The sequence below is a fragment of the Musca domestica genome, unplaced genomic scaffold (assembly GCF_030504385.1).
Source record: "Musca domestica strain aabys unplaced genomic scaffold, Musca_domestica.polishedcontigs.V.1.1 8, whole genome shotgun sequence".
NCBI lineage: Eukaryota > Metazoa > Arthropoda > Insecta > Diptera > Muscidae > Musca > Musca domestica.
Window position 1 is genome coordinate 10,812,203 of NW_026712409.1, and position 127,788 is coordinate 10,939,990.

At 36.7% G+C, this 127,788-nt stretch overlaps 3 protein-coding genes across 4 annotated transcripts; 1 reads left to right on the plus strand and 2 right to left on the minus strand.

Annotated features, from left to right (window-relative positions):
- Positions 1-26,374: 26,374 nt before the first annotated feature.
- Positions 26,375-27,699, plus strand: LOC131806626 (uncharacterized). 2 transcript variants are annotated; one of them, XR_009344117.1, is made up of 3 exons: positions 26,375-26,916; positions 26,998-27,067; positions 27,138-27,278. XR_009344117.1 is itself a non-coding variant. In XM_059131073.1 (3 exons), the coding sequence occupies exons 1-3, from the start codon at positions 26,486-26,488 to the stop codon at positions 27,697-27,699; spliced, it is 924 nt and encodes a 307-aa protein (XP_058987056.1). In that variant the 5' UTR covers positions 26,375-26,485. The 2 variants fall into 2 exon arrangements, 1 of the variants encoding a protein (XP_058987056.1); XM_059131073.1 differs by lacking the exon at positions 26,998-27,067 and having other exon boundaries at positions 26,375-26,721; positions 26,791-26,916; positions 27,138-27,699.
- Positions 27,362-29,479, minus strand: LOC131806625 (putative nuclease HARBI1). The gene is made up of 3 exons (XM_059131072.1): positions 29,306-29,479; positions 28,577-29,252; positions 27,362-28,512 (listed from the first exon to the last, which is right to left on the minus strand). The coding sequence occupies exons 1-3, from the start codon at positions 29,359-29,361 to the stop codon at positions 28,147-28,149; spliced, it is 1,098 nt and encodes a 365-aa protein (XP_058987055.1). The 5' UTR covers positions 29,362-29,479; the 3' UTR covers positions 27,362-28,146.
- Positions 29,480-54,278: 24,799 nt separating this feature from the next.
- LOC101894193 (uncharacterized) lies at positions 54,279-120,990 on the minus strand. The gene is made up of 16 exons (XM_005177416.4): positions 120,871-120,990; positions 99,868-101,038; positions 90,580-90,863; positions 89,310-89,891; positions 84,981-85,118; positions 80,655-80,792; positions 80,305-80,433; positions 80,004-80,178; positions 79,733-79,848; positions 75,213-75,321; positions 71,773-71,864; positions 69,251-69,471; positions 69,023-69,122; positions 68,763-68,905; positions 58,315-58,551; positions 54,279-54,852 (listed from the first exon to the last, which is right to left on the minus strand). Exons 2-16 carry the CDS (start codon positions 100,908-100,910, stop codon positions 54,769-54,771), a joined length of 3,591 nt encoding a protein of 1,196 aa, XP_005177473.1. The 5' UTR covers positions 100,911-101,038; positions 120,871-120,990; the 3' UTR covers positions 54,279-54,768.
- Positions 120,991-127,788: the final 6,798 nt, after the last annotated feature.

Genomic DNA, 127,788 nt, shown 5'->3' on the forward strand with positions numbered 1-127,788 from the left:
GTTTTTTGGCCGTAATTAAGACATTAGGGGCCAATCGTAAAATTACTAGCATTTTCTGATAGGAGGATTATTTTTGCGCCACCTTGTATAAGAATTCTGTTAGTATGAGGTTCTGAATTGAATAGGGAGGGCAGGGAGAACAGTGGTTTTACTGGTATCTTAAAGACTTAACGACTCATAAACGCCCAGGCGAAACGGCTGAAGCTAGAATTTTGAAATTTTGGATGATAGTCACCCTTGGTTCGAAGAAGTCAGGTAACTCTGGGTTTTTGGAAATTCGTACTAGAACGGTACGAAATGTATTAAAAGGTACTACATTTGACATCCTTTGTATGTGAGGAAACAGTAGAGCTAGAACTCCTGAATTGGGAATGAAGGTATGAATTTTGAATTAGGTTAAGATATATGTACCAAAGGGTTTTTTAGAATTTCGCACTATAAATGTAGGAAAAGTACTAAAATGTACTACATTTGGTAGCATTTCGTGTCATGTGTACGGTAAGAGCTAAAATTTGGAAATTTGGAATAAAGATCGAGGTTGAGGAGTAGAGTCGATGTAAAGAGGTCACTTTGGAAATGTGTATTCATGTACACGAAAAGTACTAAATGGTACTAAATTGTTGTACAATTTAAATTTTGGGGAACGTATGGAGGTGGAATCCTGAAATTTGAAAATAGGATTTGAGTGTAGGATTGGGATATAGAGAAAATTTACGAAATGTGTACTTATGTGCTCGAAAAGTACTAAATGGTACAATTCTGAAGAAAACCAACTTCTGTTCTTCTTTGAAGAACCCCACTAGGTCTCCTATTGAGAGGACCTGTAGGTCTTCTAAGAAGAAGACCGACCTGTAGGTCTACTATGAAGAAGACCTGTAGGTCTTCTATGAAGATGACCTTCTGGTCTTCTATGAAGAAGACATCCTGGTCTTCTACGAGGTAGACCTCTAGATATTCTTTGTGGAGAAGACTTTTAAGGTCTTCTAAGGAGAAGACCTTTAAGGTTTTCTAAGGAGAAGACCTCTAAGGCCTTCTATGAAGAAAACCTTCTGATCTTCTATGAAGAAAACCTTCTGGTCTTCTATGAAGGAAACCTCTAGGTCTTTTATGAAGAAAACCTTCTGGTCTTCTATGAAGGAAACCTCTAGGTCATTTATGAAGAAGACCTGTAGGTCTACTATGAAGAAGACCTGTAGGTCTTCTATGTAGAAGACCTTCTGGTCTTTTATGAAGAAGACCTTTAAGGTTTTCTAAGGAGAAGTCCTTGAAGGTCTTCAAAGGCGAAGACCTCTGAGGCTTTTTTAAGGTCTAAGGTCTCTAAGGTCTTTTAAAGAGAAGACCTTTAAGGTCTTCTAGGGAGAAGATCTCTATGGTCGTCTAAGGAGAAGACCTTTAGGGTTTCCTAAAGAGAAGACCTTTAAAGTCTTTTAAGGAGAAGATCTTTAAGGTCTTCTATTGAGGAGATCCTTAAGGTCACGAAAAGTACTAAATGTTACTAAATTGTTATACAATTTGAATTTGGAGGAACGTATGGAGGTGGAATCCTGAAATTTGAAAATAGGATTTGAGTGTAGGATTGGGATATAGAGAAAAGTTTCGAAATGTGTACTTATGGTCTCGAATAGTACTAAATGGTACAATTTCGATTTGGGTGAACTGATGGAGCTGTAGCTGAGAAATGTAGAAATAAAACTGCTATTGCATTGTAGGACTGAGAAATGTTATTAGTTTTGGAAATTCGTACTTATGTTTACTGAATGGTACTAAATTTAGTACAATTTCAATTTGTAGGAACGGATGGAGATAGAATTCTGAAATTTGAAATTAACATTACTGGCGGGCTGTAGGATTAGGATATAGAGGAAATTTTCAAAATTTTTACTTATTTGCACGAAAAGTACTAAATAGTACTAAATTTGGTACAATTTTGATTTTGTTGAACTGATAGAGCTGGAGATGAGAAATGTAAAAATAAGATTACTATAGCATTGTAGGACTGAGGAATGTGGATAGTTTTGGAAATTCGTACTTTGGTGTACTGAATGGTACTAAATTTAGAAAAATTTCAATTTGGAGGAATGAATGGAAATGGAAAACTGGAATTTTAGATAAACATTACTGCCGGACTGTAGGATTAGGATATAGAGGAAATTTTCGGAATTTGTACTTATGTAAACGAAACGTACTAAATGGTACTAAAATTGGTACAATTTAAATTTTTTGAGAATCGGCAGAGTTTGAATCCTGAAATTTGGAAATAAGACTATTATTGCTTCTAGGACTGAGGAATGTATGTAGTTTTAGAAATTCTTACTTATGTGTACTAAATGGCACTAAATTTTGTACAATTTAAATTTTTGAGTGAACCGATAGAACTGGAATTCTGAAATGCAAGAATAAGATTATTATTGAATTCTAGGACTGAGAAATGTAGGTAGTTTTAGAAATTTGTACTTATGTGTACTAAAATGGTACTTAATTTGGCACAATTGAAATTTTTGGGAGAACCAATAGAGTTGGAATTCTGAAATTTGAAAAAAAGATTTCTATTGGACTGTATGATGCAGGTAGTTATCAAAATTTGAACTTAAGTGTACAAAATGGTACTAAATTTGGTACAATTTGGATTTTTGTAAACCAATAGATTTGGTATCCTGATAATCTGAAATAAGATTATTGTCGCAGTGTAGGATTCGGATATGTATGTAGTTTTGGAAATTTGTACTTTTTAGGTACTAAAATGTACCAAATAAAGTACAATATGTATTTTGAGCGAACTAACAGAGGTGTTATCCTAAAATTTGGAGTTGGGATTATTGTGGAAGTAAAGAAATGGAGCTGTGTAGGAAGCTTTGAAATTCGTACACATGTTGTCTAAATGGTACTAAATTTGGTACAAATTGGACTTATGATGAATCGATGGAGCTGGAATTCTGAAATTTTGAATGAGAGTCACTGACGTAGCACGGGATAGATGCACCAAGGGGTTATTGGAAATTCGAACTTTAAATTTTAGGAAATGTTCAAAAAGACGCAACTGTACTAAATTTGGAACAGTTTGGTTTAGGATGCACGTATGAAGCTGGAATTTTGAAATTTTGTTTTTGGGTCCATTTCGTGTCGTGTCGGAACCAATATATAATAATATATATTTTATAAGTATTGCGACGTGGCAGGTTTTGACTATAGTAAAAAAACAAGTAAAAGTATTACAAATTCTGACCCTTTGTAGGTGAGCTACCCGAAGGAGTCCGCAGATGTATATCATCTTTACAAAAGATCTTGTGTTAGCAAAAATGTTTGTACGTGTAAAATTTGAAGAGAGTTGGATGCTTATTTCGTTTTCTGTTGGCATTTTGTATTTCAAAATCTTGAAACCTATTGGGGGAGGTATCAGAAGAAATTGTCCGATCTCTCCCATCTTTATAACAGATCTTGTATTGATGGAAATATTAAGATCTGTCAAGTCTGAATAGAATCGGATATAAATTTCACATTTTATGAGTTTCATGGATATTTAAAATTTTGACCTTTTGTGGGGGAGGTACCGGAAGAAGTAGAACGATATATCCCATCTTCATTGCAGATCTTGTGCCAGTAGAAATAATGGGATGTGTAAAATATGAAGGGAAGGGAATGCTTACTTTGGATCTTATAATCGTTTTGGTTATTCAAAACCTTGATCCTTTGTGGGGGAGATGCCAGAAGGAATGGTCCGATTTCTAACATCTTTACAACAGATTTTGTGCTGATAGAAATATTGAGATGTGCAAATAGTGAATGAAACTGGATTTTAATTTCGCATTTTATGAGCTTCATGGATATTGAAAATTGTGACCCTTTCTGGGGGCAGGAATCAGAAGGAGTGGATCAATAGTGCCCATCTCCGAACTCGATCTAAGTTTGATTTACTAAATTTGGAACAAATCGGATACTTCCTTTGAAAGGTGTCGTGCACACCATCCAGACAGACGGAGGGATATCGCCAGATCTTCTCCAAGTGTTCTGAAACGGATTTGGTTGAAAGAGACCTAGGGTCTAAAACCGTTATTTCGATAACCCTCTCTTCTGGGGCAATTTACATAAACATCTAAATTTCCTCTAGAAAAAAAACTTCCATAACTTCAGTGGTTACACATTCCAAACTCTATTCGAGCAATACTTCTGGCGACACCCACTGTCCCATATTATCCAATAAATTAGCACAAAAGGTAACAAACACAGAACTATTCCCATGTTTTTTCCCTTTCCCCTCTAAAACAGATTCCACACTTCATTATTTTTCTTCTTCGGTGTTTGCAGAATATTACCAGGTTTTGCCATTCTAAATATTATCCATTTCTACGTTCTCCTGTGTTCTGTTTCTGAAGATGCCGCCTGCGGCATTTGTTAGAAAAATCAGACTACGGGAGGGTGGGGTTACACAGAAAAGATGTTCCTGCAAGTGGAAATGACATCTTCACAAAAAGGGAAGCTATTCAACAAGCAAAAGGGGGATTGTGAATAAAATACAAACATATCCTTTTATGTAGATTCCATGAACAAACAAAAAAAACATACACAAATCCGGAACAAAGCAAAGCACAGGATCAGACGGCAGAGAGGCATAAACTATTCTCGGCAAACCAGATGTTGAAATCATATTTATGCTGAAATGGTCCTCTTTATTACTATGAACCACTATCATGAGGCCATAAAAATATTAAAACAAATTTCTCCCCCTACCTCCTAACCCCACCCAAATGAGGAATGGGAACACAGCCAGGAAAGTGGAGCACTCATTAGGAACAGACAAACGTTTGTTGTTAATAGAATTTTTTAAAACATAATTTGAAAGTTATTCAGGCAGAAATAAAATATGAGGCCCTTCCTTGCGTTCTCCACACACTAAGCAAAAAAAAAAAAACTAAAAACATACTCAAAGGATATATCTCCTGAACAAAGAAAAAAGCAAGATCAAAGTATTCAGGAATTTCTTGAATTTTTTAAATATTCTTTTATGCCTCGCCGCCACACATCAAACTATGGCATCTATTTATAGACCAACCAGACTTCTTCGTCTTCGTCTTCTTCTTTTTCTACATCATCATATAAATAATTGAGCATATTAATCTTAAGGAAAAGGCAAACGTCTTATGTGGGTTACGAAGGGTTGTTGCAAAGAAAACTGTTTACTTTAGCAAAAAAAAAATGGATAAATACAAACCCAAACTATGCCTTGGAGGGAATGGAAAGTCAGATTTTATGAACTATAAAAAATATTGCCATTTTTATGTTATTCATTATCTACTGACCAATATGCCAATATGGAAAATGTGTTGGAAAAACTTTTTTTCCTTTCGGAAGATAAATGGGAAAATAACAAGCAAATCTTATCAATCCTTATTGACAAATTTGTAGTAGAAAGGGGAGGGGGAAAGTTTATTGTTTTTCGGTAATTTTGCTGATCTCTTCAGTTTTGTTTTAGGAGTTTTATGATAATGCGTATACGTAATGAACATTTTTATACCCTTAACAATAGTATGGTGGATATATTAAGCTTGTCATTCCGTTTGTAACACCTCGTAGAAGTAGATTGAACTAATTTTACTCAAATATATAACCGTACCTCCCTATATTCGGTATTTTGATGATTTTAGCGACATTATTCACCGGAATTGTTTCAAATTTGGCATTTGAAGTTCGTAATGGATACTACAGCTTATGACAGAAAATTGTCTATGCAGGTCCACGTCTTCGTATAGCCCCCCTAAAACGGTACCTCCCAATATTCGGTATTTTGATGATTTTAGCGTCATTATTCACCAGAGTAGTTTCAAATTACACAGTTAGATTTCGTAATGGGAACTATAGTCAGTGACAAAAAAAAATTTATGCAGGTCCAGGTCTTCGTATAGGCCCCATATATCAGTACCTCACTATATTCGGTATTTTGACGATTTTAGGTACAATACCTACCGGAATTGTTTGAGATGTCGTATTTGAAGTTCGTAATGGATTCTGTAAATGGATCCTGTGACAAAAAATTGTCTACGCAGGTCCAGGTCTTCGTATAGCTCCGATATAACAGCACCTCCCGGTATTCGGTATTGTGATGATTTTAGCGACTTTATTCACCGAAATTGTTTCAAATTTGGTATTTGAAGTTCGTAGTGAATACTGCAGCCTAAGACAGAAAATTGTCTATGCAGGTCCAGGTCTCCGATATAACGGTACCTCCCTATATACGGTATTTTGAAGATGTTACATTATACTCGTTTATAATATGGTAATGGTATAGACCCCAATATAACGGTTATATTCGGTATTTTTAAGGTTTTAACAGAATTTTTAACGAAATGTATTTTCTGTAAATTTCCAAATGTCTATATATGTCTTTAAAATTTTACAGAACAATATAACGATACCCACCGATATTCGGTATTTTAATTTTTTGATTTTGATTTTTGCCACATTTTTCCACGGATTTGTCTAAAAATTGGCATTTGTAGATTATAATTGGTTATAGCTCCGGTGGCGAAACATTGTATGTACAGGTCTACGTTTTTGTGTAGCTGCCATATAACGGTATCTCCCGATATTCGGTATTTTGATTTTTTTCCACGGATTTGTCTAAAAATGGGTATTTGTAGGTCATAATGGGCTCAAGCTCCGGTGTATATATAGGTCAACGTCTTTGTACAGCCCCAATTAAACGGTACCTCACGACATTCGGTATTTTAAGTACTTTTTCACGGATTTGTCTAAGAATTGTTATTTGTAGGTCATTATAGGCTCTAGCTCAGGTGGCGAAACGTTGTATGCATAAATGAACTTCCCGGTACCTCCCGATACTTGGTATTTTAATTATTTTCGGCACATTTTTTTACGGATTTGTCTAGAAATAGGTATTTGTAGTTCATAATGGCTTCTAGCTCCTGTGGCTGAACATTTTGGTCCACGTTTTTCTACTACTCACATATGTAACCACCGATACTCGGTATTTCGATAATCCTCACATAGGTATTTTGGTATAGTCACCCGCCCCTCTACAACGGCCTCACTCCCTTTATGGTTTTTGAAAAGTTTAACAGCAGTATTCAAACGGCCTTACCAAAAGGTAGAGGGTTTTAAAGTTGTTTTTCTAAAGTATGCATCCATAAACGAATGGAATTCATATTTCCATAGGAAAGTGCCAAAAATTCTTCAGACCACCAAAAATCTCCGGAATAATATCTAGCTGCAGATGATTATAAAAAACCTTGGACATATGAAAAATCTCTACCAGATTTTCGGGCAATTTGAGTGCTATAAAAATCACTTGTTCATAACTAACACTGTGCGACAGTCAAAATCCACACAGCCCACTGACAACGTATATGCCTTTGGTTTTTCTCGGTCACTTCGAAAATTGATTTTATTTAAAGAAAATTCGAGTTGATTGGATTTTCAACTTTAAAAGTGCATAACATCTAACTACGGATTTCTATTATTTTTTATACCCTAGGCCATATGGCTAGAGAGGAGGGTATATATCATTTGATACGGCCAAAACGTGCCTCATCGACATAACGATTTTAGACAATGGGACCGAATCCGTTTCATGACATTTGGAGTCGATCTAGCAATGTCCATCCGTAGGTCCATTCGCCTGTCTTGCTGGCTGGTGTGACCGATAACTCTCGAAGGGAGTGTCCGCTTTGGTCCAAACTTGGTACATCGTAATATTATCATCAACCGAGTTCGGAGATGGGCAATATCGATCCACTCCTTCTGGTACCTCCCCTACAAAATGTCGAAATTTTCAAAATAAACTATTTTACTGCACAGAAAGAGAAAGGATGATCCGATTTTGCCCTAACCTTGAAAATCCTAAAATTTCTATTAGTGCTAGGTTAGGTGTGACAATGGATAATATCGGTCCACCCCATCAAGTACCTCCCTCACAAAGGGTCAACATTTTAAATAATTATAATGTGATGTAAAAGTCAGATTGTCTTCATATTTCACACATCTCATGATTTCTACTAACACAATATCTGCTGTGAAGATGGAATATATCGGTCCACTCCTTCTGGTACCTCCCGCACAGAGGGTCAAATTTGTAAATATTAATGAATATTAAGCGAAATTAACATCCGATTCCATTCCCACTTGGCATATATTAATAATTCCATCAACACAAGATATGTTATAAAGAAGGAAGAGATCGAACTATTCCTTCTGGTGGTACCTCCACCACAAAGGGTTAACGTTTTGAATAATTATAACCCTCATAAAATCCCAAAAAAGCATCCAATTCTCTTCATATTTCACACATCCTATTATTTCTATATATTATATTATATTTTCTAAACATTATCACATATCTCATATAAAGTAAAGGAAGCAGGCGATATAGTCCAAACCTGGCATGTTTCAATATTTACATCATATTTATTTAGCTCCCACACGAAGTGGACAATATTGACCAATTCCTTCGGCATCTACTCCGTAGAGGACCAATTGCTTGTGTAATCATAACAGAAGCCAAAATTGACTGAGAGTATACATCTGTCGGCAAAACAGACTTATATTTTTTAACTTGCTCAACTCGTATAATGGAAACTCTGGAGGCAATATGAATACGTATCTACAGTCGTTCGACAAAAATTGACACAGAATTCAATTCATAGTTTCATATTTAAATGTTCATTCTAATGGACACATATTCGTATGAGACAAAGAGACAGGGAGCGTATACTTACTGTTGTTATGTATTCGCCACAGGGCATGGAACGAAATATCAATCAGCTAAAAAAGAAAGGGGCTTATTATAACATTGTACACATAAATCAAATTTAGTCTCTCTTTCTCTCTCCCTCCATCTCTCCCTTTCCTTAAAATCATTTTTTATTTAAGTATTACTTACCCATTTATTTTTTCAAAAAATATCTTCATTGAAATACTCCTTATAACTTTTTCCCTAAACTATTTGAAATACCACTTCATCAATGTAATAATTTAAATGAGTCCCCTTGTCATTTACAAATATTTTCCTTAGAACATAAATTAGCCATCATTTTTTCATTCGCTACGACTAAACAGTGTCTGACTTCTGTCTGGATGTTAATAAAGTTATCTAAATATGACATTACCAACGAAAGAATGGGACAAATAAAGACATTGCATAGCGAAACCGACAGACAGACAGACAGACAGACAGACAGAGAAATACCACCGAACACTGTCTGATAGCAACTACAAATCAGACATCAAATTCTAGCGATGAAATGTTGAAAATGTTAAACAGTTTCTATTAAATTTACAACAAGAACCACAACCATAACGACGGCAACAATGACAATAACAACAACAACTGTCAAGCGTCAACAAATGAGACATAAACTGTCATCGCCCTTATCATCTATTATCTTTGAGCATTAGAGATTTTGACATTGTGATTTCTACGGGTCGAAATGATGCTGTCATTTTATTTGTTCGGATGATTGAAGAGCCGCGCACTGGCTGGCTGATGCTTGCCGCCTTTGTTTGAAGAGGATTTGTAATTAGTAGGGGCAATTTGTGTAACAAATAAAATGTGAAATGTTTACATTTTATATATTTTGTGTTTACATTGTAAGAGTAATTTATTTTTATGAGGACATAGGGTAAGTGTACCAGTAGTCGGCACTTTTAGAATTTTCAATGTTTCAATCTTTCAACATTCTGAGTGAAATCTTTCAATTGCAGAAAAATAAAGTTGTTTAGATTCCAAATTTTGTTTAGTTTTAGAAATAATAAACAACAATTGAATTTGTTTTTATTAAATTGGCAAAATTTGAAATTTTACTAAAATAGTAGTTTTTTGCCAGTAGTCGGCACGATTTTCCAATCCTCGGCATGTCTATTTGCCAGTTGTCGGCATATAGTATTTCAGTAAAAAAAAATATTATTTTGAATTTTTTTTATATCTAATAGTATAAAACAATGCTATATACAGTTCAATTAATTAATTTCGTATTTAAATAGTGTTTTATTCAATTATCATTCTAAACCAAATATAGGTAGAAAATCAAGAATAGTATGGTTACCTTCAGTAACGTATTGATTTTCAATTAAAATAAAATTAAATTAAATAAAAAGAAACAAGTACCTTTCTTATATTTGGAATTTGTGAATTGATCTCTTTCCTTTCTTCAAAAATGCCACCGCTATCTAAAACGTCAAATAGCTGATTTAAAAACCTACTTAATTTAGAAAAGTTGGTCAAAAATCACAAATAAAAACAACTGCCGACACAAAAATATTTTTTTATTTGTGTAGTTTTTGTATAATATTTTAGTAGTTTTCTCAAGTTTTGGTGAAATGGGTCAAAAATTATATTTTTCTAGTAATCGGCACCCCCTGCCGACTACTGGCAAATCTCTTTTTTTCTGTTCCTATTGTCGGCATTAAATAATATAACAGAAAAATGCTTGATTTGTAAATTTTTTAAGTTATAAAATGATCTTTAGACTGTTATTTACTTTAATAAAATATTTCTGATTCCAAAAGTATTAAATTTAATTTACTTAAATCGATTATTAAGTTGACGCCACCACTAATTTTTTCTTTACAAACAAGCACTATCGCACGCGTTGGGAGACACTCACTGACGAAAACCGTTATTCTCTCGTAAAAAATGATCGGAGCTCATTGTTTTTTTTTTACAGAAAGAGAGCAGAGAACACTGTTGACGTTTTTTGCAATTATTTCATTATTTGGTCAATTATATTCTTAGTTATTTAAGTTTAAATTTCAAAACTGCCGACTACTGGGGCATGCCGACCTTAGGCGCACTTACCCTACGGACTAAATATTACATTTAAGGGAAATTCTGGTGCCTGTTATCAATTGAAAGAAATTTTCTAAAATAATGTAAAATTTATGTTCAGAAGAGAAAGGACTTTTTAAATGTGGTTTAAAAAATTAAATATCATTAAGTGATATACTGATATAGACCTAAGGCTTTTCGTAGGGCATACATTTAAGGTAGAAGATTTTCATGAAAAAAAGCGGAATATTTCTAAAAATACCATATTCTAAAGGGCTTTATATAATCTGCTTTGATGACGGGTGCCTCGTCGATTCTCCTAAGTTCATCAACTTTTGCTGCTATAGGTCCTCAAAATTTAAAATTTCCTGTAGGTCGTCTGAAAAGGAACAACTATAAAAAGAACACCTTCCGGAAGTCGTAAAAGAAAGTATATATATTCTGGGAGACCGTGAAATAAATTTCTGTGCCTGCTATTAATCGAAGATTTTCTAACAGAGAAAATTATTTTAAGGATCATTTGTAAAATTATAATATTCTGGTCATGTAAATAAGAATGATATTTAAAACCAGTTAAAAGGTATTAAAGTTCAAAGTTTTATTAATTAATTATATTTCGACTTCTGTTACGATTTTTCAAACGATTGACCCTCTATGGAATAGGTTCCGGAGAAATACGCCAGTATTGTCCATTTCATATCGAACCTAAATAAATATGATATAAATATTCCGATGTGCCAGGTTTGGACTATATTTTTAGATAATGTTGAAATCTTTTCGAGGAACCAGATTTGGTGGATCGAAGTATTCCATTCTCACACTTCATCTAATACAGAGAAAAATATTGGCATGGGCAAAATTAGAAGAAAATCGATCATTTATATCCAATTTAACGCGAAATCTTAAATTCGTTATTCATCTCAGGTTTCTGGCTGAGAGAAATATTTAGATATAGCAAGTTTTATAGAATCGCTGACTTGTTTCGCAAATTATGACAAATAAAAGTATTAAAAATTGTAACCCTTTGTGGTTGAGGTACTAGAAGGGGTTCGCAGATATACATCTTCACAAGAGATCTTGTGTTAATAAAAATGTTTGAATGTGTGAAATATGAAGATAGTTGGATTTTTCGTGTAGAGGAGGTACCAGAAAAAATGGTCCGATCTCTACCATATTTATTACAGATCTAGTTTTAATAGAAATGGAATCGGATGTTAATCTCGTGTTTTATGAGCGCCATTGATATTCAAAATTTAGATCCTTTTATGGGAGTTGCTATAAGAAATGGTCCGATCTCTGCCATATTTATAACAGGTCTAGTTTTAATAGAAATATTGAGATGTACCAAGTCTGAATTAAATCGAATGTTACTTTCGCGTTATATGAGCCTCATGGATATTCAAAATCTTGATCCTTTGTGGGGAAGCACCAGAAGGAGTGAAAGGAATAAAGATATTGGGATTTGTGAAATATGAAGATAACTGGATGCTTTTTTCGGATTTTATAATTTTTTGATTATTCAAAACTTTGACCCTTTGGGGGGAAGTACCAGAATGTTTTGTCCGATCTCCACCATCTTTATAACAGATCATGTGTTGATAGAAATATTGAGATTATCAAGTCTGATTGGAATCGGATGTTAACTTCGCGTTATATGAACTCCCTGGATATTCAACATTTTGACCCTTTGTGGGGGAGGTACCAGAAGGAGTGAACCGATATATTCCATCTTCACACTATACCTTGGGTTATTAAAAAGATTGTGATGTGTGTAAGTTGAAGACAATTATTCAAAGTTTTGAACCCTAGTGGGGCAGGTACTTGAGGAGTGGACCGATATTCTCAATTTTCTTACCTGACCTAGCACTGATGCAAATATTAGGATTAGCAAAGTTGGAGCAAAACCGGATTATCGTTACTCCTTCTGATTTGAAACTGATTTGGTCTATAGAGACCTAGGGTCTATAACCGTTATTTCGATGAGACACGTTTTGACCGTATCTAATGATATATACCCTCTCTATAAAAATAAGACATAAATTTGAACATCAATTGAGTGTTACTTAAATATTCCGTTTACTTTAAGCTTTCCAATATTTCCAAACTATTTACCCATCCAAAGAAGTTCCCAACTTGAATTTCCATTCAATAATTCATCAATGCTACCATTTTCGATAAATTCTCTTTTCATTACAAATTCAACATCTATTGCATTTTTTTGGCATACATTTCAATGTTTTGGGAACTACCGAGAGCAGCTGCATGCTCATGACCTTGACCATATGTCTATGTACATATCAGAATACAGTCAGATAACTATGTTATCGACTAATTGATGAAACGAGAACTCACACAAAATGGAACACATATTTTCAATTCTGAAAAAAATATACTTGTTTGAAAATGCAAATTGAAATGAAACGGAAAGTGGAGGGTGCATCTGTATGAAGGATGTGCAATTGAGTCTACTTGGTAGCTACACTTGTGTCCATTAGCAAATTTCATTGACAAATATACAAGAAAATATTCGTTCAAATAAATATAAATTACGATATGCAATCAAAAGGTATGGCACGCACACCTCCACATGCCTCACTCATACAGAAAGAGAACTGTGCCATGTAAGTGGATATGACGTCGAGTGGGTCATATCATTGATTTTTATTTTATTGATGTCAAGTGTTTTTCAGAAAATGAAGGTGAAAGAGTAGCTAATGTGAAAGGGAAAGTAGCGCCCTTCCACGAAGAGTCTTTGAAGGGTTATTTTTTCAACTGACACAAATAATTTGCAAAAGTTTGTGGAATTAATTGGAAGTGTATTCTATGGAAAACCCTTCCGGACTTCTAAGAACTGTCATTATACTATTCTTCTATGAGAAGATCTTCGGTACTTCTATGCGACGACATACACGTCATTTATGTGAAGACCTACACGTCTTTCACGAGAAGACCTTCGGTTCTTCTGAACCACCTTGTGGTCCCCTTTAAGAAGAACTTAGGGTATTATAAGACCATCCTCTTAAGGTCTTCTATAAAAAGACCTTCTTCTGAAGGTATTCTATAAGAATACCTCCTTCTTAAGGTCTTCTATAAGAAGTCTTCTTTCTTAAGGTCTTCTATAAGAAGATCTTCTTCTTAAGGTCTTCTAAAAGAAGATCTTCTTCTTAAGGTCTTCTAAAAGAAGATCTGCTTCTTAAGGTCTTCTAAAAGAAGATCTCCTTCTTAAGGTCTTCTAAAAGAAGATCTTCTTCTTAAGGCCTTCTAAAAGAAGATCTTCTTCTTAAGGTCTTCTAAAAGAAGATCTTCTTTTTAAGGATCTTCTTCTTCTCTAGGAAGAAGAAGACCCCCCTCTGCTCTTCTATGGAAGAAGAAGACCCCCTTCTGCTCTTCTATGGAAGAAGAAGACCCCCTTCTGCTCTTCTATGGAAGAAGAAGACCCCCTTCTGCTCATCTATGGAAGAAGAAGACCACCTTCTGCTCTTCTATGGAAGAAGAAGACCCCCTTCTGCTCTTCTATGGAAGAAGAAGACCCCCTTCTGCTTTTCTATGGAAGAAGACCCCCTTCTGCTCTTCTATGGAAGAAGACCCCCCTTCTGCTCTTCTATGGAAGAAGACCCCCCTTCTGCTCTTCTATGGAAGAAGACCCCCCTTCTGCTCTTCTATGGAAGAAGACCCCCCTTCTGCTCTTCTATGGAAGAAGACCTTCTTTAGGTCTTCTATAGAAGAAGACCTCCTTTAGGTCTTCTATAGAAGAAGACCTCCTTTAGGTCTTCTATAGAAGAAGACCTCCTTTAGGTCTTCTATAGAAGAAGACCTCCTTTAGGTCTTCTATAGAAGAAGACCTCCTTTAGGTCTTCTATAGAAGAAGACCTCCTTTAGGTCTTCTATAGAAGAAGACCTCTTCTATAGAAGAGCCTCCTTAGGTCTTCTATAGAAGAAGACCTCCCTTTAGGTCTTCTATAGAAGAAGACCTCCCTTAGGTCTTCTATAGAAGAAGACCTCCTTAGGTCTTCTATAGAAGAAGACCTCCTTTAGGTCTTCTATAGAAGAAGACCTCCTTTAGGTCTTCTATAGAAGAAGACCTCCTTTAGGTCTTCTATAGAAGAAGACCTCCTTTAGGTCTTCTATAGAAGAAGACCTCCTTTAGGTCTTCTACAGAAGAAGACCTCCTTTAGGTCTTCTACAGAAGAAGACCTCCTTTAGGTCTTCTACAGAAGAAGACCTCCTTTAGGTCTTCTACAGAAGAAGACCTCCTTTAGGTCTTCTACAGAAGAAGACCTCCTTTAGGTCTTCTACAGAAGAAGACCTCCTTTAGGTCTTCTACAGAAGAAGACCTCCTTTAGGTCTTCTACAGAAGAAGACCTCCTTTAGGTCTTCTACAGAAGAAGACCTCCTTTAGGTCTTCTACAGAAGAAGACCTCCTTTAGGTCTTCTACAGAAGAAGACCTCCTTTAGGTCTTCTACAGAAGAAGACCTCCTTTAGGTCTTCTACAGAAGAAGACCTCCTTTAGGTCTTCTACAGAAGAAGACCTCCTTTAGGTCTTCTACAGAAGAAGACCTCCTTAGGTCTTCTATAGAAGAAGACCTACTTCTGGGCTTCTATGAAGAGACTTTCTCCTGGTATTCTATGAAGAAGACATTCTTCTGGTCTTCTATGAAAAATACCTTCTTCGGGTCTTCTATGAAGAAGACCTTCTTTTGGTCTTCTATGGAAGAATACCATATTTTGGTCCTCTATTAAGGAATAACTTCTTCTGGTCTTCTATGGAAGAATACCTTCTTCTGGTCTTCTATGGATGAATACCTTCTTCTGGTCTTCTATGAAGAAGACTTTCTTCTGGTCATCTATGAGAAGACCTACTGGTCATCTATGAGAAGACCTACTGGCCTTCTCTGAGAAGACCTACTGGCCTTCTCTGAGAAGACCTACTGGCCTTCACTGAAAAACCTATTGGCCTTCTCTAAGGAGACCTATTGGCCTACTCTGAGAATACCTACTGGTTTTCTTTTAGAAGACCTACTGGACTTCTCTGAAAAGACCTACTGGCCTTCTCTAAGAAGATCTTATGGCCTTCTCTGAGAAGAACTTCTGGCTTTCTCCTATAAGACTTTGTGGTCTTCTCTATGAAGACCTTGTGGCATCTTATGAGAAGAACTTCTGGACTTCTATGAAAAGATCTTCAGGCTTTGTATGAGAAAATCTTTTGCCCTTCTTTGGAGACCTTCTGCTTTTCTATGATGAAGAGCTTAACGTCTTCTATGTGAAACACCTTTTCGTCTTATATGGGGAAGACCATTTGGCTTCCTATACAAAAAGACATGGTCGTCTTCTGCCCCTTCTGGCATTCTATATGAAGACCATCTTATCCTTTATGGAAAGTCCTTTTGCTCTTCTATGGGAAGGCATTCTGGTCTTGTACGAAGGGAACTACATACGTTATGAAAAGACTTCTCATCTGCTATGGTCGCGAATCCTCCCGACCATCTTTATGACAACCTTCTGGCCTACTAGGGAAAGACCTTTTGCACTTCTGGGAGGAGAGTAAAAATTAAAATCTTGCCACCAGATACTACTGAATAAGTCTCTCTTTACGTGCCATTGTTTCCAATATAGCATTATTTATGCCCAATGCCAACAATGTACGTTCCGTAATAACTCCTTTATATGAATGCCATACCCCTTAAGTAGCTTCTAGTAATTAATCCTCTTCAGTTTCAATTCTCCTCATTTATTTTACACTCATAACATCATTCATTATCTTCTCCCATTAGCTCCTTTTCCCCACCTCCTCATTGTCAACCACACCATAATAATCTGTCATAAAAATAACAACTCTTTAAAAGCCAATAATTTTCCGCATCGTTGGATAACAAAAACACAAAGAACTGTTTAATTGTTGTGAAGTCAGTCCAGTGGATGGATGGACTGTACTTCAGTCCGTCTTTATTATGGATGGAATATAATCTGGAAATTGGACGAAACATAAAAAATAACTCTATATTAAAATGTCATTGTTGCAGGTGATTGATGTATGGCACGTTTCTTTTTCAGCGTTTTATTAACACCATAGTGAGGGGGTGAGGAGATTTTTTTTAAATACCCGCTATTTTGGCATTTCATTAAAAATATTTTGTCTTTTTTCTCATTCCAAAAATGATTTTTTTTATTTTTGCTACAACAATGTTGGTTGCTTGCCAGCCAGAATTACCACCCGTCCAGCCAACTAACTGTCAGTTATCAGGTAACGAGACAAACAGCTCACTGGCTTGCATTTAAAATGTATGGGTGGGAAAAGGTGATGGGGGAGAGGGGCAATTGACATCATTTTGGGTTTGTTGTAAAAAAATCCGCTTATTTAAATCCTACAGGATACACATAACACCCTGGATGGCAGTGTGACATTGCATTGTTCGGTGACATTTCCTGCATTTCCGTTTGCCAAGGAGTTGAATGTGTTTTTTGCGAGTCTCCCGTCTAAAAACATGAAAACGTGCATTACATATTTTCCGGGAACTTTTTTGTCACAGAGGATGCATTTTGGGGGAAAAGGGTTACCCTTTCTGTAGTCAAAACCCCTTTAAGAGGAGATCCTTTGATCTCCTTATGTTTTATGATAAGGGGACCTACTGAGACCTTATGATAACAACCTCTGGCTTCTTTTAATATAAATTCGGGCATACTATGAGAAGAAATTCGAGTCTTCTATCAGAAAAACTAAGGGTCACCAATGGAAGAATTTCGGCCAATTATTAGAAGACCTACAGATCATCCATTAGAAGACCTTCTGGCCTTCTCTGAGCGTACAGCATCAAGGCCTCCTGTGGAAAGACCTACTGCATCGAGGCCTTCTCTGAAAAGACCTACAGGCCTTCTCTATGAAGACCTTCAGGCCTTCCCCGAGAAGACCTACAGACCTTCTCTGAAAAGATCTACGGCTTTCTACAAAAATACCTTCTGACCATCTATCAGAAAACATACTCGTACTGGCCTTCTCTGAGAAGACGTACTTGCTTTCTTTGAGAAGACCTACTGGCCTTCTCTGAGAAGTCCCACTGGGCTTCTCTGAGAAGTCCCACTGGCCATCTCTGAGAAGACCTACTGGCCATCTCTGAGAAGACCTACTGTCCTTTTCTGAGAAGACCTACTACCCTTATATGAGAAGACCTTCCGCTCTTCTCGTAAGAAACCTACTGGCCTTCTATGAGAAGACCTTTTAGCCTTCTATGAGAAGACCTTTTAGCCTTCTATGAGAAGACCTATTGGCCTTCTATGTGTTTCTCTGTGTTTCTCTGAGTAGAACTCCTGGAAGTCTTTGCGAAGTCCTTCTCAGATGACTTTCTGGTCTCCTTTGAAAGACCTCCTGGACTTCTATAAGAAGACCTAATCTTCTATTAAAATGAGGCCTTTTCTCTATGGGATATTTAGATTTCTTTGAGAGTAACATCTGGCCTTCTATTAGGAGACGTTCTGATCTCTGCTGAGCTTTTATGTGAAGAGAATTCTGGTTTCCTCTGAGAAGGACTTCTGGGCGGAGGTTTTGCTCTTCATTCACTTAATTGATTATTTTGAGTTAAGTACCATTTTTGGTCCAAGGCCTCCAGAACTGGTAACCCCTTTTATAATAAACTTAACCCCACAGCGCCACCGTTTACACCTTGGAATACATACAGAGCCGGTGGATTTTTCGCCGATAAATATGTTTTTTGGCTATCCATGGGCAGTGATGATGATGATCATCATCATTTTGGATTTCATTTTGACTGTAATTCTCTTCTTTGGGCATTTGTTCTATTTTTCGGTGACCATCATCATCGGCATGTCCAACATAAAATGAAACTCAGTTTCATTTCCTATTTCTGCATAAAATGTGCCCTGGTGTTGTTCGCTCCACTAACTTTATTTTAACGCTTCAATGATTTCCCTCATAGCCTGAAATTGGTTCTATTTGTTCTTCGTTTCTTGTCCTAGCTACGTGATGCCGTCGGCGTCGTCGTCGTAGTCGACATAGCTGTCCTGCAGAGAGATGTGGCCAAATATTTTGTGAATAGTTTTGTCTGGTGCCAAATTTTAACTTTTGTTGCTGCTGTTGTTGCTGCAGCTAGCATTTGATGTTCCAAGGATAGCATATTTTTAATGTTTGGCTAGCAGGATGCGTCTAAATGACAGTCCAATATTAAATGAGGAATTGTCTTTTGTTGAGATTTTCTTTTCCTCGGAGGAGAAGAGAGAGGCAGTTAGATAGGGTGTGAATTTAATAATGTCCAATAAATGGAATTTGGACAGCAGAAAAAAGAAGAGGTGCCAGAATGTTAAATTATTCGAATTTTTTTATCCTGAAAAGAAAATATCTTCTTATTTTGTTGGATAAAGACTTTTTTGTAGATGAAGGATTTGTATAAAAAAATGTGGCATAAAATTAAAGAACAATGCTGAATGTCCTTGCAGGGCTTTGTTTGTGAAAAAGATATTTTTACAAGACAAGGCGCTTTTAATCAACCTCTTATTAGATTTCAGATTTGCCATTATATTATATTTTAGGAAAAACATCTAAAAAAGTTGTAGGTTCCTCCGGGCCGAACTTTGAATACCCTCCAACATTTGGTACAAATTTGGCAATTTTCAAAAAAATTAAATCCGTTAAAAATTCTGTTAAAATCTTAAAAATACCAAATGCAGCCGACGTGGACCTCCATAGACAACATTTGTCATAAGCTATTGCAATATTCAAATGCAAAACTTGAAAAAAATTGTTTATAATATAGCTATAATCATCATAATACCAAATATAGGGAGGAACCATGGGGGTCATAAAACGTGGACCTGCATCGAAAATTTTCTACTTTAAGCTGTAGTATCTATTACCAACTTCAAATACAAAATTTGAAATAATTCCGGTAAATAATGTCAAAATACCGAATATCTGTAGCTGCCGTAATATCGGGGCTATACGAAAACGTAGACCTGCACAGACAATTTTCTGTCATAGACTGCAGAATTCATAACGAACTTCAAATACCACATTTGAAACAATTCCGGTAAATAATGTCGTGAAAATCATCAAAATACCGAATATCGGGTGGTACCGTTATATGGAGGCTATACGAAGACATGGACCTGGACCGACAATTTTCTGTCGTAGGCTGTAGTATCCATTGCGAACTTCAAATACCAAATTAGAAAGAAATCAGGAGAATAATGTCGCTAAAATCATCAAAATACCGAAAATCGGGAGGTACCGTTATATGAGGGCTATGCGAAGACGTGGACCTACATAACTAGGCTATAGTATCTATTACGAACTTCAAATACCAAATTTGAAGTTCCACGAAGACGTGGATCGATATGGTCCATTTTCAACACCAAAAGTCCTGCAGACATAAAATACATTTGAGTAAATTTTTATCAACTTAATTCATTTCGTTCGGGAGCTAGAGTGATTTCCACAGACGGAGGGACATCGATAAATCGACATAGAATTTAAAGCTGATCAAGAATATATATACTTTGTGGGGTCTAAAATGTATAATACGAGGTGTTACAAACGGAATGACAAACTTAATATATATTGTGGAGGATATAAAAGTATGGTTAGGAATAAATATTTAAAAATTATTAATTTTTTCCTTCTAGTTTTTTCTTAGTTTATGTTATGTCTTGAAAAAGTTATTTCCTACCAAATTTACATTCGTTTGAATTTCCTGCTCCTTCGAGTTTTATCAATTCATCATAAATCACCTTTCATGGAAATTCTATTGTTTTCACAAACTTTTTACTTTTCATTTATGCATCTGGTCACAAGGATTCGCCTTAACTAACCTAAGCAGTTTCCTTATCTCTGGGTTTTTTTTTTTTTTTTTTCATTTATCTGTTCATTGATTTAGATTTTGTGAATATTTTCTTTGGCTATTTGTCTTCCGGTTTTTGTTGTTCTTCTTCATTTTCTTCAAAGACCATAACAACCGGACCAACTTTTGTTTTTTGTTTGCTTGTCAAAAGTTTTTCTTCCCTGCTTTCCAAACAATTGCCATAGAACTTGGTATCTTCATGATCGGCTCATTCATTAATTTGGCTTCTGTGGCAAGAAAAGGACACTTCATTTTAATATTCAAACGAAGAGGCAGAAGGCAGGCACACACAGCCATGGACATGGAGGCCAATAGCAATAATTATCATTCATTGGAATGTTAGTAAACTTATTGTCAAATACTTTCCATTTGGCAATTGTTTCCTGCTCAAGTCTGGTAGGGGAATGTCCTTTGTTGCACATCCAATGAAGTTTGCAATTTAACATTGGCTCCTGATGGTTTCTTTTTGCCATTTATGAAATCATTTGTTTTTTTTTTTTTTTTTTGTCAAATTTCTTCTTTTTCCTCTCATTCTCCGGTGTGTATTATTGTTCTTCGATTGCAATATTTGCTACAGAAATATTGCAACAATCTGTCAATCAATTGAACAAATATATTTCATTGTCAGATCTCCAAACTCAAAACACAGAGGCAAGAGAGCCATGGGTCGCACACGAAATCTGCATTAGATAGGGGGACAACGAATATAGAAGAATCTACCTAGCTGGATCCGTTGTCAAAGAAAAATTTGGTTGTAAAACATAAATTGAGGTTCTATGGAGGTGCCAAAGGGTGGTTAAACACTTTTCTATGGATAGACGAACTTCAAGGACTTAACCTATTGACAAAACTCGTCTCATAAAGTCTTGAGGAAGTCTTTCCGATGTATTCCACAAAGGGAAGACCTTATATACCATAAGATATTTTATAGATAGAGGTTCTCCGACGAGTTCTATTGTAGGCAGTAGACTTTTGATGGCTTCTTCGATAAATAAAATAACTTTCCATGTGTTTTATTTTATGTCTCATATTTTTTGGGAGATATGCTGACGGTAGAGACCCATTAAAATACTTCCCTTGGATTACTCCCGACAAAATTATTTCAGTGACAGCTCATTATTTTGTTCACAGTGTACAAAAGCATTTTGGTGAGAATTTTCCAGAAAAAAAGTTATTCGTGATGGAATTCAAGCGTGATAGTGTGATTTCTTTAAATTTGGCTGGAAAACCACAAGTGGCTATCTTTAGAGCACTCCAGCATTTAAATATGAATAAGTACTTTGTGACTCGTACCATCGCTTGTTACCGTGATACTGGTAACGGCGTCAAGGAAATGAACGGAAGAAAACAGTAACATCAGCAGAAATGGTTCGGAAAGTAAGGAAGCGACTTGATCGAAATTCGCGTCGCAGTTGCCGAAAAATGGCTCGTGAGCTGAACATATCGCAATATTCCATTCGGCAGATATTGAAAAATGAGCTCGGGGTAAAGCCATTGAAATTCCAAAAAGTGCAAGAACTAACACCGCAACAGAAAGAAAATAGGCTCAAAAGAGTTAAAGAGTTGCTTCGTTTGACCGAAAGTGGTGAACTCATCATCATTTTGACTTCTGCCTGGCTTCTCAGTCTATCTACATGTTTATATGGACTTTATTTCAGCCTTTCTACAAAATTTTGGTTTTTCAGTCTGTCCATATACTCTTCATGGCCTTTCGATTGGCCTACATAGAATCCATATCTTCTTAAAGCTCTCCCATATAGCTCTCCCATCAATTCTCCGTCTCCATATCTTATTCTTAGCTTGATTTCTTGTATATTCTAACCATCCATATACGCTTTCTACCTCTTAAACCCATTCAAAATGGCTTCTCCCTTACTTTTTAGCTCTTCCTTACTACCTCTGGCTCCCTCTCAGCTGCATTGCCTGGCCGCCCAAACCCCTGGATAATTACTTCAACAAAATAGCTTTTCTATACTCGCTGTTTCGGACTCCAAGGATCCGCAATCTATCTGGCTTCTCGGCCGCCATATAAAGTCCGCCTGCCTTCCCTTGCTTCTATAGACATCCCAAGTTATCAACTGTATCTGTAAACTCTCTGAATTTTACGGCATATCAGTGCCCTAGCTCAACTGTATACCATGCATTACTTCTCAGGTCCCTCACAAGACTATCGCCACAATATCTTGCGCTGATATCTTGACAATATAGACTTCCTGAATTCTCTATTAATCTCACCTAGATTTTGACCAGTATAGACTCTCTAATTTCTTAATTTACCTACATGGACCTTAATTTTACAGATTCTGTCATTTGATTTTTAAGTCCTACTTTACCTCTATATCATTTTTAGTTCCTGTTCTGTGGACGCTTTTATCTGCAATTTCCCTAAAATTGAGAGATAATTCTTCAGAAAATGCAAAAAAATTCCTAAGTCTGAAATTCTTTTTGACTATAAGGTCCACGGATTCGGAAAGTACTCCTCGAGACCTTTCATTTGTGCTCAGCCACGACAACGCTTCATTTTCAGTTTCTGTTCTGTGGAATCTTTTATCTGCAATTTCCCTAAAATTGAGCGATAATTCTTCAGAAAATGCAAAAAATTCCTAAGTCTGATATTCTTTTTGACTACAAAGTCCACAGATTCGGAAAGTACTCTTTGAGACCTTTCATTTGTGCCCAGCCTCGACACCGCTTCATTTTTAGTTTCTGTTCTGTGGACGCTTTTATCTGCAATTTCCCTAAAATTGAGCGATAATTCTTCAGGAAATGCAAAAAATTCCTAAGTCTGAAATTCTTTTTGACTATAAGGTCCACAAATTCTCCTCGAGACCTTTCATTTGTGCCCAGCCTCGACACCGCTTCATTTTTAAATATTTTATTCTCTGTTTAAATGTAGAGTTAAGGGTTTCATAGTTTTTCAACGTCAATTTTAATTATATTTTTATTTAGCGATTTCATTTTAAATTTGAAATTTGTACGGAAAATTATGAAATTTGATGAAAATTAATATAATTTAATTTACCTTTAATTTTCCTCTGGTTTACTACTCCCTCTCTCTCTCTCTCTCTCTCTCTCTCTCTCTCTCTCTTTATTAACCCTTTGCGAACCGGAGAAAAATCGCCTTGGTTTGTGTCTTCGCTAATTAAATTTAAATTTATCTTGAACCAAATATCATTCTTATGGGGTGCATATACGCCTGTGAGTGACTTAAAACCCAAAAGCGGATGAAACATATATATGGGAACTATAGCTATATCTGAACCGATTTTCTTGATGTTTGATTTTGAACCAAATTTGTTGTACTTGGTTATATATTGAATTCGGTTGGATGTGCAGGTCAGGTCATTTGGATTGATTTTGGTCATTTGGTGCACAATTAACCCGAAACCGGTGGAAGATATGTATGGGAATTATATCTAAATTTGCACCGATTCTCATCAATTTCAGTGGGGTTCGTCCCTTGGCCAAACAAATATTGTTTTGCAAAATTTCATCTTAATCGGATAATAAATCCGACCTGCATTTTGTTCACAGAAATACATGGACAGAGGGACTGACATTCTCGACTCAGAAAGTTATTCTATGAAGATCCTTAAAAGTATCTATAGGTCTATCTCGCTTCCTTTTCTATAATACAAACAAATTCCCAAAGACATAATACCCTTACCCCTAAGTGGTGTAGGGTATAAACACACAGCGTATGTAGAATGTACTCCAGGGTGTTGAGGAACATCGACGGCTGAGTATCACCTCTTGTTAGTCATTGTTGTTGTTATTGCTGTTATTGATTTTCAATTGTGTGTCCATTTTGAGTTTTGTTTTCTCTAACAATGTTTGTTGCACACACACACACATGCTCACATACCAGGACAAAAGCAATTGCCGTTTCTACTTCATGGCATCCTTTCTTGAGTCAAGTACTTGAGTAAACTGGCTCTCCGCCTGCTGTCTGCCTTCCCTCTCTCCCTTTCTCTTGCTCAGTCTCTCTGACGAAACACGTGTCCTCTGTCCTCTTTATACCCTACAACACTATGTGTTGGGGGTATTATAAGTTTGATTGGGCCAAAAATTATGTAACACCTCGAAATATTGATTTCCCACATAGGAAAGTATATATGGATCTTCCTATCTCGCCGAGTTGAGTCGATCTAGCTATGTATGTCCGTCCGTCCGTCTGTCCGTCTGTCCGTCTGTCCATGTTAATTTGTAATCACTCTACAGGTCGCAATTATGGCCCGATCTTCGCGAAATTTAGAATGGAGGTGGGGCTAGGGACAGAATAGAACCCTATTTCTTTTGGAGATGATCGCATAATATTTAGGGGTCGAAATGGACCAAAAACTGAAAAAATGTCGGATTTTGCAGTAGCTATACAGGTCGCAATTATAGATCAATCGACGCGGAACTTCGCAATTTGGGTGGTCATCGGATAATATTTAGCGGTTAAAATAGACCATATCTTTTGTGTTGAAAAAATTCAAAATTTGTCATTAAACCGCGAATATTTTAAATCCCGGCAAAATCACAAAGCCATGACAAGGTTACTTCTGATCTTTATATTGATATTAACATCCAACAAAACAGATATATAGCAAAATATGTGCGATATATATGTCTATCAAAAAAGATATGCTTGAAAGACCTCTTATATGTCGAGAACGGCTGAACTGATTTCGACAGTTCTCATTAATTCAGAATGGCCTCTTGGCAGGAAAGGAAAAACGTCTAAAAACGCATACAAATATCTCTCTAAAGATGAAAATATTGATTTTGTAACATTTTCTCATATTTTTTCAATTTTGTCATATTTTTGGCATATTTTCATTTTGAATTAAACATTTGGTAATATTTCTACAGCTAACAAAACTAAGTAGTTAGGAAATTAAGATATCATATACAAATCGCACTTATGGCCCGATCCTAACGAAATTTTGCATGGGGACCAGACGAGGGTCAGAATAGAAGCCTACTCTTTTTGGAGATGATCGCCATATATTTAGGGGTTGAAATGGACCAAAAAACTGCAAAATTGTCAGCAGGTCGTAATTATTGCCCGATCCTTACGCACATTTGAATGGGGGTTACCGGGCATTGCAAAAGCCAAGCAGTTTTGGATGCCCATCCAAAAATATTCAATGTGTGAAGGAGTTTGCCAACTTTTGTAGACAAAATACGAAAATGTCCATTCCAGTGAATTTTTGGAGAATTCACAAATACAGGAAAAACGCACTTCTGACTATTTCGTTAACGCTGATTTCGTTGAAGAATATAGTCAAATGTCTGTATCTCATATAGATGCGCTTCAGTCAAAAACCAATAATAAATGTTAATCTTTTGTCACTTCTGAGAGATTATAGGTCTTTGGGAAATATTGGTTTCAGATCTAGGAAGACCATTTACGTGCAAAATCTACCAATAAATTGGAAATGAGCAAATTAGTTTAAGTTGCTATTATTTGAAACCTGATGGCTTTCTTTTATTATTTGTCACAATATCTTGTGGAATTCTTTCGAGTTTCTCGCCTATATAAACTGTATCGTTTATTATAGTGTTGTTGGGTATTCAACGGTCGGCCCCGCTCGACTGTAGCCTTTGCTTACTTGTTTTTTGTTGTTGCTGAAATTCAATACAAAATTCGTTCTCATTGTTTGTCATATTTGTTCCATAATTTCTTGTCAAATGCAACCATATTTGATTGCCGCAGCAGAGACAGAGAGAGAGACACACAGATCCTTGCTGGGAATGGGAACTGGGGGTCAATTCTGGTTCTATGAAAACGTAAAATGAAAAGTTTTTTCACCGTTTCATACAAATACTGATTCGAGTTCTATGAAAACATAAAAACATATGTTTTAATGTTTTCATATGAAAGGAACGATAGAAAGTGAAACTAGTGTTTTCACATTTTCACAAAGTAAGCTATTCCGATTCTATGCAATCATGAAAATTGAATCAAAAAAGTTTTCAGTTGAAAAATATTTTTTCATACAAATTTTCTTTATGAAAATGGAAAAATCGGTCCGTGGTAAAAGAGCCTCAGAAGAACAAAAGGAATTTTTAATAAATTTCCTTGAGGAAAACGTCGATTTGGCGAATGACAAGTAAGACAATTTAAAATTTTACAAAAAAATCATGTTTCTTTACAAAATAAAAATATACGTATATTGAAGATTTTGTACTGTTGATGGTGCAAAATATAGAGAAGAAAAATGGAAGGAATTGGCGGAATGCTTGAATGCTATTGGAGGGACTATGAAGGATGGTGCCAAGTGGAGAAAATATTGGAGTGATTTGAGGTATGACTTATTTTAATTGTAGAATATTAAAAATAGTAGTAAGATTTTTTGGAAGAATGTTATAAGTATTATTATTTGTAGAGGAGCAAAATTGGGAGAATGGATCTAACGATCCGGAGAATGGAAATGGAATCGCTCGATATGCTTTTACGTATTTAAATACCAACCAATGTTTGTCATTGTACATGCGTTTATCTATGCAATTTTTTCCATTCGTATAGGCAACATACACGCTCCAAATACCTTTTGATGAAAAGAGACGAACAAAAAAGTGGAATTAATGGACCAAAAAAAATCAAGCAACTATCTGAAGTAGAACAGAGGATTATAAATATTACCAAAATAGAAGCGGTTGATGGGGATAAAACTCAGGAGATGGGGTTCCTATGTAGTCCCGGAGTACATGTGGAAAATAACTCATCAGATATTTGCTATCAGGAAGATATGGTGGAGATACTTGATGACCAAATTGTAGAGTTGGATGAAGATCTTGAAACTGGAGAAAATTCCACATTTACAATTAAATTGGGAGGAAAAAGACCAAGGAAAGAAAAACGGAAGGTTGCTTTATATCCTGATGAATCACAATTTGAAATATTGTTTAAAATAGAAGAAGAGAAAGTGGAAGCTATGAGAAAGTCTAATACTCTAAAGGAAAGGGAGATTGAAGCTATAAAGGAGCAAACAGAAGCGATTAAGGCTGATACACAAGCAAAAGTGGATTTTTTAAAAAAAATACAGGAAGTCATTCAAGTTCTACCTTGTAATAATAATGGCTACTGACATAATAATAAATAAATTCTAGCCATTACTAAAAATGATGTCGATTATTCTTAAACTGTTTTGGAAACGAGCTTGACACAAATCAGCAAGGTGTGGATAAAAGTTGGCTGTCCGTGGAAATCACCCTAGCGTCCAAACGAATTGAAGTAGATTGATACAATTTTATTCAAATGTGTGTTTGGTCTGCAGGACTTTTGATATTGAATATTTGTTATGTAGGCCCACGTATAGGTAAAGCCCACACTTCGTTATAGGTACAGACAGAATTTTAGATCCAAGTCTTCGTATAGTATTTTTAAGATTTTAAAAAATTTTGTAACGGATTTTGCCTTTTTATTTAGTTTTTTGTTTTTTTTTTTTTGAGAATTTTCCAAATGGTGGACGGTATTCAACTGCTTTTTCACTTGTTTTTTTAATGATTGTATTGATTTTTCAATCTATTCTTATCTATTGAGCAAATACGTTTTCAACTATCTCGGAACGTTGCCTTTTTGCAATACTTGATATATTTCGGCATGAAATATCCGCAGTTGCATTTGTTTGTTCCCCATTGTCATTCATTTCCTCTGATATTATTTCCGGATGCGGTATCTTTTTCCGAACTAAAAAATTATGCAGGACCAAACAGGCGTTTATTATCAGACCTGCTTTTGGTGGACTATAGTAAAGTGTCCTTTCTTTTGATAAGCATCGAAATCTTGATTTTAGTATACCAATACATCTTTCTACTAAAGCTCGTGTCGATTTGTGCGCGATGTTATAGCGCTCTTCGGATGTATTGCACGTTGAAAGTATAGGAGTCATCAACCACGGCTATTTGGTAAATTAAACGAAAACACTTTATTATCTCTACACATAATACGTTCGTATATTTTACCTGCAATGGGTAACCACTATCTCCTAAAAGCCAATAATTACGTTCTCCTCCAGTATATAAATCTTCCAGTCTTCTGCAAGCTTGGGAACTTCTCCAAACATAAGAATCATGTGCTGTACCACCAAATCGTGCGTTAGCTGCCAAAATAATATAATTTGAATCGCATATAATCATCACATTCTTTGAATGTCCTCCTTTTCGACAGTAATATATATGCTCAATTTCACGCCTTGGAGCAGATATTTTAATATGAGTGCCGTCAATTACTCCTATAATCCCTGGAAATTGATATTTCTCCATAAACTTTATTTTAAGTCCTGGGAAATCTTCTTGTTTGGGAAATATTATATAATTGTGTGAAATATTGTTCAAAGCTTTAGCAACCATAGTTACACATCTGCTTACGGATGTTTGAGATAAAGCGGATAAATTATCTTGTCCTACACTTCGTTGAAAGCTACCAGTAGCAAAAAAACGTAATGAACTTAGTACTATTAGATGGCATGGAATTGCATGGACTCTTCTTGATTTCGGCAAAAATGGCTTCAATTCTTCGATGAGTTCCAAACACAAATGCTTCGGCATCCTATATAACTCAAAAAAGCTCTCCTCTGTGGCTATTTCAAATGGATTGTGGTGATCCCGAAGACTGCGTCTAAGAATTCGAAGCGAGTTCCTAAACAATTTTATATTTATTTCATGTTAACTTTTTTAGATAATTGTACTAACCTTTGTTCTATTCTATGTCTTTGCGATATATAATATAATATAATGGAACTTGACATTTTTTATCGTATATTGTTTGATTTTACGACAATATTATTTTTTTTTTTTGTGAACATATGAACGTCAACTTTACAATTATTTCAATAACATAGTTACAAAAGTTTCATTGCGACACGGAATTGAAACATTGTTTTCACAAAATGAATCAGAATCGGAAAATATGTTTTTATGAAAACGAATTATGAAAAGTTGTTATGAAAACGAAATTCAAAATAATTTTTTCATTTCATATTTTCATAGAACCAGAATTGACCCCCTGGTATTCGTTTAGTGGTTATCCAACAGAAATTATTGTTGTTGTATCCTTCGGTGGCCGGTGGTGTTGCGAAGTTTGAAATTGATTCAATGTCTGGTGGGCCTGCCTTTTGCTGATGTAACCGAAAAAAGGTCTTCTGGGGGAGAGAAACATTTTCATTGACACATCTATTGTCGGAGTCAGTGTTGTTGTTCTGCACTCAGTTCCAGATTTGCTCTACAACAAGGCGGTGGACGGGGGAGGAGGAAAAGCAGAGAGAAAGAAGAAGAAAAATGAATGTACCAAATTTCATTAAAACTCTGGAAAATACGTTTGGTCGGTCGGTTGCCTGCTTGGTTGCCTGATGATGATGATGATTCAGTTGGTTGTTTGTTAGGTGGTTTGTCAGTGGTTCTTAGCTGGTGTGGTGTGGTGCTCTTGCTGCCTGTCGGTCTGATATTGATGGCACAGCATTGGCTATGCTTTATGTCCTTTTAAGCTGTATGGAACCTCCCCCTCCCTCCATCCCTCTTTCCTACAATTCCACAAAAGAACCCAGCCAAGTAGAATAAATAAGCAACAACTATAACGAAATAGCTGCTGTTGATAACGATGGCAAGGTATGTCCTGCCATGGGACTCAGGAGGAAGGGAGTTCAACTGCATTTTGGTAAATGTTTTTAAATCAATTGTTGTGTCAGAATTTTATTCGATTTCATAAAACATCTACAGTCACCCGTTTTGGATGGTCACATGCAGAGCAACTCCTGCAAAGGCACTTCTGGTTTCTTCATGGTCTTTGCAACTCTTTCAATAGATAGATTTTTTAAATTATTCATATATGTGTGTGTGTGGTTTACGTACACGCACACATACACATACATAGAGGGAAATTGTTATTGTATTGAAGTGCATTCGAATTCATAAAAAATAAAGAAGTCAGTAAACGAGTTTAAATAAACCTCAATGCCAACGTAATTCAGCTCCTTCGGGGAAGAGTGGAAAAGAGGAAATGGGTTGAGGCCCCAAGCTGCAGGAAATCAGATCAGGAGAGTTATGAGTTTAAAAATAAAGATCAGGGAGTGAACAAGAGATTTTTTCTGGTTTTTTGAAGCCTAAAAAAAAACCTAAAATACATCGGAGATTTGTCTATATAAATACCAGAATTGTATATGAACTCAATTCCGATCCTTATAGACGACTCGAAAGGAACATAAAAACCATTGGATATATTATTATATTGGAGAGGTTCCACAGAATAAAAACTACATCAAGCCTTCTTTAGAGAGATCGCCGACAAATCTTCTGCGTATAGAACACCTTTAATGACCTGAAAAAAACATCCTAATGACTACTATGAATGAAATATCTACACCGATCTCCAATCGATAGAAGACCCTTACAACTGTGAAAGAATTCCTTTGATCATAACTGACTCATTCATAGATTGAAGAGGTTACACTGTTTTATTAAAAATACGAGACACTTCCACTGGCTTTCCAACGACATCGGACCATACAAAGTTCTTTTCTTAAATAGGGGACCTTCTAATGGCCGAAATATTCACTTCCTTTCACATGTTGTCTATATATTCAAGATCCCTGCAGATCAGTTACATATAGTGGAACTTCTTTTTTCCGCAGGTCTAAATTTGTAGGAGAATTAGATTCAAGGTATTCTACAGCCTCTCAACATACAGAAGACCTTCCACAGACCTTCCGCAGGTCTTCTATTAACAGTAGACCTTCCACAGGTCTTTTCTATATAGAAAACTGTCCACAGGTCTTCTATAGAACGGAAAAATTTTACAGGTCTCTTAGATAAACTTTCACAAGTCTTCTATATACAGAAGACTTTTCGCAGGTCCTCTGTAGATAAAAAGACCACTTCAATAAACCTGTGGACAGTAGACCTTCCATAGGTCTCTTGCAGACAGAGGGCATTCTACAGGTCGTCCATAGGTCTTCTAGAGACAGAAGGCCTTCCACAGGTCTTCTATAAAGAGAAGACCTTCTACAACTTTTTTTATAGACAGAAGACTTTCCGCAGGTATTCTATTGACAGAAGATCTTCCAAAGGTCTTTTATAGACAGAAAACCTTTCACAGGTCTTTTATAGAACGAAGAAATTTTCAGGTCTTACATGAACAGAAAACCTTTCACAAGTCTTCTATGAACAAAAGATCTTCCCCGAATCTTCTATAGCCAGAAGATATTCCACAGGCTTTCTATAGACGGATAATCTTTCACAAGTCTTCTATATACAGAAGACTTTTCGCAGGTCCTCTGTAAATAAAAAGACCACTTCAATAAACCTGTGGCCAGTAGACATTGTGTCCTGTAGACAAAAGACCTTCTACAGGTATTCCATAGGTTTTCTAGAAACGGAAGGCCTTCCACAGGTCTTCTATAGAGAAAAGACCTTCTACAGGTCTTTTGTAGGCAAAATGCCCTCTACAGCTTTTCTATTGACAGATAACCATCCACAGATGATCTACAGATCAGGTCTTCTGTAGAAGAAGACATATCACAGAGGTCTGTAGAAGAAGGCCATCCACAGGTCTCTTGTTGATGAAGACTATTCACAGGTCTTCCATAGATAAAATAACTTTCAACCATCGAAGACCTTCCACAGGTATTCTATAGACAGAAGACCTTCTACCGGTCCTTCCACTTGTTCTCTATATACTGAAGACTTTTCTCGGACCTTCTATGAACGAAAGTTATATATAGATAGGAGTCCTTCCTCAAATCAATTTCACCAGTCTTCTACAGATTAAAGATTATCTCAGTCCTTACATGATAGAAGAAGATCTACTGGTCTATTTTTGTTTAAAATAGCTTGCACATACATAGAAGACTTTCCACGGGTATTCTACAGATGAAAGGCCTTCTACAGTCCTCCCGCCATTAACAGACTCTTACATTATCAATTGAAGTCGTTTAGAAGGTAAAATATATTCCACAGCATAAATTGAAGATAACCCACTGTCTTCTAAAGTCTTCTCCCTAGATCGACGGAAAACATTCACCTTCCGAATAATAATATTATTGTACCACCTTTTACAGATCTTTTATTGTTAGAAAGTTGTCACATCTTCGTTAGAGGGTTATAAACTTTATACAGACCTTTAACAAATCGGATCCCTTCCACAGTCTCCTATAGAAAGATGTCCTTTCACAGTTTTTCTGGGAAACCCTTCCACAGGTCATCTACATATGGAGATCTTTCTGATGACATTTGACGTAGAGAAGACAATTCTACATGTCCCATTTAGTAGAAGACCTTTCAAAGGTTCTTTTACGAGAAGCCCATTTTGAAAACTTAGACCTTATTGACTATCATGAGATAGACTTTCTTTTCTCAATAAGAATATTTTTTCTTCGCATCTCCAGGAGAAGATTTCCGAGAGTCCATAGAAATTTTCTGGGATTCTGTTAGAAGACAAACTAATAAAACCTCGTTTATCATTCCAACCAGTCCTTTATTTGTAGACCTTCTGGATTTCTGGGAAAAGATCTCATCACAGACGAGAAAGAAGACCAACCGATTGTTTTCGATGAGAAAATTTGTTGTTCACTGGAGAACGCCTATTCGCCTACTGTCTTCAATGAGAGAAGCTCTTCTCGTCTTCCTTAAACTGAGCTTATATTCTTCCATTAGCGGACCTTCTCTGAGAAAACTTTCTTGTCTTCTATGACAAGACCTTCTGGTCTGAGAAGACTTTCTCGTCATCGATGAGAAGACCTTCTCCGGATCTTCAGCTATTCTATGAGAAGACCTTCTCTGGTTTTCTACGAGAAGACTTTCTCGGTATTTATACCCTACACCACAAGGTGATCAGGGTATTATGTCTTTGTGCATTTGTTTGTAACAGGCAAAAGGAAACGAGATAGACCCATAGTTCCTTTTGATGATCTGCATAGAATCACATTCTGAGTCGATTTATACATCCGTCCGTCCGTCCGCCCGTCTGTCCATGTATTTCTGTAAACAAAGTACAGTTCGCATTTATTGCCCTATCCATATGAAATTTTGCACAAATCATTTGTTTGGCCCAAGGACGAACCCTATTGAAATTGGAGATAATCGGCCAAAATTTAGATATATCTCCCATATATATCTTCGTCCGATTTGCCTTTTATTGTGCACCAAACGTGTAATATCAGTCCGAATAGTATGGAATTTTGCACGTACGATCAGATTGGACCTGAAAATAAGTATGCCAAACTTGATCGAAATCGGTTCAGATATGGCTATAGCTTCCATATATATTGTTCATCCGATTTCTTATTTTTGTCCTCCGGAGCCGTAATATGCAGTCTGTAACGACAATACTTGGGGAAATGTATCAAATACAGCTCAGAAATACATTTGCCAAATTTTATCGAGATCGGTTCAGATTTGGATATAGCTTCCATATATAACTTCGTCCGATTTACTTTTGATTGTGCACCAAACGTCTAATATTTGTCCAAATGGGATGAAATTTGGCACTTACGACCGAATTGAGTCTAGAAGCTAGTATGTCAAATTTGGTGAAGATCGGTTCAGATATAGCTATAGCTCCCATATATACTGTTCATCCGATTTGTTATATTTGTTACCCACAGCCTTAATATGCACTCCGTAACAACGATATTCAGGGAAATATGTCAAATACAGCTCAGATATATCTTTCCCAAATTAGAGATCGGTTCCGATTTGGATATAGCTCCCATATATATTTTTATCCGATTTCCGGCCCCGTCCGACTTTAAGACTTTCTTTACTGGAATACCCTCCACTGGAAGAATTCCTTTCACATTTTATTAGATAGAAAACGTTCTGCAGGTTTTTATAGACAGAATAGGTTACACGCGTCCATAATAGGAAGAACTAGTTCCATATGCCTTTTGCCGTAACCGATATTCACATCTTCTATAGAATAGATAAAAATCCCTCCACAGACCAAAAAAAGATAGAGGACCTTCCATAGGCCCTTAAAAGATATGAGACCATCCAAAGGCCTTCATAATATGCGAAGGGTTCCACAATTCGTTTATGAAAAACATACCTTCCTCACTTTCATACTTTGAAAATTAAAAAAAATTAGAAAGATCCCCACGGGCCTTTTATCGATAAAACATCTTCCACAGACCAAAATTCTAAAATGGGTTTGTGTAGTAGATCTCTAGAGATTTTTTTGCCTTGTAATCCTGAAAACTTCTTTGAATTAAATTTTTACCTCCAGAATCAAAGGCCCTTCTTGAGGCCGCAATTCAATTGTCTACCTTCCTTCCTGTCCTCTGTGAAAGTGTTCAACACACAACATTTGGTCTTCGCTTCAATTGAACGCCCTGGGAATTGACACACAAAGGCACAGCATGGAATTCTGGCATTTGCTGTCGCTGTTGTCGTCGTCATCGTTGTCGCCGCCGATATGTAAAACTCCCAACGATGCCAAGTAACGCATTGGAAATTGACAACAGTTAAAGGATAAAAGGAAATTCAAATGATTATCATTTTAAAAAGAGGATGTGATTATCTGCGGCATTACACTGTTCTTTACGAGATGCAAACACACACACACACAAACGCACGCACACACACAGACACAGATACCTAAATTTACATTTTAAATCATCTGGGAGTTTCGGAGTCTTTGTTTGGGAAAATGTTGGCAGCAGTGAAAAATAATTGAAGTTTTCGGTTTTTTAATTGAATATTCATTGATAGGGAAGGATCGGAAGAAGGAGTGGAAAAAAAGAGGAAATCGATTTTGGTAAACATGTCATAGAAATAATTAAGTATGGCTACATGTGGGTGAGAGTGTGTGCGTATGTGTTCAGGAATAAAAGAAAGCCATCTCTAATGAAGTATTTTGTAATACCAAATAATCCTTAAAGTCTGTTGTAGTTTTGTAAAATTTTTCCAATTTCATTTTGTAATAGCAAAACCACCACCCCCCTAGGAGAACTAAACAAAGGCTCCCCTCTCCCCAATCAATTAACAACGTAAAATTTACTTCATTGCTTCTTTCCCTCTCCCCTGAATTCTACAAATTTACAATGCATTTTGTTTTTGACTAAAAGGAATCCCCTTTACAGATTATCTGCATTTTTTATATTTCGTTTATATTATTCATCCTTCCATCCCTACATCCATCCATCCATATATATGCATGCAAGTTAAGATTGTTACTAAATACTTCCTGACATCCATGGATAACCAAAGATTTGTCATGAATATATATATATAATATAGCGTTGAGCCGCACAACCTCAAAAGCTTTTTGTGACTCTCTGTCTCTGCTCAAAATCGGCTTAAATTCTTTAGTCAAATGCATCCACGATGCACCCATGGCTATTGTAAAGGGTGGAGGGGTTATTGTCGATTCCAGTATCATAACTAAAAAAGTTTAAAGTCAGTGTTTTTTTGTTCAAAGCAATCCTTGTTCCTGCAATGACGACCATTCAAACAGGAATCCAGGCTGATGGGCAGCCAGCCATTCATTCCATTATCATGAAATGTTGCAATGGCATGGATACAAATATTTTTTTAATTTTTATTTTTTGACTTCTGTGTTGAAATTGAAATACGTTAAAGTCGGTTTTTGTATCCTGTATGGCTTTTGTTCGAACTGGACAAAGTGAAATAGTGAGGGAGAAAAGTATTCGTCGATAAGGATGTAAACTGAAAATAGTCAGAAAAAAATTAAGGGACTGGGAAGTGCTAAGGAATTTCATTGGTTGTAAACCCTGTACAGATCTGAGAAATTCTCTATCGGAGCGACTTTTGTAGATCTCCCAATTTTTATACAGGTTATCCAACCATCTAAAGGTATGACCTTCTACGTTGGGAACAAGCGTCCACAAGCCTTTTTAATATGGCCTTTCAAGACTTTCCACGAATAGAAATCTGCCTTACGTGAGAGTCTTCTACACGCCTCCCATAATAGAAAAGCTTCCCTAGATAATCTTGGAATTTAAGAAGTTCCACAGATATTTAGTGGATGGAGGATCTTCTACAGGAGGGAGAGGTTCAATGGTTTTCTATACAACAAAAAAAAAACGTCCACAGATCTTATATAAGAAGAAGCCCTTTCACAGGCGTTCTATAAAAATAATACCTTCCGCAAGCCATTTACTAATAGATAAGATATAACTGGTCATACTGGTGGTAGTCCTTCTACGGACTTTCAAGGAAGAAAAGAAATTACTGTACGTTCTCCTTGGTTAAAGACCTTCCACAGCCTTATACATATCGAATGCCATCTACAAACTTTTTAGGAATAGAAATCTCTCGCAGGCCATCTACCGAATTAATCATTACACTGTACATCTGCGTGCAGAAACTCTTCAACATATACCGCTGTAATAGTAAACCTTTCGCAATTAATCTTGAAATTGAAGACGCTCTACAAATTTTTTGCCAATGGAAGATCTTTCACAGGTCTTCTATGGACAATCTTCGACAGATATTCTACAGAAGGGTACCTTCTAAAGGCAGGAGACCGTCTAGAGTTCTCCTATAAGCTTCTAAGCTTCTATAGACAGAAGAGCTTCCATAGGTCTAATATCCGCCGAAGACCTTCCACAGGTTTTATATATATACAGAAGACCCTCCACAGGTCTTCTATAGACAGAATATCTTCCACAGGTCTTCTATAGACAGGGGACATTCCATAGATTCTCTATGGGCAGGAGACCGTGAGGAGATCTCCTATAAACAGAAGACCTTCCACAGGTCTTCTAGAGACGGAAGGTATTTCACAGTTCTTCTATAGACAGAAGACCTTCCACAGGTCTTCTAAAGACAGAAGACCTTCACAAGGTATTCTAGAGACAGTAGACCTTCAACAGGTGTTGAAGTCTTCTAAAGGCAGGAGACCGTCTAGAGTTCTCCTATAAGCATAAGACCTTCCACAGGTCTTCTATAGACAGAAGAGCTTCCATAGGTCTTATATCCGCCGAAGAACTTCCACAGGTTTTATATATATATACAGAAGACCATCCACAGGTCTTCTATAGACAGAATATCTTCCACAGGTCTTCTATAGACAGGGGACATTCCATAGATTCTCTATGGGCAGGAGACCGTGAGGAGATCTCCTATAAAAAGAAGACCTTCCACAGGTCTTCTAGAGACGGAAGGTATTTCACAGTTCTTCTATAGACAGAAGACCTTCCATAGTTCTTATAAATACAGAAGTCCTTCACAAGGTATTCTAGAGACAGTAGACCTTCAACAGGTGTTTCAGAGACAGAAGACCTTCCAAAGGTCTTTCATGGATATAAGGCCTTCCACAGGTCTTCTATGGACAGAAGACATTCCACAGGTCTTCTAGATACAGAAGACATTCCACAAGTCTTTTACAGAAATAAGGTCTTCCACAGGACATCTAGAGACAGAAGACCTTCCACAGGTCCTATATGGACAGGAGAACTTCCTCAGAACTTCCATAGATAGAAGATATCTACAGGTTTTCTATAGACAGAAGAGCACCCACAGGCCCTCCATAGGCACAAGACCTTTCATATGTCTTCTATAGACCTTCCGTAAGGCCTTTCGTGAATATTGGACCTTCTACGGAACTCCCATAGAATTGTAGTAATTTTGCGAAATAAAATGTCCTATACATTTTCTCTCCACTGTAACTCCCCTTGTTGTGAGCTGTTGTTTCCCCCTCTTTACATTTTTGTTACAAATGTAATATGCAACTGGATAGAATAAATAACTTGACTAATAATTGAAATGTCCCCGGAAAGACACAGACTCTAGCCGAATATTCAGTCAGGCAGGCGGGCAGACCGACAGATATTCAGTCAGTCATTCATTCACCCACGGACTCATTGATACATTCAGATTGAAATGCTCTGCTGGATCCCCTATAAATTTTATTTAACAAAAGTTCGACTAAAAGGGTTGGTTGTTTGAGGGGTTTTCTTTTTTTTTCTTCTGTCTCACATTGTTTAAAAACAACAAAACCTGTTTTTTGTTGTTGTTATGAAAAAAATAACTTTCATGTTGGTGTGAAGGGATATATTATGTGTGTTGCTTGTTTCCCATTTTTGTTGTTGTTGTTCTTGTTATTTGGTGACTTCAATCCTTGTATTGTTGTCAATTTTAAAGAGACATGTCAAAAAGTTGGCCACAAAGGATATATGTTACACACACAGGATCCTTTGAACAGAAAAAGGATTTCAAAAGTTTTATAAATTTTTTGCCATCGTTTGGTTGTTGTTAACAAGAAGTCAATTTCGCAAAATGTATTTAATAAAAGATAAATATTGTTTAAACGATAGAATTTAACCGTAAAATGATATCGCTTTTTAAGGGGAAACAAATTGAAAAAGTTTAAGGAACCATTTAATTTGAGATTTTCAAGAGAAAAAAAAAAAAAACAGCTTTGGAATGAGGTGAATTTAAAACTTTTTTTCTTGGGTGTCCCTAATGTTCGCCCCGGGAAGGTCAAAGGTAGCATGTGGGACTCTAAACGTTGAAAAAGTTCTGATGCGAATATTTTCAAAATTTCTCTTTTAACAACATTTAAGGAAATTAATTTTTATGTGTGTCAGAAATGTTCACGGATTTGTTTGGGATCCTCCGGAACCTACACTTTTCTTAAGCCAACTCAACAGAGTGTGACTAAAACAAATTATAAATATTTTAGCTCAGTTGTACGCGCCTAAGCGTTGATATACCATGTACAGGGTGAGATGAAAACATTGCAACATACTTCAAATTGCTGTCATTTCCAAGCCAGTAGTCCGACAGCTGTTAAAATTATTCTCGTGACAGCTCCAGTATATAAATGTGAATAAATCGTTTGTGTCTCGTACCATCGCTCGTTACCACAGGTCTTCTGTAGATAGAAGACCTTCCACAGGTCTTCTATAGATAGAAGACCTAACACAGGTCTTCTAGAGATAGAAGACCTTCCACAGGTCTTCAATAGATAGAAAACCTTCCACAGGTCTTCTATAGATAGAAGACCTTCCACAGGTCTTCTATAGGTAGAAGACCTTCTACAGGTTTTCTATAGATAGCAGACTTTTCATGGGTCTTCTATTGACAGAAGATTTACCATAGATCTTCCATAGACATAAGACTATCCACAAGTCTTCTGTAAATATCTATAGATAGAAGACTTTCCGGACTCTAGACAGAATACATTCTATAGACAGTCGACCTTATACAGGCCTTCTATAGACAGAAAACATTCAACAGGTCTTCTATAGACAGAAGACCTTTAACTTCCACATGTCTTTTATAGACTGCAGACCTTCCACAGATCGTCTATAGACAAAATACTTTCCACATATCTTCTATAGGCATCTTCCCTAGATCGAAGATCAACCACAGGTCATCCATAGACAGAGGACCTTACCCAGGTCTTCTACAGATTGAAGACCTTTCACAGGTCTTCTATAGACAGAAGTCCTTCCACAGATCTTCTTTGGATAGAAGACCTTCCACAGGTCTTCTATGGATAGAAGACCTTCCAGAGATTTCTTTATATTTGGCTGGAAAACCACAAGTGGCTATCGTTAGGACACTCCAGCATTTAAATGTGAATAAACCTTTTGTGTAGCGTACCATTGCTCATTACCGTGATACTGGTAGCATAGCCTAAGCCCCGTCAAGGAAGTGGACGGAAGAAAACAGCAACATCAGCAGAAATGGTTCGAAAAGTAAAAAAGCGACTTGATGGAAACTCGCGTCGCAGTGGCCGAAAAATGGCTTGTGAGCTGAACATATTGCAATATTCCATTCGGCAAATAATGAAAAACGAGCTCGGGTAAAGCCATTGAAATTACAAAAGTGCAAGAACTTACAGCGCAACGAAAAGAAAATACACTCAAAAGAGGTAAAGAAGAGTTGCTTCACTTGGCCGAAAGTGGTGAACTGCCGAATTTGGCTTTCTCCGTCTCCGATGAGAAAACATTCGATGTCCAGCAGTTTGTAAACAAACAAAATGATCGCGTTTACTTGCCTAAGAGGTCAGCTGAAAATGTGCACATTCGGTTGGCCACCAGAACTCAAGCGCCGGCCATGGTGATGGTGTGGGTCGCCATAACAGCCGATGGTCGCTCTCCGCTCGTATTAATCGACCGTGGCATCAGAATAAATTCCGAATATTATCGCGAAAATATTCTGGAGGGTGTATTAAAGTCTTGGTCACGCTAACATTTTGGCCACAGACCTTGGACATTCCAACAGGACTCAGAACCCTCGCACTCAGCACGCGCCACCCAAGAATGTTTACAAAATGAGGTTCCTCGTTTCATTTCCAGCGCACAATGGCCACCAAAATCTCAGGATACCAATCCGTTGGACTATTGTATCGATCACCCCAAGCAAGCGCTTCACCGGGAATGGGCCAAAAAACCGAAGAGGAAAATTAGAAAAAAAATGTAAAAATGATGGCGTTCGACTTTGTTGTAGTTTTTTTATCTCACCCTGTAGTCGATATTCCATGTAGTTGATCTTAGGACATACAATTTTCTCCTTCAAAATTGTAACAATTTTAACAAATTGTTAATTTGACAGTACGCGACACCCAAGAATGGTTACAAAATGAGGTTCCTCGCTTCATTTCCAGGGTACCAATCCGTTGGACTATTTTGTCCATCACCTCAAGCAAGCGCTTCGCCGGGAATGAGCCAAAATACCAAAATAGAGCAACATTCGGGCAGCGTGTGATGGTTTCATTGGCCGTTTGAAGGTCATAATTCGTGCAAAGGTGGCCAATTCGAACAAATCTAAAATTTGATGCTATTTCCGACATTTTTTGCTTTCATTCAATAAAATTTAAAAAGGAAATGTAAAAATTTGGCGTTTGATTTTGTAGCAGTTTTTTTTAATCTCACCCTATATTTCATGTAGTTGATGTTAGGACATTAAATTTTCTCCTTCAAATTTGTAAACAAATTTAACAAGTTGTTAATTTGACAGAAATAAATAAACAATTTTCAACGATTCTGCATTCGAATTCGTTGGGAATTCATGTAATCTTTGCATTTTAATATCGGCTAAATACCAACTTTATCTGTGGCTTCGCCATGAATCTCTTCCTCCTCTCTCATCATCCAGTCCAAGATAAACACTGCATAATTATACCTCCCCCCTAAAATAAATTGGAAATATTTATGCAGAAAATTCTTGGAAAGGAGGTGAAAACTTTTTCGTTTGCAAAACATTTATTGCATTCAAATGAATCTAAGAAGAACTTGCCGCAGAACATGCTCTGTAAACAAGCACCAAAAAAAGTTTTTTTTTTTTTTGGGAAAAAATAACAGATATCAAAACAAAAGTGAAAAAAAAAACACGTAGCTCAACGAAACGAAACAAATAAAAAGGGGTTTACAAATGAAAACAGCATTGAGAGAAAACAAAAAACAAAAATAAAATTGAAATTCCGAATATTTTCCTTAGCTAGAATTTAAACAAATTATTGGAAACACGAAAACAAATTCGATACTAGAATATGTTTATGATGCATTTGATATTCATAAAGAGGTAAAAAAGCAGAAGGTTTGGCCGCGCCGAACTTTGAGTACCCTCCAACATTTGAAATGAATTTGGAAAATTTTCAAAAAAAAAAAACAGAAAGTTCGGTCACGCCGAACTTTGAGTACCCTCCACCATTTGGAATGAATTTGGAAAATTTTCAAAAAAAAAATCTGTTAAAAAATTCCGCTAAAAATTCTGTTAAAATTTTAAAAGTACCAAAGACGTAGACTTGAAACAACTATTCGGCCGCGCCGAACTTTGAGTACCCTCCACCATTTGGAAAGAATTTGGAAAATTTTCAAAAAAAAAAAACTGTTAAAAAATTCCGCTAAAAATTCTGTTAAAATTTTAAAAGTACCAAAGACGTAGACTTGGGATAACTATGGTACCTAAAATCGTCAAACTACTGAATGTAGGGAGGTACCGATATATTGGGCCATACGAAGACCTGGACTTGCATAGGCAACTTTTGTCATGGGCCATTACAATATTCAAATAGGAAATTTGAAATAACTCTTGTGAATATGGTACCTAAAATCTTCAAAATACCGAATATGAGGAGGTACCGATATGTAGTCGCTATACGAAGACCTGAACCTGCTTAGACAATTTTCCTGTCATAGACCTATTAGGAATATGAAATTTGAAGAACTTTCGGTGAAGAAAGTCGGTGAATAATGTCTGTAAAATTATTAAAATACCGAATATAAGGCGGTATCTACACAGGGTAAGATACAGGGTAAGAACTGCCTCAAAGTCAAACGCCAAACTTTTTAATTTTTTTTTTTTTAATTTTATTGAATGAAAGCAAAAAAGTTCGGAAATAGAATCAAATTTTGGAAAAAGTTTAGATTTCTTCGAAATGGTCACCTTTGGCACGAATTATGGCCTAAAAACGGCCAATGAAACCATCACACGCTACCAGAATGTTGCTCTGCGTTAGTTTGGCCCATTCCCAGCGAAGCGCTTGCTGGAGGTGATCGACACTTTGGTATTTTTTAGTGCGAACCTTGCTTTCCAAAATCATCCAGACACAATAGTCCAAAGGATAGGTATCCGAAGATTTTGGTGGCCATTAAGCGCTGGAAATGAAGCGAAGAACCTCATTCTGTAACCATTCTTGGGAGGCTCTTGCTGAGTGCGATGGTGCTGAGTCCTGTTGGAATCTCCTAGGTCTGCGGCCAAAATGTTTGCGTGTCCAAGTCTTTAATACACCCTCACAATATTTTCGCGATAATATTCGGCATTTATTCTGATGCCACGGTCGATTAATACCATCGGCTGTTATGGCGGCCCACACCATCAGCATGGCCAGCGCTTGAGTTCTGGTGGCCAACCGAAAGTACACATTTTCAGCTGACCTCTTTGGCAGGTGAACACGATCATTTTGTTTGTTTACAAACTGCTGGACAAGGAATGCTTTCTCATCGGAGGAAACGAAAACCAAATTCGGCAGTTCAACACTTTCGTTCAAGCGAAGCAACTCTTTAGCTCTTTTGAGTCTATTTTCTTTCTGTTGCGGTGTAAGTTCTTGCACTTTTTGAAATTTCAATGGCTTTACCCCGAGCTCATTTTTCAATATTTGCCGAATGGAATATTGCGGTATGTTCAGCTCACGAGCCATTTTTCGGTCACTGCAACGCCCACTTCCTTGACGTCGGGCTACGCTACCAGTATCACGGTAACGAGCGATGTTACGAGACACAAAAGATTTATTCACATTTAAATGCTGCGTGCTCTAATGATAGCACTTGTGGGTTTCCAGCCAAATATAAAGAAATCACACTATCACGCTTGACTTCCATCACGAATAGCATTGTTTCTTGAAAATTCTCACCCAAAACTCTTTTGTACGCTTGTAAACAATATAATGAGCTGTCACTGGAATAGTTCTAACAGCTGTCGGACGAGTGACTTAGAAATGACAGTAGTCTTAAATTGGTTGCAGTTTTTCATCCCAACCTTTATATAGGGTTTACGATATACATGGACCTGTATGGACAATTCTCTTCCAGGGGTAAAGTACTTAGAAAGGACCCCATTTATGGATTTTCAGACAATTCTATTGAAATTGTTGGCTACCATCATACAATCAAAATATCGGATTTCGGGGGGATGCACTGTTATATGGGGGCTTTGTGATATCATGGATAGATATAGCCCATCTTCGAACTGAGCTGTGAATAATTTTAGCTTTAGACGAACTGGACTTTACGCCTATCAAGAATATATATATTTTGTTAGGTCTAAAAATTATTATTTCGATGAGCTACAAACGAAATGACGAACTCAATATACCCTCCATACTATGTGAAGTGGAGGGTATAAAAAACGATATGGGATAATTCCCTGGTTATAATTCCCATATTCTAGTTATGGACTATTTATGTTGCATCATTGCTGCCTGCGAATACTGAAATATTATTCAATACAGGAGAAACGCTCACAATCGCCGTTACACACAGACACACACAACCAACCCACCCACCCAGGTTAGTTGCACTGAAATGTAGCCAAACAAAATGTGAAAAGTAAACAGGATACGGATGAATGGATGAATGCCACAATGTGCTTATGTTCCTGTGTAAGTGTGTGAGTGTGTGTATAGGTGTGTGTGCACTGTTGTGTTCATGTTCATGCATAAAACATTGAGGGAAAACATCAATAATAAATATCATCAAAAGAAACGGGACGAAAAAAAAAGAACTAGTAAAAAGAAACTATAAATGTTTTGTTATGTTGTATTACATCAGAAAACAGGGTGACGCAAAAATATGTAATTTACCAAAGACAGCGAATATTTGTTCATTATTTTAAGATATTGAATTCAAAATGTTGAGTTTAGTTCAAAATGTTGTGTATTTGGTCAAAATCAAAAATTATGCCCATTCTTTAACAAATCCGGGTGATTGTGCCCCACCCTGTAGTCTAACATAAAAAGGGTTGCTATTAACATAACATAAAATTTAAAAAGATGTAACATTTATTATCGTTTTACTTTACCGTAAACTTACAATACTTATTTTTCAAACGCATAGTTGTGTGATATATGCGGAAGGAGTTATGGGTGAAACATCCACACACAGGTTATAAGCAACGACTTCTTGGACGGCGACTATCCTCAGGAGCACAGAAATTTAAATATATTTGAGAAAATGATTAAAATGTAGACCAATAAATATTATTGGCCAGGGAGTAAAAAAAAACTTATGATCACTGCCGTCTTAACATAAGCAGTTGCTAAAGAAATTCTACCAGCGATACCGTTTCAGAATTATCACTGATTACTTCAGTCTTAGCATAAACAGTTGCTTGAATAATTTTAGCAGCGATACCGTTTCAGTTTTTTTTAATGTACTGTTTAATATATGGCTTTGTATGTCTAAAATCATTAAGTTCCTTACTTGTGGTTAATATCGCTAAAAAAGACCTAGGTTCAGCTAAATCGAACTCTACAACATGCACCATGGGAAAAATTAAATTTTAGCCAGAAAGTTGGTGTCAAAGTCGCAAAAAATAGCAGTCATTCACATATGGATAATATACCGAAACCTTTAAAAATGTTGAAGATTCTTGGAAATAGCCTACTAATCGTTACGAACCTAAAATTTCAAATTTGAATTAATTTAGTTGAGTTTATGGTCAATATAGGCCCACGCTCTGATATAACCCTCATATGAAGGTATCTCCTGATTTAAGCTAGTACCTTCCTGGGCCATCAATACGATTACCTTTACCTAAAATTTTTTAACTTCCAGACAATTTTGGTTAGGAAAGTGGACTATATTGAGCTAATACAATACGACCTGGGAGGTACCGTTATATGGGAACTGTACCAAAAATATTCCTATGCTGATATTTTTCTTTTTGTTTATTTTTTAAGAATTTTTTAATAAATCGATTACAAAATAGGGTCAAAACCCTCGAAATAGGCAAAATCAGGAGGTACTTTTATTATGAGCGCTACTCCGAAACATTAAACAATCTTCGAAGAAAGGTCCCAAATAAGTAAGCATAAGTAAGTAAGCAGCTGAAAATCAGGGGATACCTTCGTATAAGAGTTATACCAAACGTGGGCCAATATTGATAATTGATAGATTTTTTACCTTTTGATTTTTTTAGCTAGATGGTTTCTTTTAATTATAAACTCAAACTCAAAATAGTATAAAAAATATGACTTTAATATAAAAAACCACTTGAAAACGGGATTTGTCCTTATATGGGAGCTATACCAAAACGTGGACCACCATGACCCAAAGACCAGTATCAAATTTTAATGCTCCATTTACAATTTCCAGAAGTAGATATCAGATTAAGACCCTCCAAAAAAGTTGGTCTGGGAATCAAAACCTTTTTGGAATTCTGATTTACGAGCCGAATACTATAAACTCAACTTCGAATTTCCCACCCTTGGAATTGGCATATCATAATATTTGTATAAAATTCATATTGTTATACCAATTTCCTAGGAACTTTTTAACCAAGTAATCGAATATTTATAAGCGTCCTAATCGGAACTTACAGGGTGAGATGAAAAAAACTGCAACCAACATCAGACTGCTGTCATTTCTAAGCCACTCGACCGAAAACTGTTAAAATTATTCCAGCGAAAGCTCAGAATTTTCAAGAGAAAAAGTTATTCGTGATGGAATTCAAGCGTGATAGTGTGTTTTCTTTATATTTGGCTGGAAAACCATAAGTGGCTATCGTTAGAGCGCTCCAGCATTTAAATGCGAATAAATCTATACCATGATACTGGTAGAGTAGCCCGACGTCAAGGAGTTGGACGGAAGAAAACAGCAAAATCAGCCGAAATGGTTCGAAAAGTAAAGAAGCGACTGGATCGAAACCCGCGTCGCAATGGCCGAAAAATGGATCGTCAGTTCAACATATCGCACTATTCCATTTGGCAAGTATTGGAAAATGAGCTCAGGATAAAGCCATTGAAATTCCATAATGTGCAAGAACTTACACCGCAATAGAAAGAAAAAAGACTCAAAAGAGCTAAAGAGTTGCTTCGCTTGGCCGAAAGTGGTGAACTGCCGAATTTAGTTTTCTCCGCTCCGATGAGAAAACATTCGTTGTCCAGCAGTTTGTAAACAAACAAAATGATCGCGTTTACTTGCCTAAGAGGTCAGCTGAAAATGTGCACCTTCGGTTGGCCACCATAACTCAAGCTTCAAGCGCTGGCCATGTCGATGGTGTGGGCCGCCATAACAGCCGATGGTCGCTCTCCGCTCGCATTATTCGACTGTGACATCAGAATAAATTCCGAATATTATCGCGAAAATAGTCTGGAAGGTATTTTTAAGCCTTGGGTACGCAAACATTTTGGCCGCAGACCTTGGACATTCAAACAGGACTCAGCACGCGCCACCCAATAATGGTTACAAAATGAGGTTCCTCGCTCCACAATGGCCACCAAAATCTCCGGATACCAATCCGTTGGACTATTGTGTCTGGGGTGTTTTGGAAAGCAAGGTTGGCACTAAATAATACCAAAGTGTCGATCACCTGAAGTAAGCGCTTCGCCGGGAACGGGCCAAAATACCGCAGAGCAACATTCGGACAGCGTGTGACAGTTTCATTGGCCATTTGAAGGACATAATTCGTGCCAAAGATGACCAATTCGAACAAATCTAAACTTATACTAAATTTTGATGCTATTTCCGACATTTTTGGCTTTCATTCAATGAAATTAAAAAAAAAATGTAAAAATTATGGCGTTTGACTTTGTTGCAGTTTTTTTACCCCACCCTGTATATATATGCGCTGTAGCTATATCTAAACCGATTTTCACTAAATTTGAAGTATATGCTTCTAGACTGAATTCGGTCGGTTTGGACTGATATTGGCCATTTGATGCACAATTAACTCGAAATCGGTATAAGTGAGAGCTATATCTAAATTTGAGCCGTCGATTCTCAACAATTTCAAAAGGGTTTTTCCTTGGGCCAAACAAATAATGGTTGCAAAATCTCATCTCAATCGGATAATAAATCCGACCTGCATTTTGTTCACAAAAATACATGGGCAGACGGATGGGCGGACAGACGGACTGACATGCATAAATCGACTCGAAATCGAAAGTGATTTTAAGAAGATCCTCAAAAGTAACTATGGGTCTATCTCACTTCCTTCTCCATCTTACAAACGAATGCACAAAGACATAATACCTTCACCACTAGGTGGTGTAGGGTATAAATATTAAATATCCTACAACAAATGATCTTCGCTTTAATTCAAAATTGAATTGGAAAAATGAATTGATTTTCAATCAGGAAAATGGAATTCTGAACCCCTGTTCTACGCTCCTGCAATCGTAGAATACTCTGAGCAAACCCATCACTTTCAACCATATTTCGGATATCCTATGTTCATATACTCTCGACCAATGAAGAGTTGTCTGTGTCAATGATAAACCTTGCTTTTATTTAAAATTCAAAGTCAGGCCACCTATTTAATGTTGTTTTCTTGTTATGTTTATACTACAGGTCGCAATTATGGCCCGATCTTCAAAATTTAGAATGGAGGTGAGGCTAGAGCCAGAATAGAATCCTATTGCTTTTGGAGATGATCGCATAATTTTTAGGGGTTGAAATGGACCAAAAACTGAAAAATTTCCTGATTTTGCCGTTGCTCTACAGGTCGCAATTATAGGGCTGGATTTTCACAAATTTTGTCAATTCAAATGCCTTCTTGGCATAAAAAAATAAAATATAAAAAAATCGCATAAAAATACGCCAATGATGATGTTAATATAGATTTTGTGGTATTTTGTGACATTTTTTCAATTTTTCATATTTTTTATCGCATGCGATTTTTTCAATTTGACTTCGAATATTGAAGTAAATATTTTGTAATACTTTTCCACCTTAAAACACAGGTTGGGGATATGGTATACATATTGCAATTATCGTCCGATCTTCACGAAAATTTTCACTAGGATAGGGTTAGACTCAAAGGGGCAAGGCCTAGCTGTCCCCAATATATTTAGAGTTTGAAATGGACAAAAACTAAAAATGTTCCCGATTTTGCAGAGGTCATAAATATAAACCAAAAACACGAAATCACGCATGAAGTTAGAGTTTAGGACATCGGGTTAAAATGGACCACTACTTTTGTGTGGAAAATTACCAACATTACTTACAGGCGATATCCGAAATACACAAAAGCCGACTTGATGATTGCAAAATATTTAGGGATTCAAATGAACCGAAAACATACAACATTTCCTTATCACACAATTAAAGCCAATCGACACGCGTGAGAAGGGAGTTAAGTTCGTTGAAGAATTCTAGCATTTTGGATGACAATTGAATTATATTTAGCTATAAAATGGACCACAACAACTAACAGTACGACGGAGTGCGTGAATATTGGGCAAATGTTCCTGGTCATAATGCTAAGGGTAATATCTGGCAGTGCTTCGTGACAAAATTGCAAAAGCGAAATATTTCAAAATGGATTTGGACGTCAGAGGGCTTCTTACATATTGTATCACATGGTCAGCCCCGCCGACAATAGCCTTTGCTTATTTGGTGTATATTTTTAAATAGGGGCTAAAATACTAAGTTACATAATACATATTGAAGTATATGAAACAGATATAAAAATGCTCTTCTATATAGAGTCCCTATGAAAGCTCCTCTTTCTATAGAAGACTCATACATAGTACCTGTCTAAAATTTACATTTTCCTCGTATCCCCCTCCCTTCTATTTCCCCAGAGTAATAAAACAAAATTTCAATATTTTTTGCTTTACATAAATAATTAATTTTTATTTTATATTTGCAATTAAAATATTTATTTTCGGTACAAAACTGATATATAATTACATAAAAATTTTAACAATTTTAAGATAATTACAAATAATAATTTCGATTTTACAACACAACACAGCACACACACACTGGTTCATTGAAAATTAAAAAAAAAAAAATAAAATTATTATTTATGTTGAGATTGTATTGTCGCTCTGCTGTTTGTCCTTCCTTGCTTCCATTCGATTGCGAATTATGCCATAGGACAAAAATTTTCTGCATAATTATGCACTAATTATGCCAAGTAATTAAAAAATTATTCAAACGATTTGTTTCCAGTCCCACCGACTTTTATTTTTTTTTTTTTTTCATTTGAGTATGGCTTTTGATGGCACGCGTAAGTTCAAATGTAAATGAATGATACACCCTCCCCCGTCCAATCGATGACAAGCTATTTCATTGGGTGGGAGGAAAATGTTATTTAATTCTTTTCGAAGAGTCTGCATTTAAGAATGAAAGTGTGAGGGTGTGTTGTGTATGTGTTCTTAATCCCAATATAATTATAAACAAATTTCTATGAATTACTCTAGGCATTTGTGTAAAAAAGGTGTATGCTGCTATGTGAGTGTTTCTGTCTGTATGTTTTTGGATGTTCTTAATTTCCTATACAAATGGCTTCTTTTAAGATTTTTTTTAAATGTTACATATATTTATTTTTTATTTATTTTTTATTCATTTATTATTATTATTTTTTTTTTTTGTTATATAAAAATTGCGGATTTTTTTATATTTTTTTCTTGTAAAAAATATAATATTTTAGCTACAAATGCATGTGTGTGTATGTTTGTATGTATATAAATGTATGTTTTGCAGTAGTTTGGATCAAATTGTTGCATACTTTCAGGAGACCACGACCTAATATCAAAAATTAAAAGAAGTTAAAGAGTTTTAGTCAGTTTTCCCGACAGATGTATACCCTCAGCCAATTTTCGACTATTTAAATATATGTTGACTTTTGTTAGGATTATTAATATCGTTGACCCTCTAAGGAGTAAATTCTGAAGGAATGGGCCAATATTGTCCATTTCGTATTGGACCTAAATAAATATCATATAAATATTGCGACGTATCAGGTTTGGACTATACCAACTACTTCCTTCACTTTATATGAGATATATGATAATTTTTAGAAAATGGAGAATGGAAGAATAGAATGGAGAATATATTTAGTTTGTCATAACATAACACCGTAACACCTCGAAATATATAAGATATATTTAGCGATGACCGTCCGTCTGTGGAAATCACTCTAGCTTCCGAACGAAATGAAGTAGGTTGATTAATTTTTACTCAAGTGCATATTATGTCTGCAGGACTTTTGGTATCGAAAATGGGTCATGTATGTCCACGTTTTGGTCCGTCAGTTCACCCGTCTGTAGAAATCACTCTAGCTTCCGAACGAAATCAAGTAGGTTTATCAATTTTTACTCAAATGTATATTATGTCTGCAGGACTTTTGGTATTGAAAATGGGCCATGTGGGTCCATGTTTTGGTATAGCACCCATATAATGGTACCTCCCTATTATCCGTATTTTGTTGATTTAAGCGACATTATTCATCGGAAATGTTTCAAATTTGGTATTTGAAATTCGTAATTATTGCTACAGTCTATGACAGAAAATTGTCTGTGCAGGTCCACGTCTTCGTATAGCCCCCATATAACGGCACCTCACGGTATTCGGTATTTTGATGATTCTAGCGATATTATTCAACGGAATTGTTTTAAATATGGTATCTGAAGTTCGTAAAGAATACTACAGTCTATGATAGAAAATTGTCTGTGCAGTTTCATGTCTTCGTATAGCTCCCATATAACGGTACCTCGCGATATTCGGTATTTTGATGATTCTAGCGATATTATTCACCGGAATTGTTTCAAATTTGGTATTTCAAGTTCGTAATGGATACTACAGCCTATGCAGAAAATTGTCTGTGTAGGTCTATGTCTTCGTATAGCCATCATAAAACGGTACCTCCCGATATTCGGTATTTTAATGATTTTGGCGACATTATTCACCGATTTTTTTTTTTCATGTTTCGCATTTGACTATTGTAATGGCTTATGGCAGAAGTTGCCTATGCAGGTCCACTTAGTCGTATAGACCCTAATATAAAGACTATATTCGGTATTTTTAAGATTTTAAAAGAATTTTTAACGAAATTTATTTATTTATTTTTTTTTTTTTTTGAAAATTGCCTAATTCGATCCAAATGATTGAGGGTATTCAAAATTCGGTCCGACCGAATTTCAAGCTTATTTGCTTGTCATACTTCATCTAATACAGATAAAAATATTGTTTAAGAAAAATTACAAGAAAATTTAAAATTTAATGAGTTTCACGGATATTCAAAATTTTAAACCATAGAACAATAAATTCCATATTCACAACAAATCTTGTTTTAGTAGAAATGATGGGATTTGTGAAATATGAAGATGACCGCATGCTTATTTCGGATTTTATAATCGTTTTGGTTATTTAAAACTTTGACCCTTTGTGGGGAGGTACCAGAAGAAGTGCTCAGGTCTCTGACATCTTTATAACAGATCTAATGTTGATACAAATATTGAGATATGCCAAGTCTGAATGGAATTGGAGGTTAATTTCGCATTTTATGATCTTCTTGGATATTCCAAATTTTGACCCTTCGTGGTGGAGGTACCAGAAGTAGTGGACCGATATACATATTCTATCTTTACACTCAGATCCTGTGTTAGTAGATATTATAAATATGAAAAGAACCGGATGCTTATTTTGGATTTTATATCGTTTTTATTATTCAAAACTTTGACCCCTTGTGGGGTAGCAACGGAGGGAATGATCCGATCTCTACCATATTTGCAAGAGATCTTGAGTTGATGGAAATATTGAGATGTACCACGCCTGAATGGAATCGGATATTAATTTAGCGTTTCATGAGCTTCATGGATATTCAAAATTTTTGGCACTTTGTAGGGGAGGTACTAGAAGGAATGATCCGATCTCTACCATCTTTATAACATCTCTTGTTTTATTAAAAATAATGGGATGTGTACGATTTGCAGAGAACCGAATGTCCATTTTTGATTTTATGCTGATTTTAGTGATTCATAATTTAGACCCCTTGTGGGAGAGACACCAGAAGGAAAGATCCAATCTCTACCATCTTTATAACAGATCTTGTGTTGATGGAAATATTGAGATGTGCCAAGTCCGAATGGAATCTGATGTTAATTTCGCGTTTTATGAAATTCATGAATATTAAAAATTTTGAACCTTTGCTTCCCCTACAAAGACCAAAAGTAGACCGACGTAAATATTGTGATGTATGTAATTTGAAGACAATCGAACTCTTACATTACGTTTTATAAGAGTAATAATTATTTAAAAAAGTACACTTTGTGGGGGAGGTACTTGACGAAGTGGACCGATATTGTCCATTTTCGCACCTGATTAGGATATGCAAAGGATTTACAAAGTTGGAGCAACATCAGATTATACTTTCCCTTTCTGTGCAGTGAAATATTTCTTTGGCCCTTTGTGTAGGAGGTAATTTATAGGTTGAACCGACATTGTTCATTTTCGCATTAATGCAAATATTAGGATTTGCAAAGTTGGATCAACATCAGATTATATTTTCCTTTTATGTGCAATAAAATATTTATTATTATTTTTTTTTAATTTCGCCCTGTGGTGGGAGCTGCCAGAAAGAGTGGACCGATTTTGCATATCTCTGAACTCGATTTAAGTTCGATAATAATGTTACGATGTATGTAGTCTGGACCAAATCGGATACTCCCTTTGAGAGTTATCGTGTGCACCAGCCAGACAGACGGACGGGCGGATGGCTATCGCAAGATCGGCTCAAAATGTCCTGGAACGGATTTGGTTCAAAAAGACTTAGGGTCTAAAATCATAATTTCAATGAGGCACGTTTTGGCCGTATCAAATGCCATATTGCTGATAGTATAAAATTTTCGACCTTTTGTGGAGATGGTACCAGAAGGATTGGACCGATATTGCCCATCTTCGAACTCGATCTAAGTTTGACAATAATATTACGATGTACCAAGTTTGAACCAAAACAGACGCACGGACATCGCTGGATCAACTCCAAATATCCTTAAATGGATTTGGTCCAAAGAGACCCAGGAACTAAAAGCGCTATTTCGATGAGGCATGTTTGGGCTGTATCAAGTGACGTATACCCTCTCTAGTCATATGGCTGAGCGTATAATAAAGTAATTAACATATATGTTGGAGATATGCATGTCCCATCTCCTGCTGCCAACAGAGGCTGCAAATTTTGCTGCATTGACATAATTTATTATTTGTATGACTTAGTTTTATTGCAAAATATCCTTATTTAGCATTACCAGCAATTTATTTATCTTTTTAATTTTTTTTCGTTTATTTTTTGTTTTTCTTCTTAGTTTTCTATCAAGTTTGATTATTGTTGTTCTTACATTCAATACTTTTTACAGTTCCTTTTTGGCTTCCTTTTGTTTGTGTTTGTGTGCTACTCGTAAAAAAACCAAGGATTTCTCATCAGAAAGTGTCATGTCATTCAACATGAGTTGTATTGGTGACTAGTATAAGTTCTAATGTCTATCTTTATAAGTATATGTTGCAAAAAGTGTATGTGTGTGTATGAGTTCCTGTGTCTACCATATGTGTGTGATGTGCTTCTTTGTGTGTGTGTGAATATATATACACTCTCTGCCTCGACGTTGCTGTGGTAAAAGTTTTCCATTGAAATATATATCTCTGCATTTATCCATTCATTCGTTCGTTCATTCTTTTAGTCATGTCTTTGTGATTGTTTAAGTGTGCCATTGTCTTCATGTGTGTGTGTCTGTGTGCATCCGTAATTTATGCAGGATCATTCCGTATTATCTCTTCATTGTAACGTATGGGATATGTCAGAGAATTTCCTTTGTCCCATGAGTAAAGTTCCTGAAACAAAAAAATGAAAGCAAGAAAAAACAAATATTAAATGCAATATTATTTAATATTTATGTGGTAATAATTTTAAAAGATATGAAGAATTTAAACTTTAAAATGATAAAATCTTAAAAATGTTGCAAGCTAACTTTTTACAAACCACAAGAAAGAAAAATATGGTCATAGTGGAAAATTGGTATTACAAGCACAGTGTCCGGCTATCTTGGATTTCAAACTGTCAATTGAGGATTATGGTAAGAGGGCTAAAACGAAAAGTTTCTTACAGAATCCGAACGGCCTCCTTCTAGGAGACAAGAATATGTCCCCATAAAGGGCGGAACACCTATTCTCATAAATGATAGGCATGATGACATTTGAACGATTCTATCATATTTTTCTTGACGACCAGATGGTCTTTCATTTTTTTTTTATATCAAAATATCAAGGCTCCGAAAAACTGTAAATAGAGTGAAATTCGTTCGAAGTCGAGCGGGAGCACTCTTGGGAGTAGAAAAAAAAAAACAAATCGAGCAAAACTCTATGTTTTGGGTATGCTTTGTTCATTTTAGAGTTGGAGCGTATTTTTCATCATTCTCTCTCCGACCCTCTCCCTCAGCCTCTTCACCCCCCCCCCCCTCTTTTACTGCACACAGCAACTTTGTAGCTCTTAGACACACAAATAAGAATATGTTTTTTCACTCGATTTCACTCTTAAAGCACACTCTCTTTCAAACTCTCTCACTCACTGTAATTTAAGCAATTCCGAACCGACTCTAATATTTCAAACAGGAGTGACTCGGGAGCGGTCTAATACAAAACAAAAGAGTAATGAATAAACTCCACATAAAACTCCCACTCTTCGAGCAATACAGAATATCATCATAACAATGCATGAGAAATAATTCTCATTAACTTGGCTATGGTGAGTTTTCGTTTTGGTTGGCTGATCAGGCTTGGCACTGCAGAAGACTTATCTAAATGGCACAGTGATTTTTAGAATTATTTACTATCCTCCGCCTAACAAAAATCATTAGCTTTGAATATAATTTTTTGTCTGGCTCTCATTAACTTGAGTGTCCGAATCCTAGAGTTGTAACGTCAAGTTAGTCGTTGACCGTAGCTCCTGATTATAAAACGGGCAGCGAAATTATATACCAGCAGAGCATCATTATCTTGGAACACCTGTTAGCCGAACGCCATTCACCAGAGCTCCCAATTATAACCTAGGTAGCGAAATCATCTATAACCCGAGCACCACAATTCTCGATTATAATCAGGACAGCGAAATCGCCAACAGCCGAGCATCATCATCGTGGAAAACCTGTTAGCCGATTGCCACTCACCCGAGCAGCGAAATCGTCTGTCTACCCGGATAACTAAATCATCTATAATCCGAGCGTACCTGTCTCAACTAATTTTCGGACTCACTGTCTCACAAAAGCTTCGGACTCTCTATATTGCAGAACCCCTGTGAGCCAAACGCCGTTTGGTCCAGAGTCCCGATTACAACCAGGGTGACGAAATAGTATGCAACCCGAGCCATATCATCGTCGAAAGTTGAATGGCATTCACCAGAGTTCCCGATTTCAAACCGAGCAACGAAATCGGCTACAACCGGATCATCATCATCGTGGAACACATGTGAGCCGAATGCTATTAACCAGAGTTTCAGATTATAATCCGAGCAGCGAAATTATCATCTTGGTTCTCGAAGACCGTTCACCAGAATTCTCGTGTATATTTGGATCATCTGAAATCCGAACATCGCGATCCCCGAAACCCGTTCAACAGAATTCCCGATTATCCTCGAATCATCTGGGGGCGGAAAATTATGGCCCCCCGGATCTTCCCAACATCGTGGTTTCCGACCCACCAGAGTTCTCAATTATCGTTATATCATCTATCATTGGAACATCGTGGTCGCCGACGTCCATTCATCAAAATTGCCGATTATCGTCAACGACCCGTACATAATCATCACAACACCCGAATACCCGACGTCCATTAATCAGAGTTCCTGTATACCTTTCATCGCCTGCATTATCATCGGAAATCCGACGTTCATTCATCATAGTTCCCGAACCGTCTTTAAATCGTCTACAATTTTTACACCATCATTGGAATCCCCGGACAACCTACGTCCATCCATCAGAGATCCCGATTATCTTCAAATTGTCTACAACCCAAAGATCATTCTCTTAATCGCCGGACATCCGACGACCATTCATCAGAGTTCACGATCATCTTCCCATCGTCGACATCCCAAATACCATCATCGTAATCCCCGAACATCCGACTTTCATTCATCAGAGTTCCAGAATTATCTTTAAATCTTCAAATCTACAATTTGAACAGCATCATCACAATTCCGGAACACCCGATGTCTGTCTACAATTCAAACGTTGTACTCCTGGATCATAATTCCCGATCCGCTATAAATCGTCAAGAAACCGAGTCTTTAATATGACCAATCTTCGTGAACATCGTTTTCCCGATCCACTTCATCCACTTCACCTGAAAAACCGTAAATTGAATGGAGTCGTTGTGTCAATCTAGTTCATAGTTCAATACACCGATTCCTCTGCATATGAGTTATTTCAGATAGTTAAAATAGTTCATAGCACTCATACGCATAACTTTCATACAAAACGACTGGAGTCCACAGGACTAGATTGGCACAACTCCCGAACGCAATTCGCCATATTATCGAATTTAACCTCGAAGAGATTGTAATTTAGTATTTAAATCAATAAAACACCCTAATTTTACTCCTCAGGAAAGGGAGAATTCTACCCTTTTCATTTCATAAGGTATATTTTAATGGGTCCTTAGGATACCGTGGCAGCGACTGAGAAAACCACGGTACAATAGGAAGAATCTTGTCTTTTCTTTTAATACCAGATCAGTTTATTTTTATTATTTAATTTATTTATTTATTCATTATAATTTTTTTTTTATTGTGTGTTTTATATATTAAACACTATGTTTTCATTTTTCAGATTTACTTCCATAAATTTAATGCCGTTTGAATTCTGGTAAGTTTATATTTATAAATATTATAAATCATGTCTTTAAAAACATCCCCCCCTTAATTCAAATTCACTTACATATATTTATGTAATTTCCAAAACAAAACTTTCAATTCCTAAATCTTCACACAATCCGCCGCAATCCAATTTACGCACGTCATAAAGCCAAGTAATGGCCTAACACTGGGATTTATCTTCAAAACATAAACAATTTTGGAAATGCAATTCAAAGAATTTCACTCGAAAGTTTGAACTTATGGCCTGAATCCAAAACAGATTTTAGTTTTGCAGCAGCAGCAGCGTAACATCGCCAATAGCCCAAATACAAATACTAATACACACACATACATACATACATCTATACAAAACTTCAAAAGTTACGTGCCGCACAGCCAATAAACTTTTTTGCTATTGCTGTTGTTGTTGTTTTTGATTTTGCACTTACCACCGTGTAAGGATTGTAGCCAACCGTCTCCGTACTGCCAAAAGGATTTGTAAACGGCAAATTCACATTCAACAGCTTATTCTGGTACAGGTTGATGGCATAGCGTATCTGAGAGTTCTTGGCCGTGCACGAGTCAATGGCATACAAATGACCGCAAACAATGAACATCTCGCCGAACTTGCGATGATCCAAAGTGATGTTAAAGTTGTATTTAATTTCGAGAGTATCGGCATCCAACTGGAAGTTTCGAGGCGGTTGGTGGGGGGAAGAAAGAAATATTTTAGTTGTGGTATTAGAAGTTTTATAAATTTGTCTGACTTAATGGGTGAAAATGATTTAAATTATATGAGGGGGAATTAAATTATTTTGGAGGGTTTAATGAAGCATTGAAAGGGTTGTGTATAAATTTTAAAGTCCTAGCGCTGGATTTTTGTTGTATGAAAATAAGAAATGAAACATTTTTACTTTATAAAATGTTTTATGTGGAATATCTGCCTTTTTAAAAAAAGTTTTTTTTCCAATTTTTATAGAACAAAAATGAAGGCCTTGGTGAAGAAATAAATTATGATAAATTCAGAAATTTATTTAAAGACCCTTCAACTGGGCGTTGATAAATCAGGAATCAGTCACTCTACTCTCTAGAAACATCAATATAAAGCTTAAAAAGGTCTTTTGCCCACGGTAAACCTTTCTTCTTCTTCTTTTTTCTTTAAAGTAAAGAAAATCAACATTCATGGATTTTAAAGTTTCCCCTTCAAGGGGTTTTCTTGATAGAAATCCTCTTTCGATACATTAGTTCTAAAGAATTCCTTTTGGGTATTCCAATTAAAAATATTTGAATAAATTTTTCATTTATAAGCTCTTGAAGTTCGACTCTCTACAGAACGCCTCCTTAAAGATCTCTATCAATAGTAAACTTTTAAGGAATTTTTAGAAGAACAATTCCGACCTGTGGCTATCTAAGACATACAGAAGCCCTGTTCTATGTATTAATTGGGAGTCTTTGAAGAACATTTCTTAAAAAATATGTAGAAGTTTGTTGTTCAATAACAAAAATATTATTAAACAAGTAAAAAAGCAGCTAAGTTCGGCCGGGCCGAACTTTTTATACCCTCCTTCGGAAGGAACTTGAAAAATTAAAAAAAAAAAAATCCGTTGAAAAATAAAAACCTGTACAGGGTTGTCCATATTCGACGGACCCATCTGGCAACGCCATAACTTTTGACAGAGATGTCACTTCGCTTTATAACATAGCGCGTTTGAAGCGTCAATCCAAGCAGATTTTTACCATGAACCAATACACGCCACGCGAAATAGTTGAAATTTACATTCAACAGAAGAAGTCAATTGTGAAAACTCTACGTGCTTATAAAACATTAAAAAAAATGAGAAGTGCGCCTTCTAAGAACACCATTAAGCGTTTATACGAAAAATTTTCGACTGGTAAGGCTCTTTCTAATCCGAAGAGGCCATATAAAAGTCAACCAAGGCGATCGGCCGAGAATATCGCTGCCGTACGAGCCAGTGTTGAGAGGTCCCCAAGAACATCCCAAAAACGCCGTTCTCAGCAGTTGGGCATGGCTCGGTCCACTTTACAACGGATTATTCGCATTGATTTGCATTTGTTCCCGTACAAAATTCAATTGAAGCAAAGAATGTTGCCTGCGGAAAAGCCTCGTCGATTGGAATGGGCCCAAAGGGCTCAAATGTCCGTCGAATATGGGCAACCCTCCACCACTGTTCGTTTATTTAAATATATTTAGACTTGCGTTATGATTATTCAAACTGTTGAGCCTTTGTGGGGGAGATTCCAAAGGAGTGGGTCCATGTTGTCCATTTCATATCTGAAATAAATCTAATATAAATGCGCCAGATTTAACCTATATCGCCAACTTTGTTGACCTTCACATTACCTACCAGATATGGTAAACCGAAGTATTCCACTTCATCTAATATTTAAATAAGTAAAAACTGTAAGTTATGCCGGGCCGAACTTTCAATACCCTCCACCATTTGGTAAAAATTTAACAATTTTCAAAAAAAAAAAATCTGTTAAAATCTTAAAAATACCGAATGTAGCCGTATATTAAGGTCTATACGACGATTGGAATGGGCCCAAAGAGTCATGGGTCCGTCGAATATGGGCTATACGAAGGCGTGGTGCTGAATATGTAGTTTTCTATCATAGGCTGTGAATAATGTCGCGAATATCATCAAAATACCGAATAAAGGGAGGTGCCTTTGTATGGGGGCTAAACGAAGACGTGGGGCTGCATAGATAATTTTCCGTCATAGATAGTAGTGCCCATTACGAACTTCAAATACGAAATTTGACGCAATTTAGGTGTCGCGAAATCCTGGAAAGACCAAATATCTCTGGGTAGCGTTATGTGCTATACCAAAACGTAGACCTATAGAGACAATTCTCTTCCAGGGGTAAAGTACTCAGAGAGAACTCCTTGTATAGAATTTCAGACAATTCCATTAAAAAAAATTTGACAAAAATATCAAAATAACGAATATCGGGGGCACCATTGTATGGGGACTTTACGATATCGTGGACCTAACAAGACAATTCTCTTTCAGTAAGTAAAGTACTCAGAGAGAAATCCTTGTGTAGAATTTCAAAAAAAAAAAAAAAAAACATTTGCCCAAAATCATGAAAATACTGAATATCGTGGGGTACTGTTATATGGGGGTTATACGATATCGTGGACCCATATAGACAATTCACTATCAGTGGGTAAAGTACTCACAGAGAACTCCTTGTGTAGAATTTCAGACAATTCCATTGAAAAATGTGACAAAAAACATGAACATACCGAATATCGGGAGATACCGTTATATGGGGGTTATACGATATCGTGGACCTATATAGACAAATACGTGCCTAAAATCATCAAAATACAGAATATCGGAATATGTGGGGGCCATTCGATATCGTGGACCGATATAGCCCATCTGCGAACTTGACCTGCCCCCACACAAACGGCTGATCTGTGGAAAAATTTAGCTTCCCTTGTTAATTCGTTTTGACTCTAGCGTGATTTCCCTAGACGGACAGACGGATGGACTGACAGGGCTAAATCGTCTTAGAATTTTACGCTTATCAAGAGTATATATACTTGGTTGGGTCAAAAATTATTATTTCGATGAGCTACAAACGGAATGTCGAACTTAATATACCCTCCATACTATTTTTTTTGGTGGAGGGTATAAAAATCCACCTTTAGTGGTCTGATGGTCCATGAAATATATTCTTAAAATGTATCCTTTTTCCCCATGGAAGACCAGAAGGTCTTGTCGCAGACGGTCAGTAGTTTGTTTAGTGAAGGCCAAATGGTTTTCTCACAGAAGACAAGAAGGTCTTCTCACAGAAGAGAATATGGTCTTTTCTTACAAGATAAGACGTTCTTCTCATAGAAGACGAGAAGGGATCCTCTTAGAAGACGAGATAGTCTTCTCAAAGAAGATCAAAAGAAGGTCTTCTTAGAGAAAGCGAGAAAAATAAAATCTTCTTAGAGAAAACCAGAAGAAGACGGGAAGGTCTTCTCATTGATTAAGCGAAGGTCATATCACAGCCCAGAAAAAGGTCTTCTCAAGACCTGAAGAAGGTCTTCTTAAGACCTGAAGAAGGTCTTCTAATATAAGGCCTGAAGAATGTATTCTCAATACCTGAAGAAGGTCTTGTAATAGAAGACCTGATGAAGGTCTTGTAATAGAAGACCTGAAGAAGGTCTTGTAATAGAAGACCTAAAGAACGTCTTCTGATAGAAAGCCTGAAGAAGGTCTTCTTATAGAAGCCTGAAGTAGGTCTTCTTATAGAATACCTGAAGAAGGTCTTCTTATAGAAAGCCTGAAGAACTTCTTCTTAGAGAAGACCTGAAGAAGGTCTTTTTATAGAAGACCTGAAGAAAGTCTTCTTAGAGAAGACCTGAAGAAGGTCTTTTTATAGAAGACCTGAAGAAGGTCTTCTCATTGGAGACGAGAAAAGGGTATTTTCATAGAGGACCAGAAGGTCTTCTTTTAAGGGACTAGAAGGAGATACTTTTAGAAGATTTTCTTATATTAGGCCATGAGACATCTCATAGAAGACCAGAAAGTCTTCCATTTAAAGATTTGAAAACTCAATTTCCAACCAATGGACACCATCCCTGTTCTTTTTCTTCAAAAATATTATTTTCCGTTAGAAAAACGACCTCAAATACCCTCAGAACTACTTTAATGTTGACTTTAAATTTTTCTAAGTATAAGTCTTAAATGCAACTAATTATGTCTTCCATACGTGCCCCTTTTATGGTTTACTGATCTCAAATCGTCCTTCGGAGACAAAAAATAAGAGTTCAGAATCTCTGATATTTCTTGGTAATGCAATTTACCAAACAAGTAAGCAAAGGCTACAGTCGAGCGGGGCCGACCGTTGAATACCCTACAACACTATAATAAACGATACAGTTTATATAGGTGAGATACTCGAAAGAATTCCACAAGATATTGTGACAAATAATAAAAGAAAACCATCAGGTTTTGTTCTCTAATTTTCGAATAATAGCAACTTTAACTAATTTGCTCATTTCCAATTTATTGGTAGATGTTGCACGTAAATGGTCTTCCTAGATCTGGAACCAATATTTCCCAAAGAACTATAATCTCTCAGAAGTGGTAAATTATGAACATTTATTATTGGTTTTTGACTGAAACGCATCTATATGAGATACAGACATTTGACTATATTCTTCAACGAAATCAGCGTTAACGAAAAGTGCGTCTTTCCTGTATTTGTGAATTCTCCAAAAAGTCACTGGAATGGACTTTTTCGTATTTTGTCTACAAAAGTTGGCAAACTATTTCATACATTGAATATTTTTGGATGGCCATCCAAAACTGCTTGACTTTTGCAATGTCCGGTAAACCCCATTCAAATGTGCGTGAGGTTCGGGCGATAATTGCGACCTGCTGACAATTTTGCAGTTTTTTGGTCCATTTCAACCCCTAAATATTTTGCGATCATCTCCAAAAAGAGTAGGCTTCTATTCTTACCCTCATCTGATCCCCATGCAAAATTTTGTTAGGATCGGGCCATAAATGCGATCTGTATATGATATCCTGATATCCTAACTACTTAGTTTTGTTAGCTGTAGAAATATTACCAAATGTTTAATTCAAAATGAAAATATGCCAAAAATATGACAAAATTGAAAAAATATGAGAAAATTTACAAAATCAATATTTTCATCTTTAGAAAGATATTTTTATGCGATTTTTTAGGCGTTTTTTCTTTTCTGCCAAGAGGCCATTCTGAATTAATGAGAACTGTCGAAATCAGTTCAGCCGTTCTCGACATATAAGAGATCTTTCAAGCATATCTTCTTTGATAGACATATATATCGCACATATTTTGCTATATATCCGATTTGTTGGATGTTAACATCAATGTAAAGGTCAGAAGTAACCTTGTCATGGCTTTGTGATTTCGCCGGGATTTAAAATATTCGCGGTTTAATGAAAAATTTTGATTTTTTTCAACAAAAAAGATATGTCTATTTTAGCCGCTAAATATTATCCGATGACCACCCAAATTGGTAGGCTTCTTCCCCGCCCTAAACTCTAGCTACATGCGAAATTCCGCGTCGATTGGTCTATAATTGCGACCTGTATAGCTACTGCAAAATCCGACATTTTTCCAGTATTTGGTCCATTTCAACCCCTAAACATTTGGCGATCATCTCCCAAAGAAATAGGGTTCTATTCTGACCTTAACCCCACCTACATTTTAAATTTCGTGAAGATCGGGCCATAATTGCGACCTGTAGAGTGATTACAAATTAACATGGACAGACGGACAGACGGACAGACGGACAGACGGACGGACGGACATACATAGCTAGATCGACTCAGCTCGGCGAGCTAGGAAGATCCATATATACTTTCCTATATGGGAAACCAATATTTCGAGGTGTTACATAAATTCTGGCCCAATCAAACTTATAATACCCCCAACACATAGTGTTGTAGGGTATAATGATGTTAGTTTGACACATATATAAGGGTGTATATAAGCAAAAATGTGTCCGAATGTTAGGGCACTTCCATGGTATAGGACAAAAAAAAAAATTAAAATTCTCCATAATTGTTATCCAAGAATGCCTAAATCTGGGTGACGGGACCAACAACATTGACCCAAAGCCTCTGGTCCTTTTACAGAATTTCAAATGCATGTATGCATGTCAATCATGGGATCTATGATTTTACACCCACATCAGCATATCATATTAATTTTCCAAGAGAGCCACACTTGTATACCCCTGCAACATCTGTTTCCTTGCAATATCACTTGCTGTGCAACTGGAAAATAATCATAATGACATCAAAAGCACGAACATATGAACAGCAGCAGTAGCAATAACAACAATATCTGCATTATTCTGCAACATCAGTAGGGCTGTTACATGCAACAACAACAACAGCAGTTACAGCATTACTAACATTATTATGAAAATCAAATGTCATACAGTCGGTCAGTCAGTCACTGAGTTCTCGTCACTCACTCACTCAGTCAAAGATTCATTCTCCTCTTCCGAGAGTTGAAGGGAGGCAGACAAATGGATAACCCCTTAAAATGGATGTCATTGAATTTCTGCTGCCCCAAATGAAACACATAGTCAAATTGTGCAGATAGATGGATGGATAGATGGCTCACATAATTGCAGATAGATGTGCATTCCATTTGAAATAGAATATGCAGAAAAAAAAAGAACAACAAAAAGCAAAATCCAAAAGTCAGCAGAGTAACAACACATTGTTTTTACCCCTCCCCCCAAAACTACAAATGTCATTCCGGGCCCTTAAACCAAATCTGCTTAGTCTACAATTGCAATTGTGGCATTGGTGATGGATATGCTTATGTAGATTTGTAATCTAGCATTTGTATGATGGTAGGTATGTGTGCACACATACTCGTACCCGTATTAGAGGCATTAAAATCTACGCATTTGTAGTAAAAAAAGACTACTACGGAATAATGTATGTAAATAGATTAATGGGAAATGTCACATTAACGAGGGAGGGAAAAGTGGATTTAACTACAACACTACAAAATATATTGGAAAACCTCATTAGGTCCAAACCCATTTTAGTCATTTTTTTTTAATAATACCATACAGTCCTCATAAATGTTACCTTTGGTTTTTGACCGGGACATTTGCCCTTCTCCGTCGTGCTGGTATTCAAAACTATTTCAAATATGCCAAAATTCTGCCTTGTCCTTAACTCTCTCCTCATGCACAATTGCGTGTCGATTGGTTTTTTTATTATGACCCGTAGAGCAATCGCAAAATCAGGAAAATTTTAATTTTTTTGGTGAGATTAAAAAATTGAAACCAACTTCAGACTGCTGTCATTTCTAAGCCACTCGTCCGACATCTGTTAAATTTATTCCATTGACAATTTTCCAGAAAAAAGTTATTTGTGATGGAATTCAAGCGTGATAGTGTGATTCATTTATATTTGGCTGGAAAACCACAAGTGGCTATCGTTAGAGCACTCCAGCATTTAAATGTGAATAAATCTTTATATAAATCGTAACATCGCTCGTTACCGTGATACAGGTAGCGTAGGCCGACGTCAAGGAAGTGGACGGTGGAAAACACCAACATCAGCAGACATGGTTCGAAAAGTAAATAAGCGACTTGATCCAGACCCGTGTCGCAGTGGCTGAAAAATGGCTCGTCGGCTGAACACATCGCAATATTCCATTCGGCAAATATTGAAAAATGAGCTCGGGTTAAGGCCATTGAAATTCCAATAAGTGCAAGAACTTACACCGCAACAGAAAGAAAATAGACTCAAAAAAGCTAAAGAGTTGCTTCGCTTCGACGAAAGTGGTGAACTGCCGAATTTGGTTTTCTCCGAGAAGAAAACATTCGTTGTCCAGCAGTTTTTAAGCGAACAAAATTATCGTGTTTACTTGCCAAGAGGTCAGCCATGGTGAGAGTGGGCCGCCGTAACAGCCATAACAGATGGTCGCTCTCCGCTCGTAATAAACGAAGCAGAATAAATGTTCTGGAGGGTGTATTAAAGTCTTTAGGACGCAAACATTTTGGCCGCAGACCTTGGACATTTCACAATCGCACTCAGTACGCGCCACCCAAGAATGGTTATAAAATGAGGTTCCTCGCTTTATTACCAGCGCACAATTGCCACCAAAATCTCCGGATACCAATCCGTTGGACTATTGTCTCTGGAGTATTTTGTAAAGCAAGGTTGGCACTAAAAAATACCAAAGTTTCGATCACCTCAAGCTAGTGCTTCGCCGGGAATGGGACAAAATACCGTAGAGCAATATTCGGGCTGCGTGTGTCGCTTTCATTGGCCGTTTGAAGGCCATAATTCGTGCCAAAGGTGACCAATTCGTACAAATCTAAACTAATTCTAAAATTTGATGCAATTTCCGATATTTTTTGCTTTTATTCAAAAAAAATAAATAAATAAATAAAAAAATAAAAAAATGTAAAAATTATGCAGTTTGACTTTGTTACAGTTTTTATAGTCTCCACCATAGCATGGAGGGTATATTAAGACCCCACAAAGTATAAATATTCTTGATCAGCATAAAATTCTATGTCGATTTAACAATGTCCGCCCGTCTGTGGAAATTACTTTAGCCTTCGAAAACAAATGAAGTAAGTCGATAAAAATTTACTCAAATATGTATTTTGTCTGCAGGACTTTTGGTATTGAAAATGGGCCATGTAGGTCCACATCTTCGCATAGGCCCCTTATAACTGTACCTCCCGATATGCGATATTTTGATTATTTCACCGACATTATTTACCGGAATTGTTTCAAAATTGGTATTTAAAGTTCGTAATGGATGCTACAGCCTAAAAAAGAAAATGGGCCATGTAGGTCCACGTCTTCGTATAGCCCCCATATCACGATTTCCCCCGATATTCGGTATTTTGATGATTTTAGCAACATTATTTACTGGAACTATTTCAAATTAAGTTTTGAAGTTTGTAATGTATACTACAGCATAAGACAGAAAATGGGCCCTGTAGGTCCATGTCTTCGGATAGGCCCCTATATAACGGTTCTCCCCGATATTCGGTATTTTGACGATTTTAGCGACAATATTTACCGCAACTTCTTCAAATTTAGTATTTGAAGTTCGCAATGAATACTACAGCCTATGACAGAAAATGGGTCATGTAGGTGCACGTCTTCGTATAGCCCTAATATAACGGTTCCCCCCGATCTTCGGTTATTTTTATGATTTTAGCGATATTATTTACCGGAACTATTTTTTATTTACTATTTGAAGTTCTTAATGAATACTACACCCTATGACTGAAAATTGCCTGTGCAGCTCCACGTCTTCGTATAGCCCCCATATAACGGTACCTCCCGATATTCGGTATTTTGATGATTTTAGCGACGTTAATCATGGGAATTGTTTTAAATTTGGTATTTGAAGTTCGTAATGGATACTACAGCATATGACAGAAAAGTGTCTGTGCAAGTCCACGTCTTCGAATAGCCCCCATTTAACAGTACCTCCCGATATTCGGTATTTTGATGATTTTAGCCGCATTATTAAGCGGAATTATTTCAAATTTTGCATTTGAAGTTCGTTATGGATACTACAGCCTATGCCTGAAAATTGTCTATGCAGACTTATTACAAAAGTTGCGTATGCAGGTCCAAGTCGTTGTATAGACCCTAGTATACTGCTACTTTCGGTATTTTTAAGATTTTAACAGAATTCTTAATGGATTTTATTTTTTTGAAAATTGCCAAATTTGTACCAAATGGTTGAGGATATTCAAAGTTCGGCCCGGCCGAACTTATAACTTTTTTACTTGTTTTCAACTTCTTTATATTATCTAATTTTTAATAATTTTGTCTTTATACCATATATCGTTAGATATAAAAACTAACTTTTCTTTGATACATCCAAAAAATCCTGCAAATCCGCTTTGGATTAATTTATTCTTCGCCTGACTTTTCATACCACCCTCGATTTGCATCACATGGAATTTATGGTCTATGAATAGGAGCAATGCACTCGAAATTGTCTGATGGTTCTGCCAAAATGTATGTCAACTGCATTTGCATCATTTGTACTACGACTCAGTCACCAATCGTAAGGGCTCTTGCAGCTCAGTCATTCATTCATTCATTCGTTCGTCAGTAGCATAAGTAACTAAACAACACACCTCCCCCTTGTTATGGGTGAGTGTGCACTTAATTGTTATGCTGAAGTGGGGGGAATATTACAAGGAAACGAATCATGTAAGTCGTAATTTACAAATGTTGACTGGAGAAGGATTTCATTCTCTTCCGCTTACCACCCCCCCTCCCCCCATCATTCAAATAATAGCAATCACACAACAACATCATCAGATCCATGCATTATTTCAATTCACAATCATTCGAGCCCTGCTTACCTTTGCCACAAGAGTATTACTGGAATCTTTGCCGCTGTAAATTACCCACAAGCCAACCTCATCCACATTAAAGTCCATGTAATTGTAAGCCGTTGAGTACAATTTATGGCCAGGTTCATAGCCAGCACCAGGTAATGTTACGGCTGCAATTAAAAAGAGGAGGAGAGAAAAAAAAGGAGCAATTTAGTTTCCCAAAAAAAAAAGCACAAGCATTTTAAAATTTGTTAGAGAGAGAGAACACCTTCCTCCCTCCCACTTACTTCTAAAATCGCCTTTGGTATACAAATTATATTTGGCAACCTTGCTGGAATTCAACATGTGATAGTAGAATGACCCATTGAATACCACATTGGCATTACCCTGCAACAACAATAGCAACAAGAAAAGCAGCAATAAATTTCATCATCAATGACATTTGCAATTAGTGTATCTGCATCTGCAGGTAGAGGAGGCAACGGAGGTAGTTGGCTACTGGCTGTTAAACTTACATGGAATCCATGAGGTATATCATGCGACCGATGGGCCACCGATGTTATGCGATAGGCCTTCTTCGATGTAAACTCATACAATTTGTTGTTCTCCTTTTCGTGGGTTACAAATGTTTTCTCGCGGTCAATTTCTTTCGCTGCCGGATCCTTGAGCCATGAACCATGCTGTTCGGAAACACTTTTGTGGAAAACAGGTTTGCCCACAGCGTACAAAATGCAACCTAATTAGAAATGAAGAGAAATTGAAAATGAATGAACTAATTTAGGGTCATTTCGTGTTAGGGTGGGATAGGATTTTTGCGGGATGAAATGGATAATTATAGAAGACATTTTCAAAGACCTGATATGATTAGAAATAGGACCTTCGTTTAATCTTTCAAAAAGAAGAACAAGTAGATTTTAAACAGGCCAACTAAGAATTGGAGTCTTTGAACAGACCGAGTTAGAGCAGACTGAGTTAAATATCTTCTAGAGTTCCCCTTTGGAAATTAGGCTTACTGAAGCTCTTGTACCAAGGAAATACCATAAAAGCTGTTCTAATGACGGAAGTCATTATAAAGTTCTGCTCAACATAAAAGAAAAAAAAAAAAAACATTTAAATATCTTCAATAAATTAATGAACTTATATACAGGGTGAGATGAAAAAACTGCAACCAACTTCAGACTGCTGTCATTTCTAAGCCACTCGTCCGACAGCTGTTAATATTATTCCAGTGACAGCTCACAAAAGCATTTTGTTGAGAATTTTTCAGAAAAAAAAAATATTCGTGAAGGAATTCAAGCGTGATATGGCTATCGTTAGAGCACTCCAGCATTTAAATGTGAATAAATCTTTTGTGTCTTGTACCGTCGTTACCGTGATACTGGTAGCGTAGCCCGACATATGTCAAAGAAGTGGACGGAAGAAAACAGCAACATCAGTTGAAATGGTTTGAAAAGTAAAAAAGCGATTTGATCGAAACCCTCGGCTTAGTGGCCGAAAAATGGCTCGTTAGCTGAAAGTATCGCAATATTCCATTCGGCAAATATTGAAAAATGAGCTTGGGAAAAACCATTGAAATTCCAAAAAGTGCCAGAACTCACACCGCAACAGAAAGAAAATAGACTCAAAAGAGCTAAAGAGTTGTTTCGCTTGGCCGAAAGTGGTGAACTGCCGAATTTGGGTTTCTCCGCTCCACTGAGAAAACATTCGTTGTCCAGCAGTTTGTAAACAGCACCATCGCCAAAATAAGCTTCCTCGCTTCATTTCCAGCGCACAATGACCACCAAAATCTCCGGATACCAATCCGTTGGACTATTGTGTCTGGAGTATTTTGGAAAGCAAGATTGTCACAAACCACAACCTCAAGCAAGCGCTTCGCCGGGAATGGGCCAAAATACCGCAGAGCAACATTCTGGCAACGTGTGACGGTTTCATTGGCCGTTTGAAGGCCATAATTTGTGCCAAAGGAGACCACTACGAACCAATCTAAACTTTTTCTAAAATTTGATGCTTTTTCTGACATTTTTAGCTTTCATTCAATAAAATTAAAAAAATGTCGTATTTGACGTTCGTAATGGACAGAAAATTGTCTATGCTGGTCCAGGTCTTCGCACTGCTCCGATATAACGGTACCTCCCTATATATTTATATTTTGATGATTTTAGCTACATTATTCACCGTTTATTTCATGTTTCAAATTTGAATATGGTAATGGCTTATGACAAACAATGCCTATGTAGGTCCACGTCGTTGAGACCCCAATATAACGGTTATATTCGGTATTTTTAAAATTTTAACAGAATTTTTTAAGGATTTTATTTTTTGAAAATCTCCAAATTCATTCCAAATGGTGGAGGGTATTCAAAGTTCGGCCCGGTCGAACTTACTGCTTTTTAACTTGTTTTTTGGAAAAGTGTTTTATATAATCGGCAAGAAAACTCTCTTCCTTTTCCTTTTCTCCATTGACTGTCTCATATAATTTTGAGACCAACACAATGACCCCCATAGGTTCACAGTTAGCACGACACCAGAGCTTTGTAGACACACACACAAACATGTATACACCCAAACCCAGATAGCTGTTTATTAGAATTTCTAAACCTAATTAGTGGCACGTTAGGCTCAAATGTCTCTGACTCTTTGGGCGTTTGCATGATGGCGATGGCGATGGCGATGGCAATGACGACGACTACAACTACGTTAAAGGATAATGCCGCCGCCTTTACAGCTTGCAGCAGCCGTACAAACAGCCTTGGAACTCGAATGCCGGGTTCCTTTGTCAGTAGGCTTAGAATTCAATTAAAAGTTTTCTGTGTTTTATGACATCTAAGCCAAGGGATTTTGCAATCACACAGACAGTTTCTCAAATAAACAAACCTACAAACACACACACACACCGATTCACATTTGTACGTTTGCTGGATTTCTTGGGATGGACCTTTTCGTGGTATGTGTATGGGTGTGAGCGTGTGTGTGTGAGTGTACATTTGCTTGTGTTAATAGGAAAAGAGATATTTTGATTTTGCCAACTCATACTTACTCTTCTTGCGTTTGGGCAGGCCGGGATAACTATCGTTTCCAACTGGTTGAATTTCGAAATTGGAATTAATCGAATCCTTACATTGATATAAACTGCAAAGAGAACAGAACAGGAAAAAAAATTACAAACACACGCAATCTGACATTAATACAGCACAATCATGACAGCTGGGATAAATTTGAGCTTATTTTTTGTAAAGAAGAAATCAGTGACGTAGCTGGTGAAATAAGGCCGGGGAAATTCCTATGGTTCTTATGGGGTAAAGCTGTTATTTTAAAATACAGGGTGAGATAAAAAACTGCAACAAAGTCAAACGCCATAATTTTTACATTTTTTTTTTTAAAATTTTATTGAATGAAAGCAAAAAATTTCGGAAATGGCATCAAATTTTAGAATAATTTTAAATTTGTTCGAATTGGTCACCTTTGGCACGAATTATGGCCTTCAAACGGCCAATAAAACCGTCACACGCTGTCTAATTGCTACTCTGTGGCATTTTGGCCCATTCCCGGCGAAGCGCTTGCTTGAGGTGATCGACAATGGTATTTTTTAGTCCCAACCTTGCTTTCCAAAATACTCCAGACACAATGGTCCAACGGATTAGTATCCGGAGATTTTGGTGGCCATTGTGCGCTGAAAATGAAGCGAGGTGCCTCATTTTGTAACCATTCTTGGGTGGCGCGTGCTGAGTGCGATGATGCTGAGTCCTGTTGGAATGTCCAAGGTCTGTGGCCAAAATGTTTGTGTGCCCAAGACTTTAATACACCCTCCAGAATATTTTCGCAATAATATTTAGCATTTATTCTGATGCCACGTTAGATTAATACGAGCAGAGAACGACCATCGGCTGTTATGGCGGCCCACACCATCACCATAGCCGGCTTGAGGATTGAGTTCTGGTGGCCAACCGAAGGTGCACATTTTCAGCTGACCTCTTTGGCAAGTAAACACTATCATTTTGTTTGTTTACAAACTACTGGACAACGAATGGTTTCTCATCGGAGAAAACCAAATTCGGCAGTTCACCACTTTCGGCCAAACGAAGCAACTCTTAAACTCTTTTGAGTCTATTTTCTTTCTTTTGCGGTGTAAGTTCTTGCACTTTTTGGAATTTCAATGGCTTTACTCCGAGCTAATTTTTCAATATTTGCCGAATGGAATACTGCGATATGTTCAGCTCACGAGCCATTTTTCGGGCACTGTGACGCGGGTTTCGATCAAGTTGCTTCTTTACTTTCCGAACAATTTCTGGTGATGTTGCAGTTTTCCGTCGTCCATTTCCTTGACATATGTCGGGCTACGCTACCAGTACCACGGTAATGAGCGATGGTACGAGACACAAAGGATTTATTCACATTTAAATGCTGAAGTGCTCTAAAAATAGCCACTTGTGGTTTTCCAGCCAAAAATATAAAGAAATCACACTATCACGCTTGAACTCACCTATGAAAAGTCTTTTTTCTCTAGAAGAATGTGGAAGGTCTTCTGTCTCTGAATGACCTGTGGAGGGTCTCCTGTCTCTGGGAGACCTATGGAAGGTCTTCTATCCATAGAAGACCTGCCGAAGGTTTTCTGTCTCTGAAAAACCTTAAGATGGTCTTCTATCTACAGAAGAACTATGGAAGGTCTTCTATCCAAAGCAGACCTGAGGAAAGTCTCCTATCCATAGAATACCTGTGGAGGGTCTTCTATTTATAGAATACCTGTGGAGGGTCTTCTTCTATCCATAGAAGACCTGTGTAGGGTGCTCTGCCTATAGATGACCTGTGGTAGATCTTTGATTTACAGAAGGTGCCTATGTAAGATATTTGGAAAATATTCTGTCTGTAGACGATTTATGGAAGGTCTGTAGTCTATAAAAGACATGTGGAAGTTAAAGGTCTTCTGTCTATAGAAGACCTGTTGATGGTCTTCTGTCTATAGAAGACCTATTGAAGGTATTTTGTCCATAGAATGCCTGTATAAGGTCGTCTGTCTACAGATGGTCTTCTGTCTAGTGTCCGGAAAGTCTTCTATCTATAGAAGATTTGCGGAAAGTCTTATGTCTATAGAAGATCAATAGAAAATCTTCTGTCTATAGAAGACCCGTGGAATGTCTTCTATCTATAGAAGACCTGTGGAAGGTCTTCTGTCTATAGAAGATCTGTGGTAACGAGCGATGGTACGAAACACAAAAGATTTATTCACATTTATATGCTGGAGAGCTCTAACGATAGCCACTTGTGGTTTTCCAGCCAAATATAAAGCAATCACACGATCACGCATGAATTCCATCACGAACAACTTTTTTTCTAGAAAATTCTCACCAAAATGCTTTTGTACGCTTGTAATATAATGAGCTGTCACTGGAATAATTTTAACAGCTGTCGGACGAGTGGCTTAAAAATGATAGCAGTCTGAAGTTGTTTGCATTTTTTTAATCTCACCCTGTAAATGTCAAATCTCAATTTTTCTGAAGGTAAACACAGAAAATGCTTACCACTTGCAAAGACCATAAAAGGATAATTTTGTAAATATTTGAAACTTTAGTCATAAAACTTAAAGTGTGGATGGAGGGTTGGTCACAAACAGTACCAAAATGTATTTTATGCCACAATGTGTAGGGAAGCATATCCAACCCCCACTCTTAAAAGACTTACTACGCCAATGTATCCCCCACCCCCTTCCCTAGAACCTTAGCTATACGTTCGCCTCAGCCACACTTCCGTCTTTCTTCGTCATTTTCTATCATTTATTTGCCTTTTATTTTGACAATTGATTGGTAAAGTTTTAGCCAGAAATAAAAATCAGCCACAAAAAACAACAATCGTCTCGGTTGATGGCAACAGCAGCCACAGCATCGGGCAATAACAATCGAAAGACAAAGACGCTGTCAGAAGTATTAATTGAATTAATGTGTTTCTCTTAATAGTTTTCTGATGGCAGAACAGAAGGCAGCGGCAGTGGCAGAGGCAGCATCGACTAAGGGTCTGAGGAAATTCCATGAATTAACAATGGCGTGAAATTTAAATAATTTGCAAACTAATATTTTGAAAGAAGATTAATGAAATGGATATACAATATTATGTCGAATAATTAATCCAAAAATTAATTATTTCCAATTAATTTAATCGGGAATTTATAAATAACACAACAATTACAAGAAATTGAAAATATTTCAATGTTATCGATATACAGCAAAAAATAGAGATTTTCTTGGAAGATGAAATTGGAATAAGAATTGATAATAATACGAAATTATGAATCTAGCAGAACATAGATTAACATTTTGATCTGGGTAACCTAAATTGGAATTGGTATGCTAATGTTTTTTTTTTTTTTTTTCAAAAAAAAATTTAAAATCTTTGATAATTAAAAAAAAAAACTTTCCCTATCGCGCGGCATAAGAATGTGTATATGGTTTTAAGGGTAATTATTATTAAAGCTATCGTTTAGCTCACCTTTGCTCAGGACATTCTGGACAAACAGGACATTCTTGTTCTGGCGGTCGTTGACCATATGTTTTCATTTCCTTGCCAACATAGGGTGTCTCGCTATTGGGATCTTGAGCTGTAAAAAAATAAAAATTGACATATATTGAAATTTAATTGACAATTTTTTAAGGCACACAACCTGAGGGTCATTTGTCCCCAGAAGATAACAGAAAGTTGTTATGGGTTCTAATACCAAAAAAAAAAAAAAAAACAGAACAAAAAATTATATTTAAGATATCTAAATGTTTCTAAAAGTAGATTGTGATAGATAATACAGTTTTTCGGTAGAAGGCCTAAGGAAAGCCTTTTTCATATGGATCATTCATTTATGGATAGTTTTTAGCATATACTTCTAAAGTCTACGAAACACCTTTAAAATGTCTACACTCAAAAATATTCTCCCCATAGAAAACCGGCAAATAATACTCTTTCTACAGAAATCAATGAAAGGACTTCTATATGTTGTAGATTCATAAATGAGTTTCCATTTGTTGAAGATCTGTGAAGTTCGTCTATTTCTATGGGCTACACAAGAGTTTTTCGTTCCCAGAATACCCGGAATTGTCTTATGTCTACAGATGAAGAAGTATATGGTTCGCCAAAAATGTTTTCTATTTATTTATTATTATTTTTTAGAGAGCGTAGAGCTTTTTGCACGTAGAGCTGACCTGTTAAAAAAAGTTTTCAATATCCTCCTCTTCAATTTTTATGAACAAAAATTCGTTAAAAAATGGTCGAATTATGGCTCTGAACTAAGATCCTTAGTTAAACCAAATAAATAAAAAAATACAAGTAGCTAAGCGCGGCCGGACCGAACTTTTAATACAGTCGACCATTTTGAAGGAACTTGTTAAATGTATTAAAATTCCGTTGACAAATGTCGCTATAAGGTGTCACGGTTATATGGGGCTATACGCAAACGTGTACCTTTATAGCCAATTATCTGCCAAAGTTTACCAAGTTTAAGATAATTCTGTTGAAAAATATAGCTAAAGTCATCAAAATGACGAATATGGAGTGATACTGTTATATGGGAGCTAAACGAAAAAGGGCATCTGTGTGGGCAATTTTCTCTCATAGTAAGCAGTGCCCACTGCTAACTTCCAATTGTGTATTTGTTATAATTCTGGTGAAAGGCGTCAAAACCCCGAATATGGGGAGGTATGGTTATATAGGGCCTACATTAAACCGTGGACCTTACAGCCAGTTTCCTGTCTGTTATGTAATGCAAATACCAAGTTTGAGATAATTCTGTTCAAATATGTGGATACTTTAGTCAAAATACAGAATATTCGGAGGTACCGTTATATGGGAGCTTTGTATAGCTGTACAGGAAATTGTCTGTCATTGGAAGTAATACTCCGGTGGAAAAAAACTGATATACATATCATCAAAATAACGAATATCTGGAGATATAGCCATGTGAGTCATATACCTAAACTTGAGACTATATGTACAGTTCCCTGCATGGATGTTTCGTATACACTGGGAACACATACTTCTAATTTACAGCGAATTCGGTATGAAATTGTGACTAAAAAAACCTTAAATCCGCCGGTATGGTAAAACAGACCTAAAACACATCTGAGTAAAATGTTATCAACCTAGTGTGATTTCCTAACCTAAAGTGATTTCCAAAGACGGACATAACTAAATAGAATTTATGCAAACCAAAAAATATATTCTTTTGTGTGTATACTTGAAGGTGTTACAAACGGAATGACAAACTTAATATACCCCTTTATACAAAGGTGGGGAATAGAAAAAAATTAGATTGAGGACCATATAAACTCTCTTCTGTCTATGCTAGAAATATTTCTATAGTAACATGTTCCTTCAGTCTTAGAAAACCTTAAATTCTTCTACATAGATTCTCGGAAGGCCTATCATGTTAATAAGGCTAATGTAAGGTCTTGCGATTGTTTTAAACCTATGAAAGTCATTCATTTGGGGGAAAAAAACAACAACGACTCTCGTTTCCAGAAGATCTAGAACCTAGAACATTTACCGAAGGCCCTTCGAATATGACCTGAAAAATGTCTATATAAAAGGCCTTTAGACGAATGTCTATCTATAGAAGACCAGGAAAGTGTAGAATATCGAATTTATGAACTTATTTATTTTATTTTCTAGGTGACCTGCAACAAAATCTTTGTCTAACGAAGACCTGTAGAATGTCTTCTGCCCAAAATACCTGCAATAGAGCTCATGTCTGCAGAAGACCTGTAGAAGGATCCCTTTCTATAGAAGACGTATATAAAAGCTTATGTTTACAAAAGATTTAAAGAAGAACTTCTGCATTTAGAAGGAGTTCTATCTATTGAAAACTTGTATAAAAACCTCTGTTTCTATAAGACATTTAAGATTTAGACCCGTCGAATGGCTTCTGTCCACACCCGTTGAAAGGCTTCTGTCGTTTCTTTCTATAGAATATCTGTATTATCTTCAGTTATAGAAGATCCGTTAAAAATCATCTGTCTACAGCAGGCCGGCCAGCCCACTGAAACCCTGTGAAAGAACTCCTGCTCCTGGCTGGACTTTGTCTATAGAAGGCGTAACTCGTTTGTCTGGTTAAAGTCTTTTGCCTACAAGATATGTGGCAGAAACTATCGTTCTAAAAGAACTATCGCAGATATCTTGTAGCAAGTCTTGAAGAGTTGGAACATGACTCCTCTCTGTCTGCAAACGACCTATCGTCTTCTAAGAAAGAAAGAACTTCTGTGTATATATAGAAAAACCATACAATATTCTCTAAAGATCTCCTGTCCATATACCGGCAATGCCTATAGAAGTTATCATATATTAAGAGAATATCTCAGTTTTATACATAAACATCATCAGACCAATAAACGTGGGTTTTTTCTCCAAGCCTGTAAACTTTGATTTTTAGGAATATTTCTTCAATAAGCAATTAGAATTTTTTCGAATATTTTCTCAGAACCAATAGAAAGTGTTATTTTTTAAATTATTTTTTATAGACCAAAATTTCTGTAAACGTGAATTTGTAAAGGATATTTTAAAACGTCTATCCGACCAATGAATGTGGACTTCTTGAAAAACATTTTTTTAAGGGCCATCAGAGCTATAAGCGTATAATTTGAAAAGACTAAAATATGTGTCATCGAAATAGTTTACCACTTTTTCTTTCAACTTCGAACAATTCTATCTATACCTCCACCATCATTAGTTCAGGTGTGATTATGGGACTTATCGATCCACTCCTTCTTGTACCCGCCTCAAATTGTAACTACATTGACTAATTTAATCTCTTTCAAAACTCTTCAATATACTTCATATATTAGATTTAGTATCTTTATTTTACGTAGGTCGGCATTGTTTATGAATGTTTTGAGATGTACAGTAGAGGTCTAAACGATTCTATGGAAAGTATGTTAACTTTGTTATTCCGTTTGTAACTCCTCGAAATACTCGTGATAGACCCTATAGCCCCTATATATCGGATTTCATTTAAGCGGATTTTTTTTTACATTTTTGAAATTCTTGTTTTTTTTATTTTGAGAATTTTTTAATTGTTTTCAGGGACTAATAGACGTGGTTTCTCTTTAGAATATTCTTTAAAGTCAGTCCAATTAACGTGGATTTTGATTAAAATAGTTTTTTCTTAAAAAACGTACATTTTATACATCTAAAAAAATTTAATTATTCATGGAGTAAAAGGACCAAGAGGATAATAAAATTACTTTTTCATGATTTTTATTTTCAGGGTTGATATTCAAAATACTTTTTTTAGAAAAGAAACTTTTTGTAGGACCGGGCTTATCAAATCGTTTTTAGGGATATTTTTCAAGTTTTCTAAACGAAAGACACAAGAAGTTTATGTGCCCTCAGTATTAACATGATCTGTGATTGAAACTGGAGTTATATTCATTAAGAATTTTAGAATTCTTTTGTTAGAATGCTTCTAGATTTTATACTCTCCATTAAAAAAAAACTTAATGGTCTCCATGGTAAATTATTATAAATGCGGAAGGTATATATCCGCCTTTCTTAGAAAATGTTTTGAAGGCCGTTCATACCTCTGAAAGACTTTCCTTTAAAAAAATACTTTAGTAGGGTATCCGGTCTAAAGATGACTTATTCAAGGTCTTCTGATATTTCCTTATATTTAGACAGGTCTTTAAGAATATATTTTCCACAAAATTAAACGCAATAAACTTCTGCATGTGCATTCGTCCAACTACACCCCAGTCCAGCATTATCATCATCATAAATCTTAACAGCTCCTAACTCTGTCATTTGGTATGTCTGTTTAGCTGTCAATTTGTCACACAAGCTGTCCATTGTCACTTACCCAACATACTCTTGATGTCCATTTCATTTATGTCCTTCGATGTTTTTTTGCATTTGCTTCAACTTATGTCACCCATCATTTCTACATTCATTCAACCACTTTCAATCAATATTCATTATAACAAACCCCCTCCTAGAACACCACCCCCCTTTCCCCTTCTCCATTCAAAACTTACGTGCAATTTCAAAATTAACCATTGTGGTATTGAGTGCATTCCTTGCCACACAGTGATAGTAGCCGAAATCGTCCTTACGCAGGGAGGTAATTGTCAGACGCATTGTTGTGCGATAGCTGCAGAGAGACGATACAAAATGAAAAAAAGGAAAAGAGGAAGAAATATTAGTTAGTATGTGAATGTGTTGAAGTGCCAAAGACCATTATGATCATCTTCATCATTATTATCATCATGAATGGCGACATCATTCAAATGTCATTCATTCACTTACCCATCTGGATTAGTCTCAATGCGATATTTGTCACCTCGATCCAATATACTGCCATCGTAGGCTCTCTCCCAGTACAGTATGGCCTCGGGGAATGCCTCCACAATGCATTCCATTGTGGCCGAACGTCCATACTCGGCATAAATCATTTGCCTATAGACCGATATCATGGGCGGAACTGTAAACAAGAAATGTTAAAAAGAAGAAGAAAAAAACCTGTCATACAGCAATCAAACCATTAACCCCTACCAAAACTCAGAAATCCCTCCCTCCCTTCCTCCCTCTGCCCAACAAGAATACTTACATTGGACTTCGATTAAAAATGTTGCATTGGCCACTGGTGCTAAGCCATTGTCGGCATAGCATGTATACGAGGCCATTTGATGTCGGGTAATATTGGTGAATTTCAGATATGGTCCACTTATGGATGACACTGTGATGTGAGCCAGCGATAAAGAGCCCCGGGTCAAACAATACGGCAAACAGGAAAGCAGCATTGCAGGAACCATGCAGCACCAAAAAAAAAACCGAACCAAAAGAAAACGGAAACAATAACCAAACCATTATAAATCCTTTTGCATACATTTTGTGCGTTTTATAAAATGGGAAATGGAGAGGAGAAAAAAAGAAGCTGCATCAAAAAGAAATCCTTACTCTCAACGCCATGAACATTAATCGTTCGACCGTCATCTCGTCGCCATTCGATGTGAGGCATTGGATTACCGCTGGCGGCACAGCTTACGTTTAATGTTTTTCCCTCTTCGACGGCTATGGAACGCGGCATATTTATATCTGGAAAGAAACGACAAAAGACAGCCAAACCAGGCAGACCGACCAATTGGCAAATAAACAAAGGAGGCAACAATGGTTAAAGGATATACTCGGACAACAGAAACAGAAAAAATGTATGTGTCCTTGCATATGCATGGATTCGTTTTATTATTAATGGAACTGCTCTCAAATGGCATGGCATGGAGTTGAATGCATTTTTGGAAAAAAGAAAAACCCATGAAAAATTGAAATTTAATGGAGATGGAGATTTTTGGGACAAAAAGTGGGTTTAAAGCTATGAGTTTCTGTTAGTAAGACGTGCGAATACAGGATTTGGGATATTTTATTCCCTGAATTCCTGGTGAAAGGTTCGGTGGTTTCCACACAACAGGAAGGGACTGGATACTAAATCACTATTTTTATTTATTTATGTTTTTTTATACCCTCCACCATAGTATAGAGGGTATATTAAGTTTGTCATTCTGTTTTTAACACCACGAAATACACATTTTAGACCCTACAAAGATACATATTTTTGATCAGCATAAAATTCTATGTCGATTCTGCAGGACTTTTGGAATTGAACATGGGCCATGTAGGTCCACATTTTGTTATAGCCCACAATTCGTAATGAATACACAGCCTAAGACAGACAATTATCTGTGTAGGTCCACGTCTTCGTATAGTCCCCCCCTAAAGGGACCTCCCGATATTCTGTATTTTGATGATTTTAGCGACATTTTTCGCCGGAATTGTTTCAAATTTGGTATTTGAATTTCGTAATGGATACTAAAGTCTAAGACAGAAAATTGTCTATGCAGGTCCACGTCTTCGAATAGCCCCCATATAACGGTACCTCCGGATATTCGGTATTTTGATGATTTTAGCGAATTTATTCACCGGAATTGTTTGAAATTTGGTATTTGAGGTTCGCAATGGATGCTGCAGCCTATGACAAAAAATTGTCTCTGCAGGTCCACGTCTTCGTATAGCCCCCACATAACGGTATCTCCCGATATTCGGTATTTTGATGATTTTTTCTACATTATCGCCGATTTTTTTGAAGTTTTGCATTTGAATATTGTAATGGCTTATGACAAATGTTACCTATGCAGGTCCATGTCGTCGTATATAGACCCTAATATAACAGCTACATTCGGTATTTTTAAGATTTTTACAGCATTTTTAATGGATTTTATTGTTTTTGAGAATTGCCAAATTCGTACCAAATGGTGGAGGAGGGTATTCAAAGTTCGGCACGTCTGAACTTACATCTTTTTACTTGCTTTTTTTGGGTTGGGCGCCGTTTTGAGATTTTTTTAACAATCAAAAGTGCAGAAATTAAATAAACTTGTAAACGAAATCGACCAAATATTGTCGAATCTTTGGGCGTGGGAAAGTAAATTTCTATCAAAAGTTGGCCTTATCAACAGTAAAGGCCAACTCTAAATTTGTAACTTTTGGGTAAATCGTAATTGAATTACGTTGGGCGCCATGTGGAAAAAGCACCACAATGAATCCTAAGGTAAAAATTTTCGGAAAGTTGGCCGCCATTTAGGTGGTGAACAAGTTAAAGAGTATTTTTCCATCAAAAAGTAGCCACACCTCTTGGTCTTCTAGAGAAAAGGATTGTAAAAGAAACAGGCTTTGGAAAATAAAAGCCCTTTATTCTAAGGAGAAAAAGGTCTGGACTTTAAAACAAAAAACACTTGGTGTTCTTCCATAAAAAGTTCTTTGGATTCTACAGGGTGAGATGAAAAAACTACAACCAGTTTCAGACTTCTGTCATTTCTAAGCCACTCGTCCAACAGCTATTAAAATTATTCCAATAACAGCTCATTATTTAAAAGCGTACACAAGCAATTTGGTGAGAATTTTCCAGAATAAAAAACTTATTGGTGATGGAATTCAAACGTGATAGTGTGATTTCTTCATAATTGGCTGGAAAACCACAAGTGGTTAGAGTACTCCAGCATTTAAATGTGAATAAATCCTTCGTGTCTCGTACCATCGCTCTTTACCGTGATACTGGTAGCGTAGTCCAAGCCCGTCAAGGAAGTGCCCGAAAAATGGCTGAAAATGTCAGCTGAAAATATGCACCTTCCGTTGGCCATCAGAACTCAAGCGCCGGCCATACTGATACTCCCATCAATTGCATATAACAGAACGTATTAATCGACCGTGGCATCAAAATAAATTCTAAATATTATCACGAAAATATTATGGAGGGTGTATTAAAGCCTTTTGCAGGCAAACATTTTGGCCGCAGACCTTGGACATTCCAACAGGACTCAGCACCATAACACTCAGCACGCGCCACCCATGAATGGTTACAAAATGAGGCTCCTCGCTTCATTTCCTGCGCCCAATGGCCACCAAAATCTCCGGATACCAATCCGTTGTGTCTGGAGTATTTTGGAAAACAAGGATGGCACTAAAAAAATACAAAGGTGTCGATCACCTCAAGCAAGCGCTTCGCCGTGAATGAGCCAAAATACCGCAAAGCAACATTTGGGCAGCGTGTGACGGTTTCATTGCCCGTTTGAAGGCCATAATTCGTGTCAAAGTTGACCAATTCGAATATATCTAAACGTATTCTAAAATTTGACGCTTTTTCCGACATTTTTTGCTTTCATTCAATAAAATTGAAATAAAAAAATTAAAAATATGGCATTTGACTTTGTTGCAGTTTTTTATATCACCCTGCATTGATGCGGGCATACAAAGCAAACACATAATTTTCACTTTTAGTCAAATAATTTTGAATGTGTAATCTTCAAAAATATTTCTGCAATTTATAACGAAATTTTGTGTAGAATATTTCTCCTTTTAACATTTTTCGCCTAGAACGAAATTTTATATGACTTTCAGGCGTTAACTCGAAACAAGTCCGCGGAAAAATTGATCAAAAAATCAGGGAATAATTTTGGATGTTTTCTTGGAATATTTATGTCAATATTCTTTTTTTGTAAACAATGGAAATAGAGATTTCTTTTCCTTTGTGACTTATAGTGACATTTTACAAAAAATGTATATTTTTGTCTTTATCATCCTCCTTTTAAAATTATGTTATGTAGGAGAATTCGGCATAAATTCACAAGAAGTACCGTTTTAGCTCTAAAATGTGTTTTTTATTATTCATTTTCATTAATTTTTGTACCCTCCACCACAGTATGGAGGGTATATTAAGTTTGTCTTTCCATTTGTAACACCTCGAAATATAAATTTTAGACCTCACAAAGTATATACATTCTTGATCAGCATAAAATTCTATGTCCGTCCGTCCGTCTGTCAGTCTATCCGTCTGTGAAAATCACTCTAGCTTCCGAATGAAATAAAGTAGGTTGATAAAATTTTACTCAAATGTTTATAATGTCTGCAGGACTTTTGGTATTGAAGATGGGCCATGTAGGTCCACGTCTTCGCATAGCCCTTATATAATGGTACCTCCCGATATGCGGTATTTTGATGATTCTAGCGACATTATTTACCGGAATTTTTTCAAATTTGGTATTTAAAGTTTGTAATGAATACAACAGCCTATGACAGAAAATTGTCTGTGCAGGTCCACGTTTTATAACCCACATGGTACCTCCCTTTATTCGTTATTTTGATGATTTTTCTACATTATTACCGATTTTTTTGAAGTTTCGCATTTGAATATTGTAATGGCTTATGACCTATGAACCTATGCAGGTTCATGTCGTCGTATAGACCCTAATATGACAGCTACATTCGGTATTTTTAAGATTTTAACAGAATTTTTAACGGATTTTATTTATTTATTATTTTTTTTTTTAAATTGCCAAATTTGTACCAAATGGTCACCCCTTGGGTGACTCACTACAGAATTAAAATATTCGACCAAAATATTCCAAATATTGATTTTAATAATATTAAAAGGCAAATATTCCAAAAAATCTAAATCCGAAAATTTCTGAGGTGTGGGAGAGGGAAGATTTTGGGCCTCTTGATTAAATGCACTTTTAAAAAGCCGCCAAAGGTGTTTTCTATTTTTAACTCTCCTTTCATCATCTACTGAAGTTTTCCTATAATTATATTTTCAGTTACGTAGTGTTATCAAAAATAATTAAATGTTTCTTTGTGCCAAAAATACGTTCACCTCCTCAAACTTTCCATGTTTTTCCAATAAAATACAAATCAATTTAAATCAAGAACCAATAGATTTTTTTCTAACTTTTCACTTACCTGCAATTGATGGGGGTATCAGTAAATCATTCAAGTATGTGCCATTCTTCAATTGTACCTTGTAGGCACTTACACCGGGGGTGCCCGGTGTGCCATTTGTGCCTGGTTTGCCTGGTCGGCCACGAGGTCCAGCAATGCCTGGTCGATACAAAACAAAGGAGGAGAGAAAGAGATGCAAACGAAAAAAACATTAGTAAACTTCCATCAAGGGAGAAAAAGAAGGAACGAAGAAAAAAACAACTTTTCAAAGATTATTTTTGTGCTTTGTGTGGCATTTTCATTCATGCAATGCGAGGATTCCGTTTGCTAACACTTCTAGCGTTTTTTCTCCACTTCTGCCTTTCTATGTTATCCCCTAGACGACGCCCATTCGTGTCCATTAAAATAACATAACTGTTGCAAAAATTCATTTATAATGGTAACCACATTGGCTTTTACCATTAATCATGCCACTATTAATCACGATCCATCAACTACCAGCCATGCCATGCCATGGAAGTTCTTAGCAAATCAGGAAGGGAGCCGGAGAGAGAGAGAGGGAGAGTCAATAAAAAAATCAACACAAAACATGCAGTAAACGGCCACTGCCAGATTCCTGGCTACCATGAGTTTCAGGACCAACTAGCATGCCAGGGCAATCTTAATTGTAATTCAAGTGAAAAAATTGTTTTCCATTTTTTGCTTTGCTTTCCCTTAACTGCTCAACCAAGACTCCAGTTAGGAAAAAAAGAAAGCAAGACCAGTTCAAGGAGTAGTAACAGTTCGTGTAATGTCATGATATTGGTTGGTTGCAGTGCAACCAAAGTAACTGCTGTTCTACCATTTCTTCCTTCCTTCCGATTTTGACAAAATATTCACAAGGCAAACGTTTGTCGGGTATTTAGAAAAGCTCCTCTGGATGTGAGGGTCGTTTTCTTTGTAAACAGCCACGGAGTATGGGGGATATTTGTATGTGTGTATGTATGTATGTCTATTGGCCTTAAATGCAAATAATCGAGAAGTTGGTCCTTCAAGGAATTGGATGGAAGTTTTTTTTTTCCGATTTCTTTTCTTCTTTTTTTTTGTTGTTTTCAATATTGAACCGTGTTTTGCATAGCAAGCCATCATGAACCAACTTCCTTGTGGTATTTGGTGGATACAAACAGTGTTTAAGAGAGAGAGGAGGTGGAGAACTAGCATTCTAATGCTACTCCACTATAAGGATGTAAGCTATGTAGAGATAATGGGGGGGAGGGGTGTTCCTACTTTGTTGATGCTGCCTGTGTGTTTGTTTACAATTCCGTACCCTGTACCAGTTTTCTTTGCATACGTTTTGAATATGTTACGGGAACTTACTTTTTCCCCCATAAAATTTAATGAAGAGTTTTTTTTAAACACAGAAGTAGGGAGGAAAAAATTGACGAAGAGGTCAAGAACTTGAAGAACATTGAATACCTTACAATTTTTACTGAAAATTCTATGTTTTTTAGAAAAGAGAAAGATGATTAATTTTGTTAGAAAAATTACGATTCGGAAGCATTTCAATGCCTTAAAGCTAGAGTCTTTTTATAAGACCATTATTATGAATAGAGTGGATTGGAATTTTCCATCTTCAAACTGGATCTAGTATTGGGAGAAATTTTGACATGTCCCAAGTTTGAAGGAAATATGCAACTCACTTTACATTTTTTTTACCCTGCACCGTAGTATGGAGGCTATATTAAGTTCGTCTTTCCGTTTGTAACACCTCGAAATATAAATAATAGACCCCACAAAGTATATATATATATAGGCTGAGATGAAAAAAACTGCAACCAACTTCAGACTGCTATCATTTATAAGCCACTCATCCAACAGCTGCTTAAATTTTTTCAGTGACAGCTCATTATATTGTTTACAAGCGTACAAAAGTATTTTGGTGAGAATTTTGCAGAAAAAAGTTATTCGTGATGGAATTCAAGCGTGATAGTGTGATTTCTTTATATTTGGCTGGAAAATCACAAGTGGCTATCGATAGAGCACTCCAGCATTTAAATGTGAATAAATCTTTTGTGTCTCGCACCACCACTGGTAGCATAGCCTGACGTTAAGGAAGTGGACGGAAGAAAACAGCAACATCAGCAGAAATGGTTCGAAAAGTAAAGAAGCGACTTGATCGAAAACCACGTCGCAGTGGCCGAAAAATGGCTTGTGTGCTGAACATATCGCAATATTCCATTCGGCAAATATTGAAAAATGAGCTCGGTTTGGCTTGGCTTTACCATTGAAATTCCAAAAACTGCAAGAACTTCTTCTCAAAAGAGTTAAAGAATTGCTTCGCTTAGCCGAAAGTGGTGAACTGCCGAATTTGGTTTTATCCAATGAGAAAGCATTCGTTTATATTCCATTCGGCAAATATTAAAAAATGAGCTCGGGTTAAGCCATTGAAATTCCAAAAAGTCCAAGAACTTACACCGCAACAGAAAGAAAATAGACTCAAAAGAGCTAAAGAGTTGCTTCGCTTGGCCGAAAGTGGAGAACTGCCGAATTTGGTTTTCTCCGTCTCCGATGAGAAAACATTCGTTTATATTCCATTCGCAAATATTAAAAAATTAGATCGGGGTAAAGCCATTCCCATGAAATTGCAAAAATTACAAGAACTTACACCGCAACAGAAAGAAAGTAGACTCAAAAGAGCTAATGAGTTGCTTCGCTTGGCCTAAAGTGGTGAACTGCCGAAAATGGTTTTCTCCGATGACAAAAAACATTCGTTGTCCAGCAGTTAGTAAAAAAAAAATAACACAGTGATCGTGTTTACTTGCCAAAGAGGTCAGCTGAAAATGTGCACCTTCGGTTGGTCACCAGAACTCAAGCGCCGACCATGGTGATGGTGTGGGCCGCCATAACAGCCAATGGTCGCTCTCCGCTCGTATTAATCGACCGTGGCAACAGAATAAATGCCGAATATTATCGTGAAAATATTCTGGAGGGTGTATTAACACCCTTGGGCAGGCAAACATTTTGTGCGCAGACCTTGGACATTCCAACAGGACTCAGCACCATCGCACTCAGCACGCGCAACTCAAGAATGGTTACAAAACGAGGTTCCTTGCTTCATTTCCAGCGCACAATGACCACCAAAATCTCCGGATACCAATCCATTGGGCTATTGTGTCTGGGGTATTTTGGAAAGCAAGGATGGCACTGAAAAATAGCAAAGAGTCAATCACCTCCTCGTCGGGAATGGGCCAAAATACCGCAGAGCAATATTTGGGCAGCGTGTGACGGTTTCATTGGCCTTTTAAAGGGCATAATTCGTGCCAAAAGTGATCAATTCGTACAAATCTAAACTTATTTTAAAATGTTATACCATTTCCGACACTTTTTGCTTTCATTCAATTAAATTTACAAAAAAATAAATAAAAATTATGGCGTTTGACTTTGTTGCAGTTTTTTTTTTTTATCTCACCTTTTACAGAGATCATTTATAGATAAAAACCTTTGCATTGACTTCGCCTTTCACATGAAGTTTGCAAAACCGAATTGGTTTCAAACTTTTCGGAAAACATCACTTTCTAACACAAGGCAAATTTAAACCCCCCAGGAAATGATGAATTCCAATATACCATACAGAGGCCGCTTCACATTTCATAGGGTGTTGTAAGTGCTTTTGGGATTCGGGCACCAATTGAGATGTTCAGAAACGTACCTTTGGAGATACTAAATATTAATTTGCATTATTTTTTTTAAATGGGAAAGCCTCTTAGAACCCCCCCCCCCCCTAATTTTTAAACCAATAACCCAAAAGTCTACAGACTTAAAATTTATTGGAGCAAAATAGTATTCACCTACTCCACTGTATTCGGATACTGGGCTGATTTCTACTGATGTACAGTCATAGACATTCAAGCCAGATCCTTTTTCATTCAAAAAAGCAAAATTTAAAAAAATAATTTTTATTTTTTTTTTTTTTTCAATCCTTCAGACCCCACTGTGCCTTAGACTTAAAGTTGAAAACCATAAATCTCCCCTAGTGGCAAAAAAATGTCTTTTAACATTTAAGCAATGCCGAGGTTGAGGTCATTAGTTATGGGATTTCAACAAAAAAAAAGTTACACCAAATGTAAAAATACAGAGAAATGAAAAAACAAAACGAAATGCGAATGGGGAGAAAAAACAAAAAGGACCAATTTTTTTTTTTTTTTTTTTTTTTTTTGCTGTTAGACGAATTTTAATTTCTGCCACAAAGTTTTGTTGTTGGCCCCATTTTTTTTTTGTGTTGTGCTTCAAATGCAAATGAATCTTGTCTTTTAGGCCACAAAGCATCAGCCGTTGTTTTTTTTCTTTGTTGATAAAACAATTGCAACTTACCTTTGAGCCCTCTTTCTCCAGGAGGTCCCTGGGAGCCCTTAGGGCCGGGGGCACCATCACGACCATCCTTGCCATTTATGCCATCTTTGCCATCACGTCCAGCTGCACCATCTTTGCCGGGTATACCATCGGCACCAGCCCGGCCAGGGACACCATCTAGACCAGGTTCTCCCGGAACACCGTCACGGCCATCCAAACCAGGTCGTCCAGGTATACCAATATCTCCCTTTGGTCCACGTGGTCCCATGGGACCCATTGCCCCTGCGGCACCTGGTTGACCGGGCAAACCAACATCACCACGATTACCCTTTGGCCCAGGGATACCAGGCAATCCGGGTGGTCCTGTGGGGCCCTTTGGACCCTGAGGCCCTTCCGGTCCCGGCGGACTAGGTGGACAATATTCTTGGGTACTTTGACAGAAACCGGTTATCATTTTCTCAGGCACTCTACAGTAGGTGTTCAAATACACCCATTCATCACCACCCGGAGCGGCCCCTTTCAGGCCTGTACGTTTGCGTATCTCCTTGTCTTGTTCCTCCAGGACTTTGCGATGATTGGGTGTAAAGAATTCTATGAAGGGATCTGAAAAAAACAGTTACTTTATTATTCAACCTCCATCAACAACTTGAATAAATGAATTAATAAATGACTGAGTGCATGAATGGAGGAAGGAATGAATGACTGAATGTCCTGGGAATGACTTTGGATTGTCTTGTCGCTTGATTGCAACCATCAACCATTGTTGACATTTGTTTTTCATTACTTCTCCCGGCGAGCATTGCTGGGGCTTTATTTTCTTAAGTGAGTGCAATTGTCCTGCATTTATTGTCCTTTGGTAAGTACCATTCAACGCCAACATCATTATCATCTTCAACTTCATCGAAGACCTCATCGAGAATATCTTTAAAATCAAATATTATCCACACAGAGAGAGAGAGTCTGTTTTTCCAATAGCTTTCTGGCTTTTGTTCCTCTGGATCATCCTCTTCTTGGTTTTCTTCGATGGCGTTTCTTATCCTTCAAGTTATTGTTAATGGTATTTCCTTTGGATTGCTTTGCCAGCTTGGCTTGGCTTGGCTTTTGTTTTCGGTTTTCATCATCATTAGAATTTCAAATTATTCTCCATTCATATTTTCTTAAGCGTTTCCTTGTGGCAATCATTCATTCCCCCTCTCCCCCACACCCCCCAATGCACTGAATCATGCAATCGCATGGAAGATATTTCTGTGGCTAGATGGTGGAAATCGTCTTCGCCAACTACTCTACTTACCATGCATTGATGTCGACGGTGATGAAGAGATATCTCGTCGCATTCTCTTCGGATAGTGTACCAGCTCCTCTATTGTTTGTGGCTCCTTGGGCCTGGTGTTGCCACTGTATTTTCTCTCCAAGGGACGGAACAAATGTGGCGGCATCTCATCGTTGCCAATATCCTCAATGTCGTTAGTGGTAGTACTTGTACTTGTGCTCCTAGTAGCATCGACTACGGCCTCGTTATGATTATTTACAACTCCAGGTCCTTTGCCATGGTCTACAGGCGGATTCGCTGAGTATCTGAGTGTGTGGAAGAAAAGCGGTAACAAAAGTAAAATGAAGTGAAATAAAAATTGAAATATACATTTACTTGGGCATCTTTTTTTCTCATAGTTTTTTCCATCTCTCTCCCCCTCTCCCTCTCTCTCCTTTGCTTTTCTTCATCTCAAGACCCATGAAGATGAAGAAAAGAAACTTTAATCAAAAGTAATGTTATGAACATTTTAAATTATGCACAAAGTATGAAAATTTATTTAAGGGAAAAACTGTTCTCTTTCTACGAATACCTAACGACACACACACACAGATACATAAACATATTTATTCATTCGCAATTCATACATAAATATAGATGAACTACTTGTATGTGAGTGGATGGCTGGATGGTGGTAAGATGTTCTTGAAAATAACTTTTAAACGAGGATTGGCGTGGGAATTTGAAGTAAAAATATTTAAAATCAATAACGATAATCATGAGAATATCGGAGCAACAAACAAACGTTCCGAAATCAAGGATTTGAAGCCTATAAAAAATACATATTTTATATATATATATATATATATATATATATATATATATATATATATATATATATATATATATATATATATATATATATATTTATTTATTTATAAACTGAACCGATCTTGATAAAATTTGGCAAAGGTATTTCTAAGCTGTAATTCATATATTTCCCTGAATATCGTTGTTACGGAGTGCATATTACGGCTGTGGGTAACCAATATAACAAATCGGATGGGCAATATATGTGGGAGCTATAACTATATCTGAACCGATCTTTACCAAATTTGATATACTGTCTTCTAGACTCAATTCGGTCGTAAGTGCCAAATTTCATCTCATTTGGGCAAATATTAGACGTTTGGTGCACAATAAAAGTAAATCGGATGAAGTTATATGTGGGAGATATATCCAAATCTGAACCGATCTCGATAAAATTTAGCAAAGGTATTTCTGAGCTGTATTTGTTATATTTCCCCAAGTATTGTTGTTACAGAGTGCATATTAAGGCTGCGGGGGACTAAAATAACAAATCGGATGAACAATATATATAGGAGCTATAGCTATATCTGAACCGATTTCGATCAAATTTGGCATACTTATTTTCAGGCCTAATTTGGTTGTATGTGCAAAACTCCATACTATTCGGGTCGATATTACACGTTTGGTGTACAAGAAAAGCCAAATCTGACGAAGATATATATGGGAGCTATATCTAAATTTTTACCGATTATCTCAAATTTCATCTGGATAGGGCAATAAATTCGAACTGAACTTTGTTTAGAAAAATACATGGACAGACGGCCGGACGGTCGGACATGCAAAAGTCGACTCAGAATGTGATTCTATGCAGATCATCAAAAGGAACTATGGGTCTATCTCGTTTCCTTTTGCCTGTTACAAACAAATACCGTGACCAACTTGTGGTGTAGGGTATTAAAAACAAGACCTAAAATTTGACTTTTTTATATCTCATGGTGTATAAAACCAACACTTCGTCAAATTATAATTATATTTTGTTCCAATTTGATCCAAATGTGTGAAACTTTAGTCGAGAGCTGTATGTATCACGACAATAGAGCATAATTCTCCAAATTGGTCTTGCTAGACAGAAAAGCATCCGGAAAAACAAACGGCACCTTTATATAAAAGAAAGTGACCATTCTCAATACAAAACATTTTAGAACAAGTAAAAAAGCAGCTAAATTCAGCCGGGCCGAATTTTTAATACCCTCCACCATTTTGAAGGAACTGAATAATTTAAAAAAATCATTTAAAAAATACCCCGCAAATTAAATACGAAGGCGTGGACCTACATAACTAATTTTTTGTCATAGGCTGTAGTATCGACTCCGAACTCCGACAAATACAAACAATTCCATTGAATAATGTCGTTAATTTATCAAATTTGAAACAATTCCGTTGAATAATGTTGCTAACAACATAAAAATACCGAATATCGGGAGGTACCGTTATATGTGGGCTATAGGAAGACATGGACCTGCAAGGACAATTTTCTGCCAAAGATTGTAGAACTCATTACGACTTTAAATACGAAATTTAAAACAAAAATGTTGCTAAAGTCATCAAAATACCGAATATCATAGGTACCGTTATATGGGGCTATACGATATCGTAGACCTATATAGACAATTATCTTCCTGGCGGTTAAGTACTCAGAGGGAACTCCGCGTGTGGCATTTCTATTGAAAAATATGGCTACAATCATTAAAATACCGTACTGTTATACGGGGGATATACGATATCGTGTTCCTTTCTGGACCAATCTCTTCCAGGGGGTTAAGTACCCATAAAGAACACCTTGTGTAGAATTTCAGACAATTTCATTGAAAAATGTGCCTAAAATCCTTAAAAATAACGAATACCAAGGGGTACCGTTATATGGGGGACATACGATATCGTGACCTGCCTGAACACAAAAGACTGATCTGTGCGAAATTTTAGCTTCCCATCTTTATTCGTTTTGACTTTAGCGTGATTACAACAGACGGACGGAAGGACTGTCTAAATCGCTGATCAAGAATATACAGGGTGAGATAAAAAAACTGCAACAAAGTCAAACGCCATAATTTTTACATTTTTTTTTTTTAATTTTGTTAAATGAAAGCAAAAAATGTCGGAAATACCATCAAATTTTAGAACAGATTTAGATTTGTTCGAATTGGTCATCTTTGGCGCGAATTATGTCCTTCAAACGGCCAATGAAACCTTCACAATCTGCCCGAATGTTGCTCTACGGTATTTTGCCCTATTCCGAGCTTTCCAAAATACTCCAGACACAATAGTCCAACGGATTGATATCCGGAGATTTTGGTGGCCATTCTGCGCTGGAAATGCAGCGAGGAACCTTATTTTGTAACCACTCTGGGGTGGCCCGTGCTGGGTGCTGAGTCCTGTTGGAATGTCCAAGGTCTGCAACCAACTTCAGATTCCTGTCATTTCTAAGCCACTCATCCGACAACTGTTAAAATTATTCCAGTGACAGCTCATTATATTGTTTACAAGCGTACAAAAGGATTTTGGTGAGAATTTTCCAAACAAAAAAGTTATTCGTGATGGAATTCCAGCGTGATAGTGCGATTTCTCTATATTTAGCTGGAAAACCACAAGTGGCTATCGTTAGAGCATTCCGGCATTTAAATGTGAATAAATCTTTTGTGTCTCGTACCATCAGTCGATACCGTGATACTGGTAGCGTAGTCCAACGTCAAGGAAGTGACCGGAAGAAAACAGCAACATCAGCAGAAATGGTTCGAAAAGTAAAGAAGCAACTTGATCGAAACCCGCGCCGCAGTGGTCGAAAAATGGCTCGCGAGCTGAACATATCGCAAAATTCCTTCTGGCAAATGAGTTCGGGGTAAAGCCATTAAAATTCCAAAATATGCAAGAACTTACACCGCAATAGAAAGAAAATAGACTCAAAAGAGCTAATGAGTTGCTTCGCTTGGCCGAAAGTGGTGAACTGTCGGATTTGGTTTTCTCCGCTCCGTTAAGAAAACATTCATTGTCCATCAGTTTGTAAACAAACTAAATGTTCGTGTTTACTTGCCAAATAGGTCAGCTGAAAAAACGCACCTACAGTTGACCACCAGAACTCAAGCGCCGGTGATGGTAATGGTGTGGGCCGCCATAACCGCCGATGGTCGCTCTCCGCTCCGACTAGTGCCATTCAACTTGAAACGATCGCAAATTTTTCGGAAATTAACAGACTTAGGATTCTAGGAATGCATCAGAATAAATGCCGAATATTATGGCGAAAATACTCTGGAGGGTGTATCAAAGCCTTGGGCACGCAAACATTTTGGCCGCCAAGCTTGGACATTCCAACAGGACTCAGCACCATCGCACTCAGCACGTACCACTCAAGAATTGTTACAAAATGAGGTTCCTCGCTTCATTTCCACAGTGGCACAATGGCTACCAAAATCTCCGGATTTGGAGAATTTTGGAAAGCAAGGTTGGTACTAAAAAATACCAAAGTGTCGATCACCTTAAGCAAGCGCTTCGCCGGGAATGGGTCAAAATATCGCAGACCAACATCCTGCAGCATGTGATGGTTTCATTAGCCGGTTAAAGGCCATAATTCGTGCCAAAGGTGACCAATCCTAACAAATCGAAACTTATTCTAAAATTTGATGCTATTTCCGACATTTCTTGCTCTCATTCAATAAAATTAAAAAAAAAATAAATAAAATGGAATTTGACTTTTACTTTAAAATGGAGTGTGACTTTGTTGCAGTTTTTTTTATCTCACACTGTAGTTCTTGCTCTTATTGATCTATCAACAACGCTTTTGTACCTCTAAGTACCTTTAATTTACATTAAAATTAGATTTTCTAAAAATCCTTCCTTATTTGACCCTATGATTCTTTACTTTGAATACTTTTTATTGTCAAAGAGCAAACTAACGAAAATTCAACCCTGTATGACCTCATCGCAAAATTTCAAATGACCTCATTGCAAAGTCGTATTAATTGCTTCAACCCAGTGATGTGTCATTTTCGCACTTTTAATTACCTTTAAGTCCGACTTAACAAATTCCTTTTCTCAACTTTCCAACCATAGTTTACCCGCATGGCAAATTTCAACATTCTATCTTCAGCCGCTTAGTCTAGCATTTGCCCTGAAATCTCCCTGTTCATTTCCTCAAATTTCTACACCCCTCCTCTTCAATATATTGTAGCTCAAGCATAACTTGTGCATAAATGTCTGCTGACTTTTACAACCAAGATTCTGGTTTGTCTCTCTTTTACTTTATGATTACTTTTTATTACCCTTGCATTTTGTTCTGTTACCTTCATAAAAAAGAAAAAAACTTTTGTGGAACAAAAATAAGAAAAGTGCAATTTATTGAAAACCCCCCTTGCCCCACTTCAGAAAACTATTTCGCCACAAGACAGTGAAAACATGTTTTTTTTTTGCTCAAAAAAACGAAGAAGAAACTAAAGGCAATCTTTTGTAGCCGTGTAACAACATTTTGACCTATAGCTACAGGTTGAACATCGAATGGGGTAAGTGGTCGTTGTTCTTGTTGTTGGTGCATCAGTGTGTGTGCGTGTGTCGAGAACCGGCCAAGGTTCACGGCACACATGTTGCCAGTGGCTACCTTTACAATTGGCCCATTAACCCGATAAGGAAAAAAGCCCTGACGTTGAACTATGACCAATGAACGACGACGAACCAAACGAGCGAGCGGCCAACCAACCAACAAACCCAACCACAACTGTTAAGTGAATAAATGAGAGTGCAAAAAAAAACGAAAATGTCCAAAAGACCATGAGGTTTGACCATGTTCACATATTTTCCCGTGCCGTTCAAAAAAAAACCGAAGGTAAAGGACGGCACTGAAGGTAATATCAATTTTGTTCTGACAAATTATGACCATTAGCCCAGAGGATGTGACAGCGGGATGTTGTGTTGTAATAGATTTCCATGTTGATGTTGACAAATTTCCAAAATTGCTTCGGGCCTAACATTCACCGTTTGCTAAAAATTCTGTGGTTGGGGTAATCGATAAAACTCAATTTCGTTGAAATTCAGTAGCTGTCATTGTGACATATATATTCAAAATGACGAAATGTAATGGTGACATATTGTATTTAACTTTTCATGGCCATTATCCAAAAGGGGGGGACATACCCTACCTAAAACCCATTACCAACTATAAATACAAAATTGTAGACAAATTCGTTATAAAATGTGGCTTAAATCCTCAAAATACCAAAAATCGGGAGGTACCTTATATGGGGGCTATACCAATTAGTAGACCTAAATAGATATTTTTTTGCAAGGAGAAAACATTTGAAAATACCGAAAATCGGGCCGTACCATTTTTGGGGGCTATACCAAGAACAGACCTACCTAGAACTCCAATTATCAAATTTATTCTAATTTGATTGGAAGATGTGGCAAAAACATCAAAAATACAGAGAATCTGGAGGTACCCTTATATAGGGCCTATACCAATTAGTGGGCCTGTAGCGAACAGACCTACCCAGGACTCAAATTGTCAAATTTCTTCTAATTTGGTTGGAAGATGTGGCAAAAACATCCAAAATACAGAGAATCTGGAGGTACCCTTATATATAGGGTCTATACCAATTTGTGGGCCTGTTGAAAATATTTTTTTATGGAGCAAACAAACCTACCCAGGACTCCAATTGTTAAATTTCTTCTAATTTGGTTGGAAACTGTGGCAGAATCCTTCAAAATATAAAAAATCGGAAGGTACACTTATATGGGGGCTATACCAATTAGTAGACCTGCAGCGAATATTTTTTGCATGGAGAGCACTGACCTACCAAGATCCCTTAATGTCAAGTTTCCGCTAATTTGGTTGGAAATTGTAACAGAAACCTTTAATATACCGAAAATCGGGAGTTCCGATATATGGGGACTGTAGCGATTTTTCTTTTGCTGGTCGAGAACAAACCTACCAAAAACCCCAAATGTAAAGTGCCAACTGATTTGATTTGAAATTATGGCAGGAGGTACCCCTATATTTGTAGTCTGTACCAATCAGTGGACGTGCAGCGAATATTTTTTGTAGGGAATTGTGGCAATTGAGTGTGTGGAGGCACCATTATATGGGGGCTATACCAATTCATGGACATGAAACAATCATTTTTGGCAAGGATAGATCCGACCGACCAAGAACTCCAAATGTCAGGTTTCAGCTAATTTAGTTGGAAATTGTGATTGATGTCTTCAAAATCCGAAAATCGGGAGGGGATAGGGGCTACACATTAGTGCACATTTTTTACACGGAGAGAACAGGCCTACAGAGAACCCCAACCTGTCAAGTTTTTGCAAATTTGATTAAAATTTGTGGCAGAAGCCTTCAAAATACCGAAAACCTGCAGGTACCTTATATGGGGGATATACTAATTAGTGCACCTGTAGCGAATATTTTTTTGCAGGGGAAGTACAAACCTACCGAGAACCACAAGTGTCAGCTTATTTGATTGGAAATTGTGGCAGAAACCTTCAAAATACGGAAAATCGGGAGGTACGCCTATACGGGGTGAGATAAAAAACAACTGCAACAAAGACAAACGCCATAATTTTTACATTTTTTTAAATTTTATTGAATGAAACCAAAAAAATGTCGGAAATGGCATCAAATTTAAGTGTAAGTTAAGACTTGTGTGAATTGGTCACCTTTGATACGAATTATGGCCTTCGACCGGCCAAAGAAACCGCAACACGCTGCCCGAATGTTGCTCTGCGGTATTTTGGCCCATTCCCGACGAAGCGCTTGCTTGAGGTGATCGACACCTTGCTTTCCAGACACAATAGTCCAACGGATTGATATCCGTAGATTTTGGTGGCCATTGTGAGCTGGAAATGAAGCGAGGAACCCCATTTTGTAACCATTCTTTGGTGGCGCGTGCTGAGAGCGATGTGCTGCGTCCTTTTGGAATGTCCAAGGTCTGCTGCCAAAATGTTTGCGTGCCCAAGGCTTTAATACACCCTCCAGATTATTTTCGCGATAACATTGGGCATTTATTCTGATGCCACGGGTTGTTAATACGAGCGGAGAGGGATCATCGGCTGTTTGGCGGCCCACACCATCACTATGGCCAGCGCTTGAGTTTTGGTGGCCAACCGAAGGTGCACATTTTTAGCTGACCTCTTTGACAAGCAAACACGATAATTTTGTTTGTTTACAAACGGCTGGACAACGAATGTTTTCTCAGCGGAGAAAACCAAATTCGGCAGTTCTAAACTTTCGGCTAAGCGAAGCAACTCTTTAGCTCTTTTGAGTCTATTTTCTTCCTGTTGCGATATAAGTTCTTCCACTTTTTGGAATTTCAATGGCTTTACCCCGATCTCATTTTTCAATATTTGCCGAATGGAATATTGCGACATGTTCAGCTCACGAGCCATTTTTCGGCCACTGCGACGCTGGTTTCGATTAAGTCGCTTCTTTACTTTTCGAACCATTTCTGCTGATGTTGCTGTTTTCTTCCGTACACTTCCTTGACGGCAGGCTACACTACCAATATCTCGGTAACAAGCGATGGTACGAAACACAAAAGATTTATTCACATTTAAATGCTGGAGTGCTCTAACGATAGCCACTTGTGGTTTTCCAGCCAAACATAAAGAAATCACCCTATCACGCTGGAATTCCATCACGAATAACTTTTTTTCTGGAAAATTCTTACCAAACTGTGTTTTTACCCTTGTAAACAATATAATGAGCTGTCACTGGAATAATTTTAACAGGTGTCGGACGCGTGACTTAGAATTGCAGCAGTATGCAGTTGGTTGCAATTTTTTCATCTCACCCTGTATATACTTTGTGGGGTCTAAAATATATATTTAGAGGCTTTACAAATAAATGACAAACTCACCGAAAAACACCTCTGTATGCGCCATATAGAGACAAGAACCTGCATAAGTTTTTTTTTTGTTTTGTCAGCAGATTCCGAACTTCAAATACGAAATTTAAAACCATTCCTGTTAATAATGTCGCTAATATTATTAAACTGCCGAATATTGGGAGCTACTGTTATATAGGTGCCATACGAAGACGTGGACCTGCATTCGCGATTTTTTTTATAAATTAAAGTACCAATTACGAACTTTAAATACGAAATTTGAAAAAAATTTGAATAAAAATCCGTCCATACGAAGACGTGGACCTGCATTCGCGCTTTTTTTTATAAATTAAAGTACCAATTACGAACTTTAAATACGAAATTTAAAAAAATTTATGCGCTATACACAATTCTTCGAAATTTAAATTTGAACAGCTTTTTTTCTATTCATTTCTCGAAGCCATAAATTTCCCTAATTTTCTAAATTACAATTTGCCCTTCTAATCTTTCTAGAAGTACCCACTCTTTTTTTGTCAAACCCCCCAACATTTTTGTAAACCAGTGTAATGCAATTTTGTTTTTCTTCTCTTTATGCTATTGCCCTCCCCCCGCTCACTTTACAAACAAATTATATTTTTGCTGTTGCAACACTTACCTTTGATCTTCAACTTTCCCCAAAGAAATATGCTTTGTATTTGTTTGAAGGTTCTGCTGTTGCTGTAGTTGCTGTTGCATCCGTTGCAATTCTCCAGATGTCTGCTGCTGTAATATTCTTTCCACCATGGAGTAGAGCATATGTTCCGAGTCAAGTAATTCCCGTCGAAAACGTTCACGAAATAACAACGGCGATGATGATGATGAAGGCGATGACGATGTCGATAAAAAATCTTGAGGGAATTTCTCTGCGAAAGGTTCAGCAACTTCACCACCTGCTGTCGAGGTATCACGACGTTGATGATGATGTTGTTTCTCGGATGTTCCCTCTTGGTTTATTGGCAATGACGTGGAATTTTGGCAATTGACACAGTTATTGCTGGATGGTGATGGTGGCAGGGTTGGATGACAACACGCCGTTGTTGATGATGCAGGGCAGGAGGTTACATGCGAATAAAATAACACAGCTAGGGAAGCCAGTGCTAATGTCAATATACCCAGACAAAGGTAAACGTTTGCCAGTGATGTTACAACGGTGGGTTTGTTCAGCTGGCCGGTGGCTGAGGGGGAGCAGGGCGTTTTACTGGACGCCGTGAAGGGGAGGTATTTGTTTTCCTTTTGCTGTTGAACGTTTTGAAAATTGCATTGGCAATTTTTGCATTTACATGCATTGGTAGCTGCAGGTTCGTTTATCGTCGTTGGCGAGGTCTTTGGTATTGCCGTCGTGCCCTCTGCCGTCACAGCTGAGGGCGGCCTGCTTTTGCCATTGTCTATTTCACAGAGCAGCAATGGCGTTTTTGCTATTTGCCTTTGTTGTTTTTGGCATTCACCAGTTTCCCCTTTGCCCGTTAATGGCATTTCTGACATGCCTGCCGGCTTTGTAATATGATTGTGTTGTTCTGAGCTCCTTTGGTGTTCCATGACACCTTTATCTTCGCCTTCTTCGTCGTCTGTTGCTGTACATTTGCCTGCAGCTCCTTCGGCTTCCAAAGATTTTTTACGTTTCTTACCGCTATACCTCATTTGATTTATGCCCACAAACATTTTGATGTTCTATGGTTTTTTATTCCGCTCTTCGCTTTTTCTTTGCTGCCTTTTATCACGTCTTCTGATATTCTTGGCTTGTAATCAACACATTAATGTGTTTGTGTTTTGTTCTTCCTTTTTGGCTTCTTAAATGGAGCAATCAATGTATTTTGAGGTATACCGTTTTTGTAGTTTTTATAACCGTGCAAAAAGGAATGGGAGAGAAAGATAGAAAAACGAAGTTAGTTATTGAAAAGGGGTTTATGAAAGGTTTTAGTTGCTGTTAGGAAAATATGTTAGTAAAGGCAAACATTTTGGGAAGATACCTAAAGTTTCGGAAACTATGAAATGTTGCAGCTTCTGGCTTTCCAAGAAGAAATTCCGATTTTTTTTTTTTTTTGGAAGAAGATCTTATGTAAGACTACCTTCTACTCTGCTGTGAGAAAATTGTATACTCCTCTGTGAGAAGACATTTGCTCTTCTGTAAAAAGATCTTCGGGTCTTCTATGAGAAGACCTCCGGTCCTTCTATGAGAAGACTTCCGGGCCTTCTATGAGAAGACCTACAGGTCTTCAATGAGAAGACCTACGGGTCTTCAATGACAATACCTACGGGCCTTCTATGAGAAGACCTACGGGCCTTCTATAAGAAGTCGTACGGGTCTTCTAAGAGAAGCCCTAAGTGTCTTCTAAGAGAAGACGTACGGGTCTTCTATGAGAAAACCTACGGGATTTAAATGAGAAGACCTACGGGTCTTCTATGAGAAGACCTACGGGTCTTCTATAAGAAGACCTATGGGTCTTCTATGAGACCTACGGGTGTTCTACGAGAAGACCTGAGGGTCTTCTATGAGAAGACCTACGCGTCTTCTATGAGGAGACTTACGCGTCTTCTATGAGAAGACCTACGAGTCTTCTATGAGAAGACCTACGTGTCTTCTATGAGAAGACCTCCGGGCCTTCTATGAGAAGACCTCCGGGCCTTCTATGAGAAGACCTCCGGTCCTTCTATGAGAAGACCTCCGGGCCTTCTATGAGAAGACCTAGGGGTCTTCTATGAGAAGTCCTAGGGGTCTTCTATGAGAAGACCTCCAGCTCTTCTATGAGAAGACCTCCGGCTTCTATGAGAAGACTTCCGGCTCTTCTATGAGAAGACTTCCGGCTCTTCTATGAGAAGACCTCCGGCTCTTCTATGAGAAGACCTCCGGCTCTTCTATGAGAAGACCTCCGGCTCTTCTATGAGAAGACCTCCGGCTCTTCTATGAGAAGACCTCCGGCTCTTCTATGAGAAGACCTCCGGCTCTTCTATGAGAAGACCTCCGGCTCTTCTATGAGAAGACCTTCAGCTCTTCTGAGAGAAGACCTTCAGTTCTTTTGGGAGAAGACCTTTAGCTCTTCTGGGAGAAGACCTTCTGGCCTTCTTCTCTTAGAAGACCTTCTGCTCTTCTTCTCTGAGAAGACCTTCTGCACTTCTCTGAGAAGACCACCGGCTCTTCTATGAGAAAACCTCCGGCCCTTATATGTGAAGACCTCCGGCTCTTTTATGTGGAAACCTCCAGCTCTTCTACGAGAAGACCTCCGGCTCTTCTTTGAGAAGACCTCCGGCTTTTCTATGACCTTCGGGTCTTCTCTGAGGATTTCTTATTAGAAATTTCTGATTTTCTTTGAGGATCAGCTCTTTCATAAGAATTCCTCATTGTTTGCTCTTCTTCATTTTAATGTAATATCAGAAAGCCAATTTTGTTCCTTTTTCTCCCAATGTTATGGTAATTAGACCTTGATATCATTATAGTCACTTTACAATGCTACCTGAAATATATTCCCAAATTGTATTCAACACCATGGAAAAAAAACTCGGAATTCTCTCCATGTTACACCTTAAAAAATTACCCAAAAAAAGAGGACAAAAAATTCCTTCACATCCTTTATAATTTTCATGGGTTTTCTGTGAATTTTTCTCCCTATTGTTGAAATACAAACTACTACTGCTGCAAAAAAAACAACCAACATTTTGTGGCAGTTGAAAGATTTTAAAAGAAAACCACAAATTTAAATAAAACTGTCGTTGGGTGTCGTCTTGTGGCAGCTGGCTTGGGTTGGGTGATGTTGCACTTAAATGTACGAACGAATGAATGTTTTCAGTTGGCAAATGTTTGCTGTAACACCACCACTGCGAACGCGAGTTCAGAGCAACAGTTCTCATTGTATAGCCTAGCGGGGACTTTCCTTGTGGATCGTGAATTTGTACAATGTATTTTCTAACTTTGAATGTAGTTTTATGTGTGCGAATATATGCGGATGAGTGTGTTTGTGTGTAACATTTCACAACCAAAAGTTTAATTAATAAAACACTTATACATATTCCAAAATGGTATACCACAACATGTGTATGTATGTGGGAGTGAGTGTAAATGGTTGCACTTGCAAACCGACCACAGCCTCAATTTAAACAACAACCACTTATTAGTCGTTACACCCAGCAAATGGCTAATGTCGATTAATGTTCAAGATCTGCTGTTTTGGGATGCTAAATTTTGGTCAAAATTGAGCCTCTAAAGGACACTTTTTTTGCAATAATATGGGAGATATTTAATGTGTAAATGCTTGAATAAAACTAACCTCCTATAAGGATTCTAATATTGGAGGGCCCTCCACAAAATTTCTATTGATAAAGTACCTTCTCCAGGAAATTAAAGACAAAAAAGCTTCTGGAAAGATATTGGAATCTAGGACCTTCTTAATATCTGCCTTGGATAAACAACTTTTTCAAAGTCCTATACAAATACTGGGAGAGACAAAACAACAAACAAGGACAACAAAGTCAAAGGCCATAATTTTAACATTTTTTGTTTAAATTTTATTGAATGAAAGCAAAAAATAGCATCAAATTTTAGAATAAGTTTAGATTTGTTCGAATTGGTCATCTTTGGCACAAATTATGGCCTTCAAACGGCCAATGATACCGTCACACGCTGCCCCAATGTTGCTCTGCGGTATTTTGGCCCATTTGGCCCAGCAAGGAGCTTGCTTGAAGTGATCGACACTTTGGTATTTTTTAGTTCCAACCTTGCTTTCCAAAATACTCCAGACACAATAGTCCAACGGATTGGTATCCGGAGATTTTGGTGGCCATTTGCGCTGGAAATGAAGCGAGAAACCTCATTTTGTAACGGTTCTTGGGTGCCGCGTGCGACGGTGCTGAGTTCTGTGGGAATGTCCAAGGTATGCGGCCAAAAAGTTTGCGTGTCCAAGGCTTTAATACACCCTCCAGAATATTTTCGCGATGATATTCAGCAATTATTCTGATGCCATGGCCGATTAATACGAGCGGAAAGCGACCATACTCCAGACACAACGGATTGGTATCCGGAGATTTTGGTAGGCATTGTGCGCTAGAAATGAAGCGAGGAACCTCATTTTGTAACCATTCTTGGGTGGTGCGTGCTGAGTGACCTGTGGGAATGTCCAAGGTCTGCGGCCAAAATGTTTGCGTTGCCAAGGCTTTAATACATCCTCCAGAATATTTTCGCGATAATATTCGGCATTTATTCAGATGCCACGGTCGATTAATATGAGTGGAGAGCGACCATCGACTGTTATGGCGTCCCACACCATCACCTTGGTCGGCGCTTGAGTTCTGCTAGCCAACCGAAGGTGCACATTTTCAGCTGACCTCTTTTGCAATAAACACGATCATTTTGTTTGTTTACAAACTGCTGGACAACGAATGTTTTCTCATCGGAGACGGAGAAAACCAAATTCGGCAGTTCACCACTTTTGGCCAAGCGAAGCAACTCTTTAGCTCTTTTGAGTCTATTTTTTTTCTGTTGCGGTGCAAGTTCTTGCACTTTTTGGAATTTCAATGGCTTTACCCCGAGATAATTTTTCAATACTTGCCGAATGAAATATTGCAATATGTTCAGCTCACGAGCCATTTTTCGGCCACTGCGACGAGAGTTTCGATTAAGTCGTTCATTGCTTTTCGAAAAATTTCTGCTGATGTTGCCGCTTTCTTGCGTCCACTTTCTATACGTCGGGTAACGAGCGATGGTACGAGACACAAAAGATTTATTCACATTTGAATGCTGGAGTACTCTAACTCTACTCTAGCCACTTGGGGGTTTCCAGCCAAATATAAAGAAATCACACCATCACGCTTGAATTCCATCACGAATAACTTTTTTCCTGGAAAAATCTCAACAAAATGCCTTTGTACGCTTGTAAACAATATAATGAGCTGTCACTGGAATAATTTGAACAGCTGTCGGACGAGTGGCTTAGAAATGACAGCAGTCTGAAGTTGATTTCAGTTTTTTTTCATCTCACCCTGTATGTGATTTTGTTCAAGCTTTCTTTCTCTATAAAACTTTCTATAGGCCTTCCTTAACGATATACACTCTGGAGGTTCTCGACATCAATCCCCTAAATTTTTGCAATTCTAAAATGGCAACACTTGCCCTCACTTCAATCTCCACATCAATATTCCGCAGTGCATTACAAAACACTTGCACTTTCATTTGCCTGTAATGGACCAACAAACTTTTTGTTGACAATTTCGCAAATATTAATTGAATTTCTGAAACTATTATTCGAAAATTGTAAATGTCATCTACAAAAATATAAAACCGAAACAGAAAATGACACAAAATGTCTGTGGCTGTGCGGTTTTACACACAGCCACCGCCAGTCCCAAAAACCTTAATTAATGGCGCCCAAACAAAGCCATGCAACTAACCTACAAAACAAAAAGTCATTTAAATTGGCTATTAGCTTGGACTGAATGACTGGTTGACGGGCTGACTGACTAAACCTCAAAGTGAAAGCTAATCTAAAATTTACGCCAAATTCATGTGGTGGACTTTGTTAGGAATTCATGAGTGAATACATATAATTACATGTGTATATGTGTGTCACGTTTGTGTTCTTTATTAAAATTTCATTTAATTATGAAATAATTACTCATCAACAACAACAGCCACTAACCCCTTTTATTTCAATTGACTAGAAATGTGGCAAATTTTGTTGTTTGGTGGCTTAGTCATTAGCATGTGGCATCAAATAAATTAAATGATAGCTTTTTAAGTTCGACAGCAGTCATGAGCGTGTTATATTTATAGAATTTGATGAAGAACGCAATGTAGATCATATGGTGGAACATCTGCTAAAAACTGACTTGAGACCTTAAAAAACAAGTAAACAAAGTCTATATTCGTGCAGGGCCGAGCATGTGATACCCTACAACACTACAACAAGTTAGAAGCCCTCTTATGTCCAAATCCATTTTGGAAGATTTCGCTTTTGAAATAATGTCATGGAGCACTGCCCAGACATTATCCTCAGCATATTGACCAGAGACATTTGACCGCTTCGATTGCTATATAATTGCGACCTATAGAGCAACTGCAAAATCAGGAAACTTTTCCAGTTTTTGGTCCATTTTAACGCCTAAATATTATGCGATCATCTCCAAAAGAAATAGGGTTCTATTCTGGCCCTATCCCCACCTCCATTCTTAATTTCGTGAAGATCGGGCTATAATTGCGACCTGTAGAGTGATTACAAATTAACATGGACAGACGGACGGACATACATAGCTAGATCGACTCAGCTCGGCGAGATAGGGAGAACCATATATACTTTCCTATGTGGGAAACTAATATTTCGAGGTGTTATATAATTTTGGCCCAATTGAACTTATAATACGTCCACAGTGTTGTAGGGTATAATTATGCATAAAGAAATGCTTCACTCTCTCGATTAGTGGGCAATGTTCTACCTTTACAGAGCGATAAAGGTTATCTATATGGGTGACCTTCTTATCTGCGAAAGTCCTATGGAAAATTTATAATTTTTATAAGCTAGATTTGAATCTCCAAAATCTCAAACACCAATAGAAGAAGGCCTTTAGAAAGTTTTACATTTATGGAGGAAATATGAGACATGAGACATTTTCTCCAAAGAAGCCATATAAAAGGTCATCAAGAGAAAATACAGGCTGAGATAAAAAAAACTGCAACAAACTTCAGATTGTTGTAATTTCGACAGCTGTTAAAATTTTTCCAGTGACAGCTCATTATATTGTTTACAAGTCTACAAAAGCATTTTAGTGAGAATTTTCCAGAAAAAAAGTTATTCGTGATGGAATTCAAGCGTGATAGTGTGATTTCTTTATATTTGGCTGGAAAACCACAAGTGGCTATCGTTAGAGCACTCCAGCATTTAAATGTGAATAAATCTTTTGCGTGTCGTACCATCGCTCATTACCGTGATACTGGTAGCGTAACCCGACATCCAGGATGTGGACGAAAGAAAACAGCAACATCAGCAGAAATGGTTCGAAAAGTAATGAAACGACTTGATCGAAACCCGCGTCGCAGTGGCCAAAAAATGGCTCGTGAGCTAAACATATCGCAATATTCCATTCGGCAAATATTGCAACATGAGCTCGGGGTAAAGCCATTGAAATTCAAAAAATGTAAGAACTTACACCGCAACAGAAAGAAAATGGACTTAAAAGACCTAAAGGTTGCTCCGATTGGCCGAAAGTGGTGAACTGCCGAATTTGGTTTTCTCCGATGAGAAAACATTCGTTGTCCAGCAGTTTGTAAACAATCAAAATGATCGTGTTTACTTGCCAAAGAGGTCAGCTGAAAATGTGCAGCTTCGGTTGGCCAGACCAGAACTCAAGTGCCGGTCATGGTGATGGTGTGGGCCGCCATAACAGCCGATGGTCGCTCTCCGCTCGTATCAATCGATCGTGCATCATAATAAATGCCTAATATCATCGCGAAAATATTCTGGAGGGTGTATTGAGGCCTTGGGCACGCAACATTCGCGCAGCGTGTGACGGTTTCATTGGCCGTTTGGAGGCCATAGTTCGTACCAAAGGTGACTAATTCGAACAAATCTAAACTTATTCTAAAATTTGATGCAATTTCCGACATTTTTTGTATTCATTCAATAAAATTTAAAAAATGTTATAAAATTATGGCTTTTGGACATAATTCGTACCATAGGTGACAAACTCGAAGAAATCTAAACTTTTTCTAAAATGTTATACTTTTTCCGATTTTGTTTGCTTTCATTCAATAAAATTTAAAAAAAAATTATGGGGTTTGACTTTGTTGCATTTTTTTATGTCACCCTGTACCTGGAGAAGAATTTTCACATTTAGAAATCTCGACGGCGATACTCAATTAAATAATTTGCCTATGGAAGATCTAATTCCTACGATCTTAACTCTATTAAAGACCTATAGACGGTTATGTAAGACCTGTAGAAGCTCTTTGAAATATGTTCTACCTACAATGGTTTTGTGGAAGACTTTACTATACTATAAAAACGTTGGAAAACTTTAGACAGAGATCCGTATAAAGATTTTTTCGTATTAAAATCCTGTAGAAGACTAATGTCTTCCATAGGCGAACCTCTGCTGAAAAAAGATAGCTAGACGCTTTCTACCGACATATGATCCAAAAAACATGTGTTTCCTAAAACCTGTAAAATTTAGTCTACCTATAGAAGACCTATGAAATGTCTTATCCTAAGATGGACCTGTGAACAGGCTTCTGCCTACAGAATACCTGTAAGAGGGCTTCTAATTAAAAAAAAAAAACCTGCCTATGAAAAATCTCTCTCTCTCTCTTTGCCTATGAAAAATCTCTAAATGATCTTCTAAACAGAAGAAGTGCTGTAGAAGGTCTCTGCCTATAGAAGACCTATTGAAAACCCGTAGACGATCCTCTGTCGAAACCAAGTTTGAGGGATGTAATTTATATTAGATCATTTGTTAATAGAAAAATTGAGTTACCCAGTTGTGGGCGAGGTACCAGAAGGAGTGGAAATATATGTCCAATCTTTACACCAGAACTTGTGTTAAAAGTATTGGCATATAAAGACAGTTTATTTACCTTTTGTGGGGGAGTTACCAGAAAGAGTGGACCAAATCGGATACTCCCTTCGAGAGTTACCGTGCGCCCCCAGCCAGACAGACTGGCAGACGGACGGATGGGAGGACACGCCTAAATCGACTCCAAATGTCCTCAAACGGATTTAGTCCAAAGAGACGGACGGACACACATACATTTCGATTAAGATCGATGGAAAGGGATGTATAACATCGTGGGTTGATATATAGTATTGTGAATCTGAGAACAATATTTCAAGGTGTTACAAACAAGCTTATAATACCCCCAACACATAGTGAAAAAATCTTGAAAACTATGTACCAGAAGAAATTGTCAAATCTCTACCATCTTCATAACAGATCTTGTATTAATGGAAATGTTGAGGTGCGGCAAGTTTGATGGAATCAGATATTAATTTCGCGCTTTATGAACTTCATAGATATTTCAAATTGTGACCCTTTGTTGGGGAGGGACGAGAAAGAGTGGACCGATACATCCCATTTAACAGCAGATCTTGAGTTAGTTGAAATAATGGGATGTGTGAAATATGAAGAGAACCGATTTTGTAATCTTTTTGATTATTCATAACTTTAACCCTTTGTGGGGAAGGTACTCGATATCTTGTGTTGATGGAAATATTTAGATGTACCAAGTCTTAATGGAATCGGATGTTAATTTCGCGTTTTATTTCTAATTTCTTAATTTAATTTCTTCATGGATATTCAACATTTCGAGCCCCCTGTGGGAAAGAAGTGGACCGATATATTTCTTCTTCACACCAGACCTTGGATTAATAATGTGTATAATTTCAAGATAATCGCACTCTTATATCACATTTTATTAGAGTTATAATTATTCAAAATTTTTTCCCTTTGTGGGGGAAGGTACTTGATGAAGTGGACCGATATTGTCCACTGATACAAATATTATGATTTGGAGTAAAATCTAATTATCCTTTCTCTTTCGGTGCAGTAATATATATGTTTTAAAATTTCTACATGTTGTGGGGGTGGTACTAGAAGGAGTGGACCGATTTTACCCATCTCCAAACTCGATTTACCAAGTTTGACTCACACTAAACCAATTTTTTAGCGTTTTTTCGTTGAGTTCATAATTTTGTCTCCGTTTTCCAACCAAAAAAATGTTACCCTCATTTACTGTTTGAAATTTTCAGTTTAGTTCCTAAAGTCTCTTTTGTCCTTTTAAAAGTTTACTAACCCATATAACACAATATCTGCTTTATTCCCCTTATATTGTCACTGAATATTTATTTTTTCCCAAAGCATTTAAAAAGCACACCAGTCATTATACCCCAGTCGTTTGGCAGAACAAATAATGTTATGGTTAATGTGATGTTTTACAACTTTTCTAAATGATATTAAGGATTAACTTGTCATTTTGCTCAAAAAAAAAAAAAAAAACACACACCCAACTTTTGTCACCTTTGATGATAAATGCCAAACAACATTTTAAAATGGCATTCCATAAATCTCTTTTTAGTTGAGCTGTGCCATTACCTCATATGAAAATAAAGTCGTTTTTTTTTTTTTTTTGATTCAAAATGCCGGCGAGAATCGTCATCAAATAAAACTATAACGACAACACAACACATGTTTGCATGCAAATGTTATATTTATAAACCCAATTAAAATTTCGAAACAAAAACAAAAAAAAGCGAAACAAAATATTTATAATAAAATTTTCAAAAATTTATTTCAAACAGGAGCACCAGTGGCATTTTTATTAATTTATGGAATATTTATTTTATTTTCTTTTTTCTCCTGCTGATGGTGGTGTCACAAATCATGGCAAACTAAAAAAAAAACGAAAACAGAAACAGAAATCAACGCCCGCCAGGCAATTAGTTTTCGGGGAAATTTTGTTTTCCCAAAGCTAATTATAAATATCAACATGAAGAAAAAAAGTTCGGAGCATGGAATTGGAATAAAATTCCCAATGCAAGTTCCAAATTATTTCATTTTGGTATCTATTTTGTGCGTTGTCATGGTAACAATCGGATATGCTTATGGGCGGTGCATGTGTGTGTTTGTAGAAGAATTTTTTGTGATGTTTTTTTGTTGATGTTGTTGTAGTTGTTGCTGTGAATTCTGAATAAAAGATAATATTGATATCAATTGAATTAACTTGTTTTTCCCCTGATAAATAAATAGTTGGATACAGTGGAAATTTTGGTTCAATCGTCGGTATGAAAGGAAAATTCTCACATGAAAGTCCTTTGAGAACACATATCACAGATGTTGCTTGGACTCAATTTACTTCAGAATACATTATTGGTCCTACGTAAATAACTGGGTGTCGTCTCAAAGAAGGACATTTTTTCAAAGACCATGTTAAATGCTATAGGCGTCAATTTTTTAAGTATTTTCAAAGACCATGTTAAATGCTATTGGCGTCAATTTTTTGAGAATTTTTCAAAGACCATCATCAAGGCAGTAGGCGTGGATTTTTTAAGAATTTTTCAAAGACCATCTTCAAGGCTATAGGCGTTGATTTTTTAAGAATTTTTTAAAGAACATCTTCAAGGCTATAGGTGTTGATTTTTTAAAAAAAATTCAAAGACCATCTTCCAGGCTATGGGCGTGGATTTTTTAAGAATTTTTCAAAGAACATCTTGAAGACTATAGGCATGGATTTTTTAAGAATTTTTCAAAGACCATCTTTAAGGCTATAGGCGTGGATTTTTTTTTAAGAATTTTTCAAAGACCATCTTCAAGGCTATAGGGGTCAATTTTTTAAGAATTTTTCAAAGACCATCTTCAAGGCTATAGGCGTGGACTTCTTAAGAATTTTTCAAGAACCATCTTCAGGGCAATAGGCGTGGATTTTTAAGAGTTTTTCACAGACCATCTTCAAGGCTATAGGCGTGGATTTTTTAAGAATTTTTCAAAGACCATCTTCAAGGCTATAGGCGTGGATTTTTTAAGAATTTTTCAAAGACCAACTTCAAGGCTGTAGGGTTGGATTTTTTAAGAATTTTTCAAAGACCATCTTCAAGGCCATAGGCGTGGATTTTTTAAGAATTTTTCAAAGACCATCTTCAAGGCTATAGGCGTGGATTTTTTAAGAATTTTTCCAAGACCATCTTCAAGGCTATAGGTGTGGATTTTTAAAGACCTTTTCAAAGACCATCTTCAAGGCTATAGGCTTGGATTTTTTAAGAATTTTTCCAAGACCATCTTTAAGGCCATAGGCGTGGATTTTTTAAAAATTTCATAAGACCTTCTTCAAGGCTATAGGCGTGAATTTTTTAAGAATTTTTCAAAGACATTCTTCAAGGCTATGGGCGTGGATTTTCCAAGAATTTTTCAAAGACCATCTTCAAGGCTATAGGCGTCAATTTTTTAGGAATCTTTCAAAGACCATCTTCAAGGCTATAGGCGTGGATTTTTTAAGAATTTAAGAAAATGGCGCTGTAATTTTAAAAATCCTGAATATCAGCTATACGAAAACTTGGACCTTTAAACGCCTATTACGAACTCAAAACACCAAGTTTAAAATATCTCACGAGGCCAAGAATTTTTATAATCAATTTTCTTCCATAGGAATCAGTACCTATGGCGAACTTCAAAATCCGAATTTAAAATAATTCGGGTATAATAAAAAGTGTGGGTAAAATTGTCAATATACTGAATATGAGGAGGTACGTTTATATGGGGGCTATACGGAGATGTGGACCTGTAAAACAATTGTTCTGCCACAGGATGAAGTACCAAGTAGAAACTCTAAATTCGAAATTTTAAACAATGAAAAGTGTGACACAAGTCATCGAAATACCGAATATATAGAAGTACAGTTATATCAGACCTATACGAAGCCGTGGACCTTTTCAGCCAATTATTCACCAGAGAAGGTGGTGTTTATTACGAACTCCAAATACAAAATTTGAGGAAAATCTGTTAAAAATTTTCTATCATATGAGGTAGTATCCATTATGAACTCCAAATACCAAATTTCAAACAATTCCGATTAATATCTGGGGGTATGAGGCCTATATGAAAACGTGGGCCTATACCATTTTTAATATCAAAAGTCCTGTAGACCCAAAGCACTTCTGAGCAAAATTTTTTCAACTTACTTCATTTCGTTCTGAAGTAAGAGTGAATTCCACAGACGGCATCGCTATATCGGAATCAGGAATATATAAACGGAATCACAAACTTAATATATCCTTCATACTTAATTGAGGGTTTCAAAACATGCAACCTTACCGATTATAGCTCTCTTTCAAAAAATGTCTTATGCCCACCCCAATAAGACTCCCTGACTGTGAGGTTGTGTAGTCATCTTTAACCCCGTGGTTAAAGAGAGTGCTTTCTCCTCCCTAACTTTACTTCCACCTAATATTTAAATATAAAAATCGATTTAATTTGACCGGCATGCGTAAGCACACACATCATACGTCAATATGGGTATATGTGCCGGATTTCTAAAAAATGGACCACCCAGCGATTGCTTCTCATAAATCAATAATTCTAAAAAAAACTCAAATAGATTCAAAAAATTTCCCACTGTTACTGCCAGCAGGACACACAAATATTCCACCTAAATAAATTTATGGTCCACAAGTGTCATAAATCGAAGAGGATTGTTGGTGGTGGTAGTGGCTGCTGGTCAGCCGGCCGGCCGGCTCATTGGCTGATATATTTTTTTTGTCATTGTTTATCAATGCAAATAATTTTGCGAAATGGAATCGATAAAGGCTACTGCTGCCCTGTTTTTTGCTGCAACACCAGATTTAATTTATTAATATTAGCCAGCATGTGTGATTGTGTGTGTGTTCGGAAAAAATATCTATAACTGGCTTCTCACATTTGCACACGAACATTGTCTAGGTTCAGACATTGTCTGTATTTGTATGGCCAATGATGTTGCTGTTGTTGTTGTTGGTGCTGCTGCTGCTTTTGTATTTGTTACCATAAATATGTGATTTATGTGGCATCATTTATTGGGCAGCGCAAAGAATTGAAAATAAACAATAAACGACCAGACTTGCATTTGAATAGAGAGAATTGGCATAATTGTGGCACATAGCTGCGGTTTCATTCATTCCCAGTTAATAATTTTGATAATTTTGGTCATGTGGTTCGTAAATTATTTTCCGGACCAAGGGTCAAACTAAAATGTGGTCTAATCTATAATTTAGCCATGATGGGATGTTGTAGGTCATTTTGGACGGCACATAAATAAATATTTCACCAATTATTTGACAATTTTCAATAATGATTAGTGAGTAGTTCATAAACAAAAACACATTTTGGGTGATAATCTCATTATAATTGACAATATTTGTGCAATTTTAATTATCTCAACGAAATAACAACAACTGAGTGTGGGGAATTATCTATCAAAAGTGTGTGTGTGTTGATGGAAAATTCTGCCGCAAATCGTAATTAAATGCAGGAATTTTTGGGTCAAATGTAATTCTAATTAGATATTTGGAATTAAATGATGAATAACATGTTTTTGGGGAACAAAGGAAAACCCCCAAAATTTTGCAAAATTAAATGGGCAACGGGCCAAAACGTAAAAAGAGCTTAAAATCGGAGTTAGAATACCGATATGACCCATTTTCTGTTCCAATGATTCTTGATGTAGACCAAAGATCTATATCACATTTCAAAGCTCTATTCTTAATTATGCCAAATACAGGGTGGGATGAAAAACCGACAACCAATTTCAGACTGCTGCCATTTCTAAGCGACTCGTCCGACCGCTGTTAAAATTATTCCACTGACAGATCATTATATTGTTTACAAGCGTACAAAAGCATTTTGGTGAGAAATTTCCAGAAAAAAAGTTATTCGTGATTTGGCTGGAAAACCACAAGTGCCTATCGTTAGAGCACTCCAGCATTTAAATGTGAATAAATCTGTTGTGTTTCCTACCATGATACTGGCAGCGTAGCCCCACGTCAAGCAAGTGGATGGTAGAAAACAGCAACATCAGCAGAAATGGTTCGAAAAATAAAAAAGAAACCTGATCGATAATCGCGTCGCAGTGGCCAAAAATGGCTCGTGAGCTCAACATATCGCAATATTCCATTCGGCAAATATTGAAAAATGAGCTTGGGGTAAAGCCATTGAAATTCCAAAAAGTGCAGGTACTTACACCGCAATGCAAAGGAAATAGACTCAAAAGGGCTAAAGAGTTGCTTCGCTTGGCCGAATATGGTGAACTGCCGAATTTGGTTTTCTCCGATGAGAAAACATTCGTTGTCCAGCATTTTGTAAACAAACAAAATGATCGTGTTTACTTGCAAAAGAGGTCAGCTGAAAATGTGCACCTTCGGTTGGCCACCTGAACTCAAGCGCCGTCCATGTTGATGGTGTAGGCTGATGGTCGCTCTCCGCTCGTGTTAATCGACCGTGGCATTAGGATAAATGCCGAATATTATCGCGAAAATATTCTGAAGGGTTTATTAAAGCTTTGGGCCCGCAAACATTTTGGCCGCAGACCTTGGACATTCCAACAAGACTCAGCACCACCGCACTCAGCACCCGCCACCCAAGGATGTTTACAAAATGAGGTTCCTCACTTTATTTCCAGTGCACAATGGCCACCAAAATCTCAGTATACCAATCCGTTGGACTATTTTGGCAAACAGCGCTTTGCCGGGAATGGGCCAAAATACCGCAGAGCAACATGTGACGGTTTCATTCGCCGTTTGAAGGCCATAATTCGTGCCAAAGGTGATCAATTCCAAAAAATCTAAACTTATTCTAAAATTTCGGGATATTTCCGAAATGTTTTGCTTTCATTCAACAAAATTTAAAAATGATGGCGTTTGACTTTGTTGCAGTTTTTTTTTTATTTCACTCTACATTGCGAAATATATGTCAAACTACCCTTTGTATAGGATCAAAACTATATAAGGGGCTTAACAACATTTGCTTAAAACCCAAAACTCCATCGGGGTTTTGATCTAAAAACGAGTACTGCTAATACCAACGTGCATTTTAAATAACCCATACTGGCTCCCAGACAGTAGTAACTTATCGGAGCTTAGGTGGAGATTTTTGTAAAAACTCACACGATGTACAACTTTAACCCTCAAGTGTTTTTGATATATATTAATTTCGGTTTTTAGGTAAGATTAAGACTCTTGACGTCTTCTAGAACCTATAGTAGAATTTTATAACATATAATTTTTTAGATTATTTTCGGGTTGCCACGATCCTATTAAAAGAGAGTTTTAACCATATTTAAAAAAGGTTAAATTAAAGTTAAAAATCCACATTTAGCCATTTAAAAGATACTCTTAAAAATCCAGCTTTAGTACTTTAGAAAATATTTCTGAAAATCCACATTTATTTCTAGAAAAGTATTTTTAAAAATCCAAGTTAAGACCCTGAAAAAATATTCAAAAAAATCCACGTTTGGTCATTGAACAGATATTCTTAAAAATCCACGTTTATTCCTTGAAAAAATGTTCTTAAAAAAATCAACGTTTAGTCCTTGAGAAAATGCTCTTAAATTTAAAAATTCTCTTGAAAAGATATCCTTGAAAAAATATTCTAAAAAACAACAACGTTTAGTCCTTGAGAAAATATTCTAAAAAACAACAACGTTTAGTCCTTGAAAAAATATGCTTAAAAATCCACGTTTAGTCCTTGAGAAAATATGCTTAAGAATCCACGTTTAGTCCTTGAGAAAATATTCTTAAGAAATCCAAGTTCAGTCCTTAAGAATTATTCTTAAAAAATCCTAGTTTTGTCCTTTAAAAAATATTCTTAAAAATCCCAAGTTCAGTCCTTAAAAATATACTCTTAAAAATCCGCGTTTATTCCTTGCAAAGATATTTTTGAAAAAATTCACGTTTAATTCTTGAATAAGCATTCTAAAAAATCCACATTTAGTTCTTGTTTAAATATTCTTTAAAAAAACACATTTAGTTCTTGAGAAACTATTCCTTAATAATCCACATTTAGTCCTTCAGAAAATATTCCTGAAAATCCACGTTTAGTTCTTAAGAAAATATTCTTAAATAATCCATGTTTTGTCCTTTAGAAAATATTCTTAAAAATTCCAAGTTCAGTCCTTTAGAAAATATCCTTTAAAAAATCCACGTTCAGTCCTTAAGAAAATATTCTTAAAAAATCTACGTTTTATGTCCTTGAGAAAATATTCAAAAACATCCACGTTTAAAGCTTTGACAGACCTTGAAAAAAATGTAGAAAATTATATATCTTTTAGTCCTTAAAAAATCGTATCAAATCCGTTTTTGTATCTCAGATAGTCCTTGAAAAAATATTCTAAAGAAATTCACATATAGACCTTGGAGTGATGTTCTTAACATATCCACACATTTTCCTTAAAAATCCACTCTTGGTCCTTAAAAAAATCGAGTTTTGTCCTAAATGTGAAAAAATAGTACCAAGAAGATCTGGTAGTCATTGATGCACTTCGATAGGTTTGAAAGCCCTTGACAAAATATTCCTAAAAATCCACGATCATAGCTGTAATTATCCATGAAAATGAAGTAATAGATCTATGTTAATAGCTCCACTATATCTTGAAATGATACTCTTAAAATCGTTTTTAAAAATTCCTGTTTATAGTTGTGAAAAATACTCTTGAAACTACCAAATCCTTTCAGAAATATTCTGAAAGATATTCTTTAAAAATATTAAAAAGATCATTATTATACCTCTATGATCCTATGAGAAAAAAATTAAAATATACATTTAAAAAATATTAAGAGTTCTCTATTTTGCCAATTTCCACCTCCAACTATATTACTCATTAAATGAAGCAACAGATTGCCCCCGAAAAGCTGTTTATTTTTTCTTTTGTTAAAATTATTTAAACAACAATTAAATCTTTTGACTACGCCACGAATTAATGCGTTAACGTAAAAATTAAACAAACAATTTGCAACAGTCAAATGAAAACATAACCGAATTTAAACAAGGTGTAAATTAATTGCTTAATAATCCGTGGCCTGAGCAAAAATAAATTCAGTTGACTTGGAAAGACAGTCGCCAATAACGACCAGAAGTATGCCCTAAACATCAGAAGCTGAATATTTCGGTTATAACAAAATGAAAATGAAATCAAATGCCTAGATGGGATACATAAAGTAAAATTATGTATCATTGTGAGTATTTTGAAAAATAAAACAAAAAACGACTAGAAGAAACGTATATTCCGGGTCTTACATTAAGAAGATTGTGTCATGTTTATGAAAGAAAATCCAGGTATTTAACGGATTCACACCCTAGATCTCTTTGGACCAAATCCCTATCAGGACATTTGGAGTCGATCCAGGAGTATCCTTCAATCTGTCCTTTCGTCCTTCTGGCTGGCCCGTGCGCACGTTAACTCTAAACTTGGTACATCCCAATATTATTAGCAAACTTAGATCGAGTTCGGAGGTGGACAATATTGATCCACTCCTTCCGGTACCACCCCCACAAAATGGAAATATTTTACTGCACAGAAAGAGAAAGGTTAATTGCAAATCCTTATATTTGTATCAGTGCTAGGTCAGACGCGAAAATGGACAATATCGATCCACTCCATCAAGTACCTCCACCACAAAGGGTCAACATTTTTATACCCTCCACCATACTATGGAGGGTGTATTAACTTTGTCATTCCGTTTGTAACTCCTCGAAATACTCATGTCAGACCCAACAAGGTATATATATTCTTGATCAGCGTAAAATTCTAAATCGATTTAGCGATATCCGTCTGTCTGTCTGTCCGTCTGTTGTAATCAAGCTATCTTTCGAATGAATTGAGATAGATGGCTAAAATTTTGCACACATGTTTATTTTTCCAGTAGGCACGTTAAGTTCGTAAATGGGCCATGTAGGTCCACGTTTTCATATAGCCCCCATATAACGGTACCTCCCTATATTCAGTATTTTGATGATTTTAGCGACATTATTCACCGGAATTGTTTCAAAATTGGTATTTGAAATTCGTTATGGGAACTACAGTCTGTGACAGAAAACTGTCTGTGCGGGTCCAGGTCTTCGTATAGGCCCCATATATCAGTACCTCAATATATTCGGTATTTTGACGATTTTAGGTACAATACCCACCGAAATTGTTTTAGATGTGGTATTTGAAGTTCGTAATGGATGATACAGCCTGTGACAGAAAATTGTCTATGCTGGTCCAGGTCTTCGCACAGCTTTAACGGCACCTCCTTATATACGATATTTTGATTATTTTAGCTACATTATTCACCGTTTGTTTCAAGTTTCGAATTTGATTATGGTAATGGCTTATGACAAACAATGCCTATGTATGTCCACGTCGAATAGACCCCAAAATAACGGCTATATTCGGTATTTTTAAAATTTTAACAGAATTTTTTAAGGATTTTATTTTTTAAAAAATTCCAAATTCGTTGCAAATGGTGGAGGGTATTAAAAGTTCGGCCCGGCCGAACTTACTGCTTTTTAACTTGTTAATAATTATAACTCTTATAAAATGTGATGCAAGAGTCCGAATGTCTCTAAATTACAAACAGCACAATGTTTTTATCAACCCAATGTCAGGTGTGAAGATGGAATATATCGGTCCACTCCTTCTGGTAGTTCCTGCACAAAGGGTCAAAATTTTGAATCTTCATGAAGCTCATAAAACTCGAAATTAACATCCGATTCCATTCAGAATTGGTACTTCTCAAAATTTTTATTAGCTCAAGATATGTTTATAAGAGGATAGAAATCAGACCATTTCTTCTTCTGGTATCTCCCCTACAAATGCTTCAAGATTTTGAAAAACAAAACGCTCAAGGATTTCTAAAAATTATCACATTTCTCATATAAAGAGAAGAAAGTAACCAATATAGTCGAAACCTGACACGTCATTAGGATCAATACGAAATGGACAATATTGGTCCATTCCTTCGAAACCTACTGAATAGAGGGTCAACAATTCTAATAATTATAACACAAGTCAAATTATATATTTAAATAATCGAACATTGGCTGAGGGTATACATCTGTCGGCTAAACCGACTGATACTTTTGAACTTGTTTTACTAACTTCTAATACCCTCCACACTTTGGAAGGAACTTGAAATTTTAAAAAAAATGTCGCTGAAAATTCCCGGAAAAATGATAACCGTTGTATGGGAGATATACAAAGACGAGGACCTGCATAAGTAATTCTTTGTCATTTGCTTTAGTACCGATTCCGAACATCAAATACCAAATTTGAAACAATTCCCGTGAATAATGTCGCTAAAATCATGACAATACCGAATATCGGTAGGTACCGTTATATGGTATGTAGCATCCATATGTTGTAGCATCCATTACGAATTTCAAACTCGATATTTGAAACAGTTCCTGTGAATAATGTCGCTAAAATCATGAAAATTCCGAATCGTTGACGTCTATAGACAATTCTCTTCCAGGGGATAAAGAGCATAGAAAGAACTCCTTGTGTGGATTTTCGGACAATACATTGAAAAAGTAGCTAAAATTATCAAAATACTTCGGTTGGCCACCAGAACTCAAGCGCCGGCCATGATGATGGTGTGGGCTGCCATAACAGCCGATGGTCGCTCTCCGCTCGTATTAATCGAACGTGGCATCAGAACAATTACTGATAATAAAATTAAAAAAAATGTAAAAATGATGGCGTATGACTTTGTTGCCGTTTTTTATCTCACCCTGTATGTCCACTTTTTAGTATTTTAATGTTGCTACCACATTTTGAGAGTTGAGGCTTTTTAGTGATCACTAAATTATGATAAAACACATTTTTTTTTTCAAACCCAACAAACAATATAAAAGCTTCTTAGTGGAGCTATCGCAAATACGCTAATTAACCTATCTTAATTTTTTCCGAAATTTCTTAAAGGTACTAATTTTCTAAACATTAAACTTGATTTTTTTTTTTTGTCTCATCCTTTATTTAACAAATGTTCCTAAGGTAAGCAGGTATCTGTTTTCCACGTCCATATTTCAAACTAAAAACCAATCTCACCACACCAAAAAACAATCTCACTATACCCCTGCTGTAGGGTATAATAATGCAGACCGCAATAATCAAATAACGTTAAGCACTTTATTAATGTTGATATACCTTTCTTCAGGTTGTTAATTTATGCCGTTTGCCAGGAAATTGCGGCTGTTTTGTTGTTACGTTGCCGCGGTTCGGTTCGGTTTAGCGTAATCTTAATAATGATTCAATTTTGTTTGCGCTGTTTTTTTCTCGCTTAAATAAATATTTATCTGTGCTCTTTTTATGGGTGGTGGGGTTTTTGCTTTATGCCTCTTTGGTTTTTATTATTTTTATTATTAATATCACAATCTTTTCTGTTGCTTCAATATTTACTTAAATTAATTTTTCACGTTTGATGTCTCCCACTGTGATGCGGTGGAAATAAACATGAAGCAGCGGGTGATGTATTTTTTGTGTTTTTGTTCCTTTTTTTGTTATGGGGGAAAACTTTTGTTTTCACAACACTTAACACTTTTTTTCGGGGCCCCAACTGGAAAAGGGGGAAAGAATTTATTTCTCCATCCCTCTCTCTCTCTCTCTCCGTTTTTTATTAGAACTTTACTGACGTGTGGTATGTCAAGAGAGGGGGAGCTGTAGAGGGCGTATGATTTGTTTATTTTTTAATTTGTGTCTCTTGGGTGGGTTATTAATTTTTCACATCAACGTAATAATTTTTTATTTGAGTTCAAACAAAAAAAATCAAGCCTCCATAGGCTTGTGTGTTTGTGTATATGTATCGCTCCACGCTCACTGTGAAAATACCACTACCGGCAATTTTATTCTGACGTCGTTGGCTATCAAAACGCGTGTGTTTGTTTTTTAATTATGGGCCTCAAATATTGTTCCGACAACGGAGGCAGATTCCCCGGCTACTACAGTTGACACAGTTGTTTGAGGTTGATTTTGTTGTTCTTGTTGCTGTAATTGTTGTTCTTGATTTTGAGGCTGTTGCATTTGTTTACACTCACGTTGCAGTGACACCACTGCCGGCAATGATGCTGCAGCAGACGTTGCTGCCACTGTTGCCGCCGTCGATGTTTTACGATTCAATAAAAACACAACCACTGAAATATCAAAAAACTGAGCTGCCGTGGTCGAAATGGCCGTTGTCAAACGTTCGACATTTATCCAGTTGGGTACATTCATATATAAACACATACTGGGCGACTAAATCAGCAGTGGGTGGTCATTTGGGTGAAGGGTTTTTAATTTTTTTTTATTTTTGGAAATTCAAATCAATTTTATTAAAGAACAAAAAATGCTTTAACAAGATTTACTATATTTTCCAAATTTCCATTTTTTTTTTTAAATATTCGCCATGCCCGAAATTTCCATGGAAAAGAAAAATTATAGGCTTAAAATTTCCATTTGTCGGCAAAATTGTTGTTTGGTTTGTGGTTAGTGGATTAGTAGATTTTCACGGTTGGTTAGTAATGCACTTTAATATTTCATGCTTTTGATATTTGTTTTACGGTAAATTTGTTTACGCTTTTTTTTCTCCGCTAGCTTAGCAATGACAAATCGCTATTTCACAATATTATCACACGCATCACGCAAGGTATTAGAGCACGAGCACCACGAATTAACAACTGACTAAGTTTTCCCCACACTGGGGTATTTATAGCAAGCACACAGACTATTGTGGAAATCTCATTTAAGGCACTCTCTTAAAATTCTCTTCTTTTTTACAATTTTCTCTAAATTAGTAGCGCTATTTGTGTTGTACCGTAAATTCTCTTTATATACTCCTCACACTCTCTTCCAACTTCTCTAATATTATTAGAATACATTAGATAGAGTTACTCTCTTATTTCTCCCCTTATCAAAGACAATTCTCTTTTCCCTACATCCTTTGATAATAACTTGCCCATTGTTGATTGCCTTCTATCTTTGTTGTTGTCTTTGCCATAATTTAACAAGCAAACAAAACGAACACAAAGATGAGATTAAATCTTTTGTTTTAACAAATTTTCATTTCCATTCCGCAAAAAAGGCCGGATATTCTCAAAGGAAATTTAATTTCCTTTTAAAACGTATTGCCATTGCATTTCCATTATATTCTCTCGCCTTACAAATTTTCTAAAGGACAATAAGGGCAGCAATTTACAGTAAACTGCATCAGGAGATGAGATGGGGGGGCAATGTTAATTTTGTTATTTTGGTTGGAAATACCCTGAAATCGAATAGACAGACACATCAGAATTAAATTTATAATCGATTTTAAGGCAAGATTCTAAAAAGGCAAGGTGGAAGTTCGTCTGACTTAATATAAAATTTACCTACAATGACGTCAAAGACAAAATATTCTTCATCAAATTTCACTTATTTTTACATTTTCTAATTTTTATATTACTTTCGTGCATCAAATCGAAAAAAGGCCGGAGAAAATTTCCCATAAAATTAAAAAATATTTTCGGGTTTTGATTTGGGCAAATACAGATTTATATTCCTTAGTGACTTATAGTGAAATTTGATCTCGAATATTTCTGCCTTTGACATTTTTCACCAAAAAATGTCGGAAATAACATCAAATTTTAGAATAAGTTTAGATATGTTGGAATTGGTCACCTTTGGCACGAATTATGGCCTTCAAACGGCCAATGATACCGTCACACGCTGCCTGAATGTTGCTCTGCGGTATTTTGGCTCATTCCCGGCGAAGCGCTTGCTTGAGGTGATCGATACTTTGGTATTTTTTAGAGCCAACCTTGCTTTTCAAAATACCACAGACACAACGGATTGGTAACGGAGATTTTGGTGGCATTTGGAAATGAAGCGAGGAACCTCATTTTGTAACCATTCATGGGTGGCGCGTGCTGAATGCAATGGTGCTGAGTCCTGTTGTAATGTCCAAGTTCTGCGGCCAAAATGCTTGCATGCCCAAGCCTTTAATACACCCTCCAGAATATTTTCGCTAATATTCGGCATTTATTCTTATGCCACGGTCGCTTAATACGACCGGAGAACGACCATCGGCTGTTATGTCGGCCCACACCATCACCATGGACGGCGCTTGAGTTCTGGTGGCCAACCTAAGGTGCACATTTTCAGCTGACCTCTTTGGCAAGTAAACGTGATCATTTTGTTTGTTTACAAATCGCTGGACAACGAATGTTTTCTCATCGGATAAAACCAAATTCGGCAGTTCACCACTTTTGGCAAAGCGGAGCAACTTTTTAGCTCTTTTGCGTCTATTTTCTTTCTGTTGCGGTGTAAGTTCCTGCACTTTTTGGAATTTCAATGGCTCTACCCCCACCTCATTTTTTAAATATTTGCCGAATGGAATATTGCGATATGTTCAGCTCACGAGCCAATTTTCGGCCACTGCGAAGCGGGTTTTGATCAAGTCACATCTTTACTTTTCGAACCATTTCTGCTGATGTTGCTGTTATCTTCCGTCCACCTCCGTGACGTCGGGCTACGCTACCAGTATCTCGGTAACGAGCGGTGGTACAAGACACATTTAAATGCTGGAGTGCTCTACTTGTGGTTTCCCAGCCAAATATGAAGAAATCACACTATTACGCTTGAACTCCATAATGAATAACATTTTTTCTGGAAAATTCTCACCAAAATGCTTTTGTACGCTTGCACACAGACTGAAATCGGTCGGATATGCCAAAATTCATGTCATTTGGCAATTTGGTGCACAATTAACACGAAATCAGTTGAAGATATATATGGGAGCTATAACCAAATCTGATCCAATCTCGATAAAATTTAGCAGAGACATTTTCGGGCTGTATCTTGTTGTCGAATGTATATTACGAGTGTAAGGGACTTAAACACCAAATCGGCTGAAACATATATATGGGAGCTATAGTTATATCTAAACCTATTTTCTCCAAATTTAATGTACTTGTTTCTAGGCTGAATTCGGTCGGAAGAGCCAAAATTTACTCAATGTGGGCTGATATTAACCATTTGGTGCACATTTAACCCAATATATATATATATATATATATATGAATATATATATATATATATATATATATTGGGTTAAATGTGCACCAAATGGTTAATATCAGCCCACATTGAGTAAATTTTGGCTCTTCCGACCGAATTCAGCCTAGAAACAAGTACATTAAATTTGGAGAAAATAGGTTTAGATATAACTATAGCTCCCATATATATGTTTCAGCCGATTTGGTGTTTAAGTCCCTTACACTCGTAATATACATTCGTACGTATATGCCAAAATTCATGTCATTTGGAATGATATTGGTTATTTGGTTCACAATTAACCCGAAATCGGTTGAAGATATATATGGGAGCTATATCCAGATATGAATCGATTCTCACCAATTTCAATAGTGTTCATCCATGGGTCAATCAAATATTGTTTGGAAAATTTCATCTCAATCTGCATTTTTTTACAAAAGTACATGGGCAGACGGTTTTACATGCATAAATCGACTCAGAAATTTATTCTATAAAGATCCTCACAAGTAAATATAGGTCTATCTCGGTTCCTTCTCCATATTACAAACAAATGCACAAAGGCATAATACCCTTACCACTATGTGGTGTAGGGTATGACAAGAACGTGTTACATGTCCCTTCATTTTCAATGTATAGACACAGTAAATAATATTTTGATTTTTCTTTATTACCTATTTAGTTTTCATATATAATATTAGGAAAATTATGAAAATTTTTTTTTCAAATATTCTAACAAAGAACTGAATTGAAGAATTATAAGGAAGTATGATATGATAAGTAAAGTGGATTTTATCACAGGTACTGCAATATAGTTTAATCATATAGAATATTATAAATGGAATCTTACAATTCTAGGACTCAAGATATAACCTGGTTGAAATTTTTCGAAATGCGAAAAATGTAAAATCTTTATTTTGGACATTGTCTTTCATATTTAAAATGTTTTTTGATCTAGAAACTCTCTTCGAAAATCAAATCACAATGCTCTATACAAGACTTGAAATCTAAAGTTTCGTCCTTTTTATAACATTTTTATATGTAAAAAAAACAAAATTTGATAGGAAGAACCTCTGTAATAAAGTCATTTACAAGACACCTTTTATCGAAACATTATATCATTTTCAAATACACTATCTTCCCTACAACAGCTCTTTCGTTCGTATTATTTTTCTCTTGATGAATAAATCTCTTTAACATATATTTCCCATTCGTTTTCTCTTATGTTCACATGAAGACATGCGCCATGTGCCCCATCCAGTCTCTTGTCATTTTCTCTCTTCTCTTTCAATAAAAAGTCTACCGTTATGCCATCATTTTTACACAACAAAAAATACCGTTTATAAACAAAATAAACAAAGCGAAAAATCAAAACAAAAGGAGCACGTGGACGTCATGCTCATGTTCTTCTTTGTCCCTGTTTTGTTTGTGTTATTGTTGATATTAGTCTAGATTCTCAATTTCTTCGCGCTGGCTGCCGTCAGTCATACTAATGACACAATGTAAGCAAATTGCTTTACAGCAGTAAATTTACGTTCTTTTTTGTAGTAAACATTGGGAGCATATTTCTATTGTCAGGAGAGTGTGTGTGTGTGTCTGTGTGGAGAAAAATTTGGAAGCTTCATGCTGGGCATGTCTTGTTTTTGTTTTTTATTTGGAGAGTGTGAGTAGGTTTTTTTCTGTCTTCCAAACAAAACAAGCAACAGGATATACTAATGCCAAACAAAGCAGCAAAACCAAACCACCAGCTGACTATGTCTGTTACAACTAGAATCTTAGACAGTATGGATGTGTGTGTGCATGCTCGAATGTGTGTGTGAGTGTTTGAAAAATTTAAACAGCTCGCCTTCCATGTCAACATGTGTCACAAGGATAATAATGATGGCAAAGAAATGATATGATGATTGTACTGACAACGACACATCTATGATATAATAATGATGATGATGATGAAGACAATAATCATCATGCAATGATGATGATGATACTATGAACTGTCCTTGTTGTTATTTCATTCATTCATTCATTCATTCACTCATTTCTTTCTATTGTAATTGCAACATACTGGGTTTTTGTATTTGTTCTGCCCAAAGGGCAACATGCGAATAGAATATGAAATATGTTACATTTTTGTTGTTGTTGTTGCTTTTTGTAAATGTCATCAGACATGAAAGACATATTAATGTCAGTGTAGAAAAATTAGCTTTTGACCGAAAATATCCCATTAATTTATTATGTAAATTTAATGTTATTGTTATTAAATGAATTTCTTCGTTAAGATGCAGCTGACAGAGCTGGGCCAGAACAACTGATTTACATATTTAATTGAATTAAATTTTGTGAAAATGTATTTAATTTGTATTGACCGTAATTAAATTAAATAAAAGTGCAGTGTCTGAACATGGTGCTCGATTTTGGCAATGAGTATTGATTAATAAGCAGAAAATGAACACAAGGATATGGCTGGACCACGTTTCCTTAACAGCAAAGGATATTCATCCTTTTACACAATAAGGTTATATGGAGAATATCTTAAAGTAAAAATAAGTATGTGTATGTGTATATGCGAGAGGCCTGCTCATTCCACTTTAAATGATTTATTAAATTATAGCAGTGTGGAAAATTTAAAACTAGGATTCTAAGAATAGCCTCAGAATGTAAAACGGTTAAAGAAGAATTTTTCTAGAGAAGACCCGTTGTCCTCTATCCATAGACAGGTCCTCTATCCATAGAGGACTTGTCCTCTATCCATAGAGGACAGGTCCTCTATCCATAGAGGACAGGTCCTCTATCCATAGAGGACAGGTCCCCTCTATCCATAGAGGACAGGTCCCCTCTATCCATAGAGGACAGGTCCCCTCTATCCATAGAGGACAGGTCCCCTCTATCCATAGAGGACAGGTCCCCTCTATCCATAGAGGAAAGGTCCCCTCTATCCATAGAGGACAGGTCCCCTCTATCCATCGAGGACAGGTCCTCTATCCATAGAGGACAGGTCCTCTATCCATAGAGGACAGGTCCCCTCTATCCATAGACAGGTCCTTTATCCATAGAGGACCT

What these genes read in the sequence shown, in the direction of transcription:
- LOC131806626 (XM_059131073.1), top strand. Translation starts at nt 26,486, where the DNA reads ATGAAAGGAACGATAGAAAGTGAAACTAGTGTTTTCACATTTTCACAA. An exon ending in GTCGATTTGGCGAATGACAA is followed by an intron (nt 26,722 to 26,790) that starts GTAAGACAATTT and finishes CGTATATTGAAG; the next exon opens with ATTTTGTACTGTTGATGGTG. An exon ending in AAATATTGGAGTGATTTGAG is followed by an intron (nt 26,917 to 27,137) that starts GTATGACTTATT and finishes CCATTCGTATAG; the next exon opens with GCAACATACACGCTCCAAAT.
- LOC131806625 (XM_059131072.1), bottom strand. Translation starts at nt 29,361, where the DNA reads ATGTCAAGTTCCATTATATTATATTATATATCGCAAAGACATAGAATA. An exon ending in AGACATAGAATAGAACAAAG is followed by an intron (nt 29,253 to 29,305) that starts GTTAGTACAATT and finishes AAAATTGTTTAG; the next exon opens with GAACTCGCTTCGAATTCTTA. An exon ending in ATAGTGGTTACCCATTGCAG is followed by an intron (nt 28,513 to 28,576) that starts GTAAAATATACG and finishes TTTACCAAATAG; the next exon opens with CCGTGGTTGATGACTCCTAT.
- LOC101894193 (XM_005177416.4), bottom strand. Translation starts at nt 100,910, where the DNA reads ATGTTTGTGGGCATAAATCAAATGAGGTATAGCGGTAAGAAACGTAAA. An exon ending in ACCGTCGACATCAATGCATG is followed by an intron (nt 89,892 to 90,579) that starts GTAAGTAGAGTA and finishes TGTTTTTTTCAG; the next exon opens with ATCCCTTCATAGAATTCTTT. An exon ending in ATTTTTAATCGAAGTCCAAT is followed by an intron (nt 80,179 to 80,304) that starts GTAAGTATTCTT and finishes TCTTGTTTACAG; the next exon opens with TTCCGCCCATGATATCGGTC.